Source organism: Leptodactylus fuscus, chromosome 9 (assembly GCF_031893055.1).
Source record: "Leptodactylus fuscus isolate aLepFus1 chromosome 9, aLepFus1.hap2, whole genome shotgun sequence".
Taxonomy (NCBI): domain Eukaryota; kingdom Metazoa; phylum Chordata; class Amphibia; order Anura; family Leptodactylidae; genus Leptodactylus; species Leptodactylus fuscus.
The window spans coordinates 69705679-69827574 of record NC_134273.1 but is presented as its reverse complement, the minus strand read 5'-3'; the positions used below and the strand labels follow the sequence as shown (position 1 = coordinate 69827574).

Here is a 121896-nt window from a genome sequence, read left to right as displayed (position 1 = left end):
AAAGTATCAATATATTTGATCCAAAAAAGTACAGTGCAAGGGAACCTGCTTCTAGCTATTAGGACAGTGTTTTAATTCTAAGTGAAAAACCTAAAAAGTCCCATTTATATCCACTTGATGAAACATTGGACACAATACCTGAAAGATAGTAAAATGCAATAAGTAATAGTGGAATTTTACAAAACCACAGGCCGCACGAGCTTGCAGTGTCTGAGGAAACAATACATCTGTAGGCACCAGCAGAGTCTCATGGCTGCCAAGTTTGGACTCCGCTCCTTTAGACAAATAACACTTCAGTGACGTGCTGAGCTGAAATTACATAAACAGCAGAAATTACCAAGATCTGGGCCCCAGGGTTTTGCGGGTTTCAACTTCTTATGCAATCAATACTCCAACATCTGCAATCATTTTCCTGTAGCAGCCGGTGCCAGAAAAAGTACATGATTAACATTACGGACTCTGGAAAGAAAGAAAAGCGAACAAGTCTGATTATACTGTACTAATCATTCTCTATCCAGATAAAAACTGCTATTTCTCTATATCATAACCTTATAAGGAAACCTTCCAAGAATCCTGGAGCTATAAACATGGCAGACTGGATTTTCATCAAGTGTTTACACTCTAATCTTTTATTCCCCCCTTATAAATGTTTACCCGCTGAGCGATAAAGACGCAGCGCAAGATCACTTCTCTGACGGAACTCAAAAAATATTTGTCTCCAAGTCAAACAAGGTGGTGGGTTCCAATGTTTATTATAATTTATCATAAAAAACACAACTAAAATATACATATAATGCGTGAATGTAAAGTCCGATCAGACGAGGCCTCTAAAGAGTGGATGTGTCATGGCCTCCTCTGCAGTGATCCGTGTAGAAGGATTCATATCCAGTAGTCTATCCAGTAGATGGTAGGCCTCATCGGGCACCCTGTCCCAGCCTTGCATATTAATATGGCCAAAATCAAAGCAGTCAATAAAAGAGGCAAAGCCAGACCCTTGGCTGGTACTGGCGGAGGAGGTTGAAGGAGTCGCCCCTTCACACCAGGCATCTTGATTTTCTATCATTTTTGTTTGTAATGCATTTCTCTCCCTCATGGCATCAGATTCAGTTCCACATATAGGGACTAGGCACACGCGTCTCAATCCTTCGCATAATTCCTTTAAATTTTTTGCAGGAATTACTTTGCTACACACCACAGCTTTACCTAATAAAAAATATAAAATAAAAGTTTTAATGACAGTAAGTTGTAAAGTTCAGAAGTACACACATCATACACGTCATCTCACTACCATCTATTCAGTATTTTCATTTATCATTGCCAATCCTGATTACTTCTTAAATGTAGTAATACATGTAATATTTTCCAGAACTGAAATTACTTCTCTACGACAGTGAAAGGCTATGACAATCAATACAATACATGTTGTGTGGGGCCAGGACATGCTATTCAGGGTAGCATAGAGTTAATTTAAAGTTTATTTGCACCTTGTACAATATTTTATATAGGAAAACAAGTAAAACTCATCTTGTACTGACCCCAAGACACCTCTGTAATTTAGTTAAAACTGCATTAAAGGGGTTGTCCCATAACAAGGATCCTATCTATACTGCTAGTTTATGTGGATATAAGACTTTTCCTAAATACATTGCTTTATCAAAACTGCTTTGTTTGGCTGCTATCTTAATTTATTCACTTCATTGTTGACACTGGCCCTTGGTATTATCTGCTCATCTGTCAAGTGAGGTAGCTGCCTGCTCTCAGGGGGGAGGGAGGGGCTGACAAGCAACAGAGCTCTTCAGATAGGGGAGGGGGGAGAGCTCCGGGATTACTGTGCTGTCTATCTTCAGCCTTTCCACTTATCAGCCGGTTTAACTGAATTTGGCTGATAAGGGCTGAGATAAGGAGTCCATTACCTCTGTATGTTATGCAAGCTGACTCAAATCCAGCTCTGCTACATCAGCTTCATACTGTGGATCATAGCAGATAGCAGAGCAAGTGAAACCCCGCCCACCAATGTGCAAGAAATCCAGGAAGTGAAGAGTACAGAGCCTTCAGGCTGCAGAACAAGAGTTATGGGAATACCCCTTTAATTCTAAAAGCTTCATGCCTGAAAATCCTAGTGATTCTTTTAGGTTAAGGCCCAATGTTGCTGAAATGCAGCTTTTTTTTTAATGCAGATTGTTGCGTTTTGAGCCGAAACCAAGGATAGCTACAAAAGCAATGGGAAATATAGAGGAAGTTCTTACACTTCTCCCATCTGCTCAATCCACTCCTGACTTTGGCTCAAAATACTGCAACCATACTACATCACCCATGGATCAGCAGCATTCCATGTCTATATTTTGCTTTAATTTAGCCCTTTCTCCCTCTCCTTTAGGCTATGAGCAGCATGTCATCTGCAAATTGAGAGTCCACCCAGGGTTTAGCCATGGGGCATACAGTGACAGCAGTAGCTGCCAGCCATGAAGGGCCCTCCTTCCCACCAGTCACATAAAATATATAACTATTCTCAATGGCACAAGGTAGGAAGGGGCCCCATTACAGACTTTGCACTGGGGCTTCAAGTCACGCCTATGTGTCCAATCATCCAAGGCAGTAGAATATTCAGGTGAATGAACAAAGACAATTTGGGGGGTAGATTCCCAATAAGTGGAGAAAAGGCATTTTTCTCTGAGCTATATTACAAAGTAATTTCCATTTCATTGTATCAGGACTATAGAGATGGGGCCAATTTTGAGTTGGCTTCAAAATAAAACCAGTTTATATAATTTTCGTCTCCATTCATATCACTTTTTTACATCTTTAAGGGAAACAAAACCGGCCATCAGTTTACATAGACAATGTTAAAATGAACGAATCCGTTACTATCCATTTTTTCAAACGGCCACAGAATTATGGTATTCTATGTTTAGCCCCCTCCCCCAACATTCAAGTCTATGTAAATAGATTGCTGTCCATAGGAGTCTGTTTTTACATTAAGCGGATTAGCCCCGATAAAGTATAATCAGATACCTATTTACTGTCCTAGGAAAGCAGTCACTAGCTATAGAGGGTCTTTACTACTTGTCTGAGCACTGATGTCAGCCATTTATGAAGTCATGTTGGCAATGGAAAAATGGCGTTGACAGTGACTTGTCCTACTGACTCCACAGCCCTGACTTGTACCACACATTTATGTAATGCTTGTAACAGTACTTTCCCATTCTGGTCTCATTCCTAGTTTTCAGAAGTTGCTGAAATCCTTACCATAATGTTTAGCACCTTCACTAGTCTCCCGTGACCCACGGATGGCAATGATCTGAGCCAGAGCATTTAGATCATCATTAGCATTGAAAAAGTGAAATCGTCCGCTGAGGAGGGAGAGGAAGATGACGCCTGCAGACCACATGTCAATGGCTGAAACGAGATGGACATCAAATCTTTAATCTTCATTTAAAGCAATAAACCCAGACATCAAACAAATCGAAATATGAATTGCCTAGGACACATCATAGCTTATTTTTCTTTTATCAATTGCAACATGTGAAAAATAAAAGGCAAAACATGTCTGCTGTCAGAGAGAAGAATCCACTGGATTCCTAATACTCATGCATGTGAGCCAAGAAGTTTAGGAGAAAAGGATGGGGATTAGCCTGCACAACTTATGTCCATACAGCGAGTGTGACCATTTTGTTGGAAGGAATACTCCAAGTAACGGAAAAAAAAACCAGACAGTATAAAAATGGATACAAAGAATACAACCACTAGTACCAGCAGTAACATACACAATAATACATCCCAGTAGAGCTCCATAGGGAAAGTCACCCAGCTTTCCTAAACTGCCGTATGGAAAATAGGTATAGTTATGTTGATATCTCCCTCTCTTTCTTACATCCCTGGATTATTTTGCAGGTTTATTATAATAATAAATAAATCTTGATCCAGAGCTTCCCAGATTTGCCTCTGACCCTTCTGAGAAAGTTGGATAAAATAGTGTGTGGAGTTGTAAAGGTAACACTGAATACTACTTCCTTACATAAATCTTCCTCCTTGTGCTAAAGTCATACCATAGATTATCAAAATTTGGTTTGCAGGGTCTTGATAAAGTTGGGTAACAAACTAAGTAATGTTGTAATAGGAACTGCTGAATACTAGATATACTAAAGAAATCTCCCTGCTTGCTCCCAACATTTGCCCTTCAGAATTCTGGGAAAGCTGGTTAGCAAAGCATGTGGAACTGTGATATAAAACAAATGAAGTATTCAGGTTTTTTTGGTTTTGTTTTATCTAAACAAATCCCACTCCTTACCAAACAAGAGTGGCCTATTAAGTTAGATGGGCTTTTAAGGGTCCCAGGAACTTGAGTAGCATACCCATAAATGCAGAGTACCAAATATACCCCAAGTGAACCCTCTCCGCAGTGATAAATACTCACTGTTCTCTTGTGCAGTCTACTTGCTGCTCCTTGTATCACTGCTCCCACATCCAATCAAATGCTGCTGTGATGTTTCATTTGCAACCTCACGCCTCCTCTCCCCACCTCCATAAGCAGTACAGAGAGCAGGGCAGATGAATCATGGGAAATGTAGTTTATCCAGAGTCGCTGCATGTAAATAGTGATAAAAGGAGCAGCAAATAATATAAAAGCCAAGCAACGGCTGCATAAGGGAACTGAAGATTTAGCACTGCTGTGGATATATTTGCTGATACTTTTTGGAAACTGGATAACCCCTTTAAGGGCTAGTTCACATGTAAATTACGTGTGGCTTAATTTGGTCTGGGGAAAAAAAAAAACAAAAAAAAACGCCTCCTAATTAGGAAGCGGTTTTTGGACCTTGCTGCGTTTTTTTTGGTAAAAACCACTTAAAAAAAAAAAAAAAAAAAGAAAAGAAAAAAGCCAGGCAGTTTTCCCCTCCCCTAAAGTGAATGGCCGCAAAAAAAAGCCTCCCCGTTTCGGTTGCTTTTTTTGCAAAAAAAGCTAGGCTTTTTCCACCTCCAATTCACTTCTATTGCCTTTACTCAGGTGGAAAACGCCTGAAGAAAGGTCATGTCGCATTTTTTTTTCCCTTCTAGCAGGAAAAAAAAAAAAAAGGTAGAAGTCTACATAGACCACTATTGTCTGGAGGCAGATTTTGAGGCGAAATCCGCAGCTGACTGCAAAATATAAGGGGGTTAAAGAGTATGATCAATAATGGTGATGGGGGGGGGGATATCATGAACAGTTCATGGTACCCCCCTGTCCTTTGGGGTTATCTGAAGGGATAGGATAATAAAATCCTTCTCTCCCTACACAGTCAGCTTAGCTTCATGTGTTCTCCTGACACTGGAGTATATGCAACTTTCCTTTAACCAGTGAGATCTCAAAAGTCAATGAGGGTTACACAATCATGATCTTATTTTAAAGCTAAGAAAACAATGTTTCAGGACCCCATGACGCTCTACAAAATTTGAGAAGGGGAGAAGGCCTTTAATTTAAACTGGCCCCTCGACCACAGCACTAAAAGGTGCAGAATCAACTGGCAAGACTCCTCAGAGGGTCAGGGTTCAGAGTTCATTTCCAAGACAGCTTGAGCTCAGCGCCAGACCTTAGCAACAGTCTTTGATTGGGATGGGCGCTTGAACAAGGATTTCTTAAAAGCACATGAGGGTTGCTGTGGTAGCATTACCATGAACCAGATCAATCCACTAATGCACAGAGACTATTCTTCAGATCAGAATTGGTTGACAGTCAGGTTACCAGTCCTAGAACAGCTGCAGCTCTTCACACCAAGGCTCACATGCAGTTTTTTTAAAGGCAACTGTGGAGAGCATTCTAGTGTTCCATATATTTTGATGTCCACCACTGGGTGCCTATAGGTGCTCCAAGAACTCAGCAGTGTCCTGTACATAGACAAGGGCGGGGGCGCGCGTCAGCTGCACAAGCAGTGCACAGTTCACAGGATCGTGTATGGAACACCACAAAATAAATCTTGTTTGTTTTATGACAATGAGCTTTATATTCTTAATAGAAAAGTTTTTTCCTGGAGTAAGATGAAGAGTTTAAACATTTCCAGAAGGAGCCCAAATGACAAAACCATTCCACTCAGTTCTGAAGTGATGCAAGTCTCCCCTCCCCCACATTGTAATTATGAGCAGACACTGTATTAATTATAAATTCTGGCAAATAGGCAGTTCTGTAAATGTATTAATTTTCCCATTTTATGCATGTGTGTTTTTGTTTCTCTCAATGTGTATTTTTGGATGGTCTGCTGCTCTTAAAGGAAGGTTGAGCGTTACAGAACTTTCAGGCTATGACACCTTAGATATTGCGACAACCCCCCCCCCCCCCCCTCACATTTGACATTTCAGAGTAAACTTCCATTTTGCAAGAGACCTGCAAAAAATCATTAGCTATCAAATGGGTTGTCTCACAAAATGACTTATCCCCTACGCCAGAAGTTCCCAAACATTGGGCTGCAGCTCAGTACAGTGGATCACCTAGTATTGGGCCACAGGCTCCCTCAGGCGACCTCCCCCTGTATTCAAATGTACAATTATTATACTTGCAGAGCAGCGACAGGGCGCAACAGAATATTGTATATTGGTATATGGAGTACAGGGACTATTTATTTTGGGGGAGGGGTGCACCATCAGCTAACGATCGCTGTAATAATGCCCGCCCCATTACATATTTGGGGAGGGGCGTAATAGGGCACTATTACTGTAATAGCATCCCCCACAGGTAATAGCACTACTTACGTGGTGGAGTGTGCCATATAGGGTGTTATGTAAGGAGGATCTATTACCTATGGGGTCACTGTAGTGTTGCCCCCCATAAGTAACAGCATTAGTTATGTGGAAGAAGGAACTATTACCTGTATGGGGGCTATTAGAGCGCTGCTGCAGTAAGAGTTGTCCCCACAGATAATAGCATTACTTATGTGAGGAGGCCAGTGCACATGGAAGGGGGCCCTGCAACCCAAATTCCCAATACCAAAACACAGCTCTGAAGCCCTTTTCAGGTAAAATTTCATAAAAATAATATTCTGATTTTCATGTAGATAGAAAAATGCAAAATTAGAAAAATACAAATAAATAAGCCTCCCAACTCTCCCATTTCATTGGGAATCTAGAGCAGATATTTTAGTTAGAGGTTAAAAAAAAAAAATAAATAAGTGTCAGGATATTCAGGCCGAATCAGTTTTGTAAAACACATTGAACTGAAATTCTTTCCTATGAGATTTACAAGACAGGATCTGCCTGGACATCTTGCTGCTTCTTTTTACCTCCCATCGAAATAGATTACAGATTCTCAAGCAAAGGATCAGGACGCACAAATGGAGGATTGACCGGTAACAGGCTTGGATCTGACCTATTAGTTACTGGGGGGCAGCTTAACGTATTTACTTCTATAACACATTAAAGGGTATCCCTGTTTTGATTTGGGTCACTGGTCTCCATGGCAGAGGAATCTAATTAGTAGACCAACATTTTTTTTTTGGGACCCAACTTACGCACCAGTTACGCCATTATTCTTTTAACAAATGTGTAGTTTTCCGGTCCACCAAATCCCTGTTCAGAGCCAGCAGTGCTTTTCTGGTGTACAAACCATTAGATGGGTTACCAGGGGACAACACTTCCCCATCTGCCTGGGTTCTTTAGGTGCTAAACCTCAGCTTGCCGGACTTGTTCAGATACCATATCACGTGAGCCAAAACTAGCATCAGTCACCTCCTCTCTGCATTCAGTGGTATGACATGTACTATGGGATTGGCTGTTTAGTTATGATGATCTAGTCCGCCAGCCCCATACTCTATCATACCATTGAGCGAGGAGAAAAGGAGGTTCTGATTACATGACCTGGTGTCTAATCCAGCTGAGAAACCTAAGGTTCAAAACAAAAAACTTTAAGTAGAGTCCCCAAATAATCCTTTTAACCATTACTATACACCAGAAAGGCACCGCTTCTCCATTCAGGGAACTTCCGGCTGGTTAAAGATTAAACAATGATGGACTTGCTGTAAATATGGATTCGATGGTGGTTCGTGTACCAGGACACCCAACACAAAGCAGTCTTCCATTTGACTATCTCCCCTTCCTCAGCCCCTGAAGCAGAAAGGCTAGCGATGCACTCACAGCAGGGAGACACTTTAGGGTGTTACAGAAGTAAAATAGTTCTTTCTATATAAAGGAGGACTTTGTAGAATAAGGCTGTTGTCAACCAGCATAAAATATATAAATAAAATATACTTCGTAATACAACTCAGACTTTTTCTGTAGATTGTGAGCTCCATATAGGGATCACAATGTACTTTTTTTTTTCCTCCCATCAGTATGTCTTTGTAGAAAAGGAAGAAATCCACGCAAAAACGGGGAGAACATACAAATTCCTTGCAGATGTTGTTCCTAGTGGGATTCGAACCCAGGACTCCAGTGCTGCAAGGCTGCAGTGTTAACCACTGAGCCACCATGTTGCCCCCCCCCCCATCCTATAGATTTGTGCATTTGGCTCAGAAACAACTGACAGTATCTTTGCAGACCAGCAAAGGGTGACAGATAGGAACATAAAGCTACAGCTTACCTGTCGTCTGATAAGTGCTTCTTGCTAACACTTCCGGCGCACGGAAGCCAGGTGTGCCAGCTCTTGGGGCAATTTGCTTCTCTCTTAAAGTAAATGGGAAAGAAAAAATTTTTTTTTTAGATACATAAAACAGCAGGTACAATGGAAGATACATCCTCAAACTATTTTTAGGCTGGGGTCCCATGTGTTGTAAAGGCTGTGGTTTGGCCGCAATTTACAATCTCTGCAAAGAGGGTGGGATTCCAGCAAATCCCAGACACACATTGCAGAGAGGAGGATATTAAAAAAAAAAAGAAAAAAGGTGCTATGTCCTGCAAACTTATCAATTCTGTAAGTGTTTTTAATAAATACATTTCACAACAAGCTGTATTACATGATCAAATACTTTACCTTTGACAGCAAATATTGCAGACCATGCCTTTTCCAAAACACTCACAGATCAGTGTGTCTTGGCTGGTACTGGAAGCATTCCTTGCCACCCCTCCACTTATGTTCCTCACAGAAACCTGCTTTTGGGCTGCAGATTTCCTGCATGGCGCTTCCGTTAACTTGGATTGTTCTTTGGTCTGAGATGCAATAACCTAAAAAGTTAACAAAACATGTTAAAAAGGAATAAAGCAGACCAGGACATGCAGTAAATGTGTTTAATTCCACAGAATTGGTTGAGGCTACTTTTACATTTAAAAAAAAAAAAAAAAAAAAAAAAAAAAAAATTACCGTATTTTTCGGACTATAAGACGCACCTAGGTTTTAGAGGAGGAAGATAGGGAAAAAAAAATTTGAAGCAAAAAATGGTAAAATATTTAATATATGGGAGTTGTAGTTTTGCAACAGCTGCAAGGCCACATTGACAGGTAACCCTGCAGCTGTATGGGGACGCATAGAGTGTTTTTTTTTTTGCGGGGCCAGAAGTACTTTTTAGTTATACCATTTTGGGGAATATCTATTGCTTAGATCGCCTTGTATTGAAAAAACCCCCCAGTGGTTTATGACATATTTTCTACTATATATATATATATATATATATATATATATATATATATATATATATATATATATATATATATATATATATTCTAGGGACAGGAGGTGATTTAGAACTTTTATTTATATTATATATTTTTAAAGCTTTTTTTTTTTTTTTTACACTATTTTATTCCCCCCCCGGGGCTTGAACCTGCGGTCACTTGATTGCAAGTCCCATAGACGGCAATACAACTGTATTGCCGTCTATGGGACATTCTGTCTATTAGTATTACGGCTGGTCATAGACCCAGCCGCAATACTAATATATAGCCGTGACAGGCCTGGGAGCCTCATTAGGCTCCCGGCTGTCACCCGAACAGGTCGGCTCCTGCGATATCGCCGCGCAGGAGCCGGCCTGCAACTTTACAGGTACGGGGCCGGTGGGGACCGGCCCCGGGGGAGAAGAGGCCGCTGATACAGACTGCAGACTCGGCATCCGCTGAACTAGAGAGGCGGATGCCGGTGAGGGATAGACGCTGGCACAGGTGCCTGTGCCTGAGTCATCGCTGTGCTCCTCTGCCAGAGGAGCGCAGCGATGTCTCAGGCCCTGGCGTTTATCACTTGCCGGCATTCGCCTCTCTATTCCGGCGGGTGCCAGGCCAGGCACATTCAGACTATAAGACGCACCCTTCTTTACACACACACACACACACACACACACACACACACGTTTTTGCTTTTTCTTGATAAATGTAGATTGTGAGCCCCATATACAGGGTCAAAATATTGGACACTAAATACAATGTAGATTGTGAGCCCCATATAGGGATCACAATGTACATATTTTTCCCCCTTCAGTACGTCTTTGTAGAATGGGAGAAAATCCATGCAAACACGGGGAGAACATACAAACTCCTTGCAGATGTTCTTGGATGGATTCGAACCCAGGACTCCAGTGCTGCAAAGCTGCAGTGCTAACCACTGGACCCCCCCCCCCCTTGTTGCCCCCATTATAGATCTGTTTCAATACATTAGAGGATCAAAATATTGGACACTAAATACTATAACAAACTCTAAAAACTTTGTATCAAACCTTGACAGGAGGAGAGCACTCAATTCAAGTGGTCTTAGCCTCAAATTGTAGCGGAAAAGAACTGTGATTTTTTTTTTTTTTTTTTTTGTTAAAGTCTGCAGATGGTGTCTATTATATCTATACTGGAAAATGCCAGCGTTTCCATAGGTATAACTGACATTCTGTGATTTAGCATCCCCGTTGCATTTTTTTTTGGCCTGCAATGTGTGGATGAGGATTAGCCAAAATATACAGTATGGTGGCAGACATGACATTTGCCGATCAGCTGATAGGAGCTGTGACTATTACTACACTGGACAGAACCAGCGCAGTCGACTGAGCATTGCCTAGGCTGAGTTACTGCAGGTTCAGCTGTCGTTTACTACAATAGAGGTAATCAGAACCTGAAACAACACAGTGGACTGAGTTGTCCGTATCCAGCTTTGTCCTCTGTGTAACAACAGTACTGTGGCTCCAGATATCAGCAGATAATTGGGGTTCAGGCTTCAAACCCCTGCCAACCTGGTATTGGAGAGATACCCTAAGGTTATATGCTATTAAGGGAACCAGAGTTATCCACGTTGAAAGAATTAAAAAAATAAATAAAAGTACTTTATCTTCTATGCTGTTGAATGGGCTGCTACTGGCATAGTGTAAAGCTCAGCTGTGCTGCCTCCCTTATTGCACCACCCCAAGCAACAAAGGTTGAATTTCTCAGACGCAAGATTGCACTGTGACAAGAAGTGACGGTATGAAGACATATGCACTTGCAACTTTTCAGTTGTTACTTTTACCCTTCACTCCACTTTAACAGTTTGCAAGATTCTTAGAGGGGTGTTGAGAACCATAACTGTTAGGGCAATCCTCAGGAGCGGCTTTTTTGCGCCAACCTTGCATGGCCAGAGTTACCACTCACAACATACTCATTATTATCAACACGAGTGACATAAGTGATATGTATAACTACACCAGATCCAACTGTTCTCTGGAGCAGGAGACCTCAAAACACATACAAAATGCCAGTCTAAAAAACCACAGCTCTGGTTATAAACAGCTATTCATAAAAATTGTGCATGTGACTAAGAAACTTTATAATGCATCTTAAGGAGATCTGTTTTCTTAACTTCATATGCTGCTTTGAAACGGTGTATCCTCACACAAACGCTATGGAGAAGGAAGGGGTGGAGTAGGAAGTGCTTGGTGACTACTTCATTTATGGATTAATTCTGTGTACTAGTAGCCTCTTATCTACAAACCTAGTGTTAAAAGAGCATAGGGTAGCTGAGCATCAGTCTTTTCTCGCAGTCTCTCCCCTTTTCATAGACAAATGTTTACTATATACTAATAAAAAGTAATTTAACCCTAGAAGTGAAGAAACCAGATTTCTTCAATAACATTACAGTTTCTTGTAGTCACCTGCAGCTGTACACTTTAATGAACCCTCCACTATTTTATTTTTGATGTTCCGCTTACTTTCTCAGCAGCATTGGCTTCAGGCACAGCAGCGACATTAACATTACAATTCCTCTCTCCAAACACAGACCTCTGCGTTGGTTCTTCCTAGAAAACCAATCCAAATAGAGCACAATAAGAATTATATCTATTACACGTTATAGAAGATAATAACATAGTTAGGGAGTGAAGTAAAATAAGAACAGCTGCATGCATGATCCGAGGCATATAAACCCATTCCATGTGCAAGATGAACACTGTCTAGACAGAGTAATAAACATCATAACAGGCATCTTCACAAACACCCCTTGGAACACACAGTACTCTTACTCACAATCTGTCTATATTTGTAAGACCAACAGAATAGTGAAAAGAAAAATTCCTCGACAAGCAAGCCAAAGTTACTGAAAACAAAATATAAACAGACAGCAGATACAAGGAAATAGAAAGCAATAGGACAGAAGACATGCACAAGCACTTTGTAGCTAGGTATGAGGAACTACACTATGGCGTTGATTTTCAGCATGCAGAAACAAGAAAGACTCAGAACCTTTCCGTGTTTTCCTGGTTTTATCTGTGAATGTGACCAGTGTCTTTTGACAGAATGTTTTGCTGAAGGTGGTGGAACTACTTTTCTAGGTATATTTCCTGAAATTGTGTGCCGTTTACTTTGTGAGCAACTCCCCTCTTTTTCCATCAGAAAGTCTACTTTAGTTTGCGGAGTTCCTTGGGCCAATCCGAAATCTACTAGCGCATACCTAAACAGCAGAGGGGAAGTCAAGAAAAGACAATATAGAATTAAAATCTACTAAAAAAGGTGTCATTATATACAGTAACAGTGTCAGTGACGTGGTACTACAGAAAAACAGGGCATGGGGTAGAATGGCATCAGTCCTTGTCACTCACATCTCAATAGACTGAGGTTAACAAGATGTTTCTAATAAATTTTAAGGTGGTGCTTGCATAGTATATTTCTGCAAAAAATGTAAGCAAAAAAAGCAGCAGAGACCCACCCTAGTAATGCACTACTTTATACGGGTGAACATTTTGGGGAAAAGTTGCAGAGGGTTCCACAAGGACCCAGTTTATCTAAGGGCGGGTTCACATCTGCACCCCGGTCTCCACATTTAGGTTTCTGTCATCTGTAGACAGGAGACAGAAACCTGGCAGACAGTGTCCCCCCCACCCCCGTGAACGTTTTGTGGTCTCTAACTGGACACAAAGTCCTGGATGTCTAACTGTCCAGTTAAAAAACAAAAACAAAAGATGGTTTAGCCGCAGAGACCACAAAACGCTTATCGGCAGACACTTTGCAAACCCATTCAAGTGAATGGGTTTTAAAAATGACTGCCTGTTTGTCTCGTTGTCCAGTTTCTCGGGCAGAAGACGGAAACCTTAAAGTGGAGACCGGGCGCAGGTATGAACCTGCCCTAAGAGTTGGTATGACAAAACTGAGCAGTTACTGCACCTTAGCATTTCAGTATAGGGCATGCAGGTTACTAACACACTACTCACCGTTTCAGTTGTCTGTTGTACAAAAAGTTATTTGGCTTCACATCCCTGTGGACAATCCCTAAACTGTGGATACGTCTTAGAGCTTTAAGCAAGTTAAATATGTACTCCTTTGCTTCTTGGAAGGTTAATACATGCACAACGTCCTGAAAAACAAAACAAAAAACCCATTTCTTTAACAAGATATTAGGAAATATTCATTTTACAGATGCTAAACAGTAAAGACCAATTCATCTAAAGACTGAATACATTAGGGTATGTTTATGCAGAGTTTTTAGTAGATGGATTGTGCCAAAAAAAAACAAAAAGAAACAAAACGATACCATTCATTTCAATGGAAGTCCGAAGCAATCCCCCCCATCCTTCAGCTGGTTTTTAAGCCACTTGGAGACAAAAAAAAAAAAAAAAAAAAAGAGAAAGACCCAAAAACAACCACAAAAAGTCATCTTTTGGCCAGGGACTCACATAGTGTGAACCAAGTTGCGATGATATTGTGGGGAGGGGGGTAAAAACGTGGCTTTTTACAGTCACTAGTTACAGTCAAGCAAATCCCGTCAACATATTGTTTAAAAATACATGCAGTAGACACGCTACCATTTACAAAACCGTTGCAGTTTGGGAAATCTCAGAATATTAAATATACCTATAGTACCATCTGCAGGAGTTTACACGGAAAAGGCCTATATGTATTTACATGCCGCAATTCACATTCCCTTGACTGCTACCCATACAAGAGCTCCTGGAGTGTGGAATACACAATGTCAGGCTTAATTGTGGGGCAGTGGTAAATTTTCAGAATAATACAGGTGGTGTTTACCTGGACAGAACCCCAGATAACATGAAATATTAAAAGGGCCATGAACCTTTCCAGTCCTATCCTTAGAAGAGTCCATTAATGTTAGATCTACAAACATCTGACAATGCAGATCAGCTGTTCTGAGTCATCGCGGTCCCGGTAAGGTTTACATGCTTGTAGATGTGACACTCACTATATAATCTGTAGCGGTAACAATGTCCCATAGACTTTCATTTTATACAATTCAGTCAATGACCAGTGATATTTTTATAATTAGATATACATCTCTCTCTCATATATATATATATATATATATATATATATATATATATATATATATATATATATATATATACATACACACACACACACACTTTTTATTCTATCAAAAACTTGGCCAAAACAAATCTTACCATAAAGTTGTCATGCTTCATATAAGGCATAACAATGACCACATGATCATTTTTCCTAAAGCAGTATTTCACACTTATAACATTGTCTTCACCTCTAAAGGAAAAAAAAAAAAAAAATTAAAATCAGTTTGTTTTTTTGCCAGTGACCATTAGTAAAGATAGTAGTGTAGACAAGCAAAAGTTTAACATGTTACAAAATTTTAAAGACTAACTATATAGCTCGCAATGTCCTTTTTTCCCCTATCAATATGTTTTTGGAGTATGGGAGGATATACACGCAAACACAGGGAGAAGATACAGACTCCTGGCAGAATTTGTCCTTGGCAGGATTCAAACCCAGGAATCCTGCACTGCAAGGCTGCAGTGCTAACCACTGAGCCACTGTGTTGCCCCTAAGACTAACCATCTTAGTGGGGAGAATCTATTATCTTAATAGGTTACCAATGGACATTACAAGAATGCAGGAACTTTGTGATTTGTCAGAAACCCAGACAAGCAGGGACACTACATGTATGAGAAGATTATTTGGCCACAATAAGGAAATCATGGCGGGCTGACCAGATCCAGAAAGTTTCTACATTCATAGTCACATCTATTGACAACCAATCAAGAAAAAAAAAAAGATGGTTAAAGTGGACCATTTTATAGTACCTTGTTATAAGTGCTGCTGCACAGATCCTGGGGTACTTTCTATCCCCCATAGTTATGAATCCTGTTATTTTAGGCCCCCTGTATGCTAATAAAGCCCTTCAGTGTCAGAAGGGCATTCCCTGACTAAGTGAAGGGTTTAGCATACAGAGAGCCAAAAATAACAGGGTTCATAACTTTGGGGGCTAGAAAGTGCCCCAGGATCTGTGCAGCAGTGCCTATAATGGGTACTAAAAACTATACAACCTTGGGGTGGTTACACGGTTCAAGCTACGTTGACAATCTCTAAAGAAAATATTGAATAATAAATTGTCAAGGTTTTTTTTTTTGTTTTTTTTTACAAGTTTTCTACAAATTTATTTGTATTCAGTTTTATTGCTAATTTTTTCAAAAACAGACAAACAATGGGGCTTATAGGTGCCGTTTTCTACTAATTTAAAGAGGACCTTTCACCATATCCAGGCACAGGCAGTGTTATATACTGCCAGAAAGCTGACAGTGCGCTGAATTCAGCGCACTGTCGGCTTTCCCGATCTGTGCCCGGTGTAAAGCGCTATCGGTCCCGGTACCGTAGTGCTTTACAGTCAGAAGGGCGTTTGACCATTAGCCAGAGACTTTCTTCTGCCTCGCGGCGCCAATCGCGCTGTGCTGTGGAGCGGGGAGGAACGCCCACTCCCTCTCCTGATAATACTCGTCTATGGACGAGCTGTGTGAGCAGAGGGAGGGGGCGTTCTTCCCGGCTCCACAGCACAGCGCGATAGGCGCCGCGAGGCAGAAGGACGTCTCTGGCTAATGGTCAGAAACGCCCTTCTGACCATAGAAGACCTACGGTACCGGGCCATAAGCTCTTCACACCGGGCACAGATCGGGAAAGCCGACAGTGCGCTGAATTCAGCGCACTGTCAGCTTTCTGGCAGTATATAACACTGCATGTGCCCGGATATGGTGAAAGGTCCTCTTTAAGTATAGCTATGTTTTGGGAAAATACCTTTAGATAAGGGACAGGAATATTCAGAAGACAATAACACAAATTGCACAGTCACACCAGACAATCCATGGTCACACGGTTCAAGCTACATTGACACTCTGCTGGTTTTCCCCCTCCTAGAACTTGCAGTCATATTGAACTTAATATTGAGAACGTTCACACAGCTTTTTTTGCCAAGTTGAAAAAAATGGCTCAAATATTGAATCCCCCTTGGACAGCACACTTACAGAAAACAGAAATATTTATAAGTCTTAAAAAGGTTAAATATCAATTTCTGCAAATGATGCAAAACTACGCAAAGTATAACACACAAGGGCTAGTTCACACGGGGCAAGAGGAGGCGGATTTTGACGCCGAATCCACCTCAAAATCCGCCCCCTCACAATAGAGGTCTATGTAGGCTGCTAGCATTCTTTTTTCCGTGAGCAGTTTGTTCCCGCTCACGGAAAAAAGCAGCAAGATGTCCTTTCTTCAGGAGGATTCCGCGGCTGAATCAGTCCAAGCGTCCGCCTTGCGACAGCACCCCCCAGACTAGCCCCATTCATTTAGGCCTGATCTGGAGCAGAAAGCCGCGACGGAATGTATACACGCGGAGTCCCGTGTGAACTAGCCCTAAGAGGAGAGTAACCAAACAATGTTGGGCATCTGTGCAGAAGACAAACATAATAGAGCTTCAGCAGGTTCAAAGGTGGGTAACCAAATAGATGGAATGGGTGAACAGTACCTAGAGATTAGCAAAACTAAGGCTATTTTGTTACAGAGGAAGAATTTTTTGTTTTCGGCATCATTTGAGACTAGCCTTGCCGCAATCCTGTCTCTAAGACAAAAGCACACTCCGCCACATGATTTGACATTTGCTCCATTGCAATTAAATAGAACGGTGACACAGGAAGTCTTTAGCTTTCTACTGCATCATGCAGGCAGCTGCTAGCAAGGTCTGGTGCAGGAGAAGATCTGTACAGAGCGTGCTCCATGGAACAAGACTATAAATATTACATAGAACAAAAAAATGCTACTGATTCAACCACCTGGTTATTAGATTTTTGGTATTGGGAGGTTAATCCAAGGATTAATTTAGATTGCCAGATTGGGATCTAGAAGGATTTTTTTCCCCACTTTAGTGAGGTTTTTGCCTTGTGCTTGATCAACACTGCTTGTTGGAGGTATGAAAACAAAAACAAAAAACCAAAACAACCTGTCAATCTGTGTGCATTTTAATTGGAAAACTTACCCCGCCGCTCTAAGGCACTCTAGTTCTGCTGTTATTCTTGAAGGATGACTTGTAGGCACTAAATGTTTTAAAGCAAATAGCTGTTCTTGGCCAGACTTTAGCTTTGCATATGCCACATAAACTGAGCTAAATGTACCTACAGAAAAAAAAAAAAAAAAAGTTACAGGGCAGTTATGGAACAGAATCTGTGAAATGTGATCAGGACCAAAAAGTTACTTCTTGTGCCTAAATATCATAGATCCCCATAAAGACAGGTGTAGATAAATTTAAATCTGAAAGATTTTACCACAGTGCAGTGGGTAGTGCGCACTAAAGGGAAGTCGGCAGGTGTTTTTCCATCCTGAACTGGACTCCACATGTGTAGCATAAAGAATTGACCACTCCTATGGTGCCCCTCACTAAGATTTCTGCAGCTGAAAGGTTATAAGATATTAAAATCTTAGACTGGTGTCTACTGCTCTGATATACATTATGTAAGTTTCTCACACCAGAACATAGGACTCCCATTATTTCATCCTTCATAAGTATATTTTTCATTCACTTATTAATTGCTATGTTGTATGAGCAGTTTTACAACTGGGGGGATACCCACTGAGTGTGACTTTTAAAGGGGTGGGGGCTTCTATATAAGGTGTTTTACATGTCATTTTATTTCTGTGCACTTGAGAAAGAGGTTGTGCTTAGTGTTCATCCAACCTCTGCTGGTAAGTGCCGATCTTTATATATGTCCATATCCCAGATTGGTCCTGTTATTGGATTTACCTACTGTGCCGCTTACACTCGCGGCCACAAAAAAATGGCTGCGGGCATGTGCAGTCGGCTCTGCCCGAGGCCCGATGGCAGAGCTGACTGCACATGCGTAGAAGATTGACCCACAGAGCCGGAAGACGACGCGGAGAGAGGTCGCTCCAGAACATGATAGAAGCAGCGCTGGAGATTTCTCTTGCAGCATTGGGAACACCCCAGACCTGTTTGAGCGCTCGGGACAACCCCCAGTGCTGCAACAGAACTCATTTGCATACTGAATAAAATCTGGATTTTTCCCGAACAGTGGTGCGGAGAAGATATCTAAAGGCAAGAGAAGAATATTCTCTCTTAAGGCTATTTTTTCTATTTTTCTTAAGGCTATTCCTACATGTTAGGGACAAAAAAAATGGCATTTTAATGATAGAATCCCTTTAAGGTCAGATATTACTTCACATCTGCGTAGCTTAGTGTGATAGGAAAGTTGAAAGGGAGAACGCAAGTAGAGTCCCCCTTTTATGGACTCATCTAGGGTCACGTACGTGTGGGGTAAGTAGAGTATACAGATCCATAACAGAATTGGTTGGAAGTGACCAGATTTGTGACCCCCCCCCCCCCACACACACACCCCAGCAGCCTCTGTTAGCATCTCTGGATAGAGTGGAGAAGAGTTGACAGACTGCAAAGACAGATGAAGGGGAATAGACCCTGCTCTCTATAAGACAGATCACTAGAGAAGCAGTCAGTATATTTTACTCTACAAAGATCAGTTACAGTCAGGTGGTTGTTATTTGTAAACCACACACATGGTGACAGGTCCCACAAAAAAGCAGATTTCCCCCCCTTTCATCTTTGGTGACTGTACAAAGATGTGTAGGTGCCCTGTGTACATACCACGTTCAGTGCATTTTGTCCATGTTAGCACAATTTTATATGTTGTAGCTTAGGAGATTGAGATATATTCAGTGGTAGAAAAAGTCCAAAACCCCATGGCAGTAAAAGGGTTAAACAATCCTCTATTATATATTCCCACTTACCCTCTCCAATTTTTTGGGCGATATAGAAGAAATTGCGGAGTTGTGGAAGGACTTCATAGAGTCTTTGAATTTCTCCTGTAAGGATAGAAGTGAAGTTACTGTATAGGGTCACTTCAAGTCATCTTAAGGATAAGGCGCAATGAGGTGAATTGCAGCTAAAAAAATTATATATATATATATATATATATATATATATATATATATATATATATATATATATATAATCTGCAGACACTTATTTTTCCTAACCCTTTCCCATTTTGCCAAACTCCTTCCCTGTGAAAGTCTATGGGTAAAACACAATTAAAGGGGTTATCTAAAATTAAAAAGGGGCTTCTAAAAATTATCTTCAAATACATCCACAGCAGTGCTGAATATTCCCTGTTCCCTTGTGCAGGATTAGCTTGGCTTTATGTTACTTGCTGCTCCTTGTATCACTGTTATTTACATGTAGTGACTCTGTGGACAAACTACATTTCCCCTGATTCATCCGCTCACAGGAGAGGGTGGGAGTGAGCTAGCGAACAGAACATCACAGCAGCATGTGACCTCAAACGCGGGAGTAATGTATTACCTTTGATATTATTGCAGGGGAGAGTGGAGAAGAATGCAGCACAAGTCTGGTTTTATGCAGCACTTTTATTGCTGAAGAACTGCATGGGGTGATTTAAGACCATTTACACAGTATGTTTTTGCTGGAAAAAGCATGCGGTTTTATATCATTTAAAAAAAAAACAACAACTCTGCATATGCATTTTTTTTAATTAAAAAAACAAAACAGTAGCGTGGCCATTAAAGGGGTATTCCCATAACTCTTGTTCTGCAGCCAGAAGGCGGCTCTGTACTCTCTTCACTTCCTGGATTTCTCACATATTGGTGGGCGGGGTTTCACTTGCTCTGCTATGATCCCCAGTATGACGCTGATGTGGAAACTGATGTAGCAAAGCTGGATTTGAGTCAGCTTGCATTACATACAGAGGTAACAGACTCCTTATCAGCCAAATTCAATTAAATCGGCTGATAAGTGGAAGAGCTAAAGATAGACAGCACAGTAATCCCGGAGCTCTCACCTTCCCCCTGCCCTATATGAGGAGCTCCGTTGCTTGTCAGCCCCTCCCTCCTCCCCTGAGAGCAGGCAGCTACATCACTTGACAAATGAGCAGATAATCCCAAGGGCCAGTTTCAACAATGAAGTGAATAAATTAAGACAGCGGCCAAACAAAGCAGTTTTGATAAAGCAATGTATTTAGGAAAAGTCTTATATCCACATAATTAGCAGTATAGATAGGATCCTTGTGATGGGACAACCCCTTTAAATGCTCAGTTTTTTTTTTCTTCATATTTTCTATTCCTACCTTCGAAAAATCATAACTTATTTTATTGTTGACATAGCCATGTGGGGGCTTGTACTTTCAGTTGGCACCATTTTGAGGTACATACATACATTATATATATATATATATATATATATATATATATATATATATATATATATATATATATTTTATTAATGCTTTGAGTGTGTGAAAAACCCCATCCCACCCAATTTCATTTTGCATTTAGTTTTGCGGTATTCACGCTGCATTAAAAAGGACATGAAAGCTTTGGCTGGCAGGTCATTATGATTACAGTGATATCAGGTTTATATTGGTTTTATTATGTTTTAAGACTTTTACTAAATAAAGTGTCTATTTTAACATAATTTGCCTGGGGTCACCATATTCTAACATCTATAACTTATTTTACAGTCTTGTTGATGTGAGGGTTCTGTTGTGCAAGACAAGTTGTGGTTTTATTGTAACCAATTTTTGGTATGGACTGTGGGATTAATTTATTACCTGTGGTTTCACTGCAGGAGGGAGATTTACACAAAAGAGTAGATGCATGAATCATGAGAAACGTAGTTTGTCCACAGAGTCACTGCATGTAAAGAACAGCGATACAAAGAGCAGCACGTAAAATAAAGACAAGCAAAGGCTGCACAAGGAAACAGCGAGGATTTAGCACTGCTGTGGATGTATTTGCAGATCATTTTTGGAAGCTGGATAACCCTTTTAATGTGTGGTTAGGAAATGGCATAGTATTCCATTATCAACAGTGGAGAACTGTTGAGTTTAATCGAATATGTTGGACTGTCTTAACCAACATTCACATGATGTTGTAACAATGCCATAGAGTGGGGATAGTGGCACATGAATGGGCATTGCACCAAATGTGCACTATGATATAATTGCAGTAAAACATGCGCCTATACGTGCAATAGGGAATGACTTCCATGGAAACCCCCTCTAACCCTGTGATCATAACACAGGAAATAGAAGAGTATGAGGAGGGGGTAATCTTGCCTCCAAACCACCCAGATGCAGTGATCACTATTGATCATGGCATCTAGAGAGTTAAACCCCTGGAGTATTTCCAACTCTGACAGTGTCGGACCCCTGGCAGTGTAATACAGCTTTGACCTAAGCGCCATTCTGCAAACACCTTGCTCAGCGATAATGACATAGTGCAGAGTTGGGTGGGAAAGGGCTAAACACATGCAACACAATGTGAACACAGCCTCAATTGCAGTAGTGATTTGCATGTTACTATGCATTTCACCTGTATGCTAAAGGCCATTAAATTGAAAACCACTGGTGAAAGGTTTAGTAACAAGTGCCAGACATTACAGCAATTACTGACTTCATGCCTTCAGCATAAAACCCCCCAAAAACAAAACCCCACACCATGTAAATATTTTTCTTTGCATTTCAGCCAAAAAGCACATTTTTACTATGCCAGTACACCAGGTATTCAATTTCCAAAACTTGACCATGTATCCTTAGGGGACATTCACACTATAGTTGCTTTCGTGCATCCCAAGATAAGAGCAGTGGGCATTAAACCTTTTAAAGAGGACCTTTCATCAGATCGGGCACAGGCAGTTCTATATACTGCTGGAAAGCTGACAGTGCGCTGAATTCAGCGCACTGTCGGCTTTCCCGATCTGTGCCCGGTGTAAAGCGCTATCGGTCCCGGTACCGTAGCGCTTTAGTGTCAGAAGGGTGTTTCTGACAGTTAGCCAGGGACGCCCTTCTGCCCAGCAGCGCCTATTGCGCTGTAGAGTGTGAGTGTGGAGGAACGCCCCCCTCCCTCTGCTCACAGTGCTCGTCCATAGACGAGCATTATCAGGAGCGGGAGAGTTCCTCCCCGCTCACACTGTACAGCGCGATAGGCGCTGCTGGGCAGAAGGGTGTCCCTGGGTAAGTGTCAGAAACGCCCTTCTGACACTAAAGCCCTACGGTACCAGGACCGATAGCGCTTTACACTGGGCACAGATCGGGAAAGCCGACAGTGCGCTGAATTCAGCGCACTGTCAGCTTTCCAGCAGTATATAAAACTGCCTGTACCCGATCTGATGAAAGGTCCTCTTTAAGGACGCAGGGTAGTTTGCACCTTAATGCTGGGAGACTTTTTTTTCATATTCTCCCCCACCCCACTTTGCAAAATTCAGAACTTTTTTTTTTCCCTTTTCTGTTGACATGGCTACGTGAGGGCTTATTCTTTGCATGACAAGTTGTAAATTTCATTTGCCACCATTTTGGGGTACAGATAATGTTTTGATTACCATTTATATGTTTTGGTGAGTCCATGTGAAATGCATAATTTTTGGCGTTTTTACAGCATTCGCTCTGCCTTAAAAATGACATGGTAGCTTTGATCACCTTATTCTGATACTTTTAACTTTTTTACTGTACTGTTGACGCAGATATGTCAGGGCTCTAAGTGCGGGGCAATTTGTACTTTTTTGGTACTAATGTTTGGTATGTAGGACTTTTTGATCACTTTTTATTGCTATTTCTTTGAGGAAAGCAAAGTGTCGAAAACACAAAATTTGCGCACTAGGGAATATTGTATGTTATTCACCGTACGGGATAAATATCACTATTTTTGGTTAGTGGGGACTTATTTGCAAATGGTTGCGTGGGCAGTGTGCGGCAAGCACACAGACCCCATTATAGTCTATGGGGTCCATGCGCTTTGACAGCACAGCGCTTGAAGTCGCGATTGTATTCCGTACGGGGGGTGTGTGTGTGTGTCTCCATGCGGACTCTCCCCGTTGGGAATATATACGCTAATGTGAACCAGGGGTAAGGCAGCAAAGATTGCAGTAGTGACCATTACTACACATGTACTTCGCATCGGCTTGTGTAGGGCTGCAATTACATGGCACTTTTGTGAGGCACTACATGTAGTTTTTAATTGCAGTAATGAGCATCACGTTTCTGTACGTCACCTGTATACTAGCAGCTGCTACTTTGCAAGCCACTGGTTATTATACAGGTGACGCTAGGTTCACATTAGCATTCAGAACTGCATGGTTATCCGAAAGATAGCACCTGTCAGTTTAAAAAGAGGTTACCAGTGGACCCCATAGGCTATAATGGGGTCCAACGGGTTTCCACTAGTTTTATACTAAAACTAGCAGAGAGAAAAGTCCTCCTTAGGCCGAGTTCAGATGTGTTTTTTTGGTCCGGAATTTGACACAGAGGCCGCCTCAGATTCCAGACCAAAAAACGGTAGCTGCACCGGCATCCAGTCGCGGCATTCCACTCTAGATTAGGCCCAAATGAATGGGTTTAGTCAGGAGGGAGTATCTTCAGGCGAACGTCCGCGGCTGAACCGTCCGCAGAATCCTCCTGAAGAAAGGGCATGTCGCTTCTTTTTTCAATGATTTCAATGGGAGATGCTTTTTGGGTCAGGATTTTGATCAAAAAAACCCTGTGTGAACTAAAGCCTTAGGAGTTGTTCACACTAGCGCCGCTGTCCGCCCTTTGTGAATCCATCAAAAAGCCAGGTAAAACTGCTGGGGGATGGCTTGCCAGCGGTCACTTTAAAAGTCCATTCATTTCAATGGGTTTTAAAGCAAACTAGCGGTGTCCGTACGCAGCCTCTCCGATGTGAAATGGTCTGTGAAAAAAACAAAGTCCTGCATGTTCAACTTTGTGTCCGTGCAAAAAAAATCAGTTTCATGGCAGAGAGGACAGCGGTGGCTTGCTTTAAAAACCCATTGACGTGGAAGTTTTTAAAGTGACTGTCACAAGCCATCCCCGAGCAGTTTTGCCTGGCTTTCTGACAGACCCACAAAGGGTAGACAGCGGCACTATCAGGACTTCTCTTTTTTTTTAATGTAGATTATGAGCCCCAAATAGAGCTCACAATGTACATTTTTCCCTATCAGTATGTCTTGGAATATGGGAAATCCATGCAAACACGGGGAGAACATGCAAACTCCTTGCAGATGGTTTTATGCCCTTGGCAGGATTTGAACACCAGGACTCCATTGCTGCAAGGCTGCAGTGCTAACCACCGAGCCACTGTGTGGCCCCCTAACAGGACTTCTCTCTCCACTGATTTGGAGCAGCATCTGTGGCGGAGTTTCCTAGGCCAATATGAGCCTCGCCATATATTCATAGTAAGGGCTCACGCACAGAGCTGTACTATTTGTCTATAACAGAATACGCACGCTCCCATACATTTCTATGGCCCCGTTACACAGCCAAAGCTTTTACAGCTGCAGGTCAGAGTCAAATTGAAGAGCCACAAAATAAGGAGCAGGTTCTATACCAATGCATACTTGGGGCTCCATCAACTGGATATCAATGTATGGGTGAGTGAATACCACAGATGACACAAAGACAACAATCCATTTGGTTTTTTGCACATGGTCATATACACATTTACTTCATTGTAAACACTGGTTTAGTGGATAAGAACAATAGACAGCTAGCACTAGTGCGAACCTAATGCAAGACAGGACCTTGTGCAGCAAGAAGATCACACAAAAAAAACAGCACCGTGTAAATCCAGACCAAAAGGGCAATGCAAACAAATGCCATAGTTACTGCTTCGTGTGTACAGATCACATTGCAGCCACTCCTGCCAGCCCCTACAGACTTTATTACAGGCTACTCCTATGGACATGTCTCTGTGGAACTACAACTCCCAGCGATTCCATAGAGCCGTGAGTGCACCTCGTACTCCCTCAGCCGCCTATACGTTGCCCTATACACCCATACGGGTCTCTTTACCTGTATCTACGCCACTTTGCATTTTCTCAGGATTCCCCGCAGAAAGGCGCCAAACACAACAGCTCTCCCGGCGCTGTGATGAAGAAAAATCCCGCCTAGAGAGGAGGGGCGGGTCGTGATCCGGAATCCTTCCCGTGATTGGACACAGCCTCTGAGTTACGGTTCCTATCATCCAATAGCGATCAGTGCCTGAGCACTTCCTCTAAAGGTGATTGGCCAGTAGTGATTAGTAGGCAGGGCCAGCCCTGACAGACATCGTGCGGCAGAGTTGAGGTAAATTCGCTGCGCAGTCAGGTAGAGGGGAGCGCTGTGGTAAAGTCGTCATATAATATAACATTGTATGATATTGTGTAATAACTTAGTATGTATTTACTTAGTACATGTCATTACGTATTACTAGTCACTATTGCTAATGTTACAGCTAGTCATATACACAGAAAATGGATTAAATGTAAATTCCTAAAAGGGGCTGTCCAGGATATGGAGGAATCCATGGGGTGGCCGAGGAAAGGGGGAGGGGGTATAAAAAGAGTAAAATGAAAAAGTATAATCACATGTGCCGGGTGTTTTGTTGCACAGGACTGGTCCCATTGCTGTCACCTGCTGGGGATGCGGCGCCTCATGTGTCTGCTGAGACCAAGTATTGTCCTCTGTGGTGACTGGTACAGGACAGATGATGTATGTCAGTGACATCACCGCACCCTCTCTAAGGGAGCATTCACACTACCGTCGGTGTCCGCTGCTAATGTCCATTCAAAATCTTGCATGGACATTAGGAGCAGACAGTAGCTTTGTCCGTGACATTTTTCATTGATTTCAAAGTGAGCCGCTCGCTTTTTTTCCCTGCTAGCGTTTTTTTTTCAGCTAGCGGGAAAATGAAGCAACACGCCCTATCTTTCTGCGGATTACACAGCTGAGTCACCCGCAGATCGAGATTCACTGGCGATAGGGCCCTAATCAGGAGCAGGATGCCACCACTGAATGCCAATGCGGATAGCCGCTCGAAGTGTGAACATACCCTAACAAGAGCTGACAACACTGATTGATCTCAGTGATGATGTGAGGCTCAGGAGAGCCATACAATGGAAAGGGAAATGGAAGTGACGCTAGGTTCACACTAGCGTTCGGCACTCCGTTCTGTGGTTTCCGTCTTCTGCATGCAAGAAGACGGAAACCACAGACCGGGTCCAGCGGTGAGCGTTTTATGCTCTCCGCCGCGAAACCAGGTTTTTTTAAAAACCGGACACAGAGTACTGCATGTCCGACTCTGTGTCCGATTTAAAAAAAACGGTTTTGCGGCAGAGAGCATAAAACGCTCACCAGCGCTCACGGCCGGACATCTTTCAAACCCATTTAAATGAATGGGCTTGAAACAGTCCTGCAGGTTTCCGTCTCCTGCCTCTGTTTTTTGCAGGAAACGGAAACCTGCAGAACGGAGACTGGGCGCAGATGTGAACGAGCCCTGAACAAGTATGCATACCCTCCTGTCCCTGGCACTTGTCCACTGCTGTTTCCCATTCCTGAATCCTGAGCCTCATTTAATGGCTGAGACCAACTAATGGCCTCTGGTCACTGGTAAGGAACTGGTGATGTATGTGAATGATGTCACACATTTTTCTCGACAGTCACGTGAGGCTCAGGGCAGATTGCTCCAAATCCAGCCGACTCTGTTAAAGAGGACCTTTCACCATCTGGGGCACATGCGGTGTAATACACAGCTAGAAAGCCAACAGTGCGCTGAATTCCACACACTATCGGCTTTCAATTTCTGTGCCCCCAGTGAAGAGCTATCGGTGCCGGTACCATAGCTCTTCACTGTCAGAAGAACATTTCTGACAGTCAGTCACCTTCCTCACAGTAGAGTCTATTGCGCTGTACTGTGAGAGGGGGAGCGTTCCTTACTGCCCAGTGATGACGCTGAGGAATTTCCCCCCAGTTCTCGTCTATGGACTAGCACTATCAGGAGGGGAGGGGGCGTTCCTCACCGCTCTCACAGTACAGCACAATAGACTCTATTGTGAGGAAAGGCGTCTTTGACTGACTTTCAGAAAAGCCCTTCTGACAGTGATGAGCTACGGTACCGGCACCAATAGCTCTTCACCAGGGGCACAGAACGTGAAAGCCAATAGGGCGCTGAATTCAGCACACTGTTGGCTTTCTAGCAGTATATAAAACCGCATGTGCCCAGGAGGTGAAAGGTCCTTTTTAAACATGTTCCCACTAGCATTGCTAGTGTCCGTTGCTAGCATCCGTTGCAAAATGTGAACCACAGACGCTAGCAGCTCTGCCATAAATCCATTAAAAATCCCTTCGATTTTAATCTGTTGTCCGTTTTCACAAAATCCACCACATGTCCGTTTATTTTAGCGGACATAATAACGAGGGTGCAAGACTTCTGTGTCCGTTCAAAATAAAAGACTTATGATGAACATTAAAGAGGACCTTTCATGACTTTGGGCACAGGCAGTTCTATATACTGCTGGAAAGCCGACAGTGCTCTGTACAGTGTGAGCGGGGAGGAACGCCCCCTCCCCTCCTGATAGTACTCGTCTATGGATGAGCAGAGGCTCACAGACTGTCAGGAACGCCCTTCTGATGGTGAAGAGCTACGGTACCGGCACCGCTAGCTCTTCACCCGGGGCACAGATCAGGAAAGCCAACAGTGATCTGAATTCAGCGCACTGACAGCTTTCCAGCAGTATATAGAACTGCCTGTGCCCAAAGTCATAAAAGATCCTCTTTAAGTGTCTGTTATGTTTTAACATTTATGCCTATGGCTAATGGACGGCCATCTGTTATATTGTCCGTTTTTTCTGCGAATGCTCAGAAAGTAGAACAAAAAAAAGGACGATATCGGAGTGTGCTTTCTGTGTTAGTTCCTGTGTTTTCCTACATATTCGAGTCGCTTGGCCTTGTTTCCTTGTTAAATTGGCCACAATTCTTCCATGAAGACCAATTCTGGCCAAACCTCCATTCAGTCCAACTGGTTTCTGATAGTTCTCAACTGATGGTACTGCTGAGCATCTTCCTATTTTCAAAGGGGAGAAAGTATGATGTTATTTTTCATCTGCATTAAGTTTCCTTGGCTGACCACCATGTCTATTATCATCAACGTTGCCCCTTTCTTGGTGCTTCTTCAAGTTTGACCGTAACAAAAGGCTGCTTGTACAATCAAGGAGGCGTCTGATTGGATCCAAATTTATTCTGCATCAGGACAAGAACCCCAAACATGCAGCCAATGCCGTTAAGAACTATATTCAGTTTAAAAAAGAACAAAGGGTCCTGGAAGTGATGATATGGCCCTACAGAACCCTGGTCTCATCATCATCCAGTCTGGGGAATACATGAAGAGACAGAAGGATTGGAGCAAGCCTACATCCACAGAAGTGGATGTGTGCATAGCTCTCCAAGATGTATGGAACAACCTCCTGGCCAAGTTCCTTCAAAAACTGTATACAAATGTATCGAAAAGAATTGATGGAAGGCAAAGGGCGGTCACACCAAATACTGACTTCATGAACATCTTTGTCTCTTTGCTTCATTCACTTTGTGTTTTGTTAATTGCCAAAAATAAACTATTATCACTTTATTTTCTTTGTATTGCAGCATTTTTTCACCTACCTAACCATGCTTACACACAGGTGCAGTTTTACATAAATATATAGTACATGCACAAATGCACACAGGAATACTTACATACACACATAGAGGCATACATCAGGAAAGAAATAAAACACAAATTCACACATAGAAAAAAAAATAAATGCATGCACCCCTAATAGTGGAGATCCACTACTGTAGAGGTTTGACCCTGCAACTCTGGCCTGCATTGTACTGACATCACTGAGTACATCCATCGCATGGGAGCTATTGATCATCAGTCTTTGGTAGTAAGCCACATGTATAGTTAATGTTTTACTGTTTAGTTAGTGCTCAGACGAGCAGGGTTTTGTTTGAAGTTTTTTGCCTGAAGTTAAGGATGTATTTTAATTTCCTTAAACTGAATGTTTATTTATTTATTTAGCTGTTTTTCCAAATAAATCGGTTTGCACCAGACATCGCGTCCCTGTCTCTGACTGGTTGGGTCTGCACCATTCCTGTTACCCAGCTACCTTCCCCACACCTATTTGTACAATTTAGTACAAGTTCCGTATCGCGTCTTCCATTAATAATTCAGTCAGACGTTTGAGGAAGAGGATGCAATGCGATTATATTCTATGCTGCATTGTATCTACTGCAGTGTATATGTCTTTGTTGTTTGATGTGAGAATGGATAAGAAGATGCTCCTATTGTCTGTAGCCTACTTTGTATTCCTTGTTTGTATGTTTTATAAGCTTAAATGAAAAAGGCTGTCAGCTTTATGAGCTTTCTGAAAAGCAGAGACCAACCCATCAGAGACCAGCTGAGTTACAGACCAAACCATCAAAGAAGTTATCTGATGGATTCTATACTGAATGGGACCGAGCAGCTTGCAGAGTAGGATATGCAGGTTGTAGAAGAGGAACTGAGAAATTTTTTTGACAAAATCCATTTACAAAAAATTGTTTTACATAAAAATACATGCATTGCTATTCAAAGACATACCCCCCCCTTCCCCCACAAAGAGTTTATAGCATTTTTTTTTTATTTTGGCTCCTTCATAATTTTTTTTCTTATTGATGAGGAAAATACTTCAGCAGTAAAGGATGTATCTATTACTACTAAAGGGCCCATCCACATGGCCCAATTTAGAGCTTATTTTGAAGCAAATTCTACCTCACAATCAGTGCCAAATTCTGCCTTGATTCTGCTATTCATTGTATTCAATTAGAGGCAGAGACTGAAGCAGTACACAGAGAAAATAACCATTTTGATTGACCTTACCGTGAATTGCGTGGTTGAAACCTGCAACACGATCAACTCTACTCATTAGGTCCATTCATCTGAGCCTAGTTGTCAGGAATCTCACTTTAACTGATGTTGCTTTTAGGTTTCTGTGCCAACTTGTGAACCTTATGGTCTTTCCTATGCTCACCCAATTTGCAGGTGAGGAAGGATATTTCAACCCTGTTCTTGCTCAATCAGGTGCCTGCTAATTGGTTATACCTAAATCTATTTTCCAAGATGTAAATAGCAAAACAGTGCCTCTGCTTGCTGTCCTCTAGGGGCAGCCCCCTTAAACATCATGCACGTCTTTTTCAGTAAGCCTTAATGCTATGATGCGAGGTTTAGCCAAACTAGTATTTCTAAACCTCGCATCATATCATTCATATCAAGTCCTTTTGGCTTCATGAGTGGCACAGGTGAAGAACTCCCAAAGTTTGAGGTTTGGGTCAAACCTGAAACATTTGAAAAATTTGGGTTGAATCCATATTGATGCAAACCAGTTGGCTCTTCTCTATTATTTAGTTAGCAGAGCATTAGCACATTTTCTCCACTGTTTGCCTCAGCACTTGGTGACCCCACTCTGTAATTTGTCTGCCACTTCATGGCTGCCTTTTCAATAATACCACTTACAATTAATATTAGAATATCTGTGAGGGAAGAAATGTCACAAACTTGTGACAAGGTTTCAAAAAGCTCTTTAGAACATGCCATTCTTTCACAAATGTTTGTACAGGCAGAAAGCTTAGCTATTTTGCACACCTAGGGCAATAGGACTGAATGACACACTTGAATTATATTATTAAAAATTGTATACAGTATATTAATCTATAGTATCATGCTAAAGACTTTTATTTATTGAGACTTTTTAAAATGTAGTTCCTTAACCCATGTTTTATTGAACCTGAAAGATGTAGATAAGATTGTTCCCCTATATTCTACCAGCAAGCATCCATAGAGTTTTCTAAGGGCATATGGTCAGTAAAGGCTAAAAACAAATGATGATCTTCATAGAACTGGTTTCCAGTTTGATGGAAAGATCTGTATGTGTGTGGGGAAGGTAGCTCGATGGCAGCAATGATGTGGACCCAACCAGAGACAGGGACACAAAAACTCTAGTAAGCAGCAAAACCCTGCTCGTCTGAGCGCTAACTAAACAATAAAGTACTAACTGTATGTGTGGCTTACTACCAACCACACAAGAAAAACAAAAATAACACAATACAGTCTCACCAGACTCTCAGTGTGTCAGGACACTTGGGGCTGAGGCCTACTCAAGACCCGCACTGGACCACATATGTGTCAAAAACCTGGTGCTGATATAGCGGGACTCCAGCATTCTGCCTGTCACTTTTTTCACAATGTAATAAAAAACCATGCACTTCTACTGGGTAATAGTGTTTGTTATTTCGCTCTTTCCTGTCTTGTTTCTTGCTATACTGTCAGATTGCAATGTGTATAGTGTTAAGTGACCTGACATGTTCAAAATACTATGGAAATAAACACCTGCATATTTGTAATATATTCCAAAAAGTTTTCATATATAGCAGCCAGTTACAGCACAGCTTTCATCTGGTACCCGCTTCCGAAAAGTGAGATCTGCACCGCGATTCTTTGCTATGGGCACAAATACAATTTCTCTTTTAGACAGCATCATAAATCTGCCTCGTTTTGTGTTACGTATGATTCTGCATCTAGAAGAATGAAGTGTGTTACACTGTTTAAGCAGATTTTTCATGTTGTCTCTTTTCTGCCCGTGCTTGTAGAAATTGCCCACTCCAAATCGACTTGCCTGTGGCCATATCAGTTTGCATGGAACATCTGTTTTAAAATAAACAGGCTTTTACATTTAAGGTGACACCGCTAATAGAAATATTTTTTCAGGCAATTGCCCCTTTGCTTTTCTGGCCTCTTCTGACTTGCACACCAAAAACACATTAAATATACAACAACACATTAAAAATACAGTACACAGACTCTTAACAGCTCCAAGACAGTTTAATTTTTGATTTCCCCCAAGTCCAACACCTGATCTACCATATGCTTTGAATCTTTGTAGCTTCAAAAGATTACATGCCAGTCCCCGAGCATGAATAGTTAGAAGTGTGACAGATCATTTACACCAGAAGGTCTAAGCTTAGATTCCTTTTAAATAGTACAGAATAGAATATACAATGAATGTATAAAGCGGTGGCATTATAGCAATTACTGGATCTGCATTAACAGTTCTGGCTAGAAGTAGGGATTTAATACTTAGAACTTGTAGAAAAAAAAACTTTTGCAGGGAACCGGTCAGTACATCCATGCTATCCTAACCATGGGCTGTATAAAATACCGTACCAACATTGTCGTTACAAAGAAGGCTGTGGCATTTCAGAGAAAATAATTCAGGCCGAGGTCCACCGTTGTGGAAGCGTAGCAGCAAAAAATTCTGTATTTTATATTACGTGCAAAGTTTGCCAGAATCCCATCCACATACTGTAGAAAAAAATCCACAGCGGAAAAGCTGTGCTTTCAAAAATACTCGCAATAACAACATGTCAATTATATCTGCAGAAATGTTGGCGTTTTCTGTATAGGTAAAATAGGGCCAGAGAGTCCACAGAGGAAAACTCTTAGGCTTTGTGTGGGAATGCAAAAAAAGAAGCAATGCGTTTCTGCGGTTTTTTTTTTGCATCTTTTCGCTATGTGGGGTCTCAGGCCTGGTTCACATCCGTGTCTGGGTTTCCGTTCGGGAAGTCCATGGCGGTTATTTTAGTTCAGTTATTACAGTATTCACAAGCTTTTACATTCAGTTTTATTTGGACCAAAAACATCCAAACCTGAACTTCTATTATACTTTGGAGTCTGCTGTTATACCCCAAGCTTATTATACTTTGGAGTCTGCTGTTATACCCCAAGCTTATTATACTTTGGAGTCTGCTGTTATACCCCAAGCTTATTATACTTTGGAGTCTGCTGTTATACCCCAAGCTTATTATACTTTGGAGTCTGCTGTTATACCCCAAGCTCCAGCGCTGTTCTTTGTCCTTTTCCAGCCTCCTGAATGATGTCAGGAGCCACTGATACCAAATAACAGGCCTCCGTGACGGAGCCCAGGGCTGGTGAGCATCACGTGCTCAGACTCTGGGGTCTGAAGACTGTTTGGACAAACAAAACCACTGGGGAAACCTTGCCTAACACATAGTAATACTTTAAAAAGGGCATGGCTTAAATGGTCACCATTATTCGAAGTGCAATAGCTGATTGATCACGATTTAGGTAAAAATCACCCAGCCAGAAGACTATCTGCTTCCATGATAGTTGCTAGTGTTTCCATAGGTATAATTGACATACTGTGATTTCCAAAAATACAACGGTTTTGTAAAATCACGTTTTCGCCACGAGGAGATCTGACCTTAAAGTTGGTGTAGGAGTAGGTTCATGTCAGAATTGGAATCACAGTTTAGCTGCTATTGCTTTAAGGTTACTGTGCCATCCTGTGAAGTTTCTGTGGTGTTCTTGTAGGCTAATTCTATTATCAGCTGAGGCAGGATGTTTACACGCCCTGCCTCCTCAGCCTGGTGCCTGCTATTTTGTTGTACCCAGTGCGGCATTGATATCCTGATTGTTTGTCCTGGCTTGTTCAATATTGACCTTTTTCTTCTTACTGGAATTCTGCTCGTTTCTTGATTTTGTCTCTGACATTACCTCTCGGACTGACCTTTGCCTTGCTACTGAAAATCCTTCTGTCTCCTGATTGTGACTCTAACATTACCTCTCAGACTGCCTTTTGGCTTGGACATGTTCATTCTCCTGATTTATCCTCCTGGTTCTGATCTACTTTGTAAGGTATCATGGGTTTCTGGTTTGACCAGTTTGTGGAGAGTTTATTTCTTGTACTAGTTTCTGTGGTGATAGCTTGGGACCCATATTCTGCAGAAGTCCATCTTACTTCACTGCTGGTGGTGGTGAAGGCATTTTGGTGTCTAGGATCTATCTCTTGGTACTATATATATATATATATATATATATATATATATATATATATATATATATATATTTTGTTGTAAAGTGTACGGTAAGGTGGTGGACGGAGTGTATATCTCGCCTGGTTTCCTCAGCCAGGCGAGATGAAGGAAAGCCAGGGTAATCATATTCTAGCAGAGCATAGTCTGCTGGAACTCTTGTTCCACATTATGGGCTGGCTTTTCTGGACTGGAGGGCAGGTTGGTAGTTGGAGCCTTCCAGTCCACACCCTTACTCCACCACGGGTTTTGCCCTGAGTCCGGGGCATTCACAGGTGAGCTTCCTTAGAGCTATTTACTGGGGAAGGAAGCTCAGTTAGGAGCCCTGGTACACACAAGGAGTGTGTGAGGAAAACAGGTACCTTGTGGACTTTGACTGGCTCATATGGTGACTCAACCTGCTGTAGGTCAGAGAGGTAACCTGCTGTATAGCTAGAGCCGGACAAGGCTTAGGTTTTGTTTGTTGTTTTGTTTCTTTGCTGGCACCGTGTTTTATGCCGAATGCTCAAATAAAACACTGGACTTGTTTATTCTACTACCTGTCTGCATGGTGTCATTGCCGTTCCCAACTGTGTGAGCTGAACCCCTTACAATATATATATACTATACAGTATATAAACAACTAGTTCTACTGTTGTCAGCCAGTTCTTGCAATTTCTGATGTTTACCCCAGAGACTATATCACAACAGGTTTATTATGCCTTCTCAGTCATTTTTCTTACATACAAGGCTTAAAAAGTTGCAACATTGCAACTTTTTTAAACTCTGCACTGCCTTCACCACTTACCCCCAAACAGGGTGTGGTGATTGTGCATAGGTGGGGCCAAAAATGACTCCAGCTACACAGTCATACAGTTTAGGCATGTCTATGCCAAATTAATATGACTCTTACATCTTAAATTTCATCTTAGGCCCGGTTCACATCTGCGCATGGGTTTCTGTTTGGGGAGACCACTTGGTGACCCCCCAAACGGAAACCTAATCCGCATTAAAAAGTGGTAACCTTAGGAAACCTGCGGCCCCCTAGACTATAATAGGGTCTGTGTGGTCTTTGCAAGAAAAATGCGTAGAGAAAAGTGCTGCTAGCATTTTTCATGTGAGAGGGAAACAGAATGACCTGATTGCAGATGTGAACTGGGCCTTAGAAAGCTGTCCATTATGAAACCATATCCTTTATATGTACCATACAGTATATCTCCGGATATCCCTTAGAAAATAATAAGATAAGATAATCCTTTAATAGTCCCACAGTGGGGAAATTTCAGTATGTTACAGCAGCATAGTAATACAGATACAGGATAATACACAGTAATATATTACAGACGTAGACACACATATGCTGAGATGAGAAGATATACTAGGAGTCCATAGCAGCTAAGGAACAGAAGAAGAAAGAAGGAAGACTTCAGAGTCATAATCATTAGTTCTCTGTGCGGAGTGATTTTCGCTTGGACTGATGTAGATTATACAGCCTGGTCGCTGTTGGAAGGAAGGACCTGCGATAGCTCCTCCTCACACTTGGGGTGAAGCAGACGGTCACCTACAGAGCTGCCAATAGTGCTACAATAGTCCATTGTAAACAACTCTCTTTTGGTGTGCTGCGATGATAAATTGCAAAGCCAAGCTTCAGGGACAGAAGAGAACAAACTATATTTATGGTATATTTTTAACATCTAGTTGTATGTCTTTGAAATTAGATGTTTGCGTATCTTGGGTTACTTGAACTGTGCATTTTGCCTGTTTTGTAACAGAAATGTTTTGCAATTTTTTGCAATTTTGTAAGTTGTTTGCTTTTTCATAATCCAATCATTGATCATTAAATAATTTATGCTCTCTAGTTATTAGTCTCTTCTTTCAACCATGTCATGACCAGGCTATTTTTCTGGGTTGTGACTTGACACACTTTCATTTTTTTTTTTTTTTTGCATATGCAGTTTTGAAGGCTATAACATTTCAGGTTTAGGTTATTAAAATAATTTTTGTGCGTTTTTTTTCCCGATTCTATCTAGAGCTTTATTTTTATGTAATTTTTCTGATCTTTTTTTTTTTTTTTTAGCTTTCTAAATGGGTAAATATATTAAAAAAAAAGGTTAGTTTTTCACTTTTTTAATTGCACAAAGTATTAGTAAATTTTCCTTAAAAATAGTTTTCCCCTCCATTATTATGTAAGAGCTCTTTATTTGCAGGGAAAGCTGTAGTTTTTATTGCTACCAATTAGAGATGAGCAAATAATATCAGAAACTGCAGTTTCGAATAACTCACTCCATAGGAATGAATGAGAGTGGCCTGCTGCCGGCGCTTAACCCCTTGCTGTTCGCCCGCTCCTATTCATTCCTATGGGACCGAGGTATTCAAAACTACTCTACTACCAATTTTTGGTATGCATCTCTTGTGATCACTTTTTGTGGCTATTTTTCGGGAGGAATCGAGGTAACCAAAATATGTTAATCTGCATAGTGCAAAATATTTTTTATACTGCATTGACGGTAGGGGATAAATCTCTTATTTTAGGACAGTAAGGACTTATATGTACATTGGGATACTTAACATGTTTGTTTAATTTTTTATTTGCTTTTTAAATTTTTTTTTTACTGTAAATCCCTTCCAAAAAAAAAGTTTCTGTGAGATCAGTCTATCAGTCTAAAATTCAGGTTTATTTTATTAACTTTTTGCTCTTGGATATCAATGTAATGGCAGTGGGAAAACTGTCAGAAAAATGAACATTCAGCTTAGGCGATTTAACGTAATGTTGTAATTTATACAATATACCACTAGATGGCGACCTCAGCTTATTTATTAAAAATATTATGGGCACTTACCAAGTGCCTAAATTTCAGAAACAAAGAACATGATTGTAACCACCAGAAATATTTTGCTTAGTTTTGAGCTGTATGTTTGCAAAGACACATGACTTCTGATCAGTGGTATATATTTATTTGAGAAGTGAATATAATGCTAGTCTCTGGATGTTTAGATTCTGAAATGATGTAGTTGTGTATTTTGTTTTACTTTACGTAAGTATTATGTTTGAGACTGTTTGCATGCCATGGTAAAAGTGCTGACAAGCTCCACATATATACCCACATATACCACATAAAATCCCATTTTTCGCTGGTATGCAAAGTATGCAAGTTCTCTCGCAGCACTGGGGGCGGGCCCCAGCGCTCAAACAGCACTGGGGGCGTCCCCGATGCTGCGAGAGAACTCTCCAGCACCGCCTCCATCTTCTTCAGGAATGGGTGGTCTTCGCATCTTCTTCCGGGGGTTGGCTCCAAACTTCTAGGCCTAGGGCAAAGCCGACTGCGCATGCCCGACGGCCACAAGAAAATGGCCGCTTACACAGTGTTGTACGAGTTCTCTCGCAGCATTGGGGACGCCCCCAGTGCTGTTTGAGCGCTGGAGCCCGCCGCCAGTGCTGCGAAAAAACTCATTTCATACCGGCGAAAAACAGGATTTTAACCGAACGACGAAACAGCCCATTCATTTCTATGGGAAGCGCACGTATGCCGGCTCCCATAGAATGCAATGGGATCTGTTTTAACGCCGCTGATTCGGAACATTTACATTTATCATGATCAGCGAGTGTATACTCCGTGTGAAGGGGCCCTATGACTGTTTATTATTTTACTCACTACCCCCTTGGGTCCCACTTATTATTATACAGTACATACCAAACATTGGTACCAATACAAAGTACAACTTGCCCGCAAATAAAGAGCCCTGATATATCTCCATCAACAATACAGTAAAAAAGTTATAGGTGACAGAATACGGTGACCCCAGGAAAATTGTTCATTTTGAAAAAGTGATGTTTTCTTTGTAAAAGCGATAAAACATAATAAAACAAGTATAAATATGGTATCGCCGTCATCCCATCCATTTCGTCAGAATCCCATCTACTTTGCAAGTAAAATACAGCAGTTTTTTTGCTGTGGCGTTTCCAGCACAGCCAAGCGCTGCTTTTCACAATGTGGGAACCTGGCCTAATAATCTATGCTATTGACAATACTACTACTACAATTACACTAAAGGGATTGTCAGACAAAATAAAGTCTGCAGAACGTTTCTCCTGCTCCACATTCAACCTGTCACAGCCAGGTTGAATGTGGATGGACTCATGGTGGTCGGCGCTTCCTTTCACTTCAATAAGAACACAAGTGATACCTGAAATACATCACTCGGCTATCTCCAGTGCTCGCTTTCACTTCAACGGCAGTGTATGCCATCTAGACATGGCAATTTTTCTATTTTAGTTTTTTAGTTACTCTTCTTCCTGGGGTAAACAGGTGACGATAAATGGAGAATTTACTTTACTCCTAATCATATCTTTGATCATTGCACATTCCTGTGAAAATACAGTAGAGAAGAAGGTTTTTCATAGATCTGCCTTTTTCCTCCTCCTCCTCTACCATTACACCCAGATTATTATTGAGAAGGCCCATATTGTCAGTTTGTACTTACTTACTATTTATGCAATTGAAGGATAATTTTGCATTATTTTTACTTTCCTTGTCAGTTATTCTCCCTGCCTTAATCTTTGCCCCATTTATTTGTGTCTTACGCAATTTATTTCTGTCTTTATAATTTTTTAATGCCACATCACTACCTTCTTGTTTTAGTATTTTAAATGCTTTATTTTATTCCTCATTGCATATTGGTTTTCTATGATTTATAACCCGCTAAACCCCATATTTATATATTTTTCTCTGTTTTTGAAAATATCCCATATTCTTTGTGTTCACTTCACTTTGAGGACTTTGCCCCAGTTTATGCTACTAAACTCCTCTCTCACCTGGTGAAAATTGGCCTTCCAGAAGTTTAGTGTTTTTGTTCCCATCTCTACTAAACATCTTATTAAAGTTACATGACAACTTATTATGTTGTGGTCACTATTACCTGGTCAAATGACTCCTGACCTCCACTTTTAGCAATCTGTCAGATCAGTTTGTCAAAATCAGGCCTGACAGTGCCACGCCTCTTGTTGGGTCCCACACTAGGTGTGAATGGTAATTGTCTGTTATTCCGGACAAATTAGAGAGATATCCAGTCCTAATTAGTATTAAATGTCCAACAATATTTTTTATTACTTTCCATGAGTGACTGTGTAACTGATACACCCAGCAAATTGTCTGATATTAATAACAACACTAGTTTCATTCTTTTTTTGTAGTTGGAGATACACCATGGATGAATTTGATCTCTCGCTGGAAAGTTTGTTTTATAATGGACCGTCCCAAGACAAAATGTAAATTCATGTGTATATATGTGTATATGTGTGTGTGTGTGTGTGTGTGTGTGTGTGTGTGTGTGAGTGTGTGTGTGAGTGTGTGTGTACGAGTAACCAGTAAACTTATCAGGTCCTATTTATGCCAAACTAAAGTTGTTGCTTGTTATCTTAAGGAAAGCATTGTAGGATTGGTTGTCCTAAACAGGATGTTGAAGGAATATCCAGATAAGTCATCCTTGGTGGAATAGAGAAATGGAGCTCCAATAGATCAATGTCTGATTATCCTGAAAGTGTTATTCTAGATTCTTTATTCTCAGATTATGCTAATAGGTTTCAGGAAAACCAGACATTGATCTATAGAGTGCTACTTTCCAAAATGTGGCGTTTTCCCGATTTTTTTAACCAGAAGGACTTATTTGCAAATACATTACATACATACATTACATCATACATTAGCATTACATGCATGATCTAATAAGTTCCTGTACACTAAAACGTGGCCTCTATCAGGCTACATCTCCTTAACCACTTCTAGACTGCCCATAGAGTATTTATGCTCACTGAGCACTATATACACAGCTGTAGGTGCCGCCATGATGCGGCTGCCCTCTGAGCCGGGCAAAAAAATTTGAAAACACATGCAAAAATAAAAACAACATAAACATAAAGCGCTGTGTCACTGAAAAAAGATGCAGAAATTTAGTTTAATAACTAGAGATGAGCGAACACTAAAATGTTCGAGGTTCGAAATTCGATTCGAACAGCCGCTCACTGTTCGAGTGTTCGAATGGGTTTCGAACCCCATTATAGTCTATGGGGAACATAAACTCGTTAAGGGGGAAACCCAAATTCGTGTCTGGAGAGTCACCAAGTCCACTATGACACCCCAGGAAATGATACCAACACCCTGGAATGACACTGGGACAGCAGGGGAAGCATGTCTGGGGGCATAAAAGTCACTTTATTTCATGGAAATCCCTGTCAGTTTGCGATTTTCGCAAGCTAACTTTTCCCCATAGAAATGCATTGGCCAGTGCTGATTGGTCGAGTTCCGTACTCTGGCCAATCAGCGCTGGCTCTGCTGGAGGAGGCGGAGTCTAAGATAGCTCCACACCAGTCTCCATTCAGGTCCGACCTTAGACTCCGCCTCCTCCGGCAGAGCCAGCGCTGATTGGCCGAAGGCTGGCCAATGCATTCCTATGCGAATGCAGACTTAGCAGTGCTGAGTCAGTTTTGCTCAACTACACATCTGATGCACACTCGGCACTGCTACATCAGATGTAGCAATCTGATGTAGCAGAGCCGAGGGTGCACTAGAACCCCTGTGCAAACTCAGTTCACGCTAATAGAATGCATTGGCCAGCGCTGATTGGCCAATGCATTCTATTAGCCCGATGAAGTAGAGCTGAATGTGTGTGCTAAGCACACACATTCAGCACTGCTTCATCAAGCCAATACAATGCATTAGCCAGTGCTGATTGGCCAGAGTACGGAATTCGGCCAATCAGCGCTGGCCAATGCATTCTATTAGCCCGATGAAGTAGAGCTGAATGTGTGTGCTAAGCACACACATTCAGCACTGCTTCATCAAGCCAATACAATGCATTAGCCAGTGCTGATTGGCCAGAGTACGGAATTCGGCCAATCAGCGCTGGCTCTGCTGGAGGAGGCGGAGTCTAAGATCGCTCCACACCAGTCTCCATTCAGGTCCGACCTTAGACTCCGCCTCCTCCGGCAGAGCCAGCGCTGATTGGCCGAAGGCTGGCCAATGCATTCCTATGCGAATGCAGACTTAGCAGTGCTGAGTCAGTTTTGCTCAACTACACATCTGATGCACACTCGGCACTGCTACATCAGATGTAGCAATCTGATGTAGCAGAGCCGAGGGTGCACTAGAACCCCTGTGCAAACTCAGTTCACGCTAATAGAATGCATTGGCCAGCGCTGATTGGCCAATGCATTCTATTAGCCCGATGAAGTAGAGCTGAATGTGTGTGCTAAGCACACACATTCAGCACTGCTTCATCAAGCCAATACAATGCATTAGCCAGTGCTGATTGGCCAGAGTACGGAATTCGGCCAATCAGCGCTGGCCAATGCATTCTATTAGCCCGATGAAGTAGAGCTGAATGTGTGTGCTAAGCACACACATTCAGCACTGCTTCATCAAGCCAATACAATGCATTAGCCAGTGCTGATTGGCCAGAGTACGGAATTCGGCCAATCAGCGCTGGCCAATGCATTCTATTAGCCCGATGAAGTAGAGCTGAATGTGTGTGCTAAGCACACACATTCAGCACTGCTTCATCAAGCCAATACAATGCATTAGCCAGTGCTGATTGGCCAGAGTACGGAATTCGGCCAATCAGCGCTGGCTCTGCTGGAGGAGGCGGAGTCTAAGGTCGGACCTGAATGGAGACTGGTGTGGAGCGATCTTAGACTCCGCCTCCTCCAGCAGAGCCAGCGCTGATTGGCCGAATTCCGTACTCTGGCCAATCAGCACTGGCTAATGCATTGTATTGGCGTGATGAAGCAGTGCTGAATGTGTGTGCTTAGCACACACATTCAGCTCTACTTCATCGGGCTAATAGAATGCATTGGCCAGCGCTGATTGGCCGAATTCCGTACTCTGGCCAATCAGTGCTGGCCAATACATTCTATTAGCTTGATGAAGCAGAGTGTGCACAAGGGTTCAAGCGCACCCTCGGCTCTGATGTAGCAGAGCCGAGGCTGCACAAGGGTTCAAGCGCACCCTCGGCTCTGATGTAGGAGAGCCGAGGGTGCACTTGAACCCTTGTGCAGCCTCGGCTCTGCTACATCAGAGCCGAGGGTGCGCTTGAACCCTTGTGCACACTCTGCTTCATCAAGCTAATAGAATGCATTGGCCAGCGCTGATTGGCCAATGTATTCTATTAGCCTGATGAAGTAGAGCTGAATGTGTGTGCTAAGCACACACATTCAGCTCTACTTCATCGGGCTAATAGAATGCATTGGCCAGCGCTGATTGGCCGAATTCCGTACTCTGGCCAATCAGTGCTGGCCAATGCATTCTATTAGCTTGATGAAGCAGAGTGTGCACAAGGGTTCAAGCGCACCCTCGGCTCTGATGTAGCAGAGCCGAGGCTGCACAAGGGTTCAAGCGCACCCTCGGCTCTGATGTAGGAGAGCCGAGGGTGCACTTGAACCCTTGTGCAGCCTCGGCTCTGCTACATCAGAGCCGAGGGTGCGCTTGAACCCTTGTGCACACTCTGCTTCATCAAGCTAATAGAATGCATTGGCCAGCGCTGATTGGCCAATGTATTCTATTAGCCTGATGAAGTAGAGCTGAATGTGTGTGCTAAGCACACACATTCAGCTCTACTTCATCGGGCTAATAGAATGCATTGGCCAGCGCTGATTGGCCAGAGTACGGAACTCGACCAATCAGCGCTGGCTCTGCTGGAGGAGGCGGAGTCTAAGATCGCTCCACACCAGTCTCCATTCAGGTCCGACCTTAGACTCCGCCTCCTCCAGCAGAGCCAGCGCTGATTGGCCGAATTCCGTACTCTGGCCAATCAGCACTGGCTAATGCATTGTATTGGCGTGATGAAGCAGTGCTGAATGTGTGTGCTTAGCACACACATTCAGCTCTACTTCATCGGGCTAATAGAATGCATTGGCCAATCAGCGCTGGCCAATGCATTCTATTAGCGTGAACTGAGTTTGCACAGGGGTTCTAGTGCACCCTCGGCTCTGCTACATCAGATTGCTACATCTGATGTAGCAGTGCCGAGTGTGCATCAGATGTGTAGTTGAGCAAAACTGACTCAGCACTGCTAAGTCTCAGCATTCGCATAGGAATGCATTGGCCAGCCTTCGGCCAATCAGCGCTGGCTCTGCCGGAGGAGGCGGAGTCTAAGGTCGGACCTGAATGGAGACTGGTGTGGAGCGATCTTAGACTCCGCCTCCTCCAGCAGAGCCAGCGCTGATTGGTCGAGTTCCGTACTCTGGCCAATCAGCGCTGGCCAATGCATTCTATTAGCCCGATGAAGTAGAGCTGAATGTGTGTGCTTAGTACACACATTCAGCTCTACTTCATCAGGCTAATAGAATACATTGGCCAATCAGCGCTGGCCAATGCATTCTATTAGCTTGATGAAGCAGAGCCGAGGGTGCGCTACATCAGAGCCGAGGGTGCGCTTGAACCCTTGTGCAGCCTCGGCTCTGCTACATCAGAGCCGAGGGTGCGCTTGAACCCTTGTGCACACTCTGCTTCATCAAGCTAATAGAATGCATTGGCCAGCACTGATTGGCCAGAGTACGGAATTCGGCCAATCAGCGCTGGCCAATGCATCCCTATGGGAAAAAGTTTATCTCACAAAAATCACAATTACACACCCGATAGAGCCCCAAAAAGTTATTTTTAATAACATTCCCCCCTAAATAAAGGTTATCCCTAGCTATCCCTGCCTGTACAGCTATCCCTGTCTCATAGTCACAAAGTTCACATTCTCATATGACCCGGATTTGAAATCCACTATTCGTCTAAAATGGAGGTCACCTGATTTCGGCAGCCAATGACTTTTTCCAATTTTTTTCAATGCCCCCAGTGTCGTAGTTCCTGTCCCACCTCCCCTGCGCTGTTATTGGTGCAAAAAAGGCGCCAGGGAAGGTGGGAGGGGAATCGAATTTTGGCGCACTTTACCACGTGGTGTTCGATTCGATTCGAACATGGCGAACACCCTGATATCCGATCGAACATGTGTTCGATAGAACACTGTTCGCTCATCTCTATTAATAACACAAATTATAAAAATCGTATAGCCCTCAAAACTGCACATACAAAAAACCTGAAAATGAGTCTGGTCCTGAAGCACAAATTGCACTGGTACTGAAGTGGTTAATGAGACATAGCGAAAAAATTTGTCATCATGTGGAAGGAACCAGTATATTGAATGGGCTGATGATACAAATAATTACTTATTTCCTTTATTTTGCTTGATTCCACAGTCTTGTACTTTGGAGAGATGTAACTATGCATGTTTGCTGTTTTTATTATGTCATTAATATAAATGGTTCTTGTAATTATTCTTTATTGTCTATACATTTTTTATAACAGTTTAGATAAAGAAGGTATAAAAGATTGGCTTCATGCTTCAGCTCCTTGTATTGATGATATTCCTCTGAGTCAAGATCTTCAAAAAGAAATAAAAAGCAGCCAGTCATCAGGTATATATGCTGAGTTTACGTTCAGTATCTGAATGCAAAGCAGATGTGAGTGTGACCCTCCCCACAAAATCTATGATAGATAGATAGATAGATAGATAGATAGATAGATAGATAGATAGATAGCCTCTTTGCTGTTGGAGGCGCCCCCACCCTAAACTCCCCCACAAAAAAACATTTTTAAGAATTCTTCTTACTGTATTACTTCAATATCAGATCAACAACACGGCATTAACAATGAAAGTAACTTAACACACAGTCCACATGGCCCCCATTCTCTTTAACAGGAGCGCCGTAGATAGTTGTGTACTGTACTTCAGCTACCTTTGGCACTCCCATGGAAGTGAATGGGAGCCATGTGGGTTCATTCATCCAAGCAACACTCCTATATATACACCAAGCAACTTAAAACTAAACTAAACTTTGGAACAGCTTTTGATTTTCTGGCAGCATTTGTGTGATTAACATTTTTTTAAAGCTTTATTAACAAATGTTGGCTCCTTTCTGTGAAGTTCTGCATTTCTTTATTCTTATTCATTCCTTTGCTTTTCTAATGAGAGCTCTACCCTGCTTCTCGTTGTGTACGGTGTATGAGCTTGTGTTTGTTATGAAACTGAGGGACACTTCAAACAGTTATGTCTTGGACATTGTAAAATGTACAAACGTGCTTCTGGTGTCATATGAAAGAGGAGGTTGCAGTTTTTTCTGTATTATTTCCAGAGATATGACCAGTATACTATACAGTCGGAATTGGGAAAGTTATATTCAGCTCCATATAAGTAGCCCAATCCCGACTAGTGATATCTCTGGAAATAATATAGGTAGAACTGCAATCTTTGTGTCATGAAAGATGAGAATCTGCTCTTCATATGACACCAGAAACAAGTTTCTATGCTTTATGTTGCCCGAGATTCAAGTGTTTGAAGTTAACCTGCACCCTCATTTTGTCTTCATTACACACACAAGACTATAAACAGTGAAAAACACTTGCAGACTAAGGACTAAAAAGAGCCCTATAGAGAGAGAGTAATAAACAAGCGGAGATCAGAAATCAGGAAATAGAGGACTGAGTAAAGGATTAGTCAAAGGAAGTCCAACCCACAGTTGAGTTCAGGAGCTCACAGATAAGGCCAAATCAGAAAGAGGTGGGTTAACCAGAAGAATAAGCCAAAATGAGTAAACCAGGAGATCAGCAGATAAATAGGGTAAGGTACTGAGAGCGAATTCAGAGAATTCACTATGGCCTGGTAGAGCAGTTACAATATATTAATGGGATTTAGATTTCTCACAAAATAAACTTTTAGCACCTTTTAGCATCTTTTCAACACCTGCCTGAAAATGTGGATGGTATTATAGAAAGGTAAAATGTAAATTAGATCTTTTTTTCTAAGTGGGTGCCAAGCATTTATAATAGGTTATTGCCCACTTGAACAGTAAGCTAAATTACATATAACCTTCTGGGTACCATTTCTTTCAATGGGTGGATGGATTAAAAAAAAAACCAAAAAAAAAAAAACCCTTACAAATTCAGGGCACAGCGGCAGTGAAATGAGGGGCGTTATTTAGTATTTAGAAAAAAAGAATGAAAAATGTAACTAGAATTCTATAACATTTTATTCTGTAAAACAACTTATTTTTCTATACTTTTAATAAATTTGATATTTTTTTCATTTTTATTTACTTTTCATATTAACAGCTATGATTAGAAAACTGAAAACATTTATACCTCCTCTGACAAAGGCAAAAGAATTAGAAGCCAACCCCACAACAAGATATTCTCAGCATGACATCAATTGTAGCACTCCAGTGACAGAGAACACAGAAAATACATGTACTCAAGATATTATATTATCATATCCATATTTCTTGCTTGGTGAGAGTGATAACAAAGGGAAAGACTTTTATACCTGTGAACAGAATTTCTCCCAAACCCAAGGAGTCGATGGAAACTCAAGCATGTTAAGAAAAAGGTAAGGATTTTTGTTAATGGTATAGAGATGTAAAAGTATATTTCTATTGACATAAAGTTCGGGAATGTGTACTGACAGAGCCCAATGAAGCAGGCCACAAAGTTTTCCTTTCAGATTCATAAAGAATCATACTGAAGGAAAACTTGTATAGTTTCTATGGCAAATCTACAGCATAATTGTATGTGAATCTCCAGTGCACTGAATGTGAATAAGAGATGATATATCAGCAGCTTTAGTATCCACAATGAGCAAAAAAGCTTCATGGGTTGTCGCTTGGTTACAGAAAGAGTGGGGATTGGGAACTATAGACTACAGGGATGTCTAATTTTTATCATTAGCAAGATGGTGTCATGAGATTCAATGCCCTTAGCTAGTGCATTCTCTCTTTAACATGTCTGCAACTGTCTGGAATAAACTGACACACTCTGTCACATAATATATGGAACTAGGGGAAGGTATCTGGCTCAAGGATTATTTTTTGTGTTCTTTTGGATCTTCAAGTCATGTCACATGACCTTATCCTCTGCATGCATGCACAAGAATAACACAGGGTGTCAGTTTTGTATAGTGTCTGCCTAAAGAGCTTAGTTTGGGGTGTTGTAACCACCCCGACTATAGCAACATTATGCCTTCTGCACAAGATGGAATATAGACTGGAAAATCCTGTTGGTGCAATAGCCAGATTTCCTGGCCTGGACTCTGTCCAGAGACAATGACTTTGTGCATTATAATGAGCTTTTTAATTAGAAGTCCCTCTGTCCTCACAGCTATACTGTTCCATCCGTAATCCTCTGTATAGAGCCTTAGGCCGGAGCCCCATGGACCGAAACCACCGCACTAAAGCGCTGCATGAACAGCCGCAGCTTGAACGCATTGCGGTTCTTCCCGCAGCGTTTTGAACAGAAAGTTCATGTAGTTTTCCTTTGCGGACTTTCTGTTACAATTACATATATGGGGAAGCCACCGGCGTTTCCGTAGATATAATTACACGCTGCAATTTTCAAAATCGCAACAGTTTTGGATATCGCAGCGTGGACACGGAATTTTTACGCAAAGTGGGCATGGGATTCGCATGAATCCCATCCACTGTGCAAGTACTGTACAACGAAGCAAATTTTTGTTTCCGGCCCGTGGGGTCCCGGCCTAAAAGTGGTTTTCCCATCTCCCTCTCTCAGCAGTTTGCCTACTCTCTCTTCTTCTCACTTCCTGTATTCTTCCACAAGCTATAAATAATATGCACAGTAAATTATTTATATTACATTACTGTACATTATTCTAAAGAAATGTATTTACGAAAACTCTTGAATTTGCATACGCTAGCAGTATAGATAGGATCCTTGAGATAGTAATACCTCTTTAAATTCAAAGCTAGGCTGAAGGTAGGTGTGGCTGGAGATGGACCCTTTAGTGAATGGGAATGCCGTCCAGCAACAGTCCCATCTACATTCAGCCTGGCTGCAGCGGGGAAAGGTCCTCTCGTTCTTGCTTCGTGTGATAACCCCTTTAAGGCTCTGTTCATATAGATACCAATAGTCTCCAACAAATTGAACAAAGCAGAAATACAATGCTATTTCTCACATCAAATCTCATAGAATTGCTAACAATAGCTGCAAATGGTGTCTGCAATGCAAATGTGAATAAAGTCTGACCATAACATATGAACATGAGTTCTTGAAGAAGATCAATTGGAGAGAACAGGGGGCAGATCAACTAAAACTGTCTACCATCTGGACAGTGCAAAATTAGTCCAGACAGTCTCATATAACCCGTTTTCAACAAATTCCATTCGCAACTCATAGGAGGCGCACAAACTATTAGAAAGTGTCTAAAGCAAATAGAAAATAAGGCATAAAACATATACACTAGGTTTGTGGCTCAAATTATGACAGAATTCTGGGGAATATTTATTAGTTTATCTGCCCCAGTGTCTCGGTGTTGCTTATATATTACTCGTAAAGAAACAAGTTATAAATATATCACCTATTATGGGGGGGAGACATGAGACAAACGTTCCTGTTATTGGTGAGGGTTCTAGTGGTCAGCCCCTTACCCATCACATACTTATCACCTATGAGTGTTCACTTTGAAGTTTTGTCCATTACTGGCCATGACCTTATCCTGGACCAGGGTGGGGAATACAGAAGACTTGTTTGCCGGAATGTGTTTTTTTTACTGTCTCAAATGTACGTCTATTTCCCACAGCTTATTTAAACATGGCGATCCTTTCACTTTTGGAGACAAACCTACACTTACAGATGATACAGAGAAGCCTGGCTATGATGATCACTTTTTTCACGATTTAACATTTAACCCTAATAAGAGCTCAGATGGCCATCGACCTTATACTGAAGATCACGGAAGAGTTTCTTTTCCTACATCTTTAAAATCGCCAAATGGAAAAGGTAATAAACATTTTTGATTTTTAACACAATTAAAGAAACTTATATAACATTTTATATGATGTAAGGATTTCCTGTGAATAAATTATGTATAACATATCCCATCAGTAACTAATGTCCCCTATATTTTCTTGGAGCCAAAAACCATGAAGCCCTTTTTAAGTTGATAACATTCATTTATTTTGGATTGTCCTTTTCTTTGTAAACGTTACAACGTTACTTAATTTTACTGGGAATTTGTGGCAAATCTGCATGTGTTATTTGCAATTTTGTCAGATTTTTCTGCAGATTCACTGTAGATTTTTTTCATAGTGTGTGGATGGAATCCAGAAGGAAATTCTGAATTGTATCCACCTCATGTGAACATAACCTAAGGCATGATTCACATGAGTATATCTAAAATTGTGTTACCATGCATCTGGTATTCCATATACAGTGAAACTTCTCCAAAAGACCACCTCTTTGCGAAGATCAATCCCTTAACCCAGACCACATTTTCTGTCACAGAGTTTAAGTTTTCCATACTAACCTTTCAGAAGATCATCCCCCTCCTTCCCCAGAAGACCACTTTTTAATGCAATTAATTGTATGATTGTCTCAAAGAGGTTTCACTGCATTCATGGATGAGATGGAAAATAGTTTCTGTAACCTCTGTATTCACTACTGTGGGCTTGTGTGCTGTCTGTGCATTCACCCTAAGGGCAGAACCCCACTTTGCGAAAATGCAGCATTTTGCTGCAGCAGAAACAGCGTGGCAAAAAAATGACGCGTTTTACTATACCTGTAAAGTAGATGGGATTCTGGCTAATCTCATCCACTCATTGCAGAAAAAAGTTTGAAACACAAAAAAACTACATTTTCAAAAATGCTTGAAAATCGCAGCATGGCAATTATACCTATGGAAACGCTGTCATTTTCCGCATAGACATAATAAAGACAGAAAGTTCACAAAGGAAAAAAAACACTATGTTTCCGTGGCAGTCTTATCCACAGCGTTTTTCGGCTACAGTTTGCCACGTGCGGCCTTAGGCCAAAAGTAAATTCAGTTGTGGCTGAATTTTCAGTTGTGCATTTGCCTGATGTGTTGTAGTGAATTTTTCACTGAAGGTAAAAAGTATTACACGTCTGTGACATAAAGAGCATGATCTGAAGATCTGCTCTATACCTTAAATCTAGCATGTCAAAATATGACCTTAATCCTGTAACTGTGTGAACATTATTACTATTAGCGTTTTGCTGAGCTGAACTGAAAAACACACTGAATAATAGTGACCTCTTATAACACTGTGAGCTCCAGCTAGACCGCAGTTCTACCGTCCTGTACTCCTATAATGCTTTACATATGGGATAGTAGGCCTGTGGTCAGGCTGCAACTTACAGCATCATAGATGACTCTGAGCCGGTGAGTTTACCTCCGCTCAGCTGAAGGTGGCCCAAGATATGCAGCCGTTCTGAACTGAAACCGGTCATCATCTGAATTGATAGTGTCATAATCTTAACACTGTGAATTTTTTTTTATTAGCCACTCCATATGGGATCCTAAAACCTGTCTCAGAGATTCGTATCCTTTCCATTTTCTGGCAAACAAAGCCACAGTTTTTTGCAAAAGTCTTTTTTCTTTTTTGTTTATTTCTGTGCCGTCCTCTCCAATCTCCCAAAAAGGGGGCATGGTGAGGGCATGCAGGGGGCAGAGCCATTGGGAAATGTACACCAGCTATGAACTGGTTTACAATTTCCCTCCAGGCGCAGTTACGTGTCACTGACGAGGATGCGCACCCTCCACCAACTCAGGGATTATGAAGACCGGTGTTAGACTTCATAAATCTGTCCTTTAGAGACTCTTCTGTTAAAAGGAATCTACAATCAGAAACAGACTGATCATTTATATCAAGTTTTTTATGTTTTATATGCAATGGGTTATTTTCTCATGCACAGAGAGCTTGAAGAGAAGACTATAGCTATCTTCCTCAATGAAATATCAATGGTAGAATTTCTGATCATGTATTTCAATAACCAGAACTATACTGTCCTCTCTATAATGCACCACCACATTTACAAAGCATCAGAGAGATTCATTGGTGCCAGGATGTAGGGGAGCAAGCAGCTAAGCAGCATTCAGGCTTAGTTTTAACCTGTCTCAGGCCACAGTTAACATCTATGTTTGGGTTTCTGTTCGGGGAGTCTGCTTGGGGACCCCTTGAACAAAAACCTATATGCATAAGAAGACGGTTACCTAAGGAAACCCACGAATCCCATAGACTACCGTATTTTCCGGACTATAAGGCGCACATAAAAACCTACGATTTCCTCAGAAATCGTAAGTGCGGCTTATAGTCCGGTGCGGCTTATATATGGATGGAAGCGGCGGCAAAGTCTGCGTGCCGCTTCCATACATACATAAAAGGCACCGTAAGGGTGCATTCACACTACAGAACGCCGGCGTGTAATCACAGCCGTACACGCCGGCGTTACAGCAGGGCTGCCGGACACTTCCTATTCATTTCTATGGGAGCCGGCATGCGGCTATGCGGCTATAGTTTGATCTAACTTTTACGGTTGGGCTCTATCAGCATGATTTTGCTGATAGAGCCCCTCCTCGCCTGCCGAGCGCTTCCAATAGAAGCGGCTGGCACGCGGGGGGTTAAGCGGCCGCTGGCAAAGTCTGCCTGCCGGCGCTTTCAATAACATATAATGCGCACCGGACTGCGGCTTATAGTCCGGTGCGCCTTATATATGAACCGAGACGGACTATAAGGCGCTCATGGGCAATGCGGCTTATAGTCCAGTGCGCCTTATAGTCCGTAAAATACGGTATAATGGGGTCTGTGTGGCTTCCGCTCGATTTCCACACTAAACATTTGGAGAGAGAACTGCTACTTGAAGGACTTTTAACTCTGCATGTTTCATGCGGAAACCACATGGACCGCGTTATAATCTACGGGGTCCACGGGTTTCCCAGGTAACTGTTTTTTATGCACATAGATTTCCATTCTAGGGGTCTCCAAGCGGACTCCCCGAACAGAAAGCTGAACGCAGATGTGAACCGGGCCTTATTAGTCAATTTAATGATGACGTGTTTTTTTTGTGGCTTGGAAAGATAAGACAAAGAAGGGTCTTGCATGCGATAAGAGTACCTAAAAGAGAATTAAGAGTTAAATTACTGTATAGTATTAACCTGCATTATAAGGAGATAACTTCTAGTTAGACAACTACTTTGAAAGTTTATGATTTTTCTTAACTTTAAAGCTAAACAATTTAGGAATATCTTCAAGGAATTTCCATATTTTAATTATATACAATCGAAAGCCTTGGATGATGTAAGTATCGCAGACATTTTCAGACTACTGTGTACAAAGTTCTAATATTGTACTTATTTGATCAGGTTCCATCACTTCATATCTGCTATTGCAATCTTTATATTCTACATGATACGTACGTTATTATATTATTATTATTATATTATATAAAACAATACAAAGAAGTAGGACATTTGCCTTCTGTATTTATTGCTGAATAGAAATACTTAATTATATTAATAATGTATTTAAACTGCAGTGCAGAGATTCTGAAAAATATAGTTTAGCAAATTGAGAAAACATTGAATAAAACATCATCTAAAATTTCATTTATTTGGTAAACTCATAAAAAAAGTTGATCTACAATTTTGAAAATGTTCCTAAAAGAAAATGTTTTTCTTACAGTTCAGTGTTTCTTTTGGACCAATATCAGGAATGCACAAAACTGTCAAATGAGCGAGTAGTGAAATATTCGAGATTCCATATTCGTTTCGAGTAGAGTCTCAATATTCGACTACTCGATCGATTATCAAATCCCATTATAGTCTATGGAAAAAAATGCTCGTTTCAGGGGAAACCACTATTCGACTAAAGGAGAGTCACCAAGTCCACGAGTAGCAGGAGGAGAGTGTTTAGTAGGAGCGAAGTGCAGTTAAAGCACACGGACCCCATTATAGTCTGTGGGGTCTGTGCGCTTTAACTGCACAGCACTTGCAGTTGCGCTGATATTCCGTTCGGGGTGGTCCTCTTGCAGACTCCTTCTGGACGGGAGGGAGGCGCTAATGTGAACCGGCCCTTACTCGTCCTGCAGAACCAGCATTGATTGGCTGAATGCTATACAGTGTATAGCATTCGGCAAATCAATGCTGGTTCTGCAGCAGGCTTGTTCTTGCTAGTCGGGAGAGCTGGCAGCTTACGGTTATGTGGGAGCTGACTTTTTCTCATAGGAATGCATTGACCAGCATTGATTAGCCATTGTACAACATTCAGCCAATCAACGCTGGTTCTGCCGAAGGCTCATCTGTGAGGAGGTGGAGTCTAAGATCAGACCATAGCAGTCTCCATTGTGGTCCAATCTTAGACTCCGCCTCCTCACAGATGAGCCTCCGGCAGAACCAGCATTGATTGGCCGAATGCTGTACACTGGCCAATCAACGCTGGTCAATGCATTCCTATGAGAAAAAGTCAACTCCCGCATAATCGAAAGCTGCCAGCTCTCCTGACTAGCAAGGACGAGCCTGCTGAGGAACCAGCGTTGATTTGCCGAATGCTATACACTGTATAGCATTTGGCCAATCAATGCTGGTTCTGAATCGAATCTTTACTGCGAATAGCGATAGTATTCGAACAAGTACGAGTATTTCGAATACCGTAGTATTCTATCGAATACCTACTCGATCGAATACTACTCGCTCATCTCTAGTTAGCACTGCAGCCTTGCAGTGCTGGAGTTCTGGGTTCGAATCCCGCTAGGAACAACATGTGAAAGGAGTTTGTATGTTCTCCCTGTGTTTGCGTAGATTTCCTCCCATTCTACAAAGACATACTGATAGGAAAATAAAAAATAAAAAAATGTACATTGTGATTCCTATATGAGGCTCACAATCTACATAAAAAAACTTGTCAAATCTTGCTCTAAAATATTCTCAACATATACAGATAGTTTACCGGTTAGTTTATTATCGTGTAACCTGGAATTCTGTAAATCTAGCAATGGCAACACCATTCAGATTGAAGGATCACGTCTGGCCCGGCAATATTCCTCCTGGATTAAAGATCATTGAACTCAAATAACTTTAGATTGTAAATATAAATTAATGTTATTTTTTGTAAATCGTATATTTGCCCCATGTGTTTGGGGTCACAGTGAAAATCATATGTGATCATTTCATAAAAGGTTTAGTTGCCAAATATTGTTGTGGTCTATTCTTATTCATTTGTGTTCTTCTAGCTTCTGTATTCAGACCAAAACTTTGTCATGTGCGCCCCCACGGGATCTGGAAAGACGGTTTTATTTGAGATAGCAATTGTGCGATTACTGATGGAATCTCCTGCGCCTTGGACAAATGTGAAAATTGTATATAGTAAGTCCAGTTTAAGTGTAAGCCGCTACCCTATTATAGTACATTCACATTTGAGGTAGGACAGGATGCCTTTTAAGGAAAGTGAAAGAAAAAGGGTTTTGCAGGAACTCTGGTTTTCTGAACACATCACAGACCGGCAGAAAAGAGGTTGCTCTGGATCGGATGGGACTATAATAGGTGATTTCCTTCTATCTGATACTGTGTTTTGCTGTTGGTCTCTAAGCTCTTAGTTTGGTGCATATTCCTGTAAAGGTCAGTCTTGAACAGCCTCTTCCCCTCGTATTCCTGTCACTGGTTTCCCAGCAATATACTGAAGACTTATTGTTCTCTCCCATGTAAACAGGTTTATGTACCAATGTGCCTTTCATCAGTGGTGTAACTAGCAAAGACTGGGCCCCCAAGCAAAATTTTGACTTGGGACCCCCCTACCGCATAGCACACCCTTTCCTGTCCCCAAACAGTATAACTCCCCATTTACACACACAATAATGTCGCAAAGTATCCTCCAGACAATATAATGTGCCACAGCGGCCCCTCCAACGGTGTAATGTCTTATAGCGGCCCCTCCAAACAGGATAATGTCCCACACACACACACTTTTTTATGCCCGACCTTGGCCCCTGCACACACTCTATAATGCCCCATAGTGGCCCCTACACACAGTGTTATGCCCCATAGTGGCCGCGGAGAGCAGAAAACGCTCACAGGCGCTCACCGGCAGACACTGAATTACAGGTCTTCGTCTCCTATCGGCAGAAGACGGAAACCTGAAAACGGAGATCGGGCACTGGTGTGAACCCGCCCTAACACCCAGTCCTCAACTGATTCATCCAGTTCTAGGAGGAATAACAGAGGTATGGCAGGACACAGTGACAGTAGATGCTCCAAACACGACATGAAAATACAAGTACCGTATATACTGAAAGAGAAATATTAGGAGAGCCAATGGCTTCTCTTTAAATCTTTACATAACGTATTTTGCTAGGGCAGAGGTCCTAGAGAATGTATTGAGGAATGGGTAAGTTAGACAACTGTTGGCACTGAAAATGATACCACAGTGATAGCTTTGTACTCTCCATATAATGTGTATTGTATTTCAGTGGCTCCTATAAAAGCTTTATGTGGCCAAAGATTTGAAGACTGGAAAGAAAAATTTGAACCAGTTGGACTACTGTGTAAGGAGCTGACTGGAGACACCGAGGTGGAGGACTTGTTTGAGATTCAGCATGCCCACATTATAATGACAACCCCTGTGAGTATATCTGAGCATAGACTAATAAAGGAATAAGGATGGGACACTTATGGACTTAAATCCCAACAATTCATCCTTTTAATTTTTTAGTTCTTTATTTTTATATCTTATTTTGTTTCTTATTGCTATGAAAACTGTGATAAATCCAGTATCTAGTAGTAGTAAAGAGCTCGGTAACTCTCAAAAATCAGACATTATTCTTAAGCCTTTGTAGGTAACTGGCTGCCAAAGGAACCTGTTGCCACTGCTCTGTGCACAATACTAGGCCATGACTGCTAATCTCTGACTCTCTTCTCCATCGGTTGTATATAGAATGGATTAGGAAGACACTAGCCCTTATGTTCTCTGCAAAATTTCTGCAAAAAAAAAATGTATGTTTCAGGAGCTGCAGAAACTCATGCAGTCTGGACCAGTCTATCTAAATTGAGATGTGAAAGGCTGGGTTCACACAGGGTTTTGTGGGCTGGATTTTGACGCGGAGGCCGCCTCAGAATCCGGTCCGAAAAACGGCTATCCGCAACTGGTTGCCAGTGCAGTGCAACGGCATCCAGTCGCAGCATTCTCCTCCGGACTAGGCCCAAATGAATGGGCCTAATCAGGAGGGAGGTGTCGTGCCGCGGAATCCGCAGCAAGAAAGGGGCAGGTCACCTCTTATTTTCCACGAGCGGCACAAAACCGCTAGCAGAAAAAAAGAAGTGAATGGCTCCCATTGAAGTTAATGGGAAGCGTTTTTTTTTGGACCAGATTCTGAGGCGGATTCCGCGTCAAACTCCAGTCCAAAAATTCCCATGTGAACCCAGCCTAACTAGCCGAAAACCAGCAATTCTGTCTATCCAGGTTTCTCAGTATTGCACAGCATACATCTCCTAAAATTCTTTTTTGTTAACCAATTGTAATTTAATGTTTCTGTATGTAAATGACATAAGTGATTTGTATCTTTCCTTCAGGAGAAATGGGATAGTATGACCAGGAAGTGGCGGGACAATACTTTGGTCCAGCTTGTACGTCTCTTTCTTATAGATGAGGTAATTATATATACATATGTATATGTATGACATCTTAGGCTGGGTTCACACGATGTATTATGGCACGTAATGTGGTACGTGAACGGCGCGGGAGCTTTTGCGGGCTGTATACGCTCCCATTGTTTTCAACGGGAGCCAGTACTGTATACGCAGTGCTATTTTGCGACCGTGATTTTGCGGCAGCCGCAAAATAGTGCCGCGTATACAGTACCGGCTCCCATTGAAAACAATGGGAGCGTATACAGCCCGCAAAAGCTCCCGCACCGTCTGCGTACCACATTACGTGCCATAATACATCGTGTGAACCCAGCCCTAGTTGCAGCAGTTCCTCTCTTTTTGCTAGTGGATTCCTTTACTGCAAGGCCAATGCTTCTCCACCAGGTACACAGGGATGAATGGGGGACAGCACCCAAAGCCATGTGAGATAACAGGAAGGGCTTTGCCACCCCTTAGAAATATGCTTTGTCTATAAGTTAGAAAATAATTATTTTTAAAATATATAGTAAATCTACATATTCACATCAATGTGTTACTCTCTTTATAGGTTCACACAGTGAAAGATGAAAGCCGAGGAGCAACTCTTGAAGTTGTTGTCAGCAGAATGAAAACAATGCACACCTCCCTTTCTCGTGCAGCTACAAAAACTCAACAGGTTCTACCCCTGCGTTTTGTGGCAGTTTCAGCAACAATTCCGAATGCTGATGATGTAAGTTGTATTTGCCATAAACCTATAACACTGAAGAGGTTTGTATGATTTATGCATTATTTAAAGGGCTTGTCTAGGATAAGCAAACGTGGATGCTTTTGTCTTCTCTGGAAATGACATTTCAATGCCACTGATCTGTAGTATTGCCCTGTGACCATTGGCTGTGATTTCACTTCCTGAGAAGAAGAATGCAGCCATGTTTTCTAATCCAGAATAACCCCTTTAAGCTTTCTGGAATTCAGCACCATACTTTATAAGTTGTTTTGTAAGATTATTGAAAATTTAAAACTGAAGGGGGCAGAAAGGTGAGTGGCTGATCTTTTAAGGCAGGGGTGCTCACACTTTTTGAGCATGTGAGCTACTTTAGAAACTTACCAATGGATAAGATCTACTATCCAGTTCTTGTGGGCGGGGCCGGGCGCGGGTCATGGGTGTGGCCTGTGGGCAGAACGGAGTGTGAGAGCAGGAGACAGCTCTCCGGTGTCTGCTTTTTGACAGCGCAGGCTGAGAATCATCTCCGGACACTGGCAGGTGGGGCCGCGGCAGCCCTGACTGCGAACGAGTGCAAGGCCCCGGCCTGTCAGTGTCCGGAGATGATTCTCAGCCTGCACTGTCAAAAAGCAGACACCGATCCCGCGATCGACCCATACGTCCTTCGCGATCGACTGGTAGATCGCGATCGACGTATTGGGCACCCCTGTTTTAAGAGAAAAAAAGAGCTCCTACTATGAGCTCTATGTACATAAATGTGAATCTCATCTCATATTTTTATTGGCCATTGGACTGCTGAATTACAACTAGTACTTTGCTATGAGGCTATTCACATGTCTGATTTTTTTTCCCTCCGTTTTCACGGACGTCCATTTGCACAGATACAATGGTTTCAAGTCTATGAGGGATCCAATGAAGTCTCCTAAATAGATAGAAATCGACAGAACTTCTTTACTATACGCCAAATAGTTCCCATAACAAGCATAAGCAACTTAAGGGCCGTTTTTGCTACGTCTGTCACACGGCCATTTTTGAAAACAACTTTTGACAGCCCATGAAAAAGAGGCCGTCAAAAAAGCTGACATGCAGTATTTTTTTCCATTAAAATAGACATAGAGCCATTGAAACTCATGGGTTCTATAATGGCCATGGGATCATTTCAAAACCAGACATCACATGACTATTATTCACTGCCATGTGAATAAGTGCTATTTGTGGGTTTGCAGGAACAGACACAGCCATTTTTTTATGGACATTAGGATTGTGGAAACCACACGGCAGTGTGAATAAGGCCTTATCACACTGTATATCACATATGGTAAATTTTTTCTTTCTGGCTAGAGGTTAGAATTGTAGTGCATTTTGATAAGTAAACTTCCCCCATTGTGAGGGTGTTTATATTACAGAAATATCTACTGTAAGGGCTAGTTCACACGGGCACAGAGGGGGCGGATTATGGCACGTAATGCACATCATAATCTGCCCCCTCACAATGGTGGTCTATGGAGACCGCCAGGCTTCTTTTTTCCGTGAGCAGCATGCTGCCGCTCACAGAAAAAAGAAGCGGGCTGCCCTTTCTTCAGGTGGATTCCGTGGCTCGTTGAGCCGCAGCGTCCACCTCGCGGCAGCAACCTCAGGTGTCGACCCATTGATTTGAGCCTGCTCCGGAGGGGGACGCCGCGACCCGAGAGTGACCTGGCTCCCCGCGTCACTCGGTGCCAAAATCCGCCTGAACACTCCCTGTGTGAACTTACCCTAAGTTTAATGCAACGCACCAAGGTTTTGGCCCGGCCATGGTATAAGCTGCATAAGGATTTTTTTCACATTTCTGGCTCAGTATTTTGATACCTAACCATTAAACCATAGCATGGGAACATTCCCTCTTTATAACACAATGACTCCTCTATTAATAGTCAATGTACAATTAGAAGCATGACAAATGATAATAAAATTCATCCAGAATAGGACTTCACTTTCTATGTACAAATAAAGAGCTTACTGTATATACTACTTGGCATCTTAGATCGCAGACTGGCTTTCAGATGGAAAGAATCCTGCCATATGTATGAGAATGGATGAATCTCATCGACCAGTGAAACTCCGAAAAGTAGTCCTGGGATTTCCTAGCAGCAATACCCAAACTGAATTCAAATTTGACCTAAGCCTTAACTATAAGGTAGCCGGTGTTATACAGACCTATTCAGATCAGAAGCCCACGCTTGTTGTAAGTGTAAACCTGGCATTTGTTTCCATGCGCCCTTGTCTCTCTTAGAATACCTTTCTAATTATTTCTTTTTTAATCACAGTTTTGTGCCACAAGGAAAGGCGTTCAGCAAGCAGCTTCTGTACTTGCAAAGGAGGCCAGTTTTATCCTGAGCGTTGAACATAAAAGCAGGTGTGTTTTTACTGAATTATTAGTAAAATACTAGACTATTTCTTAATGGCAGAGAAAGTACAGAATGTGAGGCATAGATCAAGGGGTCAGATTACAATATTTGCAGTGTGCTATTGTGTGACTGTCCAATCATCACAGACAATTCACTTTTAGAACAACTATGTTACTGAAATAACCACACAAACATGTTATAAGTGGAGAAGGGAAGATAAGTCCCTAACAAAACCAGTGTTATCTCTTAAATGGGCTCCATAATTAGGGTTGTGCCCCAAAAGCCAAAATAAAACAAGGCTCCCTCCTGAATAGGCCCATTCATTTGGGCCTAATCCGAAGCGGCACACGTGGAATTCATGTAACTCCATGCGAACTAGCTCTAATACATCTGGATTTTCCAGACCATATCATGTTCACAAATTCCATCTCAACCCTGCGTCAGATAAGCCAAATGACAACTTCCTAAGGATCTATGATGCTATAAGATCAGGTCATCCTGTAATCCTGACGAAAGCTATTTTGTAGTGAAATGCGCATGGAGCGTGGCGCCATTCCCGTCTCGCTTTACATTGTGTATTAGGAACCTTTGATTGTGCCATTATGGCATCTGGTATGTACATGCACTTGCATTAGATCCCTGATCTTAAGATGTTTAATTGTAGGACTATATACATAGTTATTAATGCTGTATACATTGTTGTAGTTCATTTTATATGTAGTTGCTTTAAAGTGTGACCTCACTATTATTATTAGCGTATTGGGGCTGCTGTTTATGTATGTTGTCCTAGCGTGTAATTGTAGTCTTTGTTACAACGACCGCTACAAGTTTCACTCTTATTGTTTGAGCCTTTTGAATATATGACTTTAGTCCTTTATTAAGGTTTGGGGATTTATTTCATGTATAGTATTTGCTGATCTTTACAATTGTGTATTAGCTCTATGGGACATAGTACTACACTGGTGAGTATTTGACTCTTTTATGTCTCTTTTATGTCCTATTTAAGAGTTTATTATTGGTAGGCAACATCACATTGTCATACCAGGAGGGGTATTCTGTGTTATTTAGGCTACTTATCAGCGTGCTTGTTCATACAATCTCCTTGTTACTGTCTCTCTCTATATATATTGGATGGATGGATAGATAGATAGATAGATAGATAGATAGATAGATAGATAGATAGAAATGATACTAATTGTATTTTACTTGAATTCATTTATTACTCTTTTTTCTATATGAAGAGTTTCCATAAATGTTTTTTTTTGGTTGCGTTTATATTTATGGGACGCTGATATTGAGGAGTTTGTTGTTTGCGCCTGTAAAATGGTCCAAAAAATCCAGGCGCATTGCAGACATATGCAGGAGACCTAACAGACTTGTGTAGATATCAACATGAGATATTTCCTCCAGTTAAGGAGTAAAAACAAACTGAGAATAAATGATAGCAACATAAAGATATATTACAAAATTGTTGACTTTACGCCCCATACATATTAAATGAAGCAAGCTTATTTATTTCATTTGCTGCTTTAAATTTTCTTCTGTGCTTCCCATTTTGCTAGGCTTGTGAAAGCTGCTAATGGTGTAAAAGATGCAAAACTGCGGGGTAAGTTCCTGACTCTTATACTATTGAGACTGGCAGTATGTTACTTCTAACTATACCTGGAAGTCTGAATATAATGAATATTTCACTGGTTTAATCTACTCATATTATTGCAGAACTTGTGCTGTATGGTGTGGGCTTTCACCATGCTGGTATGGATGTATCAGATCGGAAAATAATTGAAGCGACCTTCACAGCCGGAGATTTACCAGTACTATGTACGTTCATTCTATACACTTGAACAAGATTATTTTTCTAGATATTACATACATACATAGATACATAGATATACATAGATTTATAATACATTTTTATTCATAGGTTAAAAATTTAAAGGATTTTTTTTCTCTAGCCCTGACCTTTCTTGAGTAATTGGTGTTTCTAACTAGGCTCTTTATTGTCATGTGGGTGGTCCTGGGCTGGAGCAGATATTGTCCATTAGTAGTAGAGAACCTAAATAGCCTATTGCGTACCAAAACTAATCACGATGATAGCTTGGGAACGGTGAGGTGTAAGGTAAAGGCTAGAGAAAAAAAATCCAACTGCATTGGAATCAGTAGAGTACAAAGAATTGGTGGAGGTGGTGAAAGGGCCTCTTTCAAGGGCTTGTCCAGTTCTTTATTTTTAGTGATGACCTATTTCCAAAATTGTCCAATAACCTGACCCCCACTGCTCATACCCTGTCTGTTTCATAGCGGCTATGTAATGTAATGACTGCCTTGTTCTATAAATGTGAGTATGGCTGTAATATGGTAAGTCGACGAGCACATTTACATGGAGCAATATCTGTCACCGTTTGTGACAGAGCCATTGTCACATTCTAATATACAGTTTCATTGTCTGCAGCACATCCCTTTCTTCAAGGGGAAACATGCTGCCGAGAACAAATGGTTTGCATGCCCAAATAAACCGTGAGGTCAGCCTGTAACTGGGCGTCTGCATGTTTGTTCTCTGATGGCTGGCATGTACACTGGGCAGTGAATGGGAACAATGAAGACGTTTTTGATCTCCCAGTCATTTGATATGAATGAGCCTTGAGGTGCCAAACAATCTTTAACCCAGTGAGATGTAAATCTAATACTGATTGTGGCTTGTTATTTATTATTTTTAATGTAAAGATTGTCATATTAGGGTAAATTCACATGGTGGAATTTTTGAGGCAGAATCCACCGCAAAAACTCTACCACCCATTCATCTCAATGGAAGACAAATGCTCTGTTTTATACTACCTGAGAAAATCAGCTGACAGAAAAAAGAGGCATCCTGCCCTACATTTAGGTGGGTTCTGCCTGAACCTTCCATTGAAGTGAATGGCAGCATGAAATCTATCTGCTGCCGACAGGTCGATTTCTATGTTGGATTTTGCTTGGGATCCCACAACAAAATCTGCTGTGTGAAATTACCCTGATGGTTTGTTAAGATCTATTTTTGCTTTTTATTTTTTCCTTAGTTACTACGAGCACTCTAGCTATGGGTGTGAACCTCCCAGCTCATCTGGTAATCATAAAATCCACCTTGCACTATGCAGCGGGAATGTTCCAGGAATACAGTGAGACAGACATTCTGCAGATGATTGGCAGGGCTGGAAGACCTCAGGTGAGTAGGTTTGCAATACTCGAATTCAGGTCTGCTCTCTGAACACATAATCCAGTAATCCTATTGCAGTGGCTAATGTTTCATCCAGTTTCTCAGGCAAAAGACGGAGACCTGCAAAGAGGAGACCGGGGCACAGTTGTGAACCCACCCTTAGCCATTAAACAAAACCATGCATCCCTTTTTCACGGATGGCACGGTCTTGTGCTTAAGGGTTTCGTTTTTCGCTAACAATTATTACATTTGCCTTAAACCAAAAAGACACAACTAAATACAAACCTCTAAAAAGTCTATTTCAAGATATTTTATAGGCTAGGGCCCCACACTGCGAACACAAAGTATTTTGTACCTACAAACTGGATGCGATTTTGGCTAATCCCATCCACACACTGCAGAAAAAAATCAGTGGAAATGCTGTAAAAACTGTTACATGATTGTAAATCACAGCATGTCATTATACCTATGGAAACTGACATTTTCCGTATAGATATAATAGAAGCAAAAAGTATGCAGAGGATTTTTTGTCAAAAACGCTGCAGAAGAAAAACGTAACGCATTTCTGCCACACCTTGCGGGGCCTTAGCCTTATACACTTTTTGTAGATATATTTCATGAATGTAAGTTAACAAGTATTACCCACTGTATCCTACATAGCTGAGAATAATACTTATACTGTGTGCCACCAGTTTGATACGACAGCCACAGCCGTAATCTTGACAAGGTTAAGTACTAAGGAGAAGTATGTCCAGATGCTGGATGGAGTGGATACCATTGAAAGCAGGTCAGTTATCATCCTGCATAGTATTTTGATTGTTATCTGTGTCATAGGATAACCAAAAATATATATATAAACCCTTGGGAAAGTATAGAAAACGAACAGCAAGTTCAGCCAGAAATAAATGTATGTAATAGTGTAAGCCAATAGAAAACATCTGTGTTAAAGGGATTCTATCAGTAAAATAGTATTTTTTCTGCCTACCACATCGGAATAGTCTTAAGAAAGGCTATTGTTTTCCGGGTCACCGTTCCGTAAAATCCTGGTTTTCGTCTGTATACAAATGAATTCTCTCACAGTACTGGGGGAGTCCCCAATGCTGCGAGAGAACTCTCCAGTGCCTCCTCCATCTTATTCAGGAACGGCCTCTCTGCGCGTCTTCCTACGGCGCTGGGTTCAAACTGTGCATGCCCGCTGGCCACAAGTAAATGGCCGCTTACACTTAGTATATAAGCGGTCATTTTCTTGTGGCCGGCGGGCATGCGCAGTCAGCTTTCCCTGAGGCCTAGAAGTTTGATCCCAGCTCTGGAAGAAGAGGCGAAGAGGACGTTCCAGACGAAGATGGAGGCGGCGCTGGAGATTTCTCTTGCAGCATTGGGACCGCCTCCAGTGCTGCGAGAGAACTCATTTTCATACTGAAGAAAACCGGGATTTATACTGAACAGCAGCCTGAAGAAGGTAGGAGAAGAATAGCCTTTCTTAAGGCTATTCCGACGTGGTACCCAGAAAAAATACAATTTTAATGATAGAATCTCTTTAAAGGAGGTCACCAGGAAATGTCACAACTGAATCCTGTCACTGAAATTCTTTAGGTTTTTTAATCTGTCACTAGGAAACTTGATATCAAACAAACCCAGTGTATTATAGGGAACATTATGCTTGGTACCATCATACCTATGGATAGTCCAGTAGATGTACCATTTCCAAGAAAAAGCAAATTAGGCTCAAGTGCTCTGGCACTTTCCCAAACTAAAAAAGCTTTAGAAAAGCCTTCAAAATGGGCAAAACACATGAGACATCATGAATACACAACATAGAAAGGGCAGAACTAGAATAAAACATGATTAAGGCCCCCCTGCGGTGTACAGTGTTTGCCATCTAGACTCTACTCCTTATACTTAGATACAGCATGCAGAATAAAAACTTGCTACAAACTTATCAAATGACCACATATAGTATCATGTTTGTTTCATATTTTCACAGCCTGCACAGACATCTGGTGGAACACCTGAATGCAGAAATAACATTACATACTATAACTGATGTTAACATTGCCTTGGAGTGGATAAGATCAACTTTCTTGTACATCAGAGCATTGAAGAATCCTTCTCACTATGGTATGACTTAATCTTCATGGCTTGTATAAGCGTAATAAGGAAATTTAGGAACATTACATTTTTTTTTACACTTGTTCATATAATCAAATGAAGAGAACAACTAAATATATTTCTATGCAAGACTGTTATAAGTATGATCATTATTCAGGAACAGAAGGTCAGGCATATTTGTTGGTATCCAGTCTAGTCTTGGGTTAGCTGGTCATTCATAATATTAGGAGAGAGTTAAAGTCATTTTCAATAACTGCTAATTTAGGATTTTCCTCAATTTTTAAAGTTCTAATTCATCATGACATCTTATTGTATTTACTTAATGACTTTAAGGCAGACTTAATCTTACAGACCTTTTGTATTTTTTAGGTTTCCCACAAGGATTGGATAAAATAGGAATTGAAGCTAAACTGCAGGGTACACCAAGCGGTCTTATTACTTTATATTTTTTATCTATTGTGATGTATCGTTAATTATAGCTACACAATACCTATTTATACTTTTGTGTATATATACTTAAAGAGGACCTCTCGCCACTTCCACCAATTCTAGTTCTTCGCATCTCTGAATAGCCTCTGATTCCAGTGCAGTTGGAATTTTTTTCACTAGTCTCCACCATTGTTTATTAATTGCAAAATAAAAATTCCATTAATTAACTTAATAATTATAATTAAATATAAAAAGTTGAATATTTCAATTCTGTACTTCACTGCGTGTTAACCCTTCATATTTGTGTCGGGTGATAGAGTGGACATTTTGTTTTATAACAGAGCTTTGCTTAAGAAATCTGAATGATTTGTCATCAGTTGGATTAATAAGAATGGATGAAGAAATCAATTTTAAGCCTACAGGTAACTGCATGTGAGAAATGTCCCCTAACTGTGGTTCAAATTTGCTTTAAGGCTGCAGTTTCTCATACAACCAATTCAATACAATATTCCAACATTCTAGCAGAACCCTTAGTGCAAGCTACAATACAACCAATGTATGGCCATATATAGACACATATTGGGATGTCTTGTGACAAAATATTGTGAAATCATGCTGTTTTAAAAAGGTGGTCATCTTGTGACGCACATATCTGGATGTGACCAGCCAAAGTAAGGAATAAAACACTTCGACTCTTTGGCTATCACTCTAGTCTTTCTAATGTTATTTCTAGCATACTTTATTGTTCCACATGATTGTGTCTTATAGTCGTACAAAATCTAGGTTTTAAAACTAAATCTATTCTGAAGCACGGTGACATTCTCTGTGTAGTGGTGCAACAATTTCCAGTAGCCTGGCCCCTAGTCACATGAATGGGAGCTGTGCTGCCTTAGTTGGATGGGGGCATTAAACTGGGGGCAACTGGGGGGGGGGCATTAAATTGGGGGCAACTGTAAGGGAACATTAAACCGTAGCGGCAGCATTAAACTGGAGGCAACTAGAGGCAGACATGACCTCCTCCAGCTACCCCCACGGTTTAATGTTCCCCTCCAGTTGCCCTCAGTCCCCTTCCAACTTGCCCCCAGTTTAATGTTATGCTCTATCTGTCCCCTTCATCTGTTCCAAGTTTAATGCCCCCCTCCATCTGCCCCCAGTTTAATGCCCCCCTCCATCTGCCCCCAGTTTAATGTCCTCCTTCATCTTCCCCCAGTTTAATGCCCCGTCCATCTGCTCCCCGTTTAATGTCCCCCTTCATCTGCCCTCAGTTTAATGTCCCCTTTTCATCTGCGTGGGACAGGACCGACAATCCGGGATTGTCCCACCGAGTCCGGGACAGTTGGGAGGTATGTAACGGCACACAGAGCGGTCACGATGTCACTAATGGCATGCAGCAGAAACACCGCTCACATGTGGCAGCTAATGATTGCAGGATGTTGCAGGTAAAATTGAGGTAATTCCTGAACATTGTACAACAATTGACTGCTATGGGTCCCAACTGGTTAGCCATGCCACAACCCCAAGAGCTATACAATATGTGCTGTTACCAGAATCAAAAACTTTCCAACAATATATAAGAAGATAATTTTTTTATACTGGTGTTTAACAATCTTTCCTTGTCTTTCTAGAAAATGGTAAACTGATGGCTTTGTACTATATTGCCTTTGAGACAGCGAAACTATTCAACACTATTCAAGGGAAAGAAACATTGATGGACCTGGTAAATTTATTTGCAATATGTTAGCCTATGGTAAAACTTAAGTTCTTCAATCACTGTACATGGATAACATTCTGGGTGATAGTCATTAGAATGTAGTACCTATTGTACCACTATACATATTAATATACAATACCTAGGGCTGGGCAATTAATCGTATTATGACCGAAACCCAAAGTCAACACAATCAAACAACGTGAACTTGTACTCACTGTCAGAACACTGCAAGCCAGCGGCAGCGGCTATTTACTGTAATGTGGCGGGCCATACTTCACATATACCTGGAGGTTGTGACAGGCAGCGGATTGTGGACCTGCTGTGCTGCCAAACTGGTTTGGGCGGGTTCACACCTGCGCCCGGTCTCCGTTTTTGGCAATGCGGCAGGTTTCCATCTTCTGGACGAGAAACTGGACAGGAGACGGAAATCTGGCAGTCAGTTTTCAAACCCATTCACTTGAATGGGTTTGCAAAGTGACCGCCCATGTGCGCCTTCTGCCTCTCCGTGGCAAAACCATTTTTTTTAACCGGACACAAAGTCGGATATGCAGGATACGATGTACAATGACTGCTGCCTCTGCCTCTGGGATCAGCTGGAAGAGCCGACTCCCCGCAGCATATGCACAGCGGCATCTCCCAGCTCATCTTACAGCAGGGACAGTGGATACAACAGCAGAGGCAGAAGCCGGCATACCTGTGCACACAGAGCACAGCTCACAGTGTTCAGCCGGCTGCAATGATTTTTTGGCATGCCTTATTTTCGGGGGGTGCCTTATATTAGGCAATTCTACAAAGAAAAATCCCATGCCTTACTTTCGGGGAAACACGGTAATGTAAAAAAATACTTTTAGAATAGTGTTCCAAAAGGGGAATCTTTTCTCTGGGTAAAAAGTCCCATGGGTTATCATTTTGTATCACTGAATTTATCAGATCTTTAAGAAAACTACCAGTTAATAATATTGATTTCTTATTCATAGGTCATATTGATATCTACATGTAAAGAATTCTCAGATGTGCAACTCAGAACCAGCGAGAAGAAAATACTTAACTCATTGAATAAGGATAAAAACAGAGTAACCATTAGGTAATATTGGCAATTGTCAGCATTATTAAAACGATTTTAAAGGGGTTATGCCATCCCCATTCACAAGATAGGGGATAAGTGTTAGATCCAGGGGGGTCTCAGTAATAAAGAGAATGGGGGACTGAATGGAGCTCCAGTGGACTTGCGTAACCGATACTCCATTCGCTGTTAAGGGGCTTCCCAAACTGCACCCCTGTAGTAGTGAATGGAGTGCGGTTCATGCAATTAGACTGGTATTTTATGTTTAAAATCTTTCCATCCATTCAAAAAATAGGATCCTGGGAAGATCAGATGTAAATAAGCTCTTACTCCCCAAATGGCTGGTAATCCTTTATTTTCCATCAGAAAAAGATTCCCACCCACTTGGGGAATAAGAGCTCATTTACATGTAATCTTCTAAGGGTTGTATATTTTGAATGGGTGATCGGATTTTAACCCCTTCCCGACATGCGCCGTAATAGTACGGCGCGTGTCGGGTCTGTAACTATGGCGACCGCCCGGGAGCCGGGCGGCCGTCATAGCCGCCGGGTGTCTACTGCTTTAAGCAGTAGACAACCGGCTCTAATGTCTCCGATCAGTCCCCGGACCGATCGTAGGCATTAACCCCTCCGGCGCTGCTGTCAAAGGCGCCGGAGGCGCCATCTTCCCGGCGGCGCATGGGCGCCGCCATTTTGGCAGGGATCACCGGCTCCTGGAGCATGCTCCAGGGCCGACCCCCCGTTGCCATGACAGCCGGGAGCCTTGTTAAAGGCTCCCAGCCGGTCTGCAAATTCTCTCTTTTGCAGGCTGGTGTATACAGCCTGCAAAAGAGATGATGCTTTTTTGCAATGCATTGCAATGCATTAGCATTGTAATGCATTGCATTAGTGATCAGACCCCCTGGGGTTCAACACCCCTAGGGGGTCTAATAAATGCAAAAAAAAAAAAAAAAAAGTAAAAAAAAATATAAAAAAATATAAAAAGTATTAAAAGTTCAAATCACCCCTCTTTCCCTAGAACAAATATAAAAGTAGTTAAAAACTGTGAAACATATACATGTTAGGTATCCCCGCGTCCGAAATCGCCCGCTCTACAAATCTATACAAATATTTTTCCTGTTCGGTAAACGCCGTAGCAGGAAAAATAGTCAAAAGTGGCAATCCGCCGTTTTTTCACTGTTTTAATTCTGCTAAAAATTTGAATAAAAAGTGATCAAAGCAATAACATTTCCCGAAAATGGTAGAACTAAAAAGTACACCCGGCCCCGCAAAAAAAGACGCCCTATGCATCCCCGTACACCTATGTATAAAAAAGTTACGGCTGTCGGAATATGGCGACTTTTAGAAAAAAAAATTTTTAACACCGTTTTGGAATTTTTTTTAGGGGTCAAAATGTAAATAAAACCATATAAATTTGGTATCCCTGGAACCGTACCGAAACACAGAATATAGGGGACATGTCATTTTGGCTGCACAGTGAACGCCGTAAAACCAAAGCCCGTAAGAAAGTTGCAGAAATGCATTTTTTCTTCAAATCCACCCCATTCTGAATTTTTTTCCTGCTTCCCAGTACATTATATAGAATAATTAATGGTGGCATCATGAAGAAAAAATTGTCCCGCAAAAATTAAGACCTCATATGGCTCTGGGAGCGGAGAAATAAAAAAGTTATGGGGTTTAGAAGGAGGGGAGTCAAAAACGAAAATCAAAAAATGCCATCGGCGGGAAGGGGTTAAAAATAAAAACAACAAATTGAGCAGTAGGGGCATTTAATGATTTAGTATTTTAAGTAGCATTTAGTAACTTGTACTTGGTGACAGATCCTCTTTAATGCCTATTCAGCAATGTTATGACCAGGTAGAATGAGTCTTATATAATCCTGTCTGGTAGAAACACTTTATTGAGGTTGTAGTAGTGCACAATATAACATGATCAGCTGATATTAGAAATAGTAAAAAACATTCCAGTGCTACATATAGTGCACCTCCAGTTATAAACATTTCCTGATGGAGTGAATGGTATGTACCGAGAAGAGAAAAAAATATATACAGTGTGATACTGTAATGGATGTAATTAAAGAGATTAACATAAGTATGAAGGCTCCCCTAATTGAATGGTATTGCCAGGATAAAAAAAACTTTTCCTAATACAGTAATGAACGATTTTGTATAGTTTTTCCTCCCTGTTTTATTCCCTCTGACTAAGCCCCATTGCAGACAACTGTATAACTGTTCAGTGTGCTTCCAAACTTTTTACTGGGTAACACACTTGACTCATCCATTTCTATGGGCCTGTACACATAACTGTGAATTACACGACCACATGTGTGGGCTGACAGTCCGGGCTGCAAAATATGGAACATGTCCGATCCCTGTCCGATTTTGTGGCCTTGCTTCCGTGGCTCTCTTTCAGTGCCACGGAAACATGGCCAGTGCAAGGCTGGCACACGGGTGGCATCCATATGTTCCCTGTGCGCCTCCCATACCATTCATTCATGGCAGCAGATCTGGCTATTCACTCTGAGCTCATTGTCAAGGGGTTTCTGTATCCAGCACTTTTTGTGATGCTGAATACAGTTTCTGTGTGACTTCCCTCCCTATATGCTCCACCAGGCTACAAATAGCAACAGTGGTGTTTATTCTGTACACCATACAGTCTTCATAGAGAGGAATGTTTGTTTAGTCGCTGGAACGCAGCAACGATTTCTGTAATATTTGTCTAGGGAATAAAGACTACTGAAGCCTCCTCAGCACTAACACTTTAGGGTTCACTAGGGAAATACTGTATTAGATAGATCATAGCTGCATTCCAGATCTGAAGATAACACTATATGAAGATTCAGACCATGCAATCCTCTGAGAAACAGCTACTTCTAAGATCCTACAGGGCTCCCCATTCCGTCCACGTTAGCACAATGTGGCACAGACTGGGGCTTCTGGCGCATGTTTAGGCAAAAACGGGTTTAGAGGGAATTAAGAATTCCACCCATTGTCTTTTGGACAGACGAGACCAAAGTCGAGATACTTGGCCATAAATTGTAAAGGATTTTTTTTTAAACTTTATTTTATTTATTTTTTTAGACATTTTTCTATCTCCTGCAGATATTACCGGGTCCGGCTGTTTAATACACACAATGCGCTGAGCATAAACTACACGCTCAGTACAAAGTAATAGCATGACGCAGGGGTTAAGACCTTGTAAAGACCAGATTGTTTTTTTTATTATGTCCTGATAAGTAAAACTATAAATTTTAATGAGGGACACTTTGTTTTTCTCACGACAGTATATTGCCTATTACAATCACTGTTGTCTTTAGGATCCTTGTCAGTAGATCTAAAATATGACTGACACTCCTTTCTACATTGCCATTCTTTCCTTTACTCCCTGTGGTTGTGCCGCTCACACTATTATTATTTTTCTTGTTACATGCCTCACTAATATGTTCCTTCCATACGCTTATTTTCGCCTTGTCATTTTACACATATGCTTGCGGAATGAGGGTTTTGTTTATGTAACTAAAGAAATATAATTATACAGTCCTATGAAAAAGTTTGGGCACCCCTATTAATCTTAATCATTTTTAGTTCTAAATATTTTGGTATTTGCAACAGCCATTTCAGTTTGATATATCTAATAACTGATGGACACAGTAATATTTCAGGATTGAAATGAGGTTTATTGTACTAACAGAAAATGTGCAATATGCATTAAACCAAAATTTGACCGGTGCAAAAGTATGGGCACCTCAACAGAAAAGTGACATTAATATTTAGTAGATCCTCCTTTTGCAAAGATAACAGCCTCTAGTCGCTTCCTGTAGCTTTTAATCAGTTCCTGGATCCTGGATAAAGGTATTTTGGACAAACAATTCAAGTTCAGTTAAGTTAGATGGTCGCCGAGCATGGACAGCCCGCTTCAAATCATCCCACAGATGTTCAATGATATTCAGGTCTGGGGACTGGGATGGCCATTCCAGAACATTGTAATTGTTCCTCTGCATGAATGCCTGAGTTGATTTGGAGCAGTGTTTTGGATCATTGTCTTGCTGAAATATCCATCCCCGGCGTAACTTCAACTTCGTCACTGATTCTTGAACATTATTCTCAAGAATCTGCTGATACTGAGTGGAATCCATGCGACTCTCAACTTTAACAAGATTCCCGATGCCGGCATTGGCCACACAGCCCCAAAGCATGATGGAACCTCCACCAAATTTTACAGTGGGTAGCATGTGTTTTTCTTGGAATGCTGTTTCTTTTTGGACGCCATGCATAACGCCTTTTTTTTATAACCAAACAACTCAATTTTTGTTTCCAAAATGAAGCTGCCTTGTCCAAATGTGCTTTTTCATACCTCAGGCAACTCTATTTGTGGCGTACGTGCAGAAACAGCTTCTTTCTCATCACTCTCCCATACAGCTTCTCCTTGTGCAAAGTGCGCTGTATAGTTGACCGATGCACAGTGACACCATCTGCAGCAAGATGATGCTGCAGCTCTTTGGAGGTGGTCTGTGGATTGTCCTTGACTGTTCTCACCATTCTTCTTCTCTGCCTTTCTGATATTTTTCTTGGCCTGCCACTTCTGGGCTTAACAAGAACTGTCCCTGTGGTCTTCCATTTCCTTACTATGTTCCTCACAGTGGAAACTGACAGGTTAAATCTCTGAGACAACGTTTTGTATCCTTCCCCTGAACAACTATGTTGAACAATCTTTGTTTTCAGATCATTTGAGAGCGGGCTGTCCATGTTCGGCGACCATCAAACTTAACTGAACTTGAATTGTTTTGTAGAAAGAAATGGTCCAAAATCCCTTCATCCAGGATCCAGGAACTGATTAAAAGCTACAGGAAGCGACTAGAGGCTGTTATTTTTGCAAAAGGAGGATCTACTAAATATTAATGTCACTTTTCTGTTGAGGTGCCCATATTTTTGCACCGGTCAAATTTTGGTTTAATGCATATTGCGCATTTTCTGTTAGTACAATAAACCTCATTTCAATCCTGAAATATTACTGTGTCCATCAGTTATTAGATATATCAAACTGAAATGGCTGTTGCAAACACCAAAATATTTAGAACTAAAAATGATTAAGATTAATAGGGGTGCCCAAACTTTTTCATAGGACTGTATATTATTATTTATAATAATGTTACTTTACATTTGAAGAGGGGTTTACACAAAATACACAAAACATGTACAATAGTCTAACATCATGGTCAACTGATACAGTAGGATACAGGGCCCTGCCCACGAGGTATCTCAGTATATGTACCACTTGTGTGTAAATAAATATATACCGTATATAGGGTTTTTTGCTTTTCATTTTCTTTTAATTTAGTGTACAGTGATGTCATTTGGCATCACTATAGAAGAAGATGGCATGCAGTTAACTTAGCTGTAAGTCCAACTCTAGTTCTTACAGCAGACTTCTGTTTTACAGTCGGGTCAGAAGAAGTATTCATATTGTGTGAATTGATTTATTACCCTATAATGGCTTATTTTACCTGTACATGAACCCTATGATCTGTAAAGTGCTATGATATATGTTACTACTATATAAATAATAATTTATTATTATTATTATTCAGCTCCCATTCCGATATTAGGAACAAGAACTGCCTCCTCTGATCGGGCCAGTGACAATGACAAACATTTGTAATGCGCTTTTCCCACCAAGGGACTCAAAGCGCAGAGTATTGTGGAGTAGGGGAGTTAGTGGCTGCCATACAGGCTCTCATCCTTCATACACACAAGGGTCAGTTGTTTTATAGTATGCCAATTTACCTATCAGTATATGTTTGGCATGTGGGAGGAAACCAGAGTGCCTGGAGGAAACTCACACAAACACGTGGAAAACAGGGGGCAACATGGTGGCTCAGTGGTTAGCACTGAAGCCTTGCAGTGCTGGAGTCCTGGGTTCAAATCCCTTCCAGAAACAACACCTGCAAGGAGTTTGTATGTTCTCCCCATGCTTGCATGGATTTCCTCCCATTCTACAAAGACATACTGATAGGAAAAATAAATGTACATTGTGATCCCTATATGGGGCTCACAGTCTGCATTTTAGAAGAAAAAAAACACGGGGAGAACATACACTCACCGGCCACTTTATTAGGTACACCTGTCCAACTGCTCGTTAACACTTAATTTCTAATCAGCCAATCACATGGCGGCAACTCAGTGCATTTAGGCATGTAGACATGGTCAAGACAATCTCCTGCAGTTCAAACCGAGCATCAGTATGGGGAAGAAAGGTGATTTGAGTGCCTTTGAACGTGGCATGGTTGTTGGTGCCAGAAGGGCTGGTCTGAGTATTTCAGAAACTGCTGATCTACTGGGATTTTCACGCACAACCATCTCTAGGGTTTACAGAGAATGGTCCGAAAAAGATAAAACATCCATTGAGCGGCAGTTTTGTGGGCGGAAATGCGTTGTTGATGCCAGAAGTCAGAGGAGAATGGCCAGACTGGTTCGAGCTGATAGAAAGGCAACAGTGACTCAAATAGCCACCCGTTACAACCAAGGTAGCCAGAAGAGCATCTCTGAACGCACAGTACGTCGAACTTTGAGGCAGAGGGGCTACAGCAGCAGAAGACCACACCGGGTGCCACTCCTTTCAGCTAAGAACAGGAAATTGAGGCTACAATTTGCACAAGCTCATCGAAATTGGACAATTGAAGATTGGAAAAACGTTGCCTGGTCTGATGAGTCTCGATTTCTGCTGCGACATTCGGATGGTAGGGTCAGAATTTGGCGACAACAACATGAAAGCATGGATCCATCCTGCCTTGTATCAACGGTTCAGGCTGGTGGTGGTGGTGTCATGGTGTGGGGAATATTTTCTTGGCACTCTTTGGGCCCTTTGGTACCAATTGAGCATTGTTGCAACGCCAAAGCCTACGTGAGTATTGTTGCTGACCATGTCCATCCCTTTATGACCACAATGTACCCAACATCTGATGGCTACTTTCAGCAGGATAATGCAATGCCATGTCATAAAGCTGGAATCATCTCAGACTGGTTTCTTGAACATGACAATGAGTTCACTGTACTCCAATGGCCTCCACAGTCACCAGATCTCAATCCAATAGAGCATCTTTGGGATGTGGTGGAACGGGAGATTCGCATCATGGATGTGCAGCCGACAAATCTGCGGCAACTGTGTGATGCCATCATGTCAATATGGACCAAAATCTCTGAGGAATGCTTCCAGCACCTTGTTGAATCTATGCCACGAAGAATTGAGGCAGTTCTGAAGGCAAAAGGGGGTCCAACCCGTTACTAGCATGGTGTACCTAATAAAGTGGCCGGTGAGTGTACAAGCACCATGTAGATGCTGCCCCTGGTTGGATTCAAAGCCAGGACCCCAGTTCTACCCCGGTGACCCAATTGCACGCCTGGGGATCCATTTTTTGATGAGTGTCAGACATTTATTAATATGGCTCAATTGAAAATCTGATTTACAAAGTACTTTCCTGTTTCCTCTCCTTATTCAACCTTTACAATGTTTAATAAAGATTATAAAAATTACTTTAACAATATTGCACAGCTATACTCATATGCCAATATCTTTTTTGTTTTAACAAAATATAGGTTTCCAATGGAAGGGAAGATAAAATCTAGAGAAATGAAAGTTAATTGGTAAGAAATGCACGTGTGACTTTTATCCTAATAATGATAATTACAATAAAGAGGTTCCCTAGTAATGTAAACATATGTTACACAGTGTCAGCACATCAAGTGTTCAACACATTGTAATATACGTTCCAGCTGCTGCAATATGTACATGGCAGCAGGGAGCTGTCAGGGCGGCTGTAGGTTTGTCCTTGCAAACTGCCACACAGATGAACTGACTTCAGTAGAATGCGCTAGAACTAGTCGTGTCCAATCGACAGCTCACAAGGACGAACATGCAGCCACACTGACAGCTTACCGCTATCCTCTTCATGTTGTAGCTGCTTGCAGAAGCAAAATTGTAGTACAGTATATTACAGAGTGTTAGCTCAGGATATGCTGACGCTTGGTAATGTTTATTTACATTTGTATGGTACCCATATAACAAACATTTCAATGTAGATAAAAAATTATTACATCATAAGATGAATTGTATAATTAATTGGAGTATTGGTATTTTGGTATGAATCTCAAGTAAGTACTAAGTATAAGTATACAGATACAGTCCTATGAAAAAGTTTGGGCACCCCTATTAATCTTAATCATTTTTTGTTCTAAATATTTTGGTGTTTGCAACAGCCATTTCAGTTTGATATATCTAATAACTGATGGACACAGTAATATTTCAGGATTGAAATGAGGTTTATTGTACTAACAGAAAATGTGCAATATGCATTAAACCAAAATTTGACTGGTGCAAAAGTATGGGCACCTCAACAGAAAAGTGACATTAATATTTAGTAGATCCTCCTTTTGCAAAGATAACAGCCTCTAGTCGCTTCCTGTAGCTTTTAATCAGTTCCTGGATCCTGGATGAAGGTATTTTGGACCATTCCTCTTTACAAAACAATTCAAGTTCAGTTCAGTGTGATGGTGGCCGAGCATGGACAGCCCGCTTCAAATCATCCCACAGATGTTCAATGATATTCAGGTCTGGGGACTGGGATGGCCATTCCAGAACATTGTAATTGTTCCTCTGCATGAATTCCTGAGTCGATTTGGAGCGGTGTTTTGGATCATTGTCTTGCTGAAATATCCATCCCCGGCGTAACTTCAACTTCGTCACTGATTCTTGAACATTATTCTGAAGAATCTGCTGATACTGAGTGGAATCCATGCGACCCTCAACTTTAACAAGATTCCCGGTGCCGGCATTGGCCACACAGCCCCAAAGCATGATGGAACCTCCACCAAATTTTACAGTGGGTAGCATGTGTTTTTCTTGTAATGCTGTTTTTTTTGGACGCCATGCATAATGCCTTTTTGTATGACCAAACAACTCAATCTTTGTTTCATCAGTCCACAGGAACTTCTTCCAAAATGAAGCTGGCTTGTCCAAATATGCTTCTGCATACCTCAGGCGACTCTGTTTGTGGTGTGCTTGCAGAAACGGCTTCTTTCTCATCACTCTCCCATACAGCTTCTCCTTGTGCAAAGTGCGCTGTATTTTTGACCGATGCACAGTGACACCATCTGCAGCAAGATGATGCTGCAGCTCTTTGGAGGTGGTCTGTGGATTGTCCTTGACTGTTCTCACCATTCTTCTTCTCTGCCTTTCTGATATTTTTCTTGGCCTGCCACTTCTGGGCTTAACAAGAACTGTCCCTGTGGTCTTCCATTTCCTTACTATGTTCCTCACAGTGGAAACTGACAGGTTAAATCTCTGAGACAGCTTTTTGTATCCTTCCCCTGAACAACTATGTTGGACAATCTTTGTTTTCAGATCATTTGAGAGTTGTTTTGAGTAGCCCATGATGCCACTCTTCAGAGGAGATTCAAATAGGAGAACAACTTGCAATTGGCCACCTTAAATACCTTTTCTCATGATTGGATACACCTGGCTATGAAATTCAAAGCTCAGTGAGGTTACAAAACCAATTTTGTGCTTCAGTAAGTCAGTAAAAAGTAGTTAGGAGTATTCAAATCAATAAAATGATAAGGGTGCCCATACTTTTGCACCAGTCAAATTGTGGTTTAATGCATATTGCACATTTTCTGTTAGTACAATAAACCTCATTTCAATCCTGAAATATTACTGTGTCCATCAGTCATTAGATATATCAAACTGAAATGGCTGCTGCAAACACCAAAATATTTAGAACTAAAAATGATTAAGATTAATAGGGGTGCCCAAACTTTTTCATAGGACTGTACATGTAAACTACTGTATGATCTCTTCTTGTTCTTTGTAGTCTCATACAAGCTCAGCTCGGATGTCTTTCCATTCAAGATTTTTCCTTGACGCAAGATATGGCGAAGATTTTCAGACATGGCACAAGAGTTGCTAAATGTATGTGTATCTATCTATCTGTCTGTCTGTCTTTCTGTCTGTCTGTGTATCTATCTATCTATGTATTACACCAACTTATTTCTAGTTACAATTAAATTGCTGCTGTTTATGTCGCCACATAACCAATTTATGACATTGCAATTCTAGATCTGTCTGAATATTTAGCAGTACAAGAAAAGAAATTCACTGCATTTCTCAATGCAGTAATTCTGACTAAATGCTTCAGGTGCAAACTATGGGAGAATTCATTACATGTGGCCAAACAATTAGATAAAATTGGTAAGTATGTATAATATTTAAAAAAAAAAAAAAAAAAACATAAGCCAAAATTCAGTATGATGTCTGCTTTGTGAGGGTCCATTCACTCAAAGTTTTCTGGCAAGGATTTTGAGGCGGAGTTTGCATCAGAATCCGTGCGGAAAAAAAGCCTCCCTTTGACTTCAATGGATTCCTTTTTCTGCTCGTAAAAGGAACCTATTGAAGTCAATGGGAGGCTTTTTTTCTGCGCGGATTCTGATGCAAATTCCACCTCAGAATCCACATCAGAAAACTTAGTGTGAATGGACCCTTAGGCCGAGTTCACACAGGTTTTTTTTTGTGTGGAATTTGAGGCGGAGGCCGGCATTCAGTTGCAGCATTCCGCTCTGGTTTAGGCCCAAATGAATGGGCCTAGCCGGGAGGGAGGAATGTCTTCAGGGGGATGTTGCAAGGCGAATCTGCCTGAAGAATTAGCATCTCACTTCTCTTTTCCGGGAGCCGGAAAAACCAATCCCAGAAAAAAGAACTGACTGGCTCCCATTGATTGCAGCCTCCATCTCAAATTCTGGACCGAAAAACCCCGTGTGAACGCGGCCTTAGGGTCCATTCACTAGACCAAGTGGTTTCCGAGTTCAGTGTCCCTAGTCCAGGCCGACACTGATGGTCTGCGCATGCACCCACTGACCTGTGGTTGGACCTGTACACACTTCAGATTGTTTCATGCAGCCCATTGCTTCTTCAAGACCAGAATAAGACATTTTAATGGCCAGTCCAGCAATTTAACGGACTACACACTGAGCTTCTCATCCATTCACTTTTTTTGTTTCTTCTTTCCTTCGTGGTTGCTTGACCCCCATATATCTAATATTAATAAGCCCTTTAAAAGCATGAACATTCCTTGCCAGACTTATTATATACTGAAGGTATTGAAAACAATTAGCATCTTTTATGTCTAGGGTATATTTTTAATACATGCCATCTGATCAATGGTAACTAGAGATGAGCGAATACTATTCTTACGGCAGTTTCGAATAGCACGCTCCCATAGAAATGAATGGACGCAGCCGGCGACTGGCCACTTAACCCCCTGCGCGCTGGCCGCTCCCATTCATTCCTATGGGAGCGTGCTATTCGAAACTGCCGTTTTGAATAGTATTCGCTCATCTCTAAATTGGTAACTTACCTTTTTACTCAGGTGTTACGTTAGCAAATGCGATGGTGAATGCCGGCCTTACATCCTTCAAAAAAATAGAAGATATTAATGCCAGAGAACTGGAGTTGGTATGTTTCCTTTGTGTTTATGTTTATCAATAGCCACAGGTTAGGATATCTCCTATCTACTCTGCAGCCAGATTCACCCCTAAGTCAGTGAGATAAGACAAGGCAGTAATAATAGTTTGTGTGTTTGGATGTTTGTTCCCGAATCACGCTGAAGTACCCCAACGGATTACAGTGAAATTTCACACATACCTCCAATGGCACCCGAAAAGAAAGATAGGCGCATTAACATCACCATAGGATGCCGGATTTTCCAACCGCAAGCCCCGAAAGCACTGCCGGCGGAGGCTGAAGGAACTGCGATGACGTCATTGCAGCCATGCACGCTGTTACCTCATTGGACCATGGGACAGAGGGGGCGGTGCTGTGGAGGCAGGCTTTCATGGCAGGGGGAGAAAAGGGAGGCCAGGGCAGCGGCAAGGCAATAGGGGAGGGGCGAGAGCCGCGCTGCAGGTGAGTCGCGCAAGGAGGGAGAGGGTCACGGACGAAGTCGCGGGTATTGCTAGTAATAATATTAATCGATATTTATATATCAGTAACAAGTTCTGCAGTATTTTTACAAGCAAATGAACAACCGTGAGACTAGATGAAAGAGGTCCTCGCTTATTGCAATTTCAATAATGGTGCCTGATCTGTGACTGGAAAACTGTAAGAGCTAAGAGGGACTGACATCACATTCTGGGCACTAAGCGCAAATTTGGCATACTGGGACAGATTTATTAAGATGGGTTATTTGGCTCCAACCTCATCATAAAATAGGTGCACAGCCATGTACTAGAATGGAGATTTGCACCTAGGAAGTGACGTAGATCTGCATAGTAAGTAAGCCAGAAAAGTAGTGTAAGTTACAGTAGATATTATGTGCTGCAGTATCGTTCATCTATACCAGAAAATAGACATAGAGGGATTAGTAAATCCCCAGCCCCAGCCCCCCCCCCCCCCCAATTTGTAGCTGAGAAATATCTGGCACTATCTGGGCTCTCTATGTTCTATCTGTAAACTGTATGCAATGAATGGTACGGATGCTCAGAAATTGCATGGAATTGTGTTTGGCATTATGGCAGTATGTTTTTTTATGTATGTACTTATATATGGGCATTATTGATGTGTAGGTATCCAACTTACATGGTGGGGGGTTGGCATAGACACAGTTCACACAGGCAGTAGGTTTCAACTTCAAGGGTGTTTGTACCCAGTTGCTTCAACACAAAAACACCATGCCAACAAGACAAAAAACTGTTTGTGTCAGCTTGTAATCCACTTGTGTCCATTTTTGCCTAATCCCCCTTCTTCATTCTGAGCATGTGCAGAGGGAAATAAGGATTGCAAAATGGACACAAACTGATTGCTATCGGTTTGTAATCCATCACGACTCTTTCTAGTACCAGAGGTGTGCCACATTGTTTCTTCAGTGCCCTGCCAGTCACTTTTATGAAGAGGCCAGAGCTGCTTAAAAATTCAGACTCATCTTGATTAAGACTGGCATGCAGAAAATCAGTTTTAATAAGTCCCCCACAATGTATGTCTTCAGGCTAAAGCGCATTTCAAAGTATATCCTGTTCTCTATGTCCAAGTAGATATCATATAAAACATATTTCTGGTCACTGGGGCTCACAGTAATTTCAGAACTTCTAAATGGAAGGTTTATAGTTCCAGCCAAGTAATGTAACACTCACTGGTCAGAAATGGATTTTCTGTGCTGAGCTATGTTATTTGGAGCCCAGCTCAGGACATCAGCCAGAGACACTTTTAACATTTCAGTGTCACCTTCTTTGTTCCTCTCCTAGCTGACTAAACTCACTGGACTTTGTGACTTTACAGCAGAGGTCCCTTTATGCATTAAATGTAGCAGGGGGTGCTGGGCCACACTGAGTACTATAAGTTACAGAGGTGCTCAGAAGACAAGTCAAGAAAACTTATTTCCTTTCTCCCCACTATCCCACTGCCCTTTGTGGGCCTGTTGTTCCTTTGCTTGTAATGGCAATGATTGAGGTAAGAAGTAGATGCTCATTTGGGGAAATACAGGAACTGCAAAAAAAATCAAAATCAATGTAAAAAAATACATAAAATCTTCCCTGCTTCTATAAAAGACTATTTCTACAGCCAGCATGTTCATAAAGGCCCAGTATATGAGTGAGGTAAGGCCATTTGTAATATATGAACCTGTGCCCATAGCCCTTTAAAACAGCCGATCAGCATGTAACCTGGGGAATGGGTTCCCATTGATCGGTTATTGATCCCCATTGATCTGTTATTGAAAACCTGTCCTGATGATAGGTTATCAATATAAAATTATTGGAAAACCATTAGAGTGGAGTGTAAAATTAAAATGACAACTGATATTAAAACTGCTGACCTACGGAGACAGCACAGTGATCCCTCAGATTACAGGATACTTCAGGTTACAATAATACTATCATCTTTCCTGGACATCTGTAACTTGAGACACCAGTCCACATACAATGCCGGAAACAGTGCTGATCTATGGCACATAGGAGTGTCTGGTTGTAAGATCGGGCATAGGGTTATGAATCATCTTTACAACATTTGCACAACCGACCAACTATACATGTAGTTACTTTGAAGTGGAAAGCTTTAGGAGCTACAGCAATACCCCATAGCAGATAGAAATACCAGCATGATATGTTTGCCAAGCACTTCATAGGTTGATCATCTACTGCTAAGTTGACTAACACAATCCAAGTGTGATGTAAGGCCAGGGGCATAACTTGGGGGGGGGGGGGGTTCAGACACACTGGGGTCCAGGAGCCTTAGCGGGCCCATAAGCACTGGTATCAGTAATGAGATTGCAGCTTCCATCTCACCCATAAGCCAAGGAGACCCACATATAACCCAAACCACACTAAGGGGGATTAAACTCCTTAGCCCCTGTAACCATCACTATCAAGTATTCGTTGTAAGATGAGGTAGGGGACATCAGACAAAAGATTGCAATGGGGCCCACAAGACTTTAGTTACGCCACTGTGTAAGGTGCAACACTATCACATATGGACTGTTTTCTAGTGTACAGTATCTTTATAAGACCATCATCAGATTTAAGAGTCAGACAAATTGTCATCCTGATACCTGGCACTAACATACCGTATGACTCTGACCATTTTCTGCCTGAAGTGTAATTCTATTTGTTACATTTGTTTATATGATTTTAGACATCTTTCCTACGGTTTGGTCTCAGCCACTTAGCTACAGTGAAGCTATAGTGTATTTAATGTCATGTAAGAGCAATATGTAGCAAATTTGTAATAACATTAAAAAAGCATTGCCATCCGTTATAAAACTAGACCCATCAAAATGGATTGCTGAGTTTTGCCTGGAAGACTGTGACAGTCCTAGACTTCAAACCAATGACACATCTCCTGGTTATGACGTTGATAGCCTGCAATGTCTCACTGCCAAAAATACTTTCTTTACTTTTACAGATTGTGAACAGACATCCTCCATTTGGAAATCAAATCAAAGAATCTATAATGTATCTTCCAAAGTATGGGCTTAGCACTGAGCAGGTCTGTCAATAATGCCTCCTCAAGTTGGATTTGTTCTTCATATTACGGTAGTTGTTTTCTTACTGACTGGCCTCAGTCTTAGCTGGATATTTTGTGCTAGTCCACATTGCTATGGTAACGTGTAAACTATCGGGTAGAGTGGCATCCTGTACCTGCTAAGGACGCTGCGCTACCACATAGTTTACACGTCACCATAGCAGTGTGGCCTAGCCCGAAGTTTCCAGCCTTGGTGTCTAGCAATTCGCCATGTCCGCTTAGATGCTGGTGTCACGCCCGCCCTGCAGAGCATCGCAGCAGAGAGCCTTCCCATCCACACCTATCATGAACATGCAGTATGAAAAAGATCAAAAAGGTTTACAATTTCTGCACTATGTAAACATTATGCAGACGACCATGTTGTGTAGACAGTAGTGCTCTCACATGGGACACGTGTTCTGACACGTGTTAGACACTTATTTCACATGTGGTTTTCTAGTAAATTATTCTGAAGCAGTGTTGTCTGGTTTAAGAAACCCATTTCTAAAAACAGTAACCAGGCCCCCGGACCTTAGTCAGAGCAGAAAATAGGTACAAGGATTTTCTTTCTTGACTTGGCCCATCCAGGCATTACACAGACTACTGTAGGCAATGTGAAAATCTTTATTTTCCTTGGAAGGGAATTAAATTTTCATGTTAAGTTTGTTTCAAATTGCTACTAATTGTGTGTGTGTGGGGGGTGGGAGTGTCGTAACGGCAGGATATCCTGTTATCAGATTATTCAGGGGCATTACTTTAGGGGGTGCAGAGGAGGTGGTCTCACCTAGGCCCAGGAGTATTATAGGGCCCATAAAGTGTGTATTCCAAAAGTGAGGAGCCCAGTACTATAATAATACATTTATTTTCACACAGAGGATGGGGCTGATTTTGAGTTGGATTCCGCAGCAAAATCTTCGACAAATTCCACTTTCAATCTGTCTCTCTTTGTATTCAATAGGAGTCAGAGATCAAAGCAGGATGCTGAAGAAATAAGCATTCCCCTGCACCATTTGTATAGGGCTGATCAATGAGCTCAACTGCTGGAAAAAAGAAAGGGATTTGAGGCACCTCAGTTACTCTTCATTTCCCGCCATGTGAACGGGCTCATACATTCTAGAAAAAATGTGACCATTATTTATCTCAAAGGGTTTTCTCGTACTGACCTCACAGACTGGACTGTGTAGGGAAACTAACCCTACTGATAACACCCAGTTGTCACTTTATTTATAAATTTCTAGAAATAATACCAGTATGTATTAAAAACAGATGACAGATCTTCTTTAAATGTGTATACCAAGCTATGTGTGACACTTCTTGCTACCATCTATTGATCACCTATATAAATGACTTACATTTTGATTAATCTATGTTTTTTCCTCTATCCTTTGTCAGGTAGGAAGATATAGCCCTACACTAGCTGAAATCCTTGTCACTGTCAAGTTAACAAACTTTGAGCAACTCCAGAAAAAGAGAACCGCACCAGATTCACATCATGTCTATCTCATAATTGGAGACTCGGAAAACCAAATTGTATTTAAGCAGAAGATCATGTGAGTGATACTGGTAAATTAGTTATGCTTGTTGCCAGTTCCTTAGGGTGGTGACACATAAAGTACCTGAGTGCAGATACTGTCGCATCCAGCTCTTGGGCCTCAGTTTTGTCATTTTTCTGTTGTGAGATTTCCCTGTTGCTGCATGGCCTGTAATGATGCAAAGCAGAAATGTATCTGTTTCACTTCTTACAGCACTAAGGCCTCCAGTACACGAATGAATGCTGTCCTGAGAACTCAGTTTGTAAGGGCTATATTTCCCAAACTGACCACGACCATGTGCATGTAACTCATTGCATCATCACTGCCCGATCAGTACTGTACTAGACTGACAGCTTTATGTCAATCAAGTACGGGAATGATAGGACTGTTCAGAAGCTCTATTAACAAGGTTGTGCTCAATCTGGTAAATATGGCCGTCACATGGATCATGTGTCCGGGGTGGAGTATAGTTGTGTGTGGCAGAGCCCTTAGGTTGGTTTTACACAGTGCTTTTGTGCTGAAGAACAGAGTATGGTTTATTATTGCAGTAATGAGTATTCAAACAGCCAGAGGTTTTTAGTCTAGTGGTCATTCGCCTATGCAAAATAATTCTTTGCAAAGTAACATGTGTAAGGAATTACTGCAAATAAGAACTGCATGTAGTTCTTCAGCAAACAAAAGGCCGTGTACACCCAGCCATAGACCAGTGCAGTAGTTACAACCGATGCGGATCTCAGTTCATCTGCCTACACCATTTAGCAATTGTATTGCACTTTTTTGTTTTTACCAAACTACATATTGCAACTACTACACACATGTATTGATCACTCTCAGTTATGTATCTTTTTTTTTTCAGGGATTCTGCTCTGTTAAAATCAGGGATTTGGAAAAGAAAAATTGAAATCAAAAGGGTTTCTGCATCCAAGGATATTAGTATAAATCTAATAAGCTCTGAATATGGTAAAGTACCAAGTCATTAAACACATTATCTCCGAGGGATGAACATTTTATTATCATAATTAATTAAAAAATAAATGGGACAGATGTCTTAAGACATTTATACCAGTTTTTCAATTTCATATGGATTCCTCACAGAATCTGCCAAAAATGCTGCCATGACATGTTCCACTGGATGCCATATTACCGAGGTATTGTAACCTAAAAGCACTGCTGTAGGTAATTTACCACAGAAGCGTACAATTGTAGCAGGCATTAAATGTACAATTTTTTTGTGCCAGTTTTGTGCTATTTCTAGTGATGAAATGACTGCTTTCATGCAACATGAATGAAAGTTCCTTATTGCGAAACCAAAAATCATTTGTGATACGAAGATTTCTGTAACATCTGGTTTTCTGTAATAAAACAATACTTTAATTGACTATAGCTACACCATGTGCATGAGGCCAAGGGGTCCTGACCAGACATTTTTAAAGTAAGCTTCTTCTTTTTTTTTTTTTTTTCTTTTTTTTTTTTTTACATCCTCAAAATATTACTAAGCGTAAGGGGAGAAAGTTGTTAAGGCAGTCGCAGTCTAAGTCCCCATGTTTGGGCCTTCCCCAAAAAGCACTGCAAGAAAAACCACAATGGGAACAAATCTTTTTCCCGCAGCGCTTTTTACAGAAAGTCTGCAGAGTTTTCTTCTGTGGACTTTGTGTTTCTATTATACCTATATGGAAACTACCGTATAGTTTTTGTAGGTATACTTTACATGCTGTGATTTGCAAATTTTCACCCACATGCCTTTAGTGACTTCTAGGAGCTCCTGGCATCTTCTGCATTTGTTCACATGGTATGGCTTCCAGTGTTCTTTCCACATTACCTCCCTCTCATGTCTGCAGAGTAGAGATGGCGTCTCTACTGTGCATGTGTCGCAGGCACCTCCACACTGCGAAAGTGCTTGCAGAGAGGAAGAGGGGAGGAGCTGTTCCCAAACCGGAAGACACGTAAGTATTGATAGGGTTGAGGGGGGAGAGTACTTGTGAGGTTCCGTTTCAGAAGCGGTGAAACGGAATGTCACTGGATTTTCAGAAAGTGTCCCTGGAGCGGTCACATGACTACGTTGAGTCCAGGCCTCTGAGACCTTTTAATTGGGTGTGTTTGAACCCTTCACATCCATCAATTTTCATACAGTTATAAATTCACTTTACTTTACTTTTCCTTCCGTTAGCCTTTATGCACACGACCATATGCTCTGTTACATTCCAATATTTAGCAAACAGGGAATAGCCAGCTTTGTGAAAACAGAACAAACCCCACCATTGAAATGAATGCAAGGCTGAAGGCACTCGGATGGATGACAGTCGGATGTCATCAAAGTGCATTCAGTTAAAAAAAATCTGACCCCTTGGCCTACACACTTGATCACATGCATGAGGCTTAAATATGTCAGGTTTTTAGAAGAAATAAATACTGAGCCATCATTTACTTTACTACTACACAATGTTTTATTTTTATGTTCTGCGAAGTTGGCTTTGACATTCAGCAAAAATTCAGCTTTCTTTACGCGGTGCCGCAGAGATCAGAAATAGACACCGGATCTAAATGGAAATCTGAAGATACATTTTCTGATGAAAGTAATGGAAGGCCTAAATCTGGTAAATGTTCCCAATGTGTTTATGTCTGTAAAACATATAGTTCTCTCAGCGATTTAAGTATTAGTTACCAACAAAAAGCTCTTTTTCTGAACAAATCTTGCTTCAATGAGATTCTCTCAGTTTTCTCTTCTTCGTTTGCAAGAACCATCATTTTTGTATTTTTCTGTCAACATAGCTGTATGAGGGGTTGTTTTTTTTCCAGCAGAATGAATTGTATGTTGTAGTGGCTCCATGTCATAGAACATATAACTTATTGATTAGTGTTATTGCAATATGAGGCTTCAGCCGTAAGGGATTATCCACTTATGACAATGAGCAAATGTGATTTGTAGGGAAACCTGGTATAGGCTCGGGTCCCATGGGCAAACGCCACAGAAAAAAACATCGCATTTTACAGCCATTTCACTTGTGGAAAAACACGTGCTGCAGACATGCTGCAATTTCCAAAACTGGCGCGGTTTTGGAAATCGCAGCATGTCAAATATACCTACGATAACACTGCCAGTTTCCTAGTAGGTATAGTTGAAACAGGAAGTCTGCTGAGGAAACCTCTGTGCACTATTTCTGAAAAGCGCTGCAGAAAAAAACGTGATGCGTTGCCGCTGCATTCTTTCCTTCAGCACTTTGTTGCTGTGGTCCGCTACGTGGGGCCTTTACCATTGTGTTTCATTTCTCTGCAGTGCCAAGAAAGTGTATATTGTCTCCCTCTATAATTCACAGATATATGGGTTCCTTCAGAGCAATAGATTTTTGTTGTTAGGGGGGAGCTGAACAGAGGGTCCCTATAAGAATATTTAAAAATGGGTTTCATAACCAGAACACCCCTTTAGGCTGAGGCCCCACGTTGCGGAAATGCAGCTTTTGTTGTTGCAGATTTTGTTGCGTTTTTTTTGGCCAAAGCCAAGAATGGCTACAAAAGGAATGGGAAATACTGTATATAGGAAGCTCTTATACTTCTACCTTCCGCTCATTCCACTCCTGGCTTTGGATCAAAAAAATGCAACAAATTCTGCAACAAAAAAAAGTAGCGTTTCCGCAATGTGGGGCTTTAGCCTTAATTCACTTTACAGTACAGCACACCAGACCAAGTCTTCTTTAACTGTACCATTTGCATTTCCATAACATTTCATTCCTGAATTTACAAGATTGACCACTTAAACATTTAACAGACTTCTTGTGCATAAGTATATCATTATTTATCCTAATATAACAAAAAGTACATTTAGAATAGATAATGTCAGCAAGCAATGGGTGTATAAATACAGAGCTGCAGGATGCTCCCCTATTGATGTCCATGTATTTCAGTATATGTATGTAGGTTATCTATCAATCTCCTTTTTCTCGCTAGAAGTTCTATAACATTTTCTTTGACCTTCTCATAAATATGCATGTTTGACTCAGATGAGCTTACACAGACAAGTTCCTACAAAACTTATAAAAGCAACTCATTTCTTAAGAAAATAAAGGACTGGGCATAATAAAAATGAATATGCCTGATACTCAGTTTTCCCATTTTTCCTCATTTTTAACTACTACTTTTCAGCTATTCCTTGCAGTCCTATGGAGTCTGACAAATTACAGTTCCTTGTATTTTTAGATTGCTAAGAAGTAAGAATGACTATATATGATCCTTGTATTAGTAGATTGCTAGTCAGAATGACTATATACAATCCTTGTATTGGTAGATTGCTAGTAAGAATGACTATATACGATCCTTATATTGGTAGATTGCTAGTAAGAATGGCTACATATGATCCTTGTATTGGTAGATTTGTAAAATGATGAAAAAAAGTTTAAAAGTCCGTCCCAGGCTTTGTATCCAGAACTGTCTGTTTCATAGTCTGCTACATTCTCTATTTCATTACATGTAGGAAGCTTGCAGTCACTGATAAGAACAGGAATAAGAGAATGCAACCATCACTGCAAAAACAAGGAAGCGTGTGGACATGAATGTTGTAAGTTTCTGCAATCTATTGTCTTTTTCTAATACCTATATTTAAAGTTGTGGGTCAATTTTAAGCCATAATAACATTAATTAATCTATTTTGATTCCTAGTAACTCTAGGAACAGCAATAGTTATACAAGGGGTCACTGTCTGTATGCTAAGTAAGTCCCACTTAGGCTAAGGTCCCACGATACTGAATGCAGATTAAAAAAAAGTTTTTTTCCGTAGTAGGAAAAAATGAATTGTTTCCGCAACATGCAGCCTTAGGTGGTTTGCACCATGGACCAGTGTTATGGGCCTTTTACATGGGGTGATAATCACCTGAAATTGAGATGAAATGAACAATGATATCTTGTTGGTTTATCTTTGTTCACATCTTTATGATGACATAAAAATGATCAATGCATCAACATATGTATAGCAGGTATCTGTCTGTCCTTTGTAGTTGAGTCAGAAAGAAAAAAACAAACAAGCAGGTGACTGTACAAACAACCACATGAACGAGAAACCACATAGAAACATAAATTGACAAGACAAAAAGCATTGGCGGTTTCCATATTGGTAAAATTAAAGCAGAAATTCTGCAGAGGAAAACTCTGTGGAGTTTCTGTGAAAATTGCTGCAGGAAAAATCGCAGTGCATTTCCACGGTGCTTTTTCCTGCAGTTCTCTTTGGTTGCAACTCGCTATGTAGGACCTTAGCCCTACTATTGTGGATACATATAGGCTTTGGCTTAAAGTGATGTGTGTTAGGGTCAGTTCACATCTGCGTATGTATTCCGTGCGATTAGAGTCCGCATGGAGACCCCCTGAACAGAATACAAACACAATTGTAAGCACTGTGCTGTAAAAGCACACGGACCCAATAGACTATAATGGGGTCCGTATGCTTGCCTCGCACTGCCCGCACAAATCATGCGGAAATTATTCATGTGGGCAGTGCACGGCAAGCACACAGACCCCATTATAGTCTATGGGGTTTGTGTACTTTCACTGCACACTGCTTGCAGTTTCATTGATATTCCGTTCGGAGGGGTCCTCATGCAGACTCCCCCAAACGGAATCCAAACGCTGATGTGAACCAGGGGTTGGGTGCATAGTTTGAGCTAAAATTTTTCTGACTTGCTAGATATTTGAGTGTGGCTGCTCAGAAAAAGGGGTGTAGATGAAATAGTCAAAGTTGTGTTACAATTGTATTGGAAGGTTCTGCCACAAAGTAAGCCAACTAAAAACTGGTATAAACCTAGATTAGACAGTGATAAGATATGTCAGATTGAGATGCCAGCATCAGTCACTGTGATAAACCTGGTGTAGTACCAGACTGCCTGTGTAAGTTTACACTAACTATTAGTAAATCTGGACGCCTGTGTCTGAGGCCTATGATTGGCATATACAGCAAGAAAAACTCCAGCCATACATGTCAAACATATCTTTAGGGTTCTATTTACCAGACTCAGTCAAAAAGTGTTGTCTTTTGGCCTCCATCTGGCTGAGATACATCAGTATGCCAGACTGGACCAATGCAAAGACTTTTCTCAACATTATGGCTAACAGACTACATGTGCTGAGATATATAGCAGCTATTCAGTGGAGTATATAGTAACCTTCCATTGGTGGTATATCATATTCCTCCTATGGACTGCCTGACTGTAGTGTGCACAGAGTCCTTTTTGCAGTAATATACACAGTCCAGTCATATTAATGTGACCAACACCTGTATTTTGACATAGTTAAATAATCAATCGCAGAAAGCACGTGTCATCAGCCATCTGGGTGCACTCATCATTGTGGAAGGCACGATGGATCAGCACAACTATGCATCTATCCTTGCGGACCATGTTCCCCCCTACATGTGAAATGTTTTTCCTCAGGATGATGGCATCTACCAGCAGGACAATGCAACGTGTCATAAAGCTCGCAGTGTACGTGCGTGGTTCGAGGAGCACCAGGATGAGTTTACCGTACTCCCTTGGCCAGCAAATTCCCCGGACTTGAACCCAATTGAGAATCTGTCAGACCACCTCGATCGGGTTGTTCGCGCCATGGATGCTCAACCGTGTAACCTAGCGCAGCTGGCCACGGCACTGGAGTCGGCATGGCTCAACATCCCAGTGACCATCATCACCACATCCCCTCTCTTCCTGCACGACTCACAGCGGTCCGCTCTGCCAAAGGGGGTTATTTTGGATTTTGACAGGTGGTCACATTAATGAGACTGGACTGTGTAATATGGGGCAGCAATGTATCATACATAGCTACTTTATTCCTTCTATAAATGTAATTTGTAAGGCAGAGACAATATTGAAATTTGTAGAATTCATTCATGTTATTACCATCGGATTCAGCGATGCACTGTGTTTATTTTAAACCACCTTAGATATTCTGGTTACAAACTGAGACAGACTGGCATTTACACATTAAAATATAATCTGTTTATTTACAAATAACAGGTAAAATCGGAGTTTCTTATAAGGCTGACAGTAAAACTAATTCAGACTTCTCTTCATATCTAAGTGATCTAAGGAGTCGAAATTCAGTTTCATCAGCTCCACCAGTAAAGAGACTAAAGGTAACATGATCAAAAAGGCAGGATGAGAAAATTCAAAGAACATGTCATTACATAAAATGGCTTTTGCGACATCAGCACATGGATTACTTAATGAATCTTACATTAGCTGGGATAGTTAAACTAACGTCATGCAGAGAGAGCAGCTAGCGTGCCATGCGGAGGAGCAGACCCCCACTGTGGCATCCACAACAGCGTGAGCCGGGTATCTGATGTTTATGAGGTAGAGACGTCTCTCACGTTCCGTCTCTGTGCTCAGTATCTTTCAGCAGAGCAGTAATTGTTTCCTTTAATTCATGTCTGTGAACTCAATTTCACTGAATGATAAAAGAATGGGGATCTAGAACAAAGACGAAAGCTGCATTATCGTAATTTCCAGAAAATATCGCAGGGCTCCATATAATAATTGCTTAACAACAATGACAAATGAGTCCTCCTATATCCAGGGGGACATGATCTTTTTTTACATGGATCTATTTTATATTAAGAAGTTAAAGTCTTTAGATCATTTTTTTTTTTTTTTTGTGAAACTACAGTTTAATGATATGGACATGAAAGTATAAAGTATTACATGGAGACCAATGACACCCAGACCCAAATCTGCTAGGACCACATAGGCTAGGTCTTATGCAAGAACACCACTTAGTATATTAATGGCCACCATATTTTGAACTGGTATTCCATTTAGGAAAATACCTTTTCAGATTATGGGTCCTCTGAAGTTTTTGGGTGCCCCTGAAGTTATCAGGGGGGTAGAGATGCAATGTCAAAACAACTGTAAGTATGACACAACTTGGTAGGGAACCCAATGGAAAAGTAAGGGAAGGCATTTACTAAGACTAGCGATCCAAGTGCCAGGCCTAGTAAACTAGAGTAAGGCCGGGGCTCCACATAGCATAAATGACGCAAATTTACATTAACTGCAAAGTGGATGGGATTCTGGCTAATCCCACCCACACATTGCAGAAAAACATAGGAAGTGGACATACTGGACTTTGAAAAATACTCATGCAAATGGCAGCATGCCGATTATACCTATGGAAGTGCTACTGGATTCCATATAGGTATAATGGACAGAAAGTCCACAGAGTATAAGGGTAAGTTTACATGGGGTTTTTTGGTAAGGATTTTGAGGCCGTATCCTCCATAAAATCCTGACCAAAAAGACGGCTCCCATTGAAATCAATGGGAGGCGGGCAGTTCTTTTTTTCCGGTAGCCGTTTGTTCCGGCTCCCGGAAAAAAAGAAGCAAGATGCTCATTCTTTCAGGTGGATTCACCTCGTGACATGGACTTAACGGATAGTTAACCCAGCCCAACTGTGTGATCGAAAGTATTACAACAACTGGAACACACAGCCTCAGCAGATTTGTCTAACTATGTTGTCCAACATTAGGACACACTTGAAATGTGGACAAAAAATAAAGGTGAATGCTAAGATTTTTGTAAAGGAAAAGTGAAATTAATAAAAAATTATTTTGTTAAATAAAAACTATTATTGTATTACATTATTTAAAAAAATAAATATAAAAATTGACATGGTTACAAAATAAAACCTACATATTTTTGGTGTCCCTACAACTATAACAACTTAACACAGAATTTATGATGATCACTGTACCAAAAAAAATAACCGTGTTGAAAGTGTTCTACTTTATAAAATGGGGGCGTTCGAAACTGTCCATCTATTTCCTGTTTTAGGTGCAGATGCAAAATGAGTCCAAAAATGTGAATCTGGAAAAGTTTGTCTTCACACCGAAACCTTCCATGACAGAGTTTTCAAGGTGATTGCAAATTAAAATTATATCTGTGTATCTGCGCGCACATAGAATAGATTGGTAAGGCCATTTCACACGCTCAGTATTTTGCATCAGTATTTGTATTCCAAATCCAGGAGTGTAACCTACACAAAAAAAGTACAATAGGATGGGGCAACACGGTGGCTCAGTGGTTAGCACTGCAGCCTTGCAGCACTGGAGTCCTGGGTTTGAATCCTGCCAGGAGCAACATCTGCAAGGAGTTTGTATGTTCTCCCTGTGTTTGTGTGGATTTCCTCCCATTCTACAAAGACATACTGATAAAAAAAATATGTGCATTGTGATCCCTATATGTGGCTCACAATATACATAAAAAAAAAAAAAAAAAAAAGTACAATAGGAAGATTTCTTTATTTTCTGTGTTTTTGAGCCACTTTCGGGGTTTTGGGTTTTTTTTACATTTTTTTAAAATGTAGATTGTGAGCCCCACATAGAGCTCACAATGTACATTTTTCCCTATCAGTATGTCTTTTTGGAATATGGGATGGAAATCCACGCAAACACAGGGAAAACATACAAACTCCTTGCAGATGGTTTTTTGCCCTTGGTGGGATTTGAACACCAGGACTCCAGCGCTGCAATGCTAACCACTGAGCCACTTTTGTTTTTATCTTACAAATGCCGATGGAAAATACTGACCATGTAAAAGCAGGCTAAGCGAGCGTTCACGCTACCGTTGCTGTCATCGATTACAAAATAGTAACAACGGACACGAACAAATCCGTCATAAATCAGTTAAAAATCCCATTGATTTCAATGGGATTTTATCTGTTGTTAGTTAGTGGCCGTTTACAACAAATGCATCACGTCCATTTTTTTTTTCACGAAAATTAAAACCCGGGGGCCCGCTGGTTTTCAGGTTGTGTGCTGTTCATAGTTGATCTGTTTTTTGTGTTCATGAAAAATAAATAGTTTTCTATGCTTTTCAAAGCCTGTGGGTCCATGAAAAGCAGACAGCACAGGGATGGCATCCATGCGTTGTCCCTGATTTTCACAAACAAATAGACTTTAATGGAACCACAATATGGACTAAATGGAACAAGTCTCCATAATTTTTCCGTACACCAGAGGTTTGTGGAAAATGGATGTCTCTATGCACATATTAAATGTGTCTACACGCAGTCCATGATTTGCACTGACATCACACAAAATGCAGATGTGTAAATGCCTTACTGCTCCAATTCATTATTTCCTGCATAGAGTACCAGTATATATTTCACACCTTATATCATTAGTGCTGATCTACATTGTTACTTTTTGTCTTCTTATTGTTCTATTTCTCACATAAATTCTTAAAGGGATTCTATCGTTAAAACACATTTTTTTCTCGTTGAAGGCTATTCGTCTCCTACCTTTAGATGTCTTCTCCGCACCGCCATTCGGTGGAAATCCTGGTTTTTGTCCATATGCAAATTAGTTCTCTCGCAGCACTTGGGGGGGGGGGGGGGCAGCAGCGCTCAAACAGCACTGGGGGCGTCCCCAATGCTGCCAAAGAACTCTCCAGCGCTGCCTCCATCTTCAGGAACGTCCTCTTCACACGTCTTCTTCCGGTTCTGGCAGTCAAACTTCTAGGCCTCGGCCTAGGTTTTACCGCCAGCGCCGGAAGAAGACGCGCAGGGAGACCATTCCTGAAGAAGATGGAGGCGGCGCTGGAGAGTTCTCCGGCAGCATTGGGGACGCCCCCAGTGCTGTTTGAGCGCTCCCCCCCCCCCCCAGTGCTGCGAGAGAACTCATTTGCATGCCGAAGAAAACCGTATTATATACCGAATGGCAATGCAGAGAAGACATCTAAAGGTAGGAGAAGAATAGCCTTTCTATTCCTACATATCATCGCGAAAAAAATGTGATTTTATTGATAGAATCCTTTTAATGTAATATAGTAAACTAAAACTTGTTCTTCCCTTTTATTATTCTTTATTTGCACCCTTGTATAACTTTTTCTTTCTGCTTGTTGATACGAAATTTGACATTTTCTTTATATCTCTGCCTTTAAGGCAAACATCTTAGGTTTTTTTTTTGTGTTTTTTTTAAAGGGTGTCTGTAAATATAACTTATCACAAGGTTTTGAACCTAACCATAGTGAGAGCATGTTCCTAACCATAGCGATTTAGCGATTCTTCATGTTATTTACTTCAGCAATGTGATATATTGTTATAAATGATCTATTCTGTAGGTTGTCCAACATGCCTGCAGAAACTGTATTAGGAAAACAAGCCTTTTCAGAAACCAGAAATTCTGCACAGCAGCCACAAGATGGCGCAGGTGGGTAGAATTTATCACATTGTACACAGATATTTGCACTGAGTTCATGGATTTACTATCTATACTGAGAACAAAAATAAATGGTGACTAGAAATGTATTTCAGTATATACATGTGATTTTATTTTGACATAACTAGATGTTCATCCAATAGGAAGTTACTTATGACTTTATGAATTTATCCTCCCCATTTCATAGATTGTAAGATTAATATATCAATGGATCTGTCAGCAAAATCTAAGCAAACTTGAAATTTAATTCTTAAAGATAATCCCAACAGACACAATATATAAATTGGTTATAAAAGGGAGTCTGTCAACAGAACCTGTACACAGGTTAGGGTTATTTGAAGCAAATGTTTCTCCTTTGTGAATTAGTAGGTCATTTTCTGAGATATCACCATGTTTGTCATTCTGCAAATTAACTCATTGAAACAATGAGGCCATTGTTGCTACCTCTTGGAGCAACAGCAACTAAAGAGCTCATTTGCTTATTGGCAAAACAGCAATAGTTCAGCAACGGAGTCACTAACTAATAAGGGGGAAACACAGTTTTATTCAGGTGGCCCTAACCTGTCTGCTAGAAGGGTTGATATGCTTGTCTTTCTGATATGCTGACTCCTACTAACAAACTGAAATTAAGATACACAGGTAGCAGCATAGTTCTGTAAGTGCTGTCTGTTCTTACCCTCAGAAAATATTCTTGGAGAGTGTCTGCCACTAGATTTGTCCAGCAGAGCTGGAATCCTGGGTTTGAATTCTGCCAAGGGCAACATCTGTAAGGAGTTAGTATGTTCTTCCCGTGTTTGTGTGGATTTCCTCCCATACTCCAAAGACATACTGTTAAGAAAAATGTACATTGTGAGCCGGTGGTGTAACTAGGAATGGCGGGGCCCCATGGCAAACTTTTGACATGCCCCCCCCCATGACCGATGCCGAAGACCCCGACTGAACACCCCCACACACACACACACATAGTCCTGTGTGCTCTGTTATGCCCCATAGTGGCCCCTGCAACTACTATTATGCCCATTGTGGCCCCTGCACATACTATTATACCCATTGTGACCCCTGCACACAGTATTATTCCCCATTGTGAACACCCATGTACAATTATTATACTCTGGGGTCTTTTTATAAAAAAAAACACTGTTACTTACCTATCCCCGGCTCCGCTGCAATCGTCAGCGGTGTCGGCCATCTTCAATGACATACAGACTTCACATGACCCGGGACGCAGGCTCGGGTCATATGATGTCAGAAACGTCACACAACTAGGCCCGAAGCCTGCCAGGAACCTGGAAAGGTAAGTAACACATTTATTATGCTTCTTTACCTTTCCAGGGCCTCCGACTTGGGGGTCTGAAAATACCCCTGAGTATAATAATGATGCTTGTGGGGCCCGCTGCATCACTTACCGATTCCAGCCCCTGCCAGGATCGGTAAGTAAATAGGGATCGTTACCGGCTGGAGTAACGCTATTAAATGTCTATTTAAAAAAACAACAAAACGCAGCAGTAGCAGCTGTCACCGGGCCCCTAATGTCCCGGGCCCTGTGGTAGCTGCTAACCCGGTAATTACGCCACCGTTGTGAGCCCCATATGGAGATCATAATCTACATAAAGAAAAAAAAAAAAAAAAAGATTTATAAACATAATCTTCCCCGTGCTTTAGTGGCATCTCACTTTGCAAAAATTATGGATTTCTTTATGTGAGTAAGTTAATTGGTACATCAGGTGAATACCCGATCCTCCTGGTGCACCTGTTTTCAACTGTTTATGTGCATACAGAATAAAATCTTTACTTTTGCAAAGTAACATATCCAGAAATATTTGGACACGAATTTCCAAAATTTACAATTTCCAACAAATCTGAAACAACGGAGGCCTATTCTCCCACTATTATGACATCACCCATCCTACTTGAATAGCAAGAGCAGAGCTCCCAGAGGTAAGAGCCCCCAGTGCACCAACTGCCTCATTTACATAACACTTCATCTTTGTTTATATATATATATATGTATGTGTGTGTGTGTGTGTGTGTGTATAACAACGGTATGATGTTTATAACAGTAGTATGCTCTGTAATGTGTTGGCAGCAATTGGATATGCTTGGGGGAGATGGTAGAAGACTTTCTTTGTGGGGTCAATATAGAAATGGCACATAAAAAAAGGAGAGAGCACTCATAGGATTAGAATGTCAAACCCCAAACTCTTGTGGGTGGGTACTCGCCTATGAACAATCAATGTAAGCCAAATGCATCTTCTATGTTGTAATGAGACAGTTATGTCCTGCTGTGATCTCGGCCTCCCATTGACAACAATAGGAGGCATATTCAGGGCAGAATCTGTGGTAGATTCCACATGAATGATTCGTGTGGGCAGCACACGGCAAGTACACGGACCCCATTATAGTCTATGGGGTCCGTGTGCTTTTACAGCACAGCGCTTGCAATTGCGCTTGTATTCCGTTCGGGGTCGTCTCCAGACTCCTTCCAGATGGAATACATACGCAAATGTGAACAGGACATTAGGATGGAACAAGGGAATAAAAGATGCCCTGAAAATACTGGGCACATAATAATTTATCCAATAGACACAGAAAACTTAGACATAGATTTGGTGCATTTTAAGACTGTGTAGTTTAGGTTTACGCCATGTATTAGTTGGCATAGTTACTGACATTTTTTGTGCACGTTGTTGCAACTTTATCCCTAACCACCAAGGTCCACCATATACAGTTATAGAGCTATGAAAGTATAAATGAGAGGTAATAAATACAGAAATGCAATATATAAGTGGCCACACGGTGGCTCAGTGGTTAGCACTGCAGCCTTACAGCGCTGGAGTCCTGGTGTTCAAATCCTGCCAAGTGCAAAAAAACATCTGCAAGGAGCTTGTATGTTCTCCCTGTGTTTGCATGGATTTCCATCCCATATTCCAAAAAAGACATACTGATAGGGAAAAATGTACATTGTGAGCTCTATGTGGGGCTCACAATCTACATTAAAGAAAAACAAAGAAATGCAATATATAATATGTACAACATGATATTATTGTTGTCTTTTTGTTTCTAATGCTATTTTGATATTTGTAGAATGTTCATATTTTGGAAACAGAGACTGTGTAAACCAGGAAAGAGCAAGTATGACACACTGCAAAAGTAACATGACTGATGCCGACAAATACAGCTCGTGGTCACAGAAAGCTGTAAACGAGATATTCGATGTAGAAGATGATATCTGGGATGATTATGATGATGAAAATTTGCTGGATGCCAGCAATACTACAACGACAGTGGAGAAAAGTAATCCTGGTAAAATATTTTTAGAAATATTTTCATATCAGTACAAATTCTGTAATATTTGAGTAGCTAATGTTAATGATAATGACAGGTTTTTTTTATTAAATAAATATCACATTTCACTACACAAAGTCTCTGTTAGGATCTGTTCACACCAAGGAATTTGCCGCAGATTTGGGCCCCAAATCCGGAGCAGATTCCTCCCGGGATCCTCCTCCCATTGTTTTCAGTGGTAGGCAGAGATTACAGCAGGACATGGAGAAAAGAAGCTCAATTTTGCCTCGGATCCACAGTTGATTCAGCCGTGGGCTCCATGGCTCAAGACTTCTTCCCGATTAGGCCCATTCATCCAGGACTAATCAGGAGTGGGCTTCTGTGACGAAATGCTGATGCACTGCTAGCGAAAATGCTGGCAGCGGAAAATGAGGAGAAATACCTCTTCATCTTCCGCCGTGCGAACTGACCCTAAGCCCGGGGCCCCATGGTGCGTAAATGGAGCAATTTGCCCCTCACGTCATTTTTACATTCACAGCAAAGTGGTTTCTAGCGAATCCCATGCCCACTTTGTGGTAAAAACCACGGTGTGGGCACGCCACGATTTCCAAAACCGGTACGGTACGGTTTTGGAAATCACAGCATGTCAATTATACCTATGGAAATGCCAGCAGTTTCCTCATAGATATAATTGTAACAGAGAGTCCACATAGGAAACTTCTGCAAACTTTCTGTCTAAAGTACTGCGGGAAGAACCACGATACGTTGCCGTTGCGGTTTTTCCCACTTTTTAGCTGGATACTGGTTATGGTGTTCGTAGACCCATTTTCAGGGCTGAGCTAAAAAGACATTTGACAAGAATTTTACAAATGGTTAATAAATAGGCCAATTCTATTAACAGGATATTCCATGATTATGATACGGAATTACTGCGGCCTCTTCGCTACTTACTAAGCGTCGTACGTTGTAGTGGCCGTGCTTGGTATTGCAGCTCGGCTCCTTTGATTTGAATAGAACTGAGCTGCAGCATGACCATATGACCAATGGATGTGCAGCTCAATATTATAATCCTGGAAAACGGCTTTAACTACACCTTTGGACAAGCTATATATTTATTGCACTAAACTTTATAATAAAACGTCACTTTACTGTTCACAAAATGACCATGAAAGTGTCAGTAAACAGCATTTGGCGCAGCAGCCTTTACAGACTCTCAGTGCTAGGTGAAGACCGAGTGTAAATGCATTTCTGAACTTGCAGCAAAAATAAAAGTGTAACCCGAATTACAGGCAGTGACAATGCACACTGTTAAGCAAGGAATGTTTTAAATGATGCATTAAAACATTAAAAGAGCCGCACTTCAAGCTGTTCATGAGACGGAGAAAGGTTCCTTTTGAAATATAAATGGAAATGATTACAGTCAGGGAAATACAATCCTGTTGCTCGCATAGAAAGGCTGTCACATATTTCAAACTCTTTCCATTTCATGAAAGGCCTTGTTATCATTAACAATGTGTTTCTTTCTAAGAGTCACTTTGAGCGGGCTGGTAAAATACACTATATAATTATGTCATTGAAGCCTAATTAGAAGGTATAAAATGACACCCGTGTGTTTCTAGCATGGCATAAAAAGTTTCCAATTATACACTTGATGTTTAATGCTGTATATACATTTGATTCCTGATGAAACAACATGTATATATTTCTCCGCAAACAGATTAATTAGCTCTAAGCTGATAAACCAACTGTGATCGCATCCAGAGCCCCAGTTTACAGTCCCGGATAGTTAGGCTTAATTGTAACATATTATTAATAATATTATTATTGCTTTTTCTACATTTATGTCAGCTACCAGTGTATAGTGACTTGTAGTATGCCTCAGCCCTTTTATTGCTAACTAATATTACATACTAAGTTGTTATAAGTCATGCGGGATGAGGCCTCAGATTGGCAAAATGTATCGGTAAAAAAAGGCTGCTTTTTTTACCATTTGTTTTATTTATGATCATGTGTTGTTTATTTTGCACATGACTTCAGAGGTTAGGGCTCATTCACATCTGCGCCCGATCTCCGTCTGTCGGGTTTCCGTCTTCTGCAGACAGAAGATGGAAACCCGACAGACAGTGTCTGGCCGTGAGCGCAGGGGAGCCTTTTGGGCTCTCCGCGGCGAAACCGTTTTTCTTTAACCTGACACAAAGTCCTGCATGTCCGACTCACGGCCGGACACTTTCCAAACCCATTCAAATGATTGGGTTTGAAAAATGAATGCAGGTTTCCATCTCCTGTCCAGTTTTAGGAAGGAAACAGAAACCTGCATAATGGAGGCCGGGGCGCAGATGTGAACCCGGCCTTAGCCACATCCACCATGAGCGTGAGGTCATTACTGATGAAAGCAGCATTTCAATAAACTTTATTGACTGCCAGACAAGCCAGAAGGAAGAGGGGGCTGGTCCTGACCACCAGACAAGCCAGCACCTGGTTCACACATATGATCACAGCAGTGACTAGAGGCAGCAGCCGCCACAGCATGTAAGATAGACAAACACATTTTTTTTTAAATTATTCTAGCCTTTTTTCCTGTGTCCATCGGACAGGCACTCTTCTGTAAATGTATTAGGGAATTGCTAGATGAACAATTCCCCAGTGGCTGCTGTTGAAACCTGGGAGGCAGGGAATGACAAGACAGTGAGTCCTAATGCTGAACCTGCCCCTTGCCCCTGCCTATTTGCCTCAACTACCCTATGCGATAGAGGACATTGGTGGCAGTCCCTTCCTAGGATGAAAGTGATAACACAGAACATGGACAAGACAAATAACAAACGGGAGGTCAGCTAGCGAAGCGGTCAGAACCAGTCAAGCAGCAAAGTAAAGAGTCAGAATCCAAAAAGAGTAGTAAGAGGAAGAAGCTGAGGTCAGAAATATGAATAAAGATAGCAAACAGTATACAGCCAGCATGCACAAGGCAATAGCAAGCAAAAGGGAGCGGGCTGGAAACGTATAGAACGGAATCCACCCTAGCCTTAATTTTTTGACATTCCTCCTGGCCAATCAGCAGCTGGTTTGAATTATTTGAGGGGTGAAGTTTTGAAAATGGGGGGATTTACAGGGGTTTATATTATATAGGCCTATATAATTCCTTTCAGAACTGAAGTGGCCCCTAAAAATTTTTCTTGTAAATCTTGAAAATCACTGTTACACTTGTAAGCTTTGTAACATCCAAAATAAATGAAAAGAGAATCAAAAGATGATGCTGATATAAAGAATAGATATGGGAGATAATAGTTATTCATGTATTTGGGTGGTATAACTATCTGCCTGAAAAGAAGAAAAGTTCACATTTTGAAAATTGCGATTTTATCCAAATTTCCATCAAATTTCCTATTTTATTATAAATAAATACAAAAATATTGATTTGTGTTTACCACTAACATGAAGTATAATGTGACACAAAAAAAACAGTCTCAAAATCACTTATGTATGTTAAAGCGTCTAAAAGTTCTTGCCATGTAAAGTGACACATGTCCGTTTTGAAAAACGAGTCCTGGTCCTTAATAAGTCACAGCATTCGTAGCAAGATCCACACCAAATTTGGTTGCGAGAACATCCCTTAAAATTAGCTCCATCAGTCAGTGCAGCACTTGATACTCCATCAGCTAGACACTAGACCCCTAGTACATAGGAGCCAACTTGCCCCGCCTGTATCTTGCCTTCTTACATTAAAGTGATGTTATTACTGTAGTTATTGATTCTCTCCTATATACAGCAATCCTGTCATCCTAATCTACAGCAGAGAAATACAATAGTGCTTTTTACTGCGCCGGTAATATTTTCTATTAATACTTTTCTCACTTATTATGCAGCGCTGATGCATAGGCTAGCACTATGTAAATAAAGAGTAATAGAAAATTAGGTATGAGGTAATAGAAAAGTAGATGAAGATTTTTTTCTATTTTATTCTCATCACCACTCTAATCGGTGCAAGTTATGAATTTCATCCATTGAGACTTGTTAGACTATAATACCAGTTACATTATAATACCAAGGTAAATGTAACATCAGCTATCACAATGTGCCGCTCATACCTGTATTTATTACAAAGGTTGGAATACTGCTACATGTAACAAGAACCAACCAAGAATGACAACTGTCGGAGAAAAACAGGACTTTGATTTGAGTTCCCTGCATCAACTCAGGTGAGTATTTTGTAGTAAACATTTACATCCCAAATGCAGCTCTAAGGCCCGGTTCACATCCGGTTCGGGTTTCCATTCGTGGAGTCCACTTGAGGACACCCCAGAATGGAAACCTATCTACTTAAAAAAAAGTGGTTACCTTAGAAAACCGGCAAACCCCATAGACTATAATGGGGGTCTGTGTGGGCTTCCGCACAAAAAATGTGGAGAGAAAAGTGCTGCTTGCAAGACTGTTCTCTCCGCATATTTCATGGGCCAAATGTAGATGTCAACCTGAACAATATGTTTTGATAGTAAATTACCCATGGTTCTCCAAACAAGTAGTGCAACTCCCATTCTCTCTGGTGCACAGATTACTGGGACCAAAAAACAGACTCATGTGTACGATGCGGCCTGTTACTGAGCTGAGCTGTCACATGATGGAGACTGGTGATGTATCAGCATTGATGTCACCAGTACGCATCAGGTGACCATTGAGGTCAGTAATTGGCTGCAGCCGTCATGCCCTGGAAGTCTGCGCACCAGAGGAAACGGGATGCACATCCCAAACTTAGAAGCAGAGGTAGGTAACTATTGCTTCTTTTTTTATTTTTTACACTACACTCAGCCGCCAGTAAGCTTTTAAGTTATCCTGGACAACCCTTGGACAACTTAAAGTGGATCTATCACCAATCTTATACTGCCCTATCTCAGAATAGAATGCAGGGTATGCTGTGGTGTGCAACATTATATAGCTTACCATATTTTTTGCAGCATTTTGGAATAGATTAGAATGGCGCTGTTGGATTTCAGCATGCCCAGTCCTTCTGTTCTCAGTTGAGATAAGCCTCTGACAGAGCGGTCTGGCTAAGTGCATGTGTATGGGAGTCAGGGCTGTAGAGTCCAAGTTGTGGAGTCCGGCCAATTTTGAGGGGAATTGCAGAAGAAAAAGTTACCAAATCCGACTCTGGCATCAACATAAAATAATAATTTTGAATTATTATCGTATAATTAGATGAATCGTTTGTTATATTTACTTAAGTATTAAGCCATTAACTTGTTAACAAATGAAAGTATCCTTACTGCTTTTGATGACTATGACTATGTCAGAGCAGGAATCAGAGTCGGACAGTGGAAAATGAGAGGAGTCAGAGACTGGTTTGGTGGCCCTGATGGAAGTGTCAGGAGATACACTATGTGATCAAAAGTATCCAGACACCCCCAAAAACATACGTTTTTCATAGTAGGTGCATTGTGCTGCCACCTACTGGCAGGTACTCCATATCAGCGACCTCAGTAGACATTAGACATCATGAGAGAGCAGAATGGTGCGCTCCGCGAAACTCACGGACTTCGAACGTGGTCAGGTCATTGGGTGCCACACATCACGCAGGTCAATGCCAAACGACGCCTCGCTTGGTGTAAGGAGCGTAAACATTGGACGATTGAACAGTGGAAAAACGTGTGGAGGGACAAATCACGGTACACAATGTGGCGATCCGATGGCAGGGTGTGGGTATGGCAGATGCCCGGTGAACGTCATCTGCCAGCGTGTGTAGTGCCAACAGTAAAATTCGGAGGCGGTGGTGTTATGGTGTGGTCGTGTTTTTCATGGAGGGGGCTTGTACTTCTTGTTGTTTTGCGTGGCACTATCACAGCACAGGCCTACATTGATGTTTTAAACACCTTCTTGCTTCCCACTGTTGAAGAGCAATTCGGGGATGGCAATTGCATCTTACAACACGATCGTTCACACTGCACAGCCTATGGCGGAGTGGTTACACGACAATAACATCTCTGTAATGGACTGGCCTGCACAGAGTCCTGACTTGAATCCTATAGAACACCTTTGGGATGTTTTGGAACGCCGACTTCGTGCCAGGCCTCACCGACCTACATCGATGCCTCTCCTCAGTGCAGCACTCTGTGAAGAATGGGCGGCCATTCCCCAAGAAACCTTCCAGCACCTGATTGAACGTATGCCTGCGAGAGTGGAAGCCGTCATCAAGGCTAAGGGTGGGCCAACACCATATTGTATCCAGCATTACCGATGGAGGGCGCCACCAACTTGTAAGTCATTTTCAGCCGGGTGTCCGGATACTTTTGATCACATAGTGTATAACTGATGGCTGCCATATCTGAAGTGTATGACTACAATAGTTGGCCCTGCACAGTGATATAAAGAAATAAAAGGTACATTCTAGGAATGCAGCAACAACAATCAAAATCTTCCTGAAGTTTTTCAGGGGAGGCCGAGCCCTTTTACTTAATCTAAGCTGCCATCAGCAAAAATATTAAGTCACCAGGAGAAAGTCTGTCATCAAAACTGCTTACGAAAAAATCTGATGTATTCTTTCACAAGTTAGCAACTGAAATCCTGCTGTTATATACCTGTCTTCATGCACACTTTTTCTGCACAATAGCTAAAATATATTGCTTACTGCTGATGTGAAAGTGTGAACATAGCACTAAGACAGAGGCTCACACAATTCCAAACACTCACACAATTTTTCATTATTGTGCATCAGAAAGTCAGTCATCTGAAAACAGAATAGAAGCCCAGGACCCGGGAAAGATGAGCTAGTTGTCCACATACTGTGTATAAATGGTGATCTATAGAGATATTAGGCTGAAGGTGATTTCACAGAGAAAAGACAAAAAAATCATGTTTCATCTTGGAACAAGTTTATCTCCTTACTTACAATTGTATTTACTTTGGAGTTCAAGTTCTTCCTAACACTATCTGCGGAGGACACATAGACTGAATATTTCTTCATGGTGCAGTTTATAATAAGACTTTGTGAAATTCCCAAATTTGACATGGCTGAGAGAAGGCCTGGAAATGGGTTTATACCTATCACAATGGTAATGGTTACATAGCTTACCCCTGTGATATGGTTATGTAACCATATCACAGGGGTAAGCTATGTAACCATTACCATTGTGATAGGTATAAACCCATTTCCAGGCCAAAACAAAACTTCAGAGTTTATCTACTAAAGCAGGGGTAGGGAACGTATGGCTCTCCAGCTGTTGCAAAACTACAACTCCCAGCATGCACACTTGCTCTGCTGTTCTTGGAACTCCCATGGAAGTGAATGGAGCATGCTGGGAGTTGTAGTTTCACAGCAGCTGGAGAGCCGAAGGTTCCCTACCCCTGTACTAAACTATAAGAAGGTGGAATGGTATAAAACAACACTATTTCTGCCGGCCCTATTTACATTATTGTAGATAGTTGCAGAGTTTTGCAGTACATACAGAATATACAGTACCACACGTTATCATAGCTTATCAAATTTCACGTTTCCTATTTCATACTAAGGCTGTAATGTTCTCATCTGTCGAGGATCAGAACAACAGACATTAAGATTGCCAGACTGACGTCTACAAATAGAACACTTTCCTCTATCCATCCTTATAGACAGCCATATAGAAATAAAACTTTTATTGGAACAAAAAAAAAGCACAACATGCTGCCCAAAAAAGGAAAGGCTGCAGATGGCAGTGAATGATAGCAATGGAAGGTAGTGTGAACATAGCCTTAAGGGTACTATAGGTTGGATATTTATGATAAAACTCTGTCATATTTATTCTTGTAGATATTCTAATCTCAAACCAGATCTGGATATAGATAGTCAGAAACAATCCTATTACCTAGATTCTGAAATATTAAAATACGGACTGAAAGCAGATAAAAGAGTAAGTGCGGATTTCATTCTTCACATCGTTCACATTGTAATACAGGGCAGTGATATGTCAATTGTCTACCCATTTGTTTCATATTATATTAATATGCATCATTTTTATCATCTAGGTAGTTGCAAATGAAGGACAATACTCCGGGAGAACTGGATTCTCAAACCTAACTTCTCCCCCGTTTTATAAAGCTCAATGCTCCAGTGACTTTTTTGTCAGTGCAGGCCATGAAAGGTAAAAGTACTGAAGATTAATCTGAACAAAACCTACTAGTCACAGATCCAGTGTATGTAACTATAGCTCAAACATGCATTCATTGTAAAGAATTCTGTGTTCTGTTGGTTTTTTTAATGTAAAATGATTTTGAACTAATGTCCTTTATATTGTGACATATTAAAGATGCTATTAGGTTGGGGCCCCACGTTGAAGAAACACATTTTTGTTGTTGCAGATTTTGGTTGCGTTTTCTTTTATCCAAAGCCAGGAGAGGATTGAGCAGAAGGGAGAAGTATATGAACTATATATATATATATATATATATATATATATATATATATATATATATATATATCCCATTCATTATGAAGCCACTCTTGGCTTTTTCTCAAAAAAACACAGGGTAAGTTCACATGGAGTTTTTTGGATTAGAACCCGAGGCAAAGGCCGCCTTAGGTTCCGATCCAAAAGTCAGATATCCACGACTAAAAGCCAGTGCACTGCAGCGGCATCCAGCCGCGCACTCTGCTATGGATTAGACCCAATGAATGGGCCTAGTCAGGAGTGTCTTCAGGCCGAATTGCGAGGCGAAACGGCCTGAAGAATGAGCATCTCGCTTGTGCTGGCTCCCGGAAAAAACTCCTGAGTGGCTCCCATTGATTTCAATGGGAGCTGTCTTTTTGGTCAGGATTTTGAGGTGAATATGGCCTCAAAATCCTGACCAAAAAACTCTGTGTGAACTTACCCTCAAGAGTTGTTCAGGTATATATATTGAGAACCTCTGCTTTGGTCATTAATAAAAGATAAGTGAGTTTCTAACATACAAGATCATCTGTTTGAAGTGGCCATGACATTCCTGCAAGCACCATGACACTTCCATTGTTTATCACACGCCCCCTGTTTCATAGTGGCCATGCAATGTAATTACAGCCTTGTCCCCTTCACTTCTATAGGACGATGCCGTCCTTACAACGCATGGCCACTATAAAGCAGCTGTATTCATTCAGCTGACAATAATGCTGGTGCCCATTGGAGGTACTACACTGTATCCCCCCATTTCTGCACAAGTCATATGGTATCAAATGGTTAGTTCTTTACTGTTTTCTACCTTTTGTTTTGCTTTTTAGTGAGAACCTGGATGAAGAAACCCAAGCCTTTATGGGAATATTTGATGGAATATTTTAACCTTCATTCATGTACCATTAACCCTTCAAGCAAGGATGTGTAAATATGGGATTAATGCAGTTATTGTTCTTGTTATCAGTTAAGGTTATAGATACAGAGATGTACTAGGAAACTTGTGTTCATGGAAAAATCTGGTACAGGTATAGAGTGCTGGTGTGTATTATCTGTGTTACTTGGTGGGAAACTCCAATAAAATGTCATACTTTGTCAGTAACATCAATACCATGTGCATGATAACACTAAGGGTGAGTTCACACGGAGTAAACGCGCCACGCAATGTGGCGCGTTTATGGGGCGTGTACGCCGCGTTTTTTAGCGTTGCGCGCAAACGCCGCGTTAATGCCGCATACACACGTTTACTCCGTGTGAACTCACCCTAACATGTACAATGCATTTGTGATATTCATGGCTGGTTTACAAAATAGATACTAGCTCTTTCTGTTTCTGCCCCCCCCCCCCAACAACCATTAAATGGGATATAAAACTTATTTGTACCTTTTGCGAGTAGAAACAAATGGAATTGGAAATAAAATTGATACATTTTAATTATGAGATCTGCACCATTGTCCTGGTTAGAGACCTCTTCTCTGGGGAAGCCTCACTTCCACATTCGTTCTGACACAAATAGAGAATTTCCTTCCCCCCTCCCTGTCAGAGGGCTAAAATACCTAGCTAGGTTCACACCTGCGCCTGGTCTCCGCTTTCAGGTTTCCGTCTTCTGCCCAATAAACTGGACAGGAGATGGAAACCAGAAGTCACTTTTCAAACCCATTCATTTGAATGGGTTTACAAAGTGTCCGCCCGTGAGCACCCTGAGTGTCTTCTGGTGTCCGCGGTGAAACAGGTTTTTTTTAACTGGATACAAAGTCGGACATGCAGGACTTTGTGTCCAGTTAAAAAAAAAAAAAGAACAGTTTCGCTGCAGAGACCACAAAACGCTCACGGGCGGACACTGACTGTCGGGTTTCCGTCTCCTGTTGGCAGAAGACGGAAACCCACTAAGCGGAGACCGGGGCGCAAATGTGAACCGCCCTAAACAGACAGTCCCCACAGACAGAAGAGGCCCTGTGTGTGCTAGGATGAATGTGCAAGTGGAGCTTCCTAGATGGTGAGATGGGCATTGGAGTCTGGACATCAATGTAACTATATTAGTAAGTGCAATTATTTTCTATCTGCCAAATAACCACATGACGTTTTATGTCCCTGTCAGCATGGCCTCATGTTATTGGCAGAGCCATATGCACACTGGATGTATTATGGAACATACAGTAGTTTTCCTTTTAGATTTGTATGGAAAATAACAGAATGAAAACTCCATATTTCTCCATATGAAACTAAAAGTACAGAACAGTACAGTCACAATTCTGTCAGTGACAACCAACTTATAGGTTGGACTGAGCTATAATACATCCATTTGTACAAGGCCCAAGTCTCACACAGAAACATTAGAGCATAGTATGAGCTGGCTGAAGCCAAGGTCTATCTTTAGATATCCTAGATCAGTCATAGTTTTATATATATATATATATATATATATATATATATATATATATATATATATATTAGATATGTATAGTGTTTTCAATGTGCAAAGTCAATTCTTTATTGATATTTGAGAGTGGCTTCAGATCTCCAGAATACTGTTGTATTTCAGCCTCCATATCACTACCAACCTTCGCTTGCTGCAGCCATGTACTGATATGTCGCTGCCCGTTTCTCCTCCTTTGCATAGCCTAGTAACGTGTAAATTGTATGTTTATCAAATGAATCAATTAAATGCAGCCTCCATCTTATCGAAATGCGCTCTCCAATGTGTTTATTCAGCTTTAGCCAACATTAGCAATATTCATTCATTTATATAGTGTTTGTAAGCGTCGCACCTTTATTGCTAGCATTAGCATAGAAACCTCTTTGTTACGCTTTTTGGCTGTTTCAAAATAAATGGAGGCATCAGACCGCCTGTAAGCAATGTAAAAATCTCAATAAAGTAACTTTAAAGTGTTAATGTATTCATCTAATTCACATTAAATGAGGATTGGGTGGGGTGGGCTTAAGCCCGTTCCTTGAGACTGCACGGTATAAATAAATCCAAGTGTGTAATTTACTTGAACAAAAAATCTCTTCAGAATAATGGAAAAGTACCTCCGAAAAGTATTGTAAATGGTGATATTTAAGCTCTTGTTACAAAAGAGCAATGTGTTCTGAATTATGGTATAATTTTCTACAATGGTATTCAACGTTAACAACATGTTCCAAATGTTAGTTTTAAGCGCGCAATTTAATCACGCAACATTTATAATCGTAAACAGACGAAGACTTTCTTACCCCGAGTCATTGACACTTTATTCTAGTATTAGATTCTGGGTTTTAAAGGACACTTTGTAAAAACTGCGGATAATAACTTATTAGATTCTCGGCATAATATCTTGGGAAGTGATTACGATTTTGCATACCTATTTACATGGTGATTATAATTACGCACCTAGTTACACAGTAGTTAGAAAACATCACAATACATTTTTGGATCTCAGTGAATAATTGGCTACCGGAGCGGAAAATAAGTATCGCACCAGGATTCAGTCCAGAGATTATATTAGGCTTTATTCGGAGCAATGATGTGCAAAACATACGTGGAAATGGGACATTTTGCATTTGTGGGGTACACATTTTTACTAGAGATGCACGACTATACTCGATCAAATACCTGCTGCCGCATAGCTCCCGGTGCAAAAAACACTTCTGGGGCATCGAATATTTACTTCCCCTCCCACCTCCTTGGCACCAGGAGCTATGCGACGGAGGTATTCGATCAAGTATATTCACTCATCTCTAATTTTTACACATCATCCATAGATTTGAGTCTATTAAAAAAAAGATCCTTCGCACGGTCATTAACCACTACAAGAATGGTCATCATTAGAGATGAGCGAACACTATTCAAAACAGCCGTTTCGAGTAGCACGCTCACATAGAAATGAATGGAAGCGGCCGGCACGCGAGGGGTTAAGTGGCTGGCTGCTGCCAAAGTCTGTGTGCCGGCCGCTTCCATTAATTTCTATGTGAGCATGCTACTCGAAACGGCTGTTTTGAATAGTGTTCGCTCATCTCTAGTCATAATTTCTTGTGTTCAGTACCGGACAAATTTTTGGTTTTTTTTGTAAATGAGGTTTTGAGGGCTATAATTTTTTATTTTATTTTTTTATTCAAGTAATTTTTGCTTCTTTTTTTGGTGATACATAGTAAGGGTTTATTTTTATGTTGTATTTATTTTTTCTTGGTTTTTCTTTTTTTTGTATCCAGCAAAATGAAAACAAAAACAAGGAGGGAAAACCTACAAAGTATTACTAAAAAAAAATTTCAAAATAGTTTTCTCTCTCCGTTACAGTAAGGGTAAGTTCACACAGGGTTTTTCTGGTCCGGAACCTAGTCGGGAGGAGGGAGTGTCTACGGGGTGAATCGCGAGGCGAATCCGCCTGAAGAATGAGCATGTCGCTTCTCTTTATCCAGGAGCCGGAACAAGCCGGCTCCCGGAAAAAAGACCTAAGCGGCTCCCATTGATTTCAATGGGAGCTGTCTTTTTGGTCAGGATTTTGAAGCAAACCCAGTGTGAACTTACCCTAACTGTTATGTGGCGCTGTCTCACTGGTAGTTTGGCTAGAGCCTGTGATATGGATATGGTATTGCCTTTTTTTTGTTTTAACTTTGCTTTATTTGTCTTTTTATCTTTTTTTTTTTTTACATTGTACAGTCCGACTCCAAGTCAACATCAGTCGTCTGAAAAAAAACGAAAAAACGTAGACCACGTAAACCGTGAGATCTCTCGTTGAGAGCAGATGTCACATTAGACATGGTTACTTGCCTGATCCTTTTGATTTTAGGAAAATAATCTTCCAGAGCTGTTTGATAGGATCTCTGGTAACAAATGCATGCTTAACTGAGCCAAGTACACAGTCATGACCCAAAGTTTGGAGACATAAATTTTGGTTTTCACAAAGTTTTGCTGCTTCAGTATTTTCAGATTTTTTAGTTGCATGTTTCTATGGTTACTGAGGTACAATTTTAAGCATTTCCTAAGTCTTTAACTGACAAACACAACAAGTTTATGCCAATACAATGTTGACCCTAAATTTTCAAGACTCCTGAAATTCACCTTGGCATGCTAGATATCTTCTGGGCCAAATCCTGACTGATAACAACCCATTCTCGTCTAATCTGTGCTTAGGGTTTATCACTGAGTTTTGAGGACTGACCACAGGTTCTCAATGGGAATGAGACTTGGGGAGTTTCCTGGCCATGAACCAAAAATTTCCATATTATCTGAGCCACTTAGTTATCACTTCTGGCACACGGTGCCCCATCATACTGGAAAAAGCAATGTTCATCACCAACATGATTCGGGATAGTTGGGAGAAGTTATTTTTGGAGGAAATCTAGATACCATTCTTTATTCAAAGCAGTGTTCTTAGGCAAAATTGTGAGGGAGTCCACTCCCTTGGATGCTTTAGGGTCCATTCACATGGAAGAAAATGGTGAGGAATTTGGTGTGGAATTTCAGTTCTTAAAGAAAAGCCTTCCATTGACTTCAATGGGTTCGTTTTTCTGCTAGCAGCAGGGGTGGCATCAGTGCTGCAGGGAGTAGGGCAGTATGTGAGGAAGGTCAGGGACAGTCCCTGGGGCTACAGTCTGCTCTGTGTTTTGTACAGGCAGTGAGATTATTTTTTTCCACTGCAAACATCTCTTATTCCACTACTGTGTCCCCCTCCCAACCAACAGAGCTATGGCAAGATTTTTTCTCTTCCCCTGTCCAGCTCTCCTAAAAAAGCCCCTGTCTTCCATTCTGCACCACATGCACATCACACTACCCCTCTGCACAGAGATCCTGCTGTGGTGTATGTAAATGACAGATTATAGGGAAGCGTCCCATACCCAAGTACAAGGATTTAGCTGGCTCATTATATCCCTCTTCACTGTGTTGCTCTAGATGCCACCTGAGATCTGGCGACTTCTGCCTTGCTGTATGTTTCCATATATAATATGCTATACAGTATATGCTGTACTAGAGACTGTCGGTATCTTAAACTCCAGCAGTATAATGGCAGGTTGGTGGTTTAGTCTGCAAAGTCAAGCGATGGTTTCCTGTATTTTTTTTCTTCCCCCTCTATATTTCAGTGGTCATAACGTTTTCATTTTAATTTTATCTTCAAGGTAAATGTATGGGACCTTGAATTTTGTAGGACAAGTTGTAATTTCTATATATCCTACAATAGTTCCTATAACTTGAGAGGACCTTTCACCAGCTCCAACTCTTTGCATCCTTTCATTGGCACCACTCTACTGATTCTGGCACAATTTGGCTTTTTCTCTATCTCCTGCCCTTCCTGAGCAATCAGTGTAGCTAATATGCTGATATGATAATTAGGTTCTGTACTGTCAGGTGGGTGGTCCCTGTCTGTCGGCTCCATCCCAATACTAATTAGCATATCAGGCGCTGAAACTAACAGCACAAATTTCTCTGCAACGTTGATAGAGAAAATATTCCAACCATGCCGGAATCATTGGGTCCATAAGAGTTGGTTAGACCCGGAGTCCACTTGGGGACCCCCTGAACCGAAACCTATACGCATTAAAAAGTGTTTACCTAAGGAAACCACACGGACCCCATAGACTATAATGGGGTCCATGTGGTTTCCGCATGAATTATGCAGATAGAGAAGTGCTGCTTTCAGGACCCATTTGGGGGTCCCTAAGTGGACTCCCCAAGTGTAAACCTGAACGCTTATGTAAATAGGGCCTTAGTTGGTTTCCTTGACTGATACATAGCCAAGTATACTGCATTGTACAATATTTAATTTAAACAATGATGAAAAAAAATTATTCTTTTTATGCTGGTGTTTTTTCTTTTTGCTGTTTTTTTAATTTCTTCCTCACTGCCAAGTAAACCCACAAAGCAACTCAAAGCAGGGTGTCACGGCACTTATTCCGGCAGAGAACATTTGACAAATTCCCCCGGGTTCTAGCTTATATAGCTGCGTTGTTTATCATATTGTATTACTAACATAACCTGCCAGCTACAATCAGACAACTTTTTGCAAACTGTTTAGAAAATTGATTTTGAATAAAATGTATTTCATTGCACATATATATTATGAATGGATCCAACTCCTAAGGTGAAGTAGAAAAATATCAAATCTAGAGTTTCATATTGTAAGGAACAGAATGTAATTTAGCAGCAAAGAAATATTCAGTGTGAGCAAAGAAGTTTTATAGAATTGAATGAATCAACAGGCACCAAAAAAGGACCCACATTACAGATGTATGAACGGGGTATTATCATGAGCTATCCAGGATTCATCATTCTGGTAATGCCATCATTGCTGAATGGAGCTTTTCACTTGATTGATTTTTTGATGGTCTATATTTTTAAAATAAAAAACAGCCACGTATCTGGCTGCCATTTTTGTAATAACCATCACGTGAATGTTTTCAGAACACATTGATTTCAATGTGTCTATTCACATGCCCATTCTTGAGAGTCTGTTTGATGTTCTATTTCTTTTTTTTTTTTTATGGTTGTTTTATGGTTTTAGGTTGTGAGACCCACATAGAGCTCACAATGTACATTTTTCCCTATCAGTATGTCTTTTTGGAATATGGGATGGAAATCCATGCAAACACGGGGAGAACATACAAACTCCTTGCAGATGGTTTTTTGCCCTTGGCGGGATTTGAACACCAGGACTCCGGTGCTGCAAGGCTGCATTGCTAACCACTGAGCCACCGTGTGGCCCCTGATGTTCTATTACTGTATGTTTTGTTAGATCTTTCAGGCTCGGTTCACACCAGCATTGGCTCTCTGTTTGGGGATTCCTTTCCCCTCTCTGCATTTTTCGCCCTTTTCAGGCAGAAACCGAGTGGACTCCATTATAGTCTATGGAGTCCCCGGGTTTCCTAAGGTAACCACTTTCATAACTATCATAACGGAATCCATTGGTAGTGTGAACCCAACTTTTAGGCAACATTCACGAATAAACAAATGGTCCATTTTTTTCATGGCCATTTTATATCCATGGTGTATGCATTTTCACGGGTATTGGACTTGAGTCTATTGGACTTTGAGTCTTGGACTTGAGTCTATAATGCTAGGTCCGCACCTGCGTTCAGGTTTCCTTTTGGGGACTCCCTGAACGGAAACCTAATCTGCTTAAAGGAAACCAGTTTCTTTGCACGGACACAAAGTCATACATGCAGGACTTTGTGTCCGTCCAAAAGAAACAGTTTCCCTGCAGAGAGTCTGCCTATGGACATTGGCGGTTTGCTTTAAAAACCCATTCAAATGAATGGGTTTTAAAACTGACCACTGGGAAGCCGTCCCCTATGCAGTTCCCCTGGGGAATAGGACAGACACCCCGCGGGCGGACATGGGCGCAAGTGTGCACGCCCACTAAGTCAAACAAAGTGAAGTTATGTCAAAGTTTGTCCTTAGTATTCCAAATAGCCATACTGTAACATCAAAATTAAAAAGTATTTATACACATCTGGCATTTGTACATATTTATACAGATAAGGCCCCACACAGCAAATCGATGCAAAGAAAAACTACGGATAAAGACCACTGTGGATTTTCACAACATGGGGCTCCGGCCTAAGGTTTGTTTTTATTTAATTCAGTTATAGGAAGCCTTCACATGGAGTTCATGCTCTGCTCATTCTGAACGCAAACTCGTTCAGAGTGAGTGGCATTAAAACAGATCCCATTGATTTCTATGGGTGCCGGCATAGGCGCGCTCCCCATTGAAATCAATGGGAGGCTTTTTTTTTTAACCTATTGCTTTCAATGTGATACGCATGTATGCCGGCACCCATAAAAATCAATGGGATCTGTTTTAACGCTGCTCATTCTGAACGAGTTTACGTTCAGAATGAGCGGAGCGTAAACTCCGTGTGAAGGCTCCCATAGATAGTGTTGGATCGGTTCTATTTGGGACACTCAACCCCTCGTTCATAAGGACCTGTGGGTGGTTTAGTGTCCTAAATCGACCTGACCCTTTAACATGATCTGTTTGTAATAAAGTAACAATGAACCATCACACACAGACAAGACAAAAACAATGCAAATCTGATGTTACTGCCTTCCTTGTAACTTCTGAAGCTCTTCGGTCACACACAGAGACTCACCTACTCGTGTAAGACTCTTCTTAGGAATTGCCTCTATATTTCTCATCACACCATCAGTCATTTCTCTGCCGAAAAAAAAAAAAGCAAAACAGAATCTACACAATGAAAAAGAACCGTAAGCCTGAGCAAAGATAAATTACACATTTCTTCTGTTACTTAAACAAAACTTTCAGACAATATCCATCTTTCAAACTGAAAAACAAAAGAATGTGTCTGGAAAAAGAAAAAAAAAAAAGATCTATTTTCTCTCCTTCCACAATGCCGGTGACAAATTCAGTTTATGGAATTTTATTACTAAGTGCAAATAATTCCCATAGTTGTAACAAACAAGAAACAGGTGCCGAGCTGAGCCTCATTTGCATATAAATGAAATCATTTCAGTGCAAGACAGAATATTAGAAAATATACATTTTTATGCCAAACTCCTGATAGACTCACAAATATTAAGGTTATACATTGCAATTTTGAAAAGCATGTTGCATATCAATGACAATGCCGTATAACGAAAATCCAATTATATTTAGTCTGTTTCGGTGTAATCCACTCAAAGAAGATACATTTTAATAAAAACAAGTTGAAATACAACTGCTAAATAATTGCATTCACCGAGGTCAACAAGGTATATCAAGGCTGACACAGGTATTCTTTTGTTTCGGGAATTTCAAATTAAAATGGCTAAAAGTGGCTGATGGAAATATTTTAAAAAATACAATATTATTACTAGTGTTGAAAGGTGACAGAAGCCGGCTATAGATTGTATCATTAGCAGATCAGCCTGGATTCCCAGACAAGGACCTGTCACTTCTCCACTTGTGATTAATGTACATAATGAAACAGAAGTAATGCTTCAACGAGAGGCAAACTTTCTGCACCGTGCGGTATCATTTCTCTTCCATTGGGTGATTCCGCACTATCGAATGTTGTTACAAAATAACGCTCTGACCCATACGAGTGAAAATCCTATGTATGTGTATCCACAGCTAGCTATAGCTTTCAAATATCATACAAAGTACCCCGTTCAAGTGGGATTAATATTAATGTATGCGCATTTTCATGTTGATACGGGCTAAATGTCACGCTGCGCGATCCGGCCACATGAAGGATGTTTTTCTGTATGATCTAAGGCACTGTAGAAAATCCTAAGGCCCCGTGGTTTTGCTACATCAGAAGGATATGCTTTGGTAAAATGAAAAAAAAGGTGTCAAAACATATACTGTGATGTTTACATCGGTATCTGTGGGCCGAACATCTGTCAGAAGAATGTCCTTTTGGCATATATTTGTCAGGTAGGGTTGGGGAAAGTGACTTTAAAGGCAAGAGTGGAAGAAATGCTGCAAAGTAGGAATGCTGTAAAAATTGTGTGTTCATAGTTTATTTTTGACAATTAACAAATTGTAAAATGAATGAATAAAAGAGAAATCTAAATCCCATCAATATTCGGGGTGACCATTGCCCTTTGGAGGAGGAGTCCTGGAAGTGATGATACGGTCCCCCACAGATCCCTGATCTCAACATCGTCCAGTCTGTCTGGGATGACATGAAGAGACTGAAGGATTAGAAATAGCCTACATCTACAGAAGATCTGGGCTTGGTTCTCCAAGATGGAAGAAACAACCTCCCTGCATGTCTAAAACTTTTGTACAGTGACAGAAGCATAGGGGGCTATCACTATTAGGCTCTGGACCCTGAGGGGAGCCTCAAAGGTTCCTCTGCTACTTAAAATATTCCAATATTCCAAATGGTACAATGTACATGGGGGCCCCTTTAAATATTTTGCACTGGGGCCCAGGAACTGGATGTCACAGCCAACAAGGATTTCTGGCAAAAGAAGAAGGCGGAGCAGCAGGACCGGACCGTGCTGGCAGGCATCAGGGACAGGTATGGTTTTTGTTGTTGTTGTTTTCACCTTCCGCCTTAAAAAAAAAATGCTGGACAACCTATTAAACCCTTTCATAGCACATCAAAAAGGCACTATGATTTTATGGAAAAACAGGTCGCGAAGGACAGTAGCAGTGTAGTGGATGAGATGTAAGTAAACCCAGCTACACATTACAGAAGCAAACCCCCAGTGTAAGATAGTCTGAACTGTGGGTTCTGAATATGCAGAGTGTCAATTATTGCTGCAGTTTCACCCATGCTTTTTAAATGTAAAGGTTAAAGGGGCTCTATCAGCAAAATTATGCTGTATGAGCCCCACATATGCGTGAATAAAAAGTCTATTCAGGCACCGCTAATGTTATTTTAAACCTCCCACCCGTTTTAAAATAATACCATAAAAACATATTTGTAAATCATACCTATCGTGCATCCTCCACGGTCCGACATCATCTTGCTGTCACACCTTCCTCTTCTTTCTTCTTCCAGCGACGCCCTCCTGTCCTGGCTCTTCCACGCCTTCATCTTCTTTTCTTCCGGAATGAAGAAGTTTGCATGCCCAGTATGCTCACGTAGTTCTAAGGAGTACTTAGAACTACAACAAACCTGGCGCCAGCGCGTGCGCAGTAGCTCTCCGGAGGGAGCGATATTGTGCACGCGTGGGATTTGAACACAACCCGCCGGAAGAACACAAGATCAAGGCGGGAACAGCCAGGACAGGAGGACGTGGCTGGAAGAAGAAAGAAGAGGAAGGCGTGACAGCAAGATGACGTCAGACAGTGCAGGACCGCCCACCGTGCACGATAGGTATGATTTACAAATATGTTTACATATATTTACATATATGTTTTTATTTTAAACCGGGGGGGGGGGGGAGGTTTAAAATTAGATTAGCGGTGCCTGAATAGCCTTTTTAAAGGCTATTCACGCATTTGTGGGGCTCATACAGCAAAATTTTGCTGATAGAGCCCCTTTAAAAGCGAGCCAGCCACCCTGGGAACTGCAGCTGAAGGCTGCAGCAAAAAACCCACTGTTTATGGCTGGTTTTTGAAGTGGGCTGGTCTGTTGCAGGATGTTTGTAGTGGACAATCTGCAACAAAACCTACATGTGGGGCCATAGCCTAAAAGAGATGTGAAAAAAATACAGTATGACCTTCAGGCTACAGCCCCACATTGCAGAAAAGCAACTTTTTTTGTTGCAGATTTTGTTGCAGTTTTTTAAGCCAAAGCCAGGAGTGGATTAAGCAGAAGGGAGAAGTATAAGAGTTTTCTATATATTTCCATTTGCAGCCATTCTTGGCTTTGGTTAAAAAAACAGCAGCAAAATCTGCAACAAAAAAAGCTGCGTTTCTGCAATCTGGGGCCTCAGCCTCAAATTTTTTGTCTCATTCGCTATTGCATCCCATAAACACATACAGTAAATTCAGTAAAACAGGTAGGCCTGTGAACCTTGTAGGAGTAAGGGCTTATTCACATGATCATGAAAAATGGCGTTGTGATGGCCGTTTTAATTCATTATTTTATTGATTTAATTCATTCCAACTTAATTCAATGTGTCTATTCATATGTCTGCTTTTTGGGGGGGCTCGCTTGACAGTCCATTTTGCACAGCCTTCAAAGAATATAACATGCACTACCTGTCCCTAGATTCACACGATGGAGATTCACCCGCTAAACTCGGTCTGAGTGTTCACCATATTTACTATGCCAAGAGCTGGACTCCTAGCAGTATAGTTATCCATGATGGTAGGAGTCCATACCTTCCTATAGTGATTATGGTGCTGACAATATGTCGCTGGGTGGCAGGGACTCCTACTATCATAGATAACTATACTGCAAGGAGTCCGGCTCCCGGCATACTGTTCAGGCCGGTAAATCCGGCAAGCACACGGACCGAGTTTCACGAGTGAAACTTGGTCGTCAATCTATTGTTTGCCTGTGACAATGTACATAGACAGTGGCATGTGAATAGACTCATTGAAAACAATGGGTTCCATAATGGCCATGTGAATGGCCATAACACTGCACAAATGGCCATAACACTTTCCTATACTGCTCATTTACAAAACTGCTAAACCTTGCACGATACAAACTGGCTCCTTATTAAAAAGTAAAAAAAAAATCTGTATTGTGGTAGAACATTAAGATAACACTGAATAATTTAATAATAAATATTCTGGATGGGAATTAAACAGAAAAACTGAAAATCAGCAATTAGAAAAATAGTCCCGAAGTGTTTTCTTTCTCCATCTCACATCAATATGATCTCCTTGTCTGGTCCATCTGGACTTGCTCCTGCTTACAAGTCTTAAGTCGCTTCAGGCGAGTCTACAAAACGTCCATCTGTCTTTCTGAGCGTTTTCTTCTACTCGCACACAGGTGTCACTCACGAAACGTCTACAGAGAGGAGAAGATCATGGCTACCATTGTGTCGCCCCATTAATGAGGAGGAGATAGACTACAGTGAGTAAGAAAGCACCGGAGCCCGGGGAATACAATATAAATCTAGGAGTGTATTTTTCAAAGTACTGTGCTACTTATTTTATGTAAATCCCAACTTCAATTTCTTCATGTAATTTATCGTTGTCAGAGCTGCCAGACACAAGTAAACTTTTTTTTTTTTTAATGTAATTTTGGATTAAATAGGTTTTGATTATCATGCGCGGGGATTTGATGCGAGAATGAAGTGTAGTCTTAGAGAAATACAACATTTTAGATTTTATATTAGGACACTAATAAATCTTAACATACATCCAATTAAAATAATACATTGGTGCAGACTCTAATCCTCATGGGTAAACATCTTTTTAGCATCTTGAGGCAGAGAAGAAATATAAGAATGCCAGTCAATAGCTTTGTCATATGCAAATGAGACTCGTTCCCCTGAAAATAAAACACACAGCTACTTAGAAGAATTACACCTTTGGTTTAAAATATACAGTTAGTAGCGATGTTATGTCTTATACCTTACACAATCGTAAAAAAATAGACATGTAATAGATATAAAATGGATAGCCGTCCCTCCCCCAGATGATAAACTTCTTCTAAAGGCTACAGAATTTAGTTTAACTCTAAATATTTCTATAGACACATGGCGAAAATGTCCGAGACACATCCACACGATAGACATGTGCAGGGTGCAGGACT

The 121896-nt window shown here is 41.2% G+C and overlaps 2 protein-coding genes across 2 annotated transcripts; one reads left to right on the top strand and one right to left on the bottom strand.

Moving 5' to 3' along the window:
- Positions 1 to 747: 747 nt before the first annotated feature.
- On the bottom strand, positions 748 to 25529 carry CDC7 (cell division cycle 7). Its single transcript, XM_075286119.1, has 11 exons — positions 25470 to 25529; positions 19399 to 19473; positions 17618 to 17753; positions 14751 to 14844; positions 13545 to 13687; positions 12580 to 12787; positions 12051 to 12137; positions 8930 to 9120; positions 8540 to 8622; positions 3247 to 3396; positions 748 to 1203 (listed from the first exon to the last, which is right to left on the bottom strand). The coding sequence occupies exons 1-11, from the start codon at positions 25489 to 25491 to the stop codon at positions 815 to 817; spliced, it is 1578 nt and encodes a 525-aa protein (XP_075142220.1). The 5' UTR covers positions 25492 to 25529; the 3' UTR covers positions 748 to 814.
- A 908-nt stretch (positions 25530 to 26437) lies between these two features.
- Positions 26438 to 108699, top strand: HFM1 (helicase for meiosis 1). Its single transcript, XM_075287178.1, has 41 exons — positions 26438 to 26475; positions 29805 to 29946; positions 30440 to 30495; positions 39511 to 39585; positions 44666 to 44775; positions 46469 to 46742; positions 48945 to 49144; positions 50664 to 50702; positions 52388 to 52458; positions 54389 to 54521; positions 55622 to 55773; positions 56721 to 56798; positions 57343 to 57504; positions 59519 to 59719; positions 59802 to 59890; positions 61445 to 61488; positions 61602 to 61703; positions 62936 to 63081; positions 63765 to 63859; positions 65057 to 65190; positions 65551 to 65598; positions 65952 to 66032; positions 67236 to 67327; positions 68299 to 68405; positions 75976 to 76023; positions 78249 to 78346; positions 78494 to 78625; positions 79800 to 79885; positions 83324 to 83407; positions 84815 to 84972; positions 85811 to 85914; positions 87420 to 87548; positions 89420 to 89503; positions 91944 to 92062; positions 93759 to 93841; positions 96048 to 96136; positions 99230 to 99448; positions 103530 to 103623; positions 107202 to 107301; positions 107417 to 107532; positions 108642 to 108699. Exons 1-41 carry the CDS (start codon positions 26438 to 26440, stop codon positions 108697 to 108699), a joined length of 4470 nt encoding a protein of 1489 aa, XP_075143279.1.
- The last annotated feature ends 13197 nt before the right edge of the window (positions 108700 to 121896 follow it).

Excerpts from the sequence above, each read along its gene's own strand:
- CDC7 (XM_075286119.1), bottom strand. The coding sequence starts at position 25,491 with ATGCAAAGTGGCGTAGATACAG. Across the intron at positions 19,474-25,469 it reads GCAAAGTGGCGTAGATACAG|GAGAAATTCAAAGACTCTAT; the intron begins GTAAAGAGACCC and ends CTATCCTTACAG. Across the intron at positions 13,688-14,750 it reads TGAAGCATGACAACTTTATG|GACGTTGTGCATGTATTAAC; the intron begins GTAAGATTTGTT and ends TTTGTTTTTCAG.
- HFM1 (XM_075287178.1), top strand. The coding sequence starts at position 26,438 with ATGCCACCACTGAATGCCAATGCGGATAGCCGCTCGAA. Across the intron at positions 49,145-50,663 it reads AAAATCGCCAAATGGAAAAG|CCACTCCATATGGGATCCTA; the intron begins GTAATAAACATT and ends TTTTTTTATTAG. Across the intron at positions 61,704-62,935 it reads CGGAGATTTACCAGTACTAT|TTACTACGAGCACTCTAGCT; the intron begins GTACGTTCATTC and ends TTTTTTCCTTAG.